Raw genomic sequence first — 141,610 nt, forward strand, 5'->3', positions numbered from 1 at the left:
ACCTTATATACTTCAACCCTAGTCGTCTGGTCAAAGTCAATAAGAGAAGACTCAACTATATAAAGTCTTGTGGAGACTAAAGGCACCCAATGAAGACTGGAGGCAGCCACCTGATGAAGTCTGAAGGCAGCCACAATTCTGAAAAAGGATTGAAGAAGATTGTTAGTTAATAACTAATTCTAGTTAGGTAGTTACAAGTCTGTTATAATAACAGAATTTTATCTTTCTCTCTCTAAAGTGTATAAGTACACATTTGTATCAAAATCACAATTGATTGGAAATAAAATTAGGAGATTGAGTAATTCTTACATGGTATCAGTCTAGTGTTAAGATCCTCATCTAGGGTTTTGCTCAATCTCAAAGAACAATCACAAAATTTAACATCTCACAAGATCAATCATCAACAAAAAGAAGAACAAATCAATCAAAAGATCATAAAGAAGAAGATTGATTTACAAAATAGTTAACAAGATATCAAATTCAAAAGTTACTTACTGTTTTTCGTCAAAGATCACTAGCTTTTATCAATGGCTTCCGCGATTCAAGGTATTCTTCCACCTATCTCTGTTGTTACTAACTTCATCACTGAAAAGTTAGATGATTCTAACTATCTCATGTGGCGTGATCAAGTGGAAACAATGTTAAAAACTTATGAACTCATAGGTTTTGTTAATGGTTCAATAGAAGAACCACCTCAATTAAAATTCATACAAGGAATTGAACAGGTAAACCCTGATTTCCAACAGTGGAGGTCAAGAGAAAGTTTTGTTATGTCCTATCTTAAAAGTACTCTTTCTAAGTCAATTTATTATGACATTTATGGTTTACAATCTGCAAAAGCCATATGGGAGTATCTTGATCTAACTAATAATGAAGGATTAGAATCAAAGAAAGATCAATTAAGAAGAAAATTGCAAAATTTAAGGAAGGGAGATGCTTCAATAGCTAAATATTTGAGAGAAATCAAACAAATATCAGACTCCTTAATGACAGTTCAAGATAAAGTTTCTGATTCAGAACTAGTTAGAATAGCTATTCATGGACTTCCATCTGAGTATGATCAATTCACCATTGCTTTAAGAGCTAATAATGAGCTTTTGTCTCTAGCTCAATTAAAATCCAGACTCATACAACATGAGCAATGGTTATCAACTAAGGATTCTATTCATGAAGTTTATTATATAAACAAAGTGAATCAGAAACAGGTGTCAAAGGGCAAGCCTTCACCAACATTTTATAGAAATCAAGTCTATAAGAAGGATACTTCTGCTACTGCACCACCAAGTAATCAAAACAGGAATAATAGGGCAGAAGACTTTGATTTTACCTCTGTTTCTTGTGGCATTTGCAAGAGATGGGGTCATTCAGCAGGGGTTTGCTATTTTAGATACAAACCAAACAAATCTCAATCTGGGTATCACATTGAAGAGCAATTATCATCACAAGATCATGTTATTGATCCAAATTCTAAAGATTCCATGTCTTTTCCTTATGAGGAAGAACCTCTACTTGAATGCAACAATGCTATGGTGTTCAATTATGGACATAGTGATGATGAAGATGTATTCCAAGAGTGTCACACAGCCATAGAATGTGCTAACTCTGAAGAAATTTTTCTAGATTGTGAAAATTTTGATCTTGACTTAGATTCCCATTCAGATACATGCTATGTTGCAAGTTCTCAGTCAGATCTATCAATCTCTAAAGACAAAGCTTGGTTGGCTGACACAGGAGCAAGTAGTCATATGACTTATGCTGCTGAGAACCTTATTTCTCCTCAAAATTACAAAGGGTCAGAGGTTGTCATGGTTGGCAGTGGTAAATTTCTACCAATTGAGAGCACAGGTACTTCTAAGCTCTCCACTTCCACATGTGTTTTTTAATTAAACAAGGTTTTATGTGTTCCTAATTTGAAAAGGAACTTACTTTCTATTTCAAAATTCACAAAAGATAACTCAGTCTCTGTTGAGTTTATGCCATGGGGCTGTAGTATAAAAGACATTTGGTCTAAAAGGATCTTAGCTGAGGGACCAGTCAAAAACAATCTTTATCCTATTGAAGTACAACAAAATTTATATTCAGATAAGTCTGAGTCAGCTCATCTAACTCAGACTGCACTGCCCTATGATACCTGGCATGCTAGGCTAGGTCATTCTCATCATGGTGTTCTGAGTCAATTAAGCAAGGAACATAAAATAGTGCTATCCACAACAAGTACTAAGAATTTTTGCAAGTCATGTGAATTGGGAAAAAGCAAGTGTTTACCTTTTTCTACCTCCAGTAGCACCACCAATACTCCTTTACATTTGGTGCATTGTGATATTTGGGGACCAGCCCCTATCACTACTCCAAATGGTGCCAAGTATTACATACTGTTTCTAGATGATTTCAGTAGATATAGCTGGATTTATGCTATGAAAGTTAGATCTGATAGTGTGAAATGTTTTCAACACTTCAAATCCACAAATGAAAATCTTCTCAAGGTAAAGATTGTCTATTTTCAATCTGATGGTGCTCCTGAACTACAAAAGGGAGAATTCAGGTCTTTTTTGGACTCCAATGGTATTATTTTCAGAAGTTCATGTCCTTATACCCCACAATAAAATGGGAAAGCAGAGAGAAAACACAGACATATCACAGAATTGGGTAATACTCTCTCCTTTCATTGTTCTTTACCAAAATATTTGTGGTTTGATGCTTTCAACATTGTTGTTTATATCATTAACAGACTACCCACAACCACACTTCATGGTTTATCACCTTTTATAGCACTTTTTCATATGACACCTGATTATTCAAGTCTTAGAATATTTGGGTGTGCTTGCTATCCTCATCTAGGTGATCTTAGAAAGGATAAACTTAGTCCCAAGAGTGTTCAATGTATCTTTTTGGGATATAGTAATGAGCACAAGGGTTATAGGTGCTATGACTTTATCACCAAAAGACTCTATATTTCCTGACATGTTACTTTTGATGAAGGTAATTTTCCATTTACCAACATCTCTAAGCAACAATCTAGGTGTGATCAGAATATTGAGCCATTTATTTCACTTCCATTACCACCTCTGATTACTGAACAGCCCTCAAACCAAGAATTAGGTTCATCTAGTATATTACCTAGCCCACCAGCTAATTCTGGTTCTAGGGAGCTACCTACCTATGAGATAGGGACACCTAACCCTTCAGCTAGTACACCAACTATCTCACAAGGGCAACTACATGCTGAACAAATCATCACTAGAGGCAGGAATGGTATAATCAAATCAAAACAATTACCCTCTGATTTTGTGGCTCATTTTTCCTCACCTCACACATTAAATGTAGCCTATCTATCAATCTTGCACTTACCCACTGAACCAAACACTTATAAAGAAGCACCAAAGAATATTGAGTGGTGCAAAGCAATGAATGATGAGTTCTTAGCTTTGCAACAGAACAAGACTTGGTCTCTTGTTCCTTATGACAGTAAAATAAATGTGTTGGGTTGCAAGTGGGTCTACAAGTTAAAGCAAAAGAGTGATGGTACCATTGAAAGGTACAAGGCAAGATTGGTGGCCAAAGGTTTTCATCAACAAGAAGGTGTTGATTTTGCGGAAACCTTTAGTCCTGTGGTTAAGGCAAGTACTATTAGGCTTATTCTTACTATGGCAGTCACTAAATCTTGGTACATCAAACAGTTAGATGTATCAAATGCCTTTCTTCATGGAGTTTTAGAGGAAAATGTTTATATGATCCAACCACCTGGTTTTATTGACAAAGAAAAGGAGGATTATGTCTGCCATTTGCACAAGGCTCTCTATGGTCTTAAGCAAGCTCCTAGGGCTTGGTTCAATAGGTTTGCTACCTTTCTCTATCAGTATGGCTTTAAGAAGAGCAAAACAGATCACTCCATGTTTGTGTTTCATTCTAATATGGACATGTTAGTTCTTCTACTATATGTAGATGATATAATTCTAACAGGGAGCTCTAGTTCTATGATCACACAACTCATCACTGATCTTAGTGTTGCTTTCAAGATGAAAGACTTAGGGTCTTTATCTTATTTTTTAGGTATAGAGTCTCCTCCGATCTCAACAACAAAAGCATGATATTAACTCAAAAGAAGTATATTCTGCAACTACTACAGAAAGCCTCTTTACTGGATTCCAAGCCATCAAAGTTACCTGTCTCAAATGGCCAAAGAGTCTCCATTTCAGATGGTGTTGAACTTTCAAGTCCTATTGAATACAAAAGCTTAGTTGGAGCTCTTCAGTACCTCACCTTAACTCGGCCAGACATCTCATTTGCAGTGAATTACACAGCCCAATTCATGCATAAACCAACAGAAAAACACTTGGTTATTGTCAAGAAAATATTAAGATACTTAAAGGGTTCTGTAGGATCAGGTATTAAGATATCATCAGGAGATTTATCCATACTTTCTGCATATTCTGACTCGGATTGGGCTGGATGTCCAGATTCGAGAAAGTCAACAGGAGGGTTTTGTGTATTTCTCGGATCTAGTCTTATCTCATGGAATTCTAAGAAACAGGCTACTGTTGCTAAATCATCGACTGAAGCGGAATATAAGTCACTATCAACTACAGCAACAGAACTAGTATGGATTTCTTACCTTATGGATGAGCTTCGATTCTCTTTGAAAAAGCCCTATCTGCTTCACTGTGACAATATAAGTGTGAAGCATCTAGCCTCGAACCCCATTTTTCATGCTCGGACGAAGCATATAGAAGTCGATTACCACTACGTCAGAGATCTTGTCTCAAATGGCTCTATTTCGATTCAGTACATTCCTACCAAGGACCAAATCGCCGATATATTCACTAAGGGTTTATCTCTTGGGGTTTTCTCTCGTTTAAGGGACAAACTGATGGTTCATTGTTCCTCTTCACCATCGGTTTGAGGGGGGTTGTTAACAATAGAGAGATGAAGAAGAGATGAAACAGAGATGAAGCACGGCTAGGGTTTCTCAGAGAGGCAGAGAAGGGAAAGTGAGATTAGGTTTTTAAGAAAACCTTATATACTTCGACCCTAGTCGTCTGGTCAAAGTCAATAAGAGAAGATTCAACTATATAAAGTCTTGTGGAGACTAAAGGCACCCAATGAAGCCTGGAGGCAGCCACCTGATGAATTCTGAAGGCAGCCACAATTCTGAAAAAGGATTGAAGAAGATTGTTAGTTAATAACTAATTCTAGTTAGGTAGTTACAAGTCTGTTATAGTAACAGAATGTTATCTTTCTCTCTCTAAAGTGTATAAGTACATATTTGTAATCAAAATCACAATTGATTGGAAATAAAATTAAGAGATTGAGTAATTCTTACAAATATGATCATGTAGCATGTCTAGAAAAACCATTTATCTTGTTGAAGATCTTGAAGCTTTCAAGTTGAGTTGTTGGAAGTCATTGATGTCTAAGGGTTATAATCGTTTGTATAATGAAGTAGAAATGAATGTGTTGTGTATTATTGATCACAAATGTTGTTTATATAGATTACAATTAGAGAGAAGAAACAGAATAACAATAAGTGTAACAAACTTTTTACTAATTTAACAAACTAATTCCTAACTAACGTCTCTAACTAAATTGACACTTCATAACTAACATTTATAATAGAAAATCTTATACTCTATTATTCCCCCTTCAAGCTTATGATAAGTCTTGTATCATAAGTTTGCTCTTAAGAGTGAGAAATTGAGAGGTACCAAGACCTTTAGTGAAAATATCAGCCAATTGATGTATAAAGGGAACAAAGAAGAGATGAAGCTTTTTGGATGCTACCAGTTCTCTGCTAAAATGGTAATCTAAAGCAATGTGCTTTGTTCGAGCATGAAACACAGGGTTGTGAGCTAAAGAATGAGCACTTAAGTTGTCAGCCATTAAGTGCAAATTTGTGACAGTAATACCCAATTCCTTCATGAGATATGAGAGCCATAAAAGTTAAAAAAACAGCCACTGCCATAGCTCTATATTGTGCCTCAGCAGAGCTTCTTGCAACAGTAGGTTGCTTCTAAGACTGCCAAGAGAGCACATTCGAACCAAGAAATGTACAAAACCCAGTGGTGGACCTTCTTGTACCAGGACACCCACTTTAATCAGCATCTGAGAAAGCAACAAGTGCGTTAAGTTGAGTCAATTTAGTTGGTTTGGTGGTGGAAAGAATTTAAGTTGGGTTAGGTTTACTTGAGAAAGATTAATTTGATCAATTATTGTTATTCTGTTTCCCTTTCTTCTCTCTAATTGTTATCTATATAAACAACATTTGTGATCAATAATAAACAACACATTCATTTCTACTTCATTATTTAATGGTGGTTTTTATGATACCCTTTCTTGTGGGTACAATACCTGTTGTATGAGATGGATATATTCCTTCATCTAATCGACATATCTTATGCCAGGGACGGAACCAGAACTTTTGTTAGCGGGTGGCCGAACCATTCTAGTCATAAACTAATTTGAAACATTTATACACAAATAGGTCAAGAAAATTAAACACAAATATCAATTTCATTCCATTCAAAAGTACCACTTAAAAGATATCAATTTCATTCAAAATATGTACAATCGACTGCTCTCGCCATTTGAATCCTACCTACTTAAAATACATTTTATTGACATTACCTAAATGTTTACTTACAAAAATATATAAATTTATGTCATTACTTGTAACCGCAAAAAAGAGAGAAGGAGTGTGTGTGTGTGTGTGTGTGTGTGGATGTGTGTGAAAGAGAGAGAGAGACTATTTTTCTACTAAATTTACTTGTTCTCGGTTACGATTTAAGAGACAACGACCGACCTACTTTGGTTGATTATATATATCAAAATTTGAATGGCTCGAGTTAATTTTACTTTATAATTGGAATCAATATATAAACTAATAAATAGAAAAGCATTACAAACTTGCAGTAACAGGCGCTTGAAATAACCAATTCAAAAAAATAGATGCTTGAAATAATAAAAACTTACCATCAGAAATAGACGGACGGTGGAAACTAAGGGCATTCAAATTAGGTCATTTACTTATTGATGCCTAAGAGAATTTTGGTGATGAAAAAAAATTTATGTTGGGTTAGGTTTACTTGAGAAAGATTAAGTTGGGTTGGGTTGAGTTTATTTAAGAAAGAATTTGGCTTGTTAAGTTATTGTTGGGTTGTGGTTAAGAGAGTGGCTACTATTGGATTAAGGGTCAGGGGCCCATGGCCCATCTTTACCCTTGACTTGAGTAGATACGTCCCTGTCTTATGTAAATGGACTAGATAAAGTTAAAAAAAAATGCGAAAATCTGAGAGAGAAGACAAGGAAACATAATCACTCAACGGAATTCAGTGAGATAAAGTAGAGAGAGAAGGATTCTGTTATATAGTTTGTATGAGAATTTCTTTTGGCATTATCCATTAATATTGGGAGTGTTATCTACTACAGTACATACCAACATAGTTGTTATAGACAACATCGTAATTTAAAGTCATAATTCCAGATTTGTTGTATCATGGTTAATCTGTACCAGTACATGAAAAATTACCGTCTAAAATAATCAATATTAATAGAGCTTTGACGTTACACGTACAATAACATCGTTTTCTGATTCTCAGGCAGGGATGTGTCTTATCCCCTTACCTGTTCCTCCTAGTCTCTCAGTCTCTCTCTCTTCTTATTTCATATTATGAATCAAATAGTTTGTACAGTGGTTACAAAATAAATAGATCTAGCCCTACTATCTCCCACTTACTTTTTGCGGATGATCTTATCATTTTTGGGAGAGCCAATTCTACACAACTCAATATCATTATGGAGATTCTAGATACTTATTCTAATTTCTTTGGTCAAAGAGTAAATTATCCTCCATCTACTTTGGGAGAAGAGTTTCTTCCACAGTCAGGAGACTCATGACCCAATTCACATGCTCACTTCTAGATCCTGTGATGACCAATCAAGCAAAGTATTTGGGTTCTTTCCTCCTCAAGCTTGGAAATCGAATTGATAGTTACTCCTGGTTAACAGAAAAATTCCACAAGTCTCTATCAGAGTGTAAGAACAAATTTATATCTCAAGTAGGTAAAACTGTGTTAATCAAATCAATTTTGGGAGCCTATGGTACATACACATTCATTTTATCAATTGGAATATTATTTGCTCAGCAAAGAAAAATGAGGGTCTTGGGATTCGATCTCTTTCAGAAGTAAATGATTCTATGATTGCAAAGATGACATGGAGATACCTATCAGAACCAAATGCAAAATGGGTTCAACTTCTCAATTCCAAATACATAAAGTCATATACATTTTGGTCTACTAATATTAATACCCAATCTACTCCATTCTGGAAAGCCACTCTCAATTCCAGAGAGGTAATTTCCAACAATATAATTTGGTCTATTGGAGATGGCAGTACAGTAGATATACTCTCTGACCCCTGGCTTTTGGACTTACCTCATAAGATTCCAACCCTTATTCATGATCTACCCTAAGAGATCTCTAAGGTCATTCATCTTAGAAACTTAGACAACACTGACTTAGACTATAATAAACTTGAAATATATTTTGATTCCAACTCAGTTAATGTAATAAAATCAATTATTTTGGATCAAAATGTTTCTTCAGATCAACTTATTTGGACTGCCACTGAAAATGGTCATTTTTCTAGTAAATCATTTTATCAGCAAATCAAAATTAGACCTACTTTACCTGATCACATCAATTATTTCCCTTGGACCAAGTTATGGAAGAATACTAATATGAACCCCAGAATCCAACAGTTTCTTTGGAAACTTATACATAATGGGATTGCTACATTAGGCAACATAAAAAGATTTAGAGTTAATTCCTATATGGCCCCCTACTTTGTGACCAGCTTCCTTTATGGCCCCCAAATTTATGTAAATTCAAATATGACCCCCTATTTTCATGCAAATGCCATAACTACCCCTCCCATTAATATATTTTCAAAATAAAATTAAAAACAAAAACCTAATATCCACCTCACTTCCCTCTCCACCACTCATCTCTCTCCACGTCACCTCTCTCTCCAACTCATCACTCTCTCTCTCTCCAACTCACCGCTCTCTTCTCCGATGAAGGTCGCCGGCCGGAAAATTTTCCGGCCGGCGACCTTCAAACTTAAAAAAAAAAAAATTTCTCTCACCTCTCTCTCTCTAAAAACTCCGGCGAAGGGGGCCGGAATTCTAGTCGGTTGAAGAACAAATTTCGTTAGATTGTGTCCAGCTTTTCGGGCATCCACCATTTTTCTTCCTAAATTGTTATATTTTCTTCTCATAACACTAGTACAGTCATTTGAAGGCTATGATGTTAAACATATTTCCATTTACTAAGAATTTAACACAGTTAATTCTCCACCCAATTTAAATCTCATTGGGAGATCAAATAGTGAATATTTCATCAGATTGCATTCTAGGTTTCCTTGATGAAATAAAAATTGAAAAAGCTTTGCTTGATCACTCACTGTGTTCACCCATCACTTCGATTTGGACTAAAATCATATCTACCACTTTATTTTGTGCAAACTACTGAGATTTGTGAGGTTCACGTCTCTGATATCATCATTGAAAACCACTTAAAGGAGTAAGCACAAATTTCAGCTTAAAACCAAATATATCTAGTCTATCTAAACCCTTGATTACCCATCAAATAGAAAACCCTAACACGACCAATGAAATTCGTAACTAATCCAATGCTTAATCAAAATCCAAAATTTTCAATTTCCCTACCACTCTAAATCAAAATCCAACAAATTGACATGATTAAGAAGAGATTAAAGAGAGGAAGTGAATTTTTACAGCGAATTTGAGTCTGGGATGAAAAGTGAGCCAAATTTCAGGAGGTAATTCAGAGCCAAAAATCTCAGTTGTACCAGATAATAGACGAAGAAGAATAGGGGTTTCCATTCCTACTTCAATCCTTAGTTCGCATTCTTTCTCTAACTTCACTTGCCGCTTAGTTGACGATGAACCCATTACTGTTGGTGGTGCGTAACCCATCTCTCTCCATCTCTCTTTCTCTCTCTATCTCTCTTTCTCTCTCAATCTCTCTATCTCTCTTTCTCTCTCAATCTCTCTTTCTCTCTCTATCTCTGTAAGATAGTTTTCTCTCTTTCTCTTGTGTCTGGTTTTGAAAACCTACCGGGCACAGGAAAAAATGGTGGAGGAAACTTGACCGTTGTACTTTGGAGGGGATTCTCATCAAATAGGCATTCACTTGTTTTGTTGCCTGCTCTTTCACAAAATAAGACTATTTTAGAATGTGCAAAGACTTTCTAACAAATTGTTCTTCAACAGATCAGAATTCCGGCGAAGGGAAACCCCCTTCGCCGGAGTTTTTAGAGAGAGAGAGAGATGAGAGAAAAAAAATAAAAAAATTTAAGTTTGAAGGTCGCCGGCCGGAAAATTTTCCGACCGGCGACCTTCATCGGAGAAGAGAGTGGTGAGTTGGAGAGAGAGAGAGAGTGGTGAGTTGGAGAGAGAGAGAGAGTGATGAGTTGGAGAGAGAGGTGACGTGGAGAGAAATGAGTGGTGGAGAGGGAAGTGAGCTGGAATATAGGTTTTTTTTTAATTTTATTTTGAAAATATATTAATGGGAGGGGTAGTTATGACATTTGCATGAAAATAGGGGGTCATATTTGAATTTACAGAAATTTGGGGGCCATAAAGAAAACTGGTCACAAAGTAGGGGGCCATATAGAAATTAACTCAAAGATTTAACCAATTTGTTCTGCATTTTTGTAAGCTTTGCACTACAGGTAGTGTCGAAACAGTCAGTCATATTTTTGGTTCTTGCTCAAAGTTCAAAAAATTCATCTCGAAAACTAACAATAACATGCTTCAATCTCTTAGTGATGATCCTATTCTTAATCTTCAGAATTTGCTTAACAAAGAAGGAAGTTGTTCAGTGGAATGGATTAGATACACTTATCTGATTTGGATCTGGTGGAAAGCGCGAAACGAGATGATCTTTAACTCCAACCTTCCTGACTTGATGAAGTGTTGGTGGCTGGTGAATCAAGAGGTTTGCTCATTTTTACCTTCTATTCATTTATCTCCTGATTTGATTACCATGCAGGAGAACCTTTAGCTCCCTCCTCCACAATCAAAAATCAAGATTAACGTCGATGGTGCCTTTAACCCTCCATTTGCGGCAGCAGGAGCCATTGCAAGAAACAGTAATGGAGAGGTTTTAGGAACGAAATTAACTAGATTTCTGACGATTTCTGCTCTACACAGTGAGATGTGCAGCTTTGGTTTAGGGTTAGAGCTAATGGAAAAAATGGGATTAGGTATATATATATTCTAGAAGGAGATTCTAAAAATATGATCGAGTTATTATCAGACGGCTCTCAATTTATCCAGTGGCGTCTGGTAAGAGAGATTAGGGATTTACGCATTAAGGTTGCTCAATCTTAGGTGGAATTACAGTTTTGCCCTCGGCATTCTAATGTTGAGGCCCACAAACTGGCGCAGTTGGCTATTTAGCCCTTGATGGAAGAAGTTAACTTTCATCCTTTTAGTTAATTTATGGTTTAACTTGGTTTCTGTTATTTTTTTTTCTTTCTTTGGTCCGTTGGACTGATGTGTTGCAAGAAACCTTGTTTTCCCTTTATCTATGAAAGCTTTAATCAAACAAACAAAAAAAAACGCCCAACTAAACCTCCATAGGGTACCTCAACTCTTATATCAATCAGACTCTGGCTATATAACCTTTACTAGCTTCCAAGGTGGCTTCCCTTTCAATGTACTACTTGCTTTGTAGCCCAAGTAAGTCTAGTATCTCTGTTGTCTTTAATAATAACTTGGTAATATCCGGTTGCCTTAGCTGATTGGTGATTTGTTGAGGCATGGTAAGAGTATATGTGCCCGTAAAATTTCTCATAGGAGAACATTAGAGGGCAAAAGGGCTATAAAAGAAATTAGAAACAGGAAATTCGTCATGGACACCCAAATCCATTAGGACACATGAAATATAGAGACAAATTGAATCGGATCGACCAATGAAATATAGAGAGATGTGAGAGAAGAAAAAGGAAGAAGATGGAGTTACAGAAAACTTTTTTAATTATGGTCGCTGGCCAGAGATAACCGAACGAAATTTTTATGACGCATGGGTGAAAATAACTTTCAGAACTAGCATTGCATTTAACTAAACTTGATTATAAAGAATTGATCAAGTCAACCTTGCAAAATACATTGTGTTTTATCAACCAATTGGATTCAGGGCCGAGGCCACCAAAGGGCATGCGGGGGCACGCGCCTCCATAAGCTTGATGGTGACTTTCCTTTAACATCACTCCAAAGTCCCCTATAAATCCTATTTCCATGTATACCCACCACCATCAATATTAAGTATAGTTTATGCCATTGGAAAAGAGTCTTGGACCCATCGGCCACCTAACTCTAATCCAGTTCTTTATATAGGAAACTATATTACATGTATGTTTTTCATAATTTAATTTCTCGTAAATTAAATCTGTTATGTAACACCATTTTTTGCAATTATCTACTCTCTAAAGTTTGGTTTTTGTTTCTTTTTGCATTACATTACATTACATGATCTTCTCTCTTCTTTCTTCACTCTCTCTACTCTTTCCCTCTCTCCTCCTATCCTCTCTCCCTTTCTCACTAAATCCCGGGGAAGGGGATCTCCACTTCTCCGGAAATCCGCCTGGTTTTTCAGACGAGTAGTCGTCTGAATTTGGAGGAACCAGATCCAGAAGCCTTCGTCTGCTTTCCAGACAAAGGGTTCCGACGAAGGAGTTCTCCCCTTCGCCGGAACTTAGACATAGAAAGAGAGAAAAGAAAAGAAAAGAGGGGAGAGTGAAATAAGAGAGAGAGGAGAAGAGAGAGAAAGTCGTCGCCGGCCGGCGGTTTATACCGGCGACACGAGGGGTGCGTTTGGGGGTGTTTTTTGGGTTTTCACCCTTTTTTTCCCGAATACTTTTCTTTGGTGGCCAATACGCGGACAATCGTTTTTCTTATATGGACAACTATTTTCGGGCCCGATGCGAGTCAACAATGCTTGACTTAGTTGACTTTGATTTAATGAGGGGACAACTCCATAAAGTCTTAAATACTAATAATTAGTAACTTGTGGACTACTAACAAAAATAATAGTTAAAGATTGAAAACCTAAAATGTCTTCTTCTTCATCTTCTTCCTTCTTCTTAGTCTTATTCTTCTTTCTTCACTTCTACTAAAAGTAAACTGTAGTTTCTACCATTTGTTTTTATCAAACCCTAGATGGATGAAGAAGACAAAATCTCTTCTTAGTCTTATTCTTCTTTCTTCACTTCTACTAAAAGTAAATTGTAGTTTCTACCCTTTTTTTTTTATCAAACCCTAGATGGATGAAGAAGACAAAATCCCTCAATCTGCACCTAAAGAAGTTTTTCCGGACGTTTTTATAATAGGCATTAATGAAATTGATGAGGTAAAACAAAACATAATTTGCGACGAAAATCTGGCAAAATCGGACAATTTTCCAGATTTTCGTTGCAACTTAGCTTCTGTTATGCCATATTTTCGCAGAAACTAAGTTGCGACGAAAATCTGGCAAGTTTCTGATTATGCCAGATTTTCGTCGCAAGTAATGTTCTGTTATGCCATATATTTGCACAACCCCAATTACCAGATTCATCTTCCTCTTCACCATCGTTTTCAGAGTCGGAACCAACAGATCCATCTTCGTCTTCCACATCTTCTCTGATTTTCTCTCCCATCAGTACCATCTTCTTCTTCATGGTTGGTTTTAGAGTTTTAGGGTTCTACCACCAATATTGCTTCTCCATGGAATTTTTCTCTCTAGAAATTTGGGTGATGATGAAGAACAAGTAATAGAAGAGATGAAGACTAACTAACCTAGGGTTTATGGAGAAAGAGGGAGTTGTCCCCTTAGAAACGGATGTCCATATAAAAATTTAATTTTTTTGCGTTGTCCACATAAGATAGTTGTCCATATAAGAAAAACGGTTGTGCGCGTATTGGGCACCTTTTCTTTCTTCCCCAAATGAGCGTCCTAATTTTTTTTCTTTTTTTTTTTTTTTTTTTTGTTAAAAGTACCCTGGCGTCGCCACTGATCGGATTGCCTATGAAATCTCCCATCAGCAAAATGCAGTCTCTTCAATCTCGTCAACTTCCTCTTGTTAATCAAATCGATATAAAACACAAAATCAGAACTTCGAATTAGTAAATACCCAGTAATGAGATCTCATTTTGTTCTATTTGGAGATTCAATCACAGAACAATCTTTCACCCCAGGTGGATGGGGAGCTGCTCTTGCCACAACTTACTCCAGAAAGGTTCGTTCTTCTTTTACTTCCATCTCTCCTTCTTGCCTTTTATAATTCTCCAATTTCACCTTTATAGTGTTAATTGATCTTCTATAACAAAACCCAAGTTGAAATTTACTCTTAATTTTTCTTTGATTTGTGTTAATTTCAGGTTGATGTAATAGTTCGTGGTTATGGTGGATATAATACTAAGTTGGCTTTGTTCTTATTGCAATACCCATTTTTAACTTTAGTAAGATCTCTCTTCCATATCTTCATTCACCCCTTTTTTGATTTGTTTCTTGTTTATGTTTTTTCTGGTGTTTGCGCTTGAATTCAGATCTGACTCTACTGTGTCTGACTCGAGTTGGTAAAGATTGTTTATATTTTTGTCTGAGTCATGAGTCAGACTCTTCTGAATATTGCTGACTCGGGCTAATTTTGGTCTGGTGAGTCGGACAGGAAATAAGTCCGAATTTAGAGTCCATTATAGTCAGACTCAGACGAGTCAGAAACTCAGATGTGAACATAACAAAAACAAACACCACCTAAGTGTTAAATTTCACGATTAGGTGATAAGCGAAGAGATAAATTTAGCGTATCTCATCAGTAAGTCCGTCTCTTGGGGAGGTTTTTCTCCTCTACCCCTTGTATTATCGATATTTTTGCTCTGTGGCTGAATGGTCTGACTCTGATTGGATGTATTTTTGTCTGACTCGTGAGTCGGACTCTTCTGAATGGCTGACTTGGGCTAATTTTGGGTCTAGTGAGTCAGACAGAAATAAGTCTGAATTTAGAGTCCATTATCTAAAATACTCTCTCGTATTCCTGATCGAAACAAGTAAGACTCAGACGAGTCAGATGTCAACATAACAAAAACAAGCACCACCTAAGTCTGTCTCTTGCGGAGGTTCTTCTCCTCTACCCTTTTGTGTTATCGATATTTTTTTATCTTTGTTGAATTCATTAAACTAATCGAATCGATTGTATTCCTTTTCATTATTGTTCTTAAGTTCTTGATGGTTTTTCTTATCATTTCAGGGTAATAATAGGAAACCTATTGCTACTACAGTTTTCTTTGGTGCTAATGATGCAGCCCTTTTAGGGAGGACTAATGAACGCCAACATGTACCGACAGAAGAGTACAAGGAGAACCTAAGAAGAATTGTTCATTACCTAAAGGTTAGAAATCTAAGAGTTGCTCGACTTTGAGAGATTTCGGGCTTTCACCTCATTCTTAAGTTCTTATGACCTGATATTACCAAACCTTCTTTGGATTTAGTTTATTAGGTTGATTTCTTAATGACAGTTTGGCCGTGATTCTCTCATTGTTCAATACCTACTTCCTTCCATGCAATTATGTTTCGGCATTCCCCTAAACTTATCTACTAACTTTTCATACTCTAGGATACAATGTGAATTCATGCTCATGTTTTTTCATATGATGTTGATTGGCAGGATTGTGCTCCAACGATGTTGGTGGTGTTGATCACTCCACCACCAATCGATGAGGATGGACGTGAAAAATACGCACGGTATTTACACTCGTCTCCTTCTTTTTGGCTTTCTCTTGCCTTCTCTTTTTCTTTGCATCGCTTCGGTCTTATATCATTCCTTCTTTGTTTTGATTTTCTTTTGTCAATTTATCGTCTTGTCAAAAACAGAATAATGTTTGCATTTTTGAGTTTTCAAGGTTAAACATTTGGAGTTGAGAACACAACTGTTAGATAGATTACTCCATGCTTAGTTCATAATATGCATCTCTTCCATATGACCAAAAAGCACTCGAGAAGCTACCCAAGGAATGTTCTTTATAATTGGCTTCTTGTTGAAACTGATCTTTCTCGACAGTTCTTTCTCAGTTATAGGTAATTAGGCTGAAGATAAAATTTCATGTTGGTCTTGGTTAAAAAGGCATGTTAAGGTTTTTTTTAGGCTCTGACTCCCTGTGCAAACCCGTGTAAACAATGTGCAAACCTTACTTGCGCAAACCTTACGAGGGAGCTGAAATCTAAAATAGTTGGATCTCGTTTGACAAGCGAAAATTTGGCCTAGGGAGTCTTGACCAATTACTCAATAAACTATCTACTTGGATCTCGTTCTGTTTTTCTATCAAAGTATGATTTGATTGTAGTCTGCTCCGACAGATCTTTATACGGTGACAAAGCAAGAAAACTTCCCGAAAGAACAAATGAAGTAACCGGAGTTTATGCAAATCAGTGTGTTGAGCTAGCTCAAGAACTAGGAGTTCTTTCTATTAATCTCTGGTCCAAAATGCAGGAGACTGATGGGTGGCAAAAGAAATTTTTAAGGTTGATTACTTCAACGATGAACTTTTTCTTTTCGATTACAAGTATCGATTATTTTTGTTTCTTCATAGAAAGACTTCTCATTTTTTTCCCCCCTTTCTTTGCTTTTAGTGATGGTTTGCACTTGACAGTAGAAGGAAATGCAGTGGTTCATGAAGAAGTTGTGAGAGTGTTAAGTGAAGGAGGATTATGTGCTTCGAAAATTCCATATGATTTTCCTCTCGAAACTGAAATCGATGAGAAGAACCCTGAGAAATCTTTCCCAGAGAAATGCTTCAATATTAGTGACTTCTCATAGGTTATAGTCTTTTTTTTGTGTTTCTGTTCCTAGTTACCATTTTCAAGACAAGTACTTAAATGTATCATTTGTGTTGCATTATCAAGCGATGGCTGTCCATTTATCTTCCATGACATATATATATATATAGAGAGAGAGAGAGAGAGATGAATATTTAAACCAAACACAATCAAACGAATGAAAACCCATTTTTCTATGTCTATCAAGACATATAAACTTGGACAGTTGTGGTTTTTGGAGAATGACAAACAGGGCAAAGATTGATAGATCCTTCACAGTTTTTACACAAACATAAATGCCTACAAGGCAACAACAAGATCGATGCCTCATTTCCCTTGCACAGTTTGCAACTAATCTTCTGCATCTTCAAACTTCTATTCTTGTTGTCGTTGGGAGTGACAGATTCCCCGTGTCTACTGTCATTTACGTGATTATTTTTATCCACGTAAGAAGAAGCTGCGTCCTCAACTTCGCTATCCCCGAACCCTTCTTTCACTTCTTCAGCATATCGTGCAATAATGTTGTTAATATTGCTCTTCAAAACATTGATCATCGATTCGTTATATATTGCTCTGGAACGCCAAGAATGGACTTCTTTAGCTACCTGGTTTATCCTTTCGACTAGTTCCATGTTCTTTCGATTCCTGTCATCTATCTCAATCTGTTTTTCCATTAATTTCTTTCCGACTTCTTTCTCTACAGCACGAAGAACTGAAGCCATATGCCTTTGGTTCATTTCCCTTGCTCCCTTTGCCATTTGTTCCTCCTGTTTATCAAGAGCTTCTTGTAAACATTTAGCTGGAAAAAAAAAGGAATAGTTCGAGAAGACTAAAGTAGTGTGGTGTATTTTAATACCTGAACTCTGATAAAATGTTCAAATTCTTCCTTCTGTCTGTCCATCTCGTTCGTCAAATTGTTGCTGAGGGTTGAGACGATAGGAAGAGTTGCCATTGTTCTGTCATTTGCAGATGCGATAGAGGTTTTAAGTTCGTCGTCATATGACAACCCCAATCCAGTAGAAACGGGATTTGTCATAATAATGTTAGCTGAACGATCAACTTCATATTGGTAGAAGTTACCGTTCAAGCAGAGTTGGCGCTTTTGCTGCATCGGTGAGTTTTCTGCTTGTCTACGTCGTTTCATAGGACGGCTAATAGGAGGCATAAGCTGATTCCCCATGTAGCTCACTGGGTCAACCCCACAACCTGCTATTCCTGTGGCATTCGTTGCAAATGCACAATCTGTTGAGAGATCAGCGAGGTCAGAATATAGTACTTTGTGGAGGGGGGCTAAAAGATGATTCTTTCAGAAAGTATATCGTAGTCGAAATGAATGAAGAAAACTCGAAAAGAAACATCATAAAAACTTCCAATGCTAAGTCAATCAGCAGTAGAAGTGCACAAATAACTCAAACCACCAAACGGCAATAACTACAACTAATTTAACCTATAACAACAGAACTGATAAACAAATTGAGATGTTCAGTGTCTACGAGTCTTGCAAATCATTCCTTTACATTTACTATAACTATTACTGGAATGACCCAAGGCTAACGAGTACAAAATTTTCTTCCGGCCGAAGGTTCCACCGAAAGGCCCCGACATAGCTGAAGACACATAATTCACCTACCCACGTGCTCGACAATGTCCTCACTAAGCCCAGACTCCAAACTCTCTCCCAAGCGAACCTAGGACTATTACAATTTCATATGCTACCTATGGACATGAGTGAGATTTTCTTTTCATCATCTATCCTCAAGTCCCTCCATCCAGAAGGTGTTTTTACCTCATTCCTCGCCGAATTACCAACCGGGGTTCAATGTATCATAATTTGTGTTTTATGTTTGATGTCCTAATCTGAATGAGATTGAAATCTTCAACTAAATGGTTTCTTTTCTACTTGATTCTAGCTTGAACTTTGCCAGTTAATGAACCCAACAATTAGACTAATGAGAATTCAATAAACATTTATCGAAACAACCGAATCCTATAAACAGAAACCGTTTTTAATCGAAGTTACGAATCACATAACAAGAAAGGAAATTAGGGTTATGAGAATATGAACAACTTACAATTTCCAACTCCAAAGAACTGCAACTGAGTTGATTCATCAAAATCATATTGAAACTGGTTATCTGATTGAATAACAGGAAATTCAAGATTTCCCATCTCATTTCTTATCATCTTCCTAAAAATACATAAATTTCAATCAATCAGCCAAAAAAGAAAAAAAAAACTCAAAAGATTATAACTTTTGAATACAAAAATGGTGAATACAATTAATTAATTATATACCTAGGTACAATGATTGAATGAAGATGACCTAATTAATCTCCACAATCTTACCAAGATTTCAAAATTCCCTTACCTAAAATTCTAAAAAGATTGATATATATTTATATATAAAGGGTAAGAATTTAAAGTTACCCAAATTTATCTAAATTGATAGCTGTTAGATGAAGATTTAACGCTAGTTTGAAGGAAGAAAAGAATGAGAGAATTAAGAACGGATCAATGTGGTTTAGATGATGAAGATCGAAAAATCTGTTATTTAAACGGTATTCTGTTGTTAATTTTTTCATCGTAAAATTGAGAGCTAACGACGGACGAGAAAATGAATCCCCCATTTTCTCTCTCTCTCTCTCTCTCTTTTCCCACTCTTTTCGTTTTTCAGTTTTCCCACCAAAACTGAGTTCTTTATGGCCGGCCTCATACATATTCTCCCTATTTTATCACCTAAATATATTTTGGTCCTCAAAAGCAATAGCCCAATTACCTAGCCCAATTACCGTTCGTGTAGTGATTAGACACCCACTCTCATCCACAAAGTCTCGGGTTTTCTTACTTCTGGATATTGACTATTATAGTCAATACAAAGATATTGATATATTGATACAATGTGATAAGCACGATAAATGCCGAATTCAAACCTTACAAAAACGAGTCAGAAGCCCACTTAAACGACTGACCTATGGCCCAACGAAGCTATTGACGTAAAGCCCATTTCACTACTTAAACTCAAATTTAAGAATCCTGGATAAATGCCAGAAAAGCTGACCTTTAAAGGTCTTAATATGGCCCTTAAAGCCCACGATGTCTTTGTCTTAATGTCTCTATGACATGTAACGATCTGATGACAGACAATAATAATGAATTTTACTATGAAATTTTCTTTTTTATTATTTGTAGTTCTGCATTTTTCTTGTAAGAGATAGTAGGGTAATTGCCAACATAGTTGAGAACTTGAGATATCCTTAAATTGTAGGATGCAACTTTCTTTCTTTTTTTGTGGTTTTTAGTGAAGTGGTATGTCAAGTAATTCATATGTATTTTTATGTTCAAGTTGTTTGTGCAATTGTTCATCAAATTCAATTTATAATTTGTTCAAATAAAAAGTAAAATAAGAATAAACTTCAAACAAACATTAATTTAACAAATACTAATGTTTAGCGTTAGACATTCTAAAATATTTAACATATAAATAAAAATAAACAATTTTTTTTTTGTTGAAACAAAAACAAACAATCTGAATTATTTAAAAACATCTACTCCATAAAATAAAACAGGTTGAAGAGTGCTTACTGGGACAAACACAGAGATAAATCCAGTCGTTCGTCCCAGATCAGCACTAATACCAACCATAAGATCTTTTTTATCATCTATTATGTTCACCCACTCATTAAATCCTGGCCATTCGTTTTGTTCTTTCTAGCATCTTCACCGTTTGACTTATCACCTACCCAAAGAAAAAAATCTGTTCACCCGCTCAATGAAACAATCTGTTCTGTCTTCCTTTTCCAACTTTCTCAATTGATTTTCCTTAGCACGACTATCTCTCTCCCAATAATCCCAACGGTCGTCTGGTTTTCTACTAATTCATTAAGAGTGGTTGCATTTGAATTATCTGCTTCAATAGAAGGTTTTCTAATTTTCTGACTTTAAGATGATCAGGGTCATGATTTCAACTCTCTGTGTTTTTTAGGGTTCTGATTCGACTAACAATCTCTCTCTTTATGCTCCTGATTTCAGGGTACATTTGTGTTGAGTTTTATTTGGTCTTTAAATCGATTTAGGGTTATGATTCAAGTAACAATCTCTTTCTCCATGCTTTTGATTTTAAAGTACAATTGAATCAAGGTGACGAAAGGTATTATAGGTTGATGTTTAATCAAAATCAATTTTAGATTTGCTTCCATTTTCTGAATTTTGGATTGAGATCAAGGTGTGAATCAAGTATTGATGTTTCAATCGATTTAGAGTTCTGATTCAACTAACAATCTCACTCTCCATGCTTTTGATTTCCAATGGAGTTAGGTCTCACCCATTGTTTTAGCCGATCCTAGATTTTGGAGCATTAAGTTTTGTACGACTACTATTCTTTTATGTTCGAATTTGGGTCGCAATAGATTACTGGATATAGATAGATTTTAGGTGGTAGTTAAGTATCATACATACTCCATGAACAGTGCGCCTAACCATGGAAAGTTTTTGTTGAGACGGTGGAGGTCTTCAATTTCATGGTCTCAATTGGTAGCGGGAAGTTCTTGCCATTTTTATGTATGTAGTGGTACCATTTCTTTTGTTATCATATACCCAATTTCCCTGGAATTCCCAACCATAACACCTATTTCAGAAAACAAATATAAAAGATTGAAACTTTACTAGATAAGTTGACAATAGTTTCTCTTTCTTTCTCTCATTACTTGTATCTGGTATTCTAGAACTTCAATGACAGCTTTATAGCTCTTTTAAGTATGCCATGTCTTCTTGTGTGGGAGTTTTTTTTTTGATGAACTAGAATAACATTAAAATCAAAACCAAATCGTCCATACAAAGATCAACTTAAAACAGAAATAAAAGGGAGGATTACATTCCAAAATTTTTTTCTGGCCATTGTTTCTTCCCCATTTAGCTAGAGCATCAGCTTTGGTATTGCATTCCCTGGGAGTGTGAGAGAAAACTATGTCTATGAACTGATCCTTGAGTGCTAGAGTTTGTTCTATGACTTTTTTGGACTGCCAGTGTAAACCATCGCTAATGCCATTTATGTACTGAACTAGATTGAGATTGTCGCTTTCTATTTGCACATATTAGATACGCAAATCAATGGCCCATAAGATGTTATTGTGTATCGCCAGACTTTCACATTCTTCTGCATTTTGACCCTGAACTGAGTTTGTGCAGGAGTTGGATTCAACTCTTTTAGGAACATGAGAATCCAAGTTCTTAGCAGTGAGTAACTACTAACATCTTGGATACATTTTCCTAATACTGTTTCTACATTGTGCTTAGTGAAATTATTTCTATCTTTAAATGTAAAAGAGGATGCATTAGCTAAAGTGATTACTGATTAGGATGAATTTGATACTTAAAGCTCCGTCTAGTTTTTCAGATTTATATAAACCATGTAAGTTTGCCATTCTGACTTCTATAATTGTCATAATTACCGCTTAGTAGAGATATCATAACAAAACTTCTGACCGATTGACACCGTTATATGTCAATACAATTGCCTTCAACATTATATCAGTTTGACGAAAAACCTGTTACAACAATTGTTTTTTCTATTACAACGGCGATAGCTTAAACTCCTAAAGAATCCTAAGCCATAATTTATACAAATAAAAGGATATATTAAGGGTCACAACCCGACTAAGATCCACCCGACCCATTGGATCCAGCCGACCCAGTCACACTGACCCGTCGACCCGACAGCAAACCCTAAAGAAGCACTTGGCCAGATCGGTCCCATGGATAAGCTAGGATTATGATTTTATGTGATCTTATGTATCTTGTAGTTATAGTTTTCATTTATATCTAGAACTCCAGTGTAGCCTATAAATACCCATTGATTATAATGTATAATACACAAGAAAGAGTTTAACTCTAAACATTCTCTCTCCCTCTCACTTGTCACCTCTCTCATCTCTCTCTCGGCTTCTCTCTCATTCTATTCATAGAGGTTAACACCTCTTCACAGGATAACATGAAAAACAAAACTTACAACAAAAAGAGAACAAAATAAAATAAAAACTTTATTAATGAAAAGAAGCCACACAGAGTAAGCCTATTCTGATGCCACAAAAAAATAAAATAAAAACTTTATTAATGAAAAGAAGCCACACAGAGTAAGCCTATTCTGATGCCACAAACGTACCAATAAGTTTTGGCTTTGAGTACAATAAGTTGAGGTGTCGTGTCTGATCTAATGGTTTCTTGAAGTGTTTGGCGTCCCGCCACTATTGGAGAGCCCATGTCCAAATTCCCATTTATGTCGTAACGTGCTAATGTACACATTCGGGTTTCATATATATATCATAACCGTCCAAGAAACATGAAATATACTAAATGACTCGAAATTTGGGGACGACTACGGGCCAAATGGTGATGTGGCAGGTCAAGCCATGGGGAGAGAGAATTGACCTGATCAGTTAGGGCCAGCCACATCACCGTTCGACCTGACCAACCCCAAATTCGTAGTCCAAATGGTGGTCAAGTCATGCGGAGAGAGAAAAATCGGCAGACCAATTAGGGTCTGCCACATCACTGTTTGACCTGTGATCAGCCTCAAATTCAAAATCCAAATGGCAATGTGGCGGGTCAAGCCATGGGGAGAGAAAGTGATGGAGACCATCAAGATGGGCCTCACGACCGAACTAGTTAGAGGACCTCATGGGCGAGCCCATTAGGGTTAGAGTTTAGGAATTTCCATGTTTTAGTATTTCCTACTAAGTCTAGGTTTAAAAGTTTCTATGTTTGAGTATCTTTGATATTTAGGAATTTTAATTTGAGTCTATCTAGAAGTTTCTAAGTTCCTATAAAAGGAAGTCAGGTCTGTCCTTGTCATTCAGACCAGAGAATATTATCAACCAAGTTTATTATTAATCAAGTTTTTTGTTTATCGTTATTTTATCAGTTTTATTTCGTTAGTTTAGTTTATTAACAATGGTGGATTCCATCACTTTTACGCTTCCGCAACAATCTACATCAGCTGGTATTCAGAGCTTTAAGGATCTGGGAACAGATAATTTTTTAAATACTTCTCATCTTGAATGTTGGAATAATCTTCCGCGTTTAGGTTGGGATCCTTTTAGAGATGCACAACAACTCTATGTTGATCGAAAAGATCAAAACAAAATTAATGTCGATTCCAAAATTCCTATGTTTGATTATCAATATCATATAGATTTTTGGATTCAACAGATGGAGGATTGGTTTCTAAACCAAGAAGTCCATGACGAAGATAAGGTTTTTGTCATCGAACAACACTTGTCTAAAAGAGTCTATGAAAAGTTCAATGCAATGCAATGGAGACTCATTAATCAAGGGAAAAAATTCGTCGACGATTGGACTACATTGAAAAACATCTTTAGGTATGTTTTCTTCCTTTAGATGAATATTTTTCATATGTGGAGACAAAGATTGAATCCAGTAGACAGTTCTCGAATGTTATTTCGGTCACCGTGTTCGATGGTATTGAAGAAGAAGTTCTTGACAAAAAGAATAAAATTTTCTCAGTGACGGAGGAAAAAGAAGAACAAAGTGAATTATCCTTTTTTAGCTTGGAAATGTCAGTTCATTCTAGTTTAGATTTGATTAAGCCATATTCGAGTTTGGTTTATAAGCAACACGAAGATGAACGTGGGAAGATCGTTCAAGTGAAGAAATTCAAGGTTGATTTTTCCATAAAGTATTATGTGGTGTTTGTGGTCTTCTTCATCAAATTAAAAGATGACGGGAGATGTTGCAATTTGTTGGAAGTTTCTTTCATAAATTCATTTTTGCAAGATTCTTTGCCCTATGAGATTGAAGCTAGTGATTTCTTCCAAGTGGGTGTCCTTCAACCCCAATGCACCGTTCGCTCGAAGTGGAAATTAAGGATTGCATTGTTGAGTCTCACTTGAGGGCAAGTTCGTTCTCGGTCGGGGAGTATGATAGAGACCATCAAGATGGGCCTCACGACCGAACTAGTTAGAGGACCTCATGGGCGAGCCCATTAGGTTTAGAGTTTAGGAATTTCCATGTTTTAGTATTTCCTACTAAGTCTAGGTTTAGAAGTTTCTATGTTTGAGTATCTTTGATATTTAGGAATCCTAATTTGAGTCTATCTAGAAGTTTCTAAGTTCCTATAAAAGGAAGTCAGGTCTGTCCTTGTCATTCAGACCAGAGAATATTATCAACCAAGTTTATTATTAATCAAGTTTATTGTTTATCGTTATTTTATCAGTTTTATTTCGTTAGTTTAGTTTATTAACAATGGTGGATTCCATTACTTTTACGCTTCCGCAACAATCTACATCAGAAAGAAATGACGTGACAAATTCTGACCGGCCACATTACCATTCCAGAACCGAGACACCCCGTACACTTCCTGGTGTACTTCCTCTAAAAGGACGAGGGATCTTTTAGTCTTTTTACAGTGTTTTCAGACAGAAAAAAGACTAATTTATCTTTTGTCTTGTTAACGACCTCTGCAATGAGTTATAGCAAGAAGTACAGGGAAGTCCCCCAATCAATTTTTGCTACGTAATCGGTCCCAAATTTAGGGAGATACTCAAAATGATGTATATATGGGTGAGAATAACAATACTAATTCATGGTATACTTGAATATATCATCGTTTGTAGGACCCCAAAAACCCCCTAGGAGAAGAACAATTAAAACATCTCTCTTCTCTCTCTATAGATCCTCTTATCTCTTGGGGATGAGGTGAATCAAAAATCACAATGATACATGGATGATAATTCTTATTTCTCTCCTCTGAAAACTTCATGAGAGTTACATACCTTTGAATGCAAAGTGCCTCATGAAGGGAAAGAAATTGGACTAGACACGGACACAAAGATCCTGAAGATCAAGAATAAAAAATCCTAAAGGTCGACAAGAAGATCCTATAACAGAGTTATAGCAAGAAGTACAGGGAAGTCCCCCAATCAATTTTTGCTACCTAATCGGTGCCAAATTTAGGGAGATACTCAAAATGATGTATATATGGGTGAGAAGAACAATACTTCATGGTATACTTGAATATATCACGTTTGTAGGACCCAAAAAACCCCTAGGAGAAGAACAATTAAAACATGAGGGATTGGGTCATTGGTCCAAAAAGGGGGCCAAAATGAAAATCCCACCCAAAGTTGCCTAAAAATGTAAAGGAGGTCCAATGTGTCAGTTTGGGGGGTCAAAATTACGTAAAGGGCCCTTAGAAAATAAAGTATTTACCGTTCATGCCATCGAAAATTACAAAATTGCCATCGAAAATTCTCGGGAAACGATTTTTTTTCTGAAAAATAATCTGACAACCCGTCCATCAGAATGTGTACTGTTCAGAAAATTACGGAACAGCCACCGAAAAATTCCCGGGAAACGCAATTTTTTTTGGTAAATTATTTTATTTACTGGAAATTTTTTTCTGTACTAGACATTTTTGCTGGGCGGGAATTTGAAATTTCGTAAAAAATTTTGAAAATTTGGGCGGGAATTTGAAATTTCGTTTGAAAATTTCAAAACTTCGAAAAAAAAAATTTGTGACCGGGAAATTATTTTATTTACTGGAAATTTTTTTCTGTACTAGACACTTTTGCTGGGCGGGAATTTAAAATTTTCAAAAAAAATTTCAAAATTTGCCCGGGAATTTAAAATTTTCAAAAAAATTTGAAATTTTGGCCGGGAATTTGAAATTTCGTTTGAAAATTTCGAAAATTTTCGATTTCGAAAATTTTAAAATTTCGAAAAAAAGATTTCGTTTGAAAATTTCAAAAAAATTTGAAAATTGGAATTTTTTGTTTACAGGAAATTATTTTATTTACCGAGAAGAGATGGTTTGCTGGGCGGGAATTTGAAATTTCGTTTGAAAATTTCAAAATTTTTTGAAACTTTGAATTTTTCGTGTACTGGTAAATTATTTTATTTACCAGACATTTTTTTTTCAGGAAAACGTCAGCATGTCCCGTCCAAGGGCAAGAGGGGAATAAAAAAAAAAACTGACATTTGGACCTGCAACTAATTTTTGGGCAAGAGTGGATTTTTTTTGGGTTTACCCCCCAGATTTTGAACTGTTGACTCAAAAATCCTTAAAACATCTCTTTCTCTCTTCTCTCTCTCTCTCTATAGATCCTCTTATCTCTTGGGGATGAGGTGAATCAAAAACTTTGGATTTCATATTGTATTTTGGCCTTTCACTCAAGATATACCTGGATAACTAACCATTTCTCTCTCCCTCTCTACCATCCTTTGTTTCCTTTATTATAATATGAACAACTCTCTAGCTATCAATATCTCTCATCACATGACTTCCCCCTCTCTCTCTCTATAAATCTCTTTCCTCTCATGCACTTTAGCATTTGTTTATTACTTTCCATTTTTTCTTCTTAGTCTATATACAATTTTGTCCAAGATTGTGGGAGAGAAATTATAGAAAGAAAAAAAAAAATGTCTCATGAACACAACCATGACCATTTCCCTTGTTTGAGTTGCAACCCTCACAGCTACATTAGAATGGTATATTATTCTCTATTCTAATCGGAAATGTCGTTACGCCCAAAAGGCGGAGAAGTTGGTCCAAAATCTAAGGTGGAAGGACATATTTGACGAAACCCGGCCGTCCACTTCAGATATATTCCCATACTTTCTGGGCATATATTTTTATCACTCTTCATTTCTAATATCAACTTATATTTCGTTAAAATTGTTTGGATTACATGTTAAGATTTTTTATTGCATGGGATATAAACATAAATTTATGAACAGGTTCAACATATGATTGAGAGGTGTTTGCTTCTTCATATGAGTAGAGACCATTGTGTTGAAGCACTTTCAAAGCATGCTAATATCCAACCTCTTGTCACTCTAACAGGTTCTCTCTCTCTCTCTCTCTCTGACTCTCTCATATATATATATATATATATTATACTTTTTATAGTGATAATTAACAAAGTGAGATAATATTTCTTGGCTGCAGTTTGGAGAGAGCTGCACAAAGAGAACAGAGATTTCTTTCAATCATATTCTCATGCCACTTCTCCAACAACACCCTTAGGTACTTAGTCCCATGGCCTGAGTTATATCTATTATTATTAGTTTATGACTGTGGAAAGAAGGAATTGATGACTGTGGAAAGAAAGGAATGGAAGAGTATTCCAAAAAAAAATTGAAAACAATATCAAATGGATTATGGTTAATATCAAATGGCTAGTTAATCCATGAGGATCTCTCGCATGGGTATTACGTGGATTTTCGTTCTTTGATCTTTTAGTTAGATATATTCTATACATAACAATATTGGTTGATGTAAGAGCATTTGTGCTCCGTCGTTAGAGCCTTTGCACCGTTGGTTAATAAAAAAGGTGATGATAATTTTTTGAGTTAGGGGTATGAACTATCGATCTACTCTGAATAAATGTTGAAGTTTATTCAGATCCAACAGTATTACTATTTCTAAAACGTCTTTTTATTTTTCTTGAGAACATTAATAAACAAATAATATTCAATAATAATATTAATAATAATAACTAATTAAACAAAATAAAATTATAATGAATAATAAACTACATCTAAAAGTTGTCAACAACCCTTGGTTGGAGTGGTAAGAGGTATAATCTTCCACCTCAGAGGTCAAGGGTTCGAGACACGCTGAACAATTCCAAAAAAAAAAACTACATCTAAAAGTATACAAAACTACATTAATGCAAATAAAAATAAATATATGAAATAACTTTTTTTAAAAGTACAAGTTAAAAATACAATAAAAATGATAAAAGTACATATATCGAATAGATATTATGAATAAAAATGACAACTAATGTCACTAATGGTAATGACATTTAGTCTCCGGTTTGTTTACGAAGGTGAACAAGAGTTGAGAGTAGGTAAATACCCCTAACTCTCAAAAAAATGTTAATCTTAATACAAAGACATCAGTTGGGACCTCACATTGCCTCTTTTACAAAATATCCCAATTTTTTGTGGATTAGATTTTTCTGGGACACATCATTTTCGTCCACATAACACAACCCTAGCAGTAGCGTGGGGTGGAAGGTATGAGTCGTAAACTCCACTAGGCGCCCACCACAAATAGGGCCCCTTTTAACGGAAATTCAAATTGGTACTATTGAATTTGAGGTCTCGAACTAATTTTACTCATCTAAATGCTTAGTACTATTACTTATCATCGGGTTTCCTCTCATCGAGCGTAAGTTTAAAAATAAGAAGTTCGAAGATACGACTCCTAGACCCTAGTAAATGGGATATTGATTTTCGGGTTTCTCTCTGATCTTACTATTTAATATTAGTTCAACTCAAATAGACTTCGATCAGAAGTTTGTCCTTGATGCTCTCATATAAATGGGGTACTGTGTTTGAAGTTTGGCACCAAACCCCTAATTCCCAACGATACCATCCAACCCTAATATATACTTTATTGTTTTGGAATTTTTATCCATCCATATGTAATATGCTGATATACATATAACTAAACTTTTGTGTGGGTTGCAGGTAATAGACATGTTCAAAGGGTTTCAAGATTTAAAAGGAGTAGGAAATCACACAGAAAATGATTCCAAGAACATGCATCAAACTACTCATGGGCATACACATAATATATATATATATATATATAACCATATATTTTGCACTTGTGGTTTAAAAGTTCAGGAGTTGATTATGCTACTGTTTTGTTTTTTTTTGTTGAAAGTTGATTATGCTACTTTTTTTTTTGTTAGATGTATATATATTACTAAACTACAATAAGAGTCGCATTACAATACATATTAAGAAGAAAATACGGAATACAGTCCCACCTTTTAGATCTTTCCTTTCTACGCGCCCATTTCGCTAGTTTGTCCGCTTGAGTATTCTTCTCTCGTTTGATGTAACTGAATTTAACCTGTTGCATCTCCTGCTTTACGTGCCTGATCTGCCGAATGTGCACTAGCGATTGCCATTGAACCTGATGCTTTGGGTTGTTCAAATGTTTGATCAGATTTATATTGTCGCTTTCAATGATGACCTGCATATAATTGTTTTCTTTTGTCCAAATGATACTGTTGAGGATAGCTAAAGCCTTTCCTTCCTCACTGTTCCCTGCTCTTTCAATTTTTACACTCGCAGAGATAAACTTTGACCAATAATCATGGACAATGAGATTAGTTCCTATAATTTGTGCCACATTAACAAAGGATGCATCCACATTAATTTTCACAAAAGGATGGGTAGGAGGTTGCCATTTGGTCTTAGTAACGTTATCATGCTTTAATTTATCTGTACTAATTTTAGGAAATGTTTTGATCAGTTCTATGATTGTATCCACATTATATAAAGATTGTTGAAAGTAGTTGATTATGCTACTTAGACACCATAAAGATTAAAGAAATAACATGAGCTTCTTTTTTTTCTACTTTTCTATTCTTACATAGTGATTTTGAGTTATTCAAATTGATGACGATGGTATTTGTTATTTATTTTAGGATTATTTCCCAAATAGCTCCCAACTTTATGACCGTATTGGTCGGCCGGAGACCTTTGTCGGTGAAGAAGATGAAGTGGCAGAGAGTGACGATGAGTTAGATGAGAGAGAAGTGATGACTACTTAACGGTGTTACAACGAAATCTAAAAAAAGGGACCATCTGGATATTTTTGATAAAGTTGGGGACTAGGCAGGAAACCGGTTATAAAGTGGGGGGCTATTTTGGAAAATAACCCTTTATTTTAGGCTAGCGCTTTGGGGAAAGCTAAATTGTTTCCGGGGTGTGAAGACTTGGTTAAAAATTGGTCAAATTTATTTGACAATTTTATTTAGGGGGAAAGCAAAATAGCTTCTTCTCCCCCCTGTCTCTCTCTCCACCTCATCGTCTTCTCCGTCGAAGGTCGCCGGCCGGAAAATTTTCCGGCCGGCGACCTTCAAACATATATTTTTTTTATCTCTCCCTCTAAAAAAAATATTTAAAAAAAAAAAAAAAAATCTCTCCTCTCTCTCTAGATCTAGTTCACCAGATCTAGGTCTGTTCGCAGACCTCATGAAGGTCTGCGAACAGGCCATTAAAGGTCTGTTCGCAGGCCAGATCTGGTTCACCAGATCTAGAGAGAGAGGAGAGAGATTTTTTTTAAAAATTTTTTTTTTTTTTTTTTTTTTACGTTGAAGGTCGCCGGCCGGAAAAATTTTTCGGCCGGCGAACGTGTCGGAGAAGACAGATAGAGAGGTGAGGTGGAGAGAGAGTGAGGTGAGGTGGAGTGTTTTTTTTATTTCTCCTTAAAATTTATTTCCCCGGAAAATTTCTAAAATTTTACATATTCCCTTTAAAATTTCACACCCCGGAAACTATTTAGCTTTCCCCAAAGCGCTGGCCTTATTTTATTGTGGTAAATTCACCACGACTAAACTTCAAACATATTACTTTTCTGCAAATTTAAAATATGAAAATTGAAAGAAAAATGGAACGCGGCCAGATTGATCCTCATATCAAATTTGAATACTAGGGACTAATAAAATTAAAGATATCGTCTCTGTAATTAAACGAAAACAATTAAATCTACTACCTTGCGGTACGTAATTTCTTAAAAGGTGATGAGACTAAGAACTGTCTGGTGGTTTATAAGCCACACAAAGAAAGTTACTTGACTACTGATAGGCCTAAAAATAGGTCTATTCCCGCAAGTATACGGGGTCAAGTTATAGTATTGAAAATAAGATCGAGTATCGTCCCAAGGACAAGCTATTTTATCTAAATCTCGAATTAAAACCCCCTTTCATTAATTTTGATTTGTTTTTAAGAAACTATTTTAAAAAAGAAAGCAATACTAATAGACTAATAAGAATTAAATCAAGATGAGAAGAAGAATCTAGGGTTTTCGATTTCACCACATAGATGGACTACTTAAAACATGCATTAATTAACAAATCTCTTTTCTCATGTATAACTCAAAATCTAACATAATAAACTATTTAGATTTCGGAATATATTCTTTAATAACACAATTCAAAATCAAGAATGTATGATTGACTACCATATAAAACTAATTTCCTACACTATCATTCAAGATCTAAAAGGCATATCTCATCTAATAAATCAATAAAAGCATGAAATATCTAATTATAATACATGAATGATAATAAGGTTATAGAATCAACATGAAATGACAATCAATAGGCATTGAAGCTCAAAATAAGGATTCATTGATTTATAACATATCTCAAAATAAGCCCAAATATGGGTTTCCTCTACACCCTAGATACAAAATTTAGCTACTCATGGAATCTAAAATAATATTCATTGAATTCATAAAATAAATGGAATTACAAAAGATTAATGGAAAGAAATCACCAAGAATGTTCACAATCCATACTCCCATGTATCTCCATTTTGATGTCCAATTTAAGCTCCAAGTATCTCAAGAATATTGCTCAAAACTCCAAATAATAGCTTATTAGAAGATAAAAGAGGAGAAATTTAGAAGAGAGATAGAAGAAGAGATTTTAGAGAAGAAGGTATGAAGAAATAAGAAGGTTAGAAGAAGAAATTAGAAGGAGAAAGAAATTAGAAAGAAAATGTAGAGAAAAGATGAAGGTGGTAGAGAAAGTAGAAGAAAAGAATGGTGGCTAGGGTTTTTAGTTGAGAAGAGGTAGAGAGAAAAGGAGGCTAAGAGAGGATAAGAAGTGGCTTAGAAATTAGGTAAGGAAGCCTTTTGAGAGGGTTGTTGAAGTCTAGTTGAAGAAGGAGGAGAAAAAGATATTATATAGGTTTAGGGTTTTTGGTTGGGTTAAATAGGTAAAAACTGAAAAAGAGAGGGTCACTTTTGGAATTATAGGGGTTAAGTTGTGCAAAACCCTAAAATGGATCAAGTGACCCGGCGGCTAGGGTTTGTTTGCTGAAATCCGGATGCTAAGGTGTTTCTCGGGTAATGACATTAGGTGCGGCATCAAGCAGGGAGCGTCGGATGAAGGAACACGCGGAATCTTGACGGTTGGATGCTAGACACGTGCTCGGGCTTACCTTAATAAACCGCTTCGGGTGACACGGGAATTGTATAAAAACACGGGACACACCTCAGCCGTTAGATCTTCATAACGCGGAAGCAAGCGGTCACGATTAAAACGTGGGAAGGGGCTACGGATTCTAAGTTGCGACGCGCTACACCGAATCAGACCTATAGCGTCCGTTTCGCTGCTTGGCGGAAACACGGGAATCGCGTATACCAGCCTCCGCTCGTCGACACGTGTCTGATGGTGTACCGCGCGCCAAATGTGTGCCCGCTATTGTCCCGCAAGTCAACCCTCTTTGACAAAACTTTGACCTTGATTTATTCCTTCGTCCGGACTCCGATTTGACTTCCGTTTTCTCCTACGGACTCGTCTCGACCTCTACTTTTCAACCATGCACTGACCTTGACCAAATTTCCAGAATATCCTTGACTCCAAATGACCAAAATACCCATTATGCATCTTTTTCTCATTTTTAACCGTTTTTCACACCTAACTCTGCAAAAGACACCTAATCAAGAAAACCAACCATTTTATTATAATAAAGACTCGAAACCGACTAACTTGGCTAAATTAAACGACTCAGATGGGGCATTTTCATGACCCATCAACTACCTAGACCAGGAGCGGAGCTATAGGTGGGCTAGGCTGGGCTGCAGCCCGGGTCTTCCCACCTGTAACTTCTACCTTCTGTTGCCTTTTTTACGATGTTGTCCGAGTCTTACCACCTGACTTATACTATGCGTTGAGCTTTTCAATTAGAGACTTCAGAAGCCCAGCTGGGAAGGCAAGAGGTTTACACCCATGAGGTTGTGTGTTCGAGTCCCCTTTCTAGCAATATCTTTTTTTTAAAACTTGTTTGTATATTAACATCTACAACTATTAACATCAACAACTATAACATAAATAAAGTTCTTCACTATTTTAAAGTTTAATTCTTGTGTATATTTCTCCTCTATTTTAAACTAGTTCCCTTACTAGCAATAAAGTTCTTCACTATTTTAAACTAGTTCATATATTAACATCCACAAAGATTCCTATTAGTATTAAACCCAGTAATGTCTATTTTGTGTAAAAGATAGATATGGATGGATCCAATGATACAATGATGTAGTTTAGTTAAAATACTAAATTTTTCCAAATATAAATGTGAACTAGCACTATAATAGGGGATGTATAAAAATTGAAAATTTTCGTGAACCCTTAATATAAGTTCAGCCCGCCAATACTCACATTCCTGGCTCCGCCTCTGACCTAGACTGGTAGATTTCTTACATCAAACATTTGAATAAAATATCACGACAAAACTAACCTTCGTCTTTCAAAAAAAGATGCCTCATTGTTGCTAAAAGCGTCTATTTTCGACGTGAGAACCCCGCAGTTAAATTTTGGCTATAATGTAGCGCCTGCAGAACTTCTCTTCATGAAATGATCAAAAATTCTGGGTTGGGCGGGTATGGACTTCACGGGTGTCTGTGGCCCATATCAAATTTGGATAAACAGTTTCAGTTGAGGGCCTGTTGGCTGTGGCGTGTACCGAATTCCGACAAACAGCGAGTTGAGGGTTGTTGGCTATAGTCCGATCCCTACTGCCAATACACCCCATTTATCTTACCAAGGAACTTGCCATGCCGAGTGTCAGAAGCACCCAATTTTTATTAAAGGCACCCTTTTCATACTTTTTTTCTTGTAATTGTCAGCATACTTTTAAGGGGTATGACGTCGTGTCTCAAACCCATGACCACAAGGGTGAAAACTCCTTCATACTCTATTACCAAAATTTACCTTGAACGGAGGGTGGTTAACACATATAAGAGGCGCCTTCAATACTTCTCACTTGCCAGAGGGTGAGGGAGTTCAATGAGCACCTCCATTATAGCTATGGACACCTTTGAGCTTCTTTAACAAGCTCATGTGGGCGTTGCAAGTGAGCAGAGTGTGCATGTACAAGTTTCCAGAGAACAAAAACCATTATTGACATGATGCAGGGAAATTTTCGAAAAATAACTTGAGAATCTTAGATATGTAATAATCTAGTTATTTTAGTAATTTCGTATTTTTATTAGAGAATTAATATTTTTAGCAGTTTTATAATTTTAGGATTCTAGTATTTTGTTTTTAGAAGTTGTTTTTTAATTTAATTAGGGTTAGGGAACCCTAATGCTAAAGGGGGTCTAAAAATTGTTTAAGGCATTCAAGTTTATCAATAAAGTTCATCTTTTAGTATTAAATCTTCTTAGTTTCGGTTCTATAGTCTTTAGACGAAGATCTAATTTGTTTTCGGAGTTTTCCGCTACGTCAGTTGGCATCAAGAGCGAGGTTTTTTCTCGCTTAATGGCAGAAGGCAAGGCTAGAAACACAACCTTCGACGGTGATCAGAGCATCAAGGTTGCATGGTTAACATTAGACAGAATACAACATCAATTAGACCAACTCGTGGAGAGGCTTAACACCTATGTGAATGTCAATGCAAACCTTAGGCAATCAACCATTAACAAGGAACGTGTTAAGGGATTCACCCTCAACCAAGTTGTTAATGGATACGGTAACAGGGAACGTGTTGATGGGTTTGCCCAGAACCAACCTGTTAATAAATACAAAGAAAATACAAATAGTCTTACAACAAATTCTGAAGTAATATCTGATTCTGATATGTCTTTTGTTGTGGATGAATTTAGGGATACTAATTTAGACACAGAAATACATGTGGATTGTGCTATGAAGCAAGTTGATGAAGAAATAAAAACTGACATTATTGAGATCAAGGAAGAGTCTAATATCATCAGCTCTCAAGATGAGGAGTTTGTTATTTCAGAAGAAGTTGATAATAAGTTATTTTGAAGGAAGATACGAAACTTAGTGAGTCAGTTATCGGACCGATGAATTTTCCTTCATATGCAGATCATTTTCTAGTATTATGTGAATCTAAAATAGTTTCTAATGGATTGGTTAATAGTTTTATTGGACAGTCTTCACATAAGCTTGTGGTTCTCAATCACTTTATTCATGATCATCACATATATATTTTTGGGGTGAAGTAGAAGATTCAACTAAATCACAAGTAACTTGATTATATGATAACTCAATCTTCGTTCAAATCTGAATATTTGGTTATTCCTATACATAACTCGCGGAAAAGTTGCATTAAGGGAGTACAAATCACCATGACAGCTAAATCGATTAGTAAACTCGAGACGAGTTTCTTTGAAGTTGAGGAGACTGATGAAGGGAAATTTTCGGAAAATGACTTGAGAATCTTTTATATCTAGTTATTTTAGTAATTTCGTATTTTTATTAGTAGAGAATTGATATTTTTAGCAGTTTTATAATTTTAGAATTTTAGTATTTTGTTTTTAGAAGTTGTTTTTTTTTAATTTGATTAAGTTTAGGAAACCGGTCTCAATGATATTTTTGATTAAGTTGTTTTTTTTAATTTGATTAAGTCTAGTAATTGTTTAAAGCATTCAAGTTTATCAATAAAGTTCAGTCTTTTAGTATTAAATCTTCTTAGTTTCGATTCTATAGTCTTTAGACGAAGATCTAAAGCTTTTCAGAGATTTCCGCTGCGTCATGACGGGCCTTGATAACAGGATGTGGGTTGGACCTGAAAGCATTGCTTACTGAGGGATCATCGACACTCAACCACTCGTCTCTGAAACAGACATTCGACCGACAAACTCCTTCATAATAGTGGGAGTTTGTGGGTCTCTCAAGTGAAAACTGGATTATATGGATAGACATATAGTCATAGTTGTTGGTACAACTCTCAGAATGGTAGATAAACTAGGCATAGAATTAAAGCAATGGCTTTAGACAATAAATGATTGATAAAGAATGACCTACCAATCAACCCTTTAAAAGTAATTGACAAACTCAGCCTTTTAACTAATAAGAATATGATGTAGATCCGAGGAAAATAATGCAGTTAGTAAAATTCCATATGTGAATAATCTATGTCGTTAAATAATAATCGTAAAAGATTTATTGTTTATACTTTGTTTTACTTGTACTTTTGAACAAACATAAGGAGTAACTAATTAATTAAGAACTATATAATTTATTTGTGACATCAGGAGGTCCAAAGTTTATTAGGTACATCTAATAATAATGTTATATATTCAGTAGATTTCTCCTACTAGTCTTTTTTTTTTGTTGAAAGTGTTGGGAAAAACGGGCACTTAGGCGCAGCGGAAACAAGAGTTTTTCCCTTTGTGTTAGTTACGAGGATAATATAGAAGAATATGTGGGAGCAATAAACAAAGAACTGAAAGTAAATAAGACAACGATTTTTAACGTGGGAAACCTCCTCAACGTGAGAAGTAAAAACCACGGGACTCGTAGTCCAACCAAATCAACTATGATAGCAAAGTAGTTACAGACTACGTCCAACCGAGACTCAGACCCTTCCCAAAAGAATCAATCTCAAACACGAAGAAACACGGAGAAACCCTCACAAGAAAGAACAAAACAGCTCAGAAATCTGCAGCCCAAAACGACCCTAAATTCACTAGGATTCCGGCGACCAATCAACGATCCCTCCGTACAAATACTAAATGAATATGTCAAGAACAGTTCTGCCAAATTTCAGCTCAATCGGAGAAGAACTCACCGTCGGATTTTCCGAACAACGAAGACTGCGCGTGCTGAAAAAGTTCTGCCCCGCTCTTCTCGGCAACCTCCTTCTCTCCCTTCTTCTCTTGTGCGTTTCTAATTGTGTTGCCCCCTTTGGTGCTCCTCACACACATCTAAATTAGGTTAAGGTAGTATTTATAGACTCCCCCTTAATCCTAATTCCACCGTCATAAGTAACCGACCCAAAGAAACTCGACTCAGGTCCGGGTTTGGTTTCCTAATCCAAACCCAACTAGGTTTCCCCACTAGGAGGAAAACCCAACAGAAAGGTCTCCTACTAGTCTTGTTCTCACATGCTATAACAAATAGTCCACCAATAATGTGACCAAGAGAGTAGTTGAATATTTATAATTTTGCACTCCTTCTCTTTGATTTTTTCTAATTTATGAATTTATTTTTTGTTGTAATTTGAATATGACTATCAAATCAGATCTAATAATATTTATAAGAAAAACTAAGTGCATCAAAATGGCTTTTTTCAAGTAATATCCGAATAAAAATATCAATAATTGACTATAAGTTTAGTCTTTCTTTTGTTTAAAGATCGACTACGATCTACGTAAGTCGTTACAAGGCATTGATACATCATGGAGATGTGATGAGCACGATAACCGCCTAATTTAAACCATAATGAAAGAGGCTTAAATCCCGACAATATGAAAGAGGCTTAAAGTCCGACAAATTAATTACAATATTTACTTTACATATCGTTTAAATTACATGGGACAATTCTTGATGGCAAATTACTTCTACCGAGTCTCTATGTGTGTTCTTCTTCAAATGGTCCTTATTATTGCAATGATATTTAATTTTTAGTAGTTGTTGTCAGCATCTATTTCGAAAATGGTGTTTCACTATTTACCAAAAACTAATATATACCAAAAGGTGTTAGCATATGTCATTAGTTATTATTTTACTTCTGTATAACTATTTGAGTATATTCAGCAATACACATTTTGAAAAGTAATTACTAGAATAATGGAGTAGTTTTTTCATCTTATATAATAAAGCATATTTTTCCCTCAAAAAAAAAATATAGTACATAATAGAGCATATTTTATTGGGAGATTTTGACATTGACCCCATTCTTATAGCAATATTAGGACTACACGCCCGTTTTCTTAAAACTTTTGATTTACACCCCCACGTGGACGGAAACCGTCAACTCTAAGTTAAGTTTCAAGTTTGTGAAGTGCACATGTGAATAAAGACAAAAATACCCTTATTTGAATTTTAATTTCCAACTCAATATCATCGTCTTCTTTCTTTAGTCATTATTCAGCTTCATTGACCATGAAAACTCCCCCTTAATCGTCCACCACTGCCATCGTCACCATCTTCTCTAGCCAACACAGTCACTGCCGCCATTTTCATCTTCACTTACCACCACAGTGAAGGAGTTCCTTTGTTCCCATAAATGTGGTGATGGGTTATGCTTTTTCCATAACAAATAACAGTTAGAAATGGAATAGGTTCAATGTTGCAAAAATATGTAGAGTTATTCCAGCTAATCGATTAAGTGATTGAAATGGGGATCTTAATTTGCACAACCATGATCAGTGGCTACCTAACAAGTAAAGAATAACTCTCTCTCTCTCTAGAATACTAATCAGTTGGATAAGGGCTTAAGTGGATTCAAAAAGGGAAGATGAGACATATCCAGATGAGTTCTCAACTACTCAAAACCGTATAATCTCTGCAATAACTAAGACAAAGCAATTGGGAGCTTAAAAAGCATCTAAACTTTAATCAAACAATTGTTCATTTTAAACCCCATCACCATGACAGAAGAATCTTTATCTTCATTTCAAATCATAAAATCTAATCAGGAATTTGTTATCAAAGCATCATACCAACATCAATTTGATTACAAAGTTTGGGAATTTCTAGGATCAAATCCACTTTTAGTCGAGCTTCTGATATTTCTTGGGTTAATAAATTAAGGATAATTGTTGCTTCACTAGATAGGGAAAGAGAGGTTTTAAAAAGCACAAATTAATAAACAGGCAAATGTCTAAAAGAAATAGTTGATGGATTTGAGTAATGGGAATCATCAACAAAGAAGACATTATCTTGGTTTGCTTTCCAACAACATAGTAATCTTCATCTCTTTCATGAAGATGAAGGTGGTGGATGTGTTGGTTAGAGAAGATGAAGATGGTGGATGTGTTGATCGGTGAAGGAAAAGTGGCCATGGTCAATGTAGCTCAATAATGGCTAAATAAAGAAGAAGATGGGATTGAGCCAGAAAATTAGAATTTAAGTAAGGGTATTTGTGTCTTTATTCACATGTGCAATTGGCACACTTGAAACTTAACTCGGAGTTAACGGTTTCCGTCTACGTGGGGTGTAGATCAAAAGTTTTAAAAAAACGGGGGTGCAGCCCTAGTATTAATATAAAAATGGGGGGCAGTGTCAAAATTTCCCTATTTTATTATTAGTGGAACATAATTTTTCACCCAAGAAAATACTAGATGGTCATAGTAGTAAAACCAAAAGTATTTTTTTTATGTTGTAAACCAATTCTACATTTGTTGGCAACGTCCCTAACACGATATTAGTTATCATTTTCGAGTAACTTGTTTTAAAGTCGTGAGGTTCAAGACTACCGAAAAATCAAGCTAGCAACGTGAAAAAGTTGACCTACAAAATCTTATAACGTATTATCAACACAGTAGTCTACGTTACATATAATGTAGTATATCTCACAAGCAAAATGTTGTGCTCCATATATGACATTACACAACATGTTCTATTGACGACCTTTAATATTGTGAAACTCCAGAATTCCAAAACGAACAATATCACATTTCAAGTCGCAAGGCTCCAGAATACAAGGAGATACAAAATGCTGTGCTCCTTATAAGACACTGCATAACATATTCTACCGATCCGTTTAAATGTCATTCAATTCTGAAACAGTAAAGCGGAGAGTAGCTAAAAGTCTGAAAGGCTGGTCGAAACAATCGTATGTAATGTTGTATACTTTGTATGCAGGTATATCGTCCTAGTTTAAACAACGATAATTTTCTTCTAAAACTTATTCAGAGATAAACAGACTGGATTTTAGAATATAAAGTCCTTTATGTAAACGTTCGTACTATGTTTTTATATTCCATATGCGAATTGTATTCAAATAATAAAACAAGAAAAAAAAAGGTAGAGAACAGAAAACAGTTTATTTAGAACCGAGTCGAGTGATCTGTTTCCTTAAGACGATAATTCACCATGTTTATTATACCAACAGTTTAGGCGATTTGTCTCCTAGAATACAACGGATTACCTTTTCGGAATGAAGGTACTTGGCTTTGAAAAATCTTTCAAACGTCAGTAAGTGTTGAAGAATTCTTGAATGCTTAAAATTCTCTTAATTCGAAGTCGTTTTAAGATCTGATTTTATGACTAAATATGATGAGAGATGACTGTTAACAATCAATACATTTGGAGGGAACGTCACAATCTTTTGAAGGGAGGAGGTACTGATCCACGAGTTACATCTGGTTCGTTGAATCATAGTTGATTGCAATGGCCTGAATATCATTTAATTACGTCTGTCAGATCCCAACGTTCAGATCTAGATTTATGTTTGTCTGTCGAATTGCCTTTGGTATGAAACAAAAATAGATGCTCCTACGCTCCTAGCAAAGTGCGCTCGCGCTCTAAAGCGTCCTAAACCCCCATGCCACGCGTGTGATTTGCACCACGCAAACACATTGGATCATTGGTGCATTCATACTCTAGACTCTAGTATGAGAGAGCAAGTTATTATAAACTCTTCTTCTTCCTTTCCGATATTGAACTCTCCTTAAATATTTCACATCTTTCTATATTTACACTCAAACTTCGAAAATTAATATCTTATTCATACGAATTCGATTTTGAACTTACCAAAGCTTGAATTTAAATCTTCGACGAGAAGAACGCAACGGTACGTTCTTTGAGTTTCTTTTCGACAAATGAAACCTTGTCAAAAGGCAAAAAAAGAACTCTTGTGAGATTGTCCATTTCCAACCTATAACAATATGAAATGTATGTAAAACTTCATAGTAAGTAATTTGTAGAGCTTTATTTGGTAAATAACCACCACAAATCAAAAATATAAAGATGGGAAGAAATTATTCTCCACCTGTCTCTCTCTCTCTCTCTATAGTCTCAACTATGGGAAGATCAATCACCAAATAAACAACTCCACACAAAATAATATTATCATAATTATTCTTCCATCTCAAGATCTGTTTTTGTTGAATAAATACAAAAAACTAATGAAGTCAATCATGGATTCTCTTACCCAAGTCCCCGTAATTTCAGAGAAACGTGCTTCAAACTAGAAACACCCCAAAGGGTAGGTATTCATCCTCTCCTCTCTCTCATCTCTGTTTGAATCCCTTTAACTCCCAATCTGTTCTGTTTTTCTCCTGTTTGTATCATACTTATTTGCTTATCTGATTAACTATTGGACTCATAGTTCTTGATGAATAATGGGTTAGAAGTTTGGATCTCATAAGTTTTGGGAAACCAGAGAGAGGTCTTCTTCTTTCCCACTATAGCACAAACCCCAGTTGTTGAAACTTTCCCATTAACCTTTTTATTAGGTATTAATGATTTTTAGTTTGGGTTTTGCATTAATTTCATTTTGGTTTATGATATTTAAATGTTTTAAGTAGATGCAATGATTTGTAATTGGGTTTTTTTGTGTAATTTACATCATGGGTAGTTGAGAGAATTTGCAATTTGTTGTTCTTAGATTACTGGAGTTTTTCATTATAATCAAGATTGTGTTCTAGATTGGTGGGTTTTATTGAATGTGAATATCATTGGTTATTAGTGATTTCCAATTATTCAAATTGATTTGCTTGATTGAAAAAGGTAGTTTTGTCCAAAAAAATAGATATCAAGAAGTTTTTATGATTGGAAAGTAATAATTGAACTATTTTACGATCTTCTTCGTTGATAGGATTCGGAAAACTTTCGTGGCAGCTAGTCATGGCTGCCGATACAACTACCCTTGCTTATTGGTTGAATTGGAGGTTTTTGTTGTGTGCAATATGGGTATTATCCCCTATGGTTGTTGCAGCATTTCTAATATGGAGATATGAAGGAAAAGAATCAGTAGATAAAGAAACCGATGAACAACAAAGCTTACTAGGAACGAAGGAGTCATTATATGAGGATGAAGCTTGGAGGCCATGTCTGAAACAAATTCATCCTGCTTGGCTTCTTCTATACCGGATCGTCTCTTTCTTTCTGCTTCTAGCATTTCTCATTGCTAATGTTGCCGTAGATGGCTTTGGGATGTTTTTCTATTACACTCAGTAAGTAAACTTCTTTATCAGACCCATCTTATATATACTTCATTGGAAGAAAATTGTAATAGTTTTCTTCTTTTCTTACTTGGGTATAGAATTGTAGGTAATTAAGAATGAAGTATAAAGTTTTTTTCCCCATAATCTGCATTTTTGACGATTTAGTGACACCCTCATCTTATGAGCCACAGACATAGATCTCTTTGTTAATGATAGCCATATTTGTGTTTTACCACATTTCGGACTTATCTTTGTTTCATCTCTTAGCTTTCTTTTCTTGATGCTTGGCAGGTGGACGTTTGCGTTGGTTACCATTTATTTTGGGGTACGCCTATATACCTTAGATTCCTTTCTCTCTAACATCTCTAGTATTTATTTTGGTGTGTGAAAGTTTGTTTCCACATCTTCTATGTTTTTGGCTCGTGTTCATTATAATGTCTTAGTTGCTTACTTGCTTTTGTTTCCATTTTTAGCTCGGTTCCTTGTTATCCATTTACGGGTGCTACAAATTTCGTACTAGAGCTGTTGGCGATATTGAACGCTTGGTTCCTAGACATGACGAATTTGTGAATGGATCCAACACAATTAAGAGCTGGGCTCCGGATGAACAGCATCATGTTCGCCAAAAAGCAAGCGTTTGGGGTTACATCTTTCAAATTCTTTTTCAGGTGTGTTCAATTCTTAAGAATTAGTAGCTCATGCTTGTAAAATCTGAACTCTGATTTACTTACTATTCAAATCAATTGAGGTTTTAAGTTTATTTTTGACATCAGTCTTGGAGACTATGTCTCTTGATTCCTCTACCTCAGCTACTTTTACTCTGTCTCCATTTATTTTCCTTCCGTTTCTTTCTATGTTCCGAGTGCTTCGTGAAATTTTGTCTTCATTAAACAGATGAATGCAGGAGCTGTGCTGCTAACCGACACTGTCTATTGGTGCATTATCTTTCCACTGATTGCTGCCGAGAGCGACTTCAAACCATCTATTGTGAGTATCTAAACCTCGTTGATATTCTTCACATGTCTTTCGTTTTTCTTGTTTCTTTTATCGTATAGTGAGAAAGCTATTTTTAATTGTTTATGCTACCTTGACTTCTTACTGAACCATCTGTTTCTGTTTTGTGACAGTTTGTGATTGTTTTCCATTCAGTAAACGCAATAGTCCTTCTTGGGGACGCGATTTTGAATTCCTTGGTGAGAATCATAAGTTGCAGTTTGTTCATGGTTTTATATCTTATTACTTTCTACTTCGACATCATTGATTCTTTTTGTTTGTCTTCTTGTCAGAGATTTCCATGGTTCAGGATGGCATATTTCATTTTGTGGACGGGTATATTTGTTGTTTTCCAGTGGATCCTCCATGTCTTTGTCTCTATGTGGTAAGTTTTTTTTTTTGCCTTGTCCAAATTCGAGAGAAAATTCTTCTTTTGATTGTTAATAACGATAGTTCACTTTATCACAGGTGGCCATACCCGATTCTTGACTTGTCGTCGCCATATGCTCCACTCTGGTATGTCCGAAAACCACTTCGAAAATAACTTGGGTAGTATGTGTTCTTTTTCAGTTGAGATCTGACTCGTCTGAATGGTCAGGATGGCTGACGACGGCTGATTTCATAATGTCTGTTTTTTTTGTTTCACTTGTTCTTCTGACTCATTTGGATGGCTGACTCGGGCTAATTTTTTGGTCCATTTGAGTAAGTCGTAAAATAAGTATGAACTACATGTTAATTATCTGAAATCACTTGAAATGACTATCGTACCTACGGCCAAAATAAATCAGACTCAAAAGATTCAGATACGAACAATAAGAAAACACGAGTACACTCTCATCGTTGATTTGAATCATGATCATAAACAACTATCCAAATCGCATTTTACAGTTGTTCTTTTATGTTGTTACATCTGAAACCTCTACTTATTTTTCTTTATTTCAAAATCAACAGGTACTTGGCAGTGGCATTGATGCATATACCTTGCTATGCCATTTTCGGTCTCCTAATAAGGACCAAACACTATTTTTTCTCAAGATTGTTTCTGGATTCCTATCACTGTACTACTACGTAAACGGGAATCAAAGGTCCAACGCCATCGACGGGCCGACAACATGGGACCCTACAAAATTTGAGGATGGAGAATCTCTTTCAATAGCGAATTGTCAGCCTATTGATTCACAGAGAGAAGAAGATAAGAGAGAGAGAGAAAGAAAGTGGGAGTTAATGTCTTCAAAGGGCATTGAAACTACTTGGTTGAACAGGTAAGGAAAGAGTTAATTGGGGACCATAGAACATTTTGTATTCTTGTATAACATAGATACTATTGAAATGTATTTCTTGTGGAAAAGAAAGTGGAGATACATATTGTTGTTGAGGAATATATACATGTCAAATTGATATTCATATTATTAAGCAAAATGTACTTCTCCATATTTATTTATTACGTTAAGCACGGGTGAGGGCCGATACAGTTAGCTTGAACATGGGTAAAGCCCAACACAGTTGGCTGTGTTGGGCTTGAGCACGCAAGGCCCGACAGGGTTAGTTTGAGCATGGATAACGCTATCCATTAACAGCCACTCTCATAGCCGGTTCGGTAGCTTGAGATCTATGTTAATAAGCAGCAGAATGAAGCTGAGAAAGCAGTAAAAAAGAAAGTAAGAAACTAGTATTTCCATGGCCGTTTAAATGTTTAAGCATTGAAGACTAAAGATCAAGTAATTAGTGAAAGTTAAACAAAAACCTGAATCTAATGCCCTAATCGTTTCAATAACCAGGATCTTCTTTGATCCTCGGACAATACGAAGAATATCCTAGCTAATTTCTCATCAGAAGCCAAGTATTCACTAGCTTCGATGATTAGTTCCTCGCTGAAGTCTGGTATCTTCTTGAGTTCTTGTCCTAAATTCGAGAGATCCAATGCTTTGTTGATTCTAAGACGTTCTTCCATGGCATAAGCAATTCTGTTTATTCCTGTTGCTAACGAACCCAGATTTTCTATCATTGGATCGCCGCCCGAAATACGTTTTCTCTTTCTACTATTTGGTTCATCACCTTGTCCGGAAATAGATGAACTAGTATTTGGTTCTGCTGGTCTTGGATCTGGAGTAGTTAACTCGTCGTCGCTTACGAGATCTTCAATGTCTACAAGATCATCAATGTCAAAATCGAACTGATCTTCACCTGCAAAATCATCAAAGTTTAACCCATTCTGATGGCCAACTCCGTTATCTACCTGATTTTCGGTTTCCCGTGCACTGATCACACTTAAAGGGGCAGCTCTTACAGGAAGATTGGTGGCTTGACCATTGACTACCGTCGATTTAGACTGTCGTTTAGTAGTCTGGGATTTCTCCTTACCTCTGGTTGGGCTTGGTTCTTTGGCAGTGGATTCTAGGTAATGTACTGCAACACAGGCTACATAAGCTGCAACAGAAACCACCATGGAAACTACTTCATCACAGTCTTCTTCATCATTCATCTTTCTTCAATAAATTCAGATATAACAAAGCTTTGTGTCAGATGCTACAGGACTGTAATAATCCCTAGATGACCAAGGTGCGTGTGAAAGTAGATGAAGTTTGAATCTAGGAGAAAATCACCATACCACACTTAGGAAATAGGAAACTGATAACCGATACAATTACACCTGCAGATGGGAGATGTAAATAATAGAAGAATATTTCAGATGTTCACCAAATATGAGATACCATATCATTGACCATTGTCGACCAGTAGCTCATTTCCATGACATCCAGACAAGTATACATATATAAAAGTTAACAAATTTATACAAGAGAATCATCATAAACAAATGTGCTAATAAAATATTTAAAATCAGTCTTGGAAAACTGAAGGATCTAAAATCTCATGATCCACCAAGGATGTAAAGAATGAAACTAGTTCTAGAAATGCAGGTACGAGTGAAACAAATCATAGAACTTAAGAAGATAGACTTATTACTTCTTTTTAAACGCTGTACTATTATATCTTCCTTTTTAGTAACTTTCTTTTATCGACAAACGATATGCTGACTTACTGCAAATTACTCTATGATTTTCAATCTTTCCTCGATATTGGTCGTGGCCACAACAGTGATCCCTAATTTTTTTTCTCTTGTAAAGACATCCTAACCTCACTATATCTTAAAATCGAATATTATGTGGTTTACCCCCCCCCCCCCCCCCCTAAACCAACCCAACCCAACCCAACCTTCTCCCCATTTTTGGCTTCTGCTATTTGAGAGTGGGTAACTAACAGCTAATAGTAGTAGAAAAGAGTTTGTGACGAACCGTTTGCCGGGCATTGGAGAAAAATTGCTCCGACTCTAGGGAAAGCCCAAAAGGAAGTTTCATTCAAGAATTTCCTCTTCCCAGATCTCAACTTATGAATTCCAACCTCAGATTATCATTTTCGAAGATGTTACGATCTAGGGTTCAGAGTTTAGGGTTAATATATAAAGACAAACAGCAAGCCAGCAACTCATTTCTCTATTGAAACGGGAACCCTTGATTTTTCTAATGTTTACCTAGAAGTGAGGAAAGAGGCAAAATCTTAACCATTACCACCACCAACAAGAGGCATAATCTTTAAAAAAACTAAACAGTAAATAATCAAGGAGAGCTTAATTCATTACAATTCAAGATAAGTTCAATATTTCATGATACTACAATTTACAAAGAAGAGCAAGATTAGGGTTTTGAAAGAAACGGAGTGAGAGAACGAGTACCTCGCTTCAGATTGATCTAGCAGTGGCTTGGGTAAGTCGCTGAATCAAGCAAATGAGACTTTTAGTGAGAGAGAGAGAGAGAGCAAGATTTGGAGTCCGGCGGGAATTCTAGGTCATTCGATTTGGGGGAAAAAAAGTCGGGAACGAATCGCGGGAACGACAAAACCCCAATAAAGAACGAATCGCGGGAATTCTAGGTCATTCGATTCCGGTCGATGCAAACCACTATACCAATTCGTCAATATGATTCTGTTTAACTTCCTTGGGTTATTCTACTGTTTGGTTTGCTAAAATCGTTTCAATAGAAATTGATTTTGTCACGAGACAGACGTAATTGTGGGTCGAAATTGTGGGTCGAAATTGTGGGTCTTGGTATCGCACACCAAACATCGTTTTATATGCTATATATTGGTGACACAATCTGTACCCTATATTTCCAACACAATCTCTACCCTATATTTCCAACAAGTAAGACCAACCCAAAGGGTGTACTTATCGACTCGAAGAGTCTCTTCAGCTCTCTTAAGCATTTTCTTGTGGAATCATGTAAACCTGCAAGTCCCTGTCATTCTAACTAGGCCTCCATATACAAGTCTGCGAGCTCCGGGCTTCAACTTGAATTATTTATTTATTTGTAAAATGCTCTTGGCCTATCGAGAAGACTAACTCGAGTATCTTTCATGTCCGAAAATAGATAGATTTCATACAATAACAAAGTCACTTTTCAAGAGAGGTTTCAAACATAAAATAAAACGGTAATGTTGGAGAAGTCTGTTAGGATGAGATACTAGTTCAGTACAGTATACAACAACACTAGTATCTGTAGTATGTTAGATTACACACATGCTACATTTGCACCACTTTTGGCCATGTTAGGTTTCGATTGATCTAGCAACCAAGAAACGCGCACTGCTTCCTGGCGTGCTCTGGGATCAGTCTTGCCAGGAGCTCCGGTGATGCTCCTTTCAGCTCTGCAAAAATCAGATAAGTTCATTTGATTTCAGAAGATAGACAAAGGAAGAGAGAAGCACAGGATCATAAATAGGAATGAGAGGTGAGAGAGAACCTTGGGGTTTAAAGTTGAACAGTGGAGGCAAGGGGCGTCCATTAGGTAAACGAGTGTTAACGTCGCGAAGTTCATCAAAAAATGGATGAATACAAGCCTCTAACTGCATTAAACAAACATATAGATTTTTCATGATTTATCGAATATTGACACGAATAAGATTGACATAAGAGTAAAACAATACAGAGTACTCACAGCAGTGCAGCGCAGATATGGGGAGTACTGAAGGAGTCTCGAAACAAGGTCTACTGCTTCTGGGGGCATTCGTTTGTGAAATAACTGATATTATCATAAGAAACATTAGATGAGATTAGTTTGCAAATAAAACCCAAACTATAGAATACCCTCAAAGATGGTAATGAGACTAGATATATGGTAATTGATAAGTTATGGTTCCTCACTTTGTGCCATGGATGAGCCTTGATCTGCGGGAATTTGAATTCCGTATAATTCGGGTTCATACATTTGATTTCTTCTCTAGTAGGTGTTCCGAGTACCTGCAAAATCGAGAAACATTTAACTAGAGCTCTTATGGTTTAACCTATGGAGTCCCTCTCCTGACGTATAATTTGCTCATTCATAAACTTGATGAAATTTTACCTTAATTATTTCGACAAGTTGGTCGACTCCACTCTCTCCAGGAAAGAGAGGCTATCATAATTTGACATGGAAAACACGAAATAGAAAGAAAATCAGTATCACTCTTTATTTCAGTTATGGAAGATAAAAGGAAGCAATATTTCAGCTTTAAGAGACCTGTCCAAGTAGCAACTCAGCAAGCACACAACCCGCAGACCAAATGTCAATTGCAGTTGTGTATTCTGTAGCACCAAAAATCAGCTCAGGTGCTCGATAATAACGGGAGCAAATGTATGATATGTTTGGCTCCCCTTTAACCTGTTATAAGACAGAAGGAATTTACAGATGACTTAGAAAGGAAAACAATAAGAGAGAAGACAAAATGATATTGATAAAAAGATGTCTCAATATCTATATCAGAACTGTCTAAGTAGAGAAGGCGCTAGCAGAACTTAAGGAACTAAGAAGGGAGAAGGGGACTTTATGCACAATAAAGTAAACATGCAAAATCAAGTGTATCTATGAAGGGGATTCCTGGTGCACCGTGCACGCAACATCAATATCTCATTTACACTAGGTCTTTTATCGCTTCTAAGGTTTGAATAAGTTTCGTCTACAGATTTTCAACTATATATATAACAAAAACAGAAGCTGACCTCTTTTAATTTGACCAAATAAATCCTAAATTGCTAGGTAACTTAATAAAGTAATAAAGACAAACATCATCCCAGTAATAGAATCGAAACGGGAAATCAAATTGGCTAGTGAAATCAACTAATCAACTGCAACCAAGACTTACCAGGACTTTTGCACTGCCGAAGTCACATAATTTGAGCTGGTGAGTATGAGGATTAACCTGAAAAGCACTAAAGCAGTACCAGTAAAATAAACTAGACACTTTACATATAAAGCATAAAAATCTGTAGGTGCTGATACAAACCAATAGATTTTGTGGCTTAATGTCCCTGTGGCAAACTCCAATACCCCCATGAATGTACGCCAATGCTCTACATATCTGCCAGCAGAAATCAAAAGTTTGATAGTTTCTTCATTGACCTCAATAGACATAGGATCATCTTGGTATACAATAGTAATAGAAACGGAAAAATGTTGAACTTCAGACCTGGTAGGTGTAGAGTTTGACATAAATTAGGGGCATTCGCTGATTCGCCCTGCTGTAGTGTTTTCCCACACGATAAACAGTCTCAGGTACATACTCGAGCACTAAATTTAGATAGAGCTCTTCCTTCTCAGTTGTCGAAAAAAAACAATGTTTGAGTGAGACTATATTGGGGTGATCAAGAAGACGCATTGTTTGCAACTCGCGGTTCTTATATCTTTTATCCTGCAAAACTTTCTTAATTGCAACAGTTTCACCAGTTTCAAGGCATTTTGCCTGCAAAATAAGACAGTTGAAGTTGAAGACGTAAAACCGAGATTGGAAAGTAATTAAAGTTTGCATTTTGTTATCCTTTTTTAATTCATAATTATTATGAATCTAAAATTTTACATTGATTGTGAAAATAAAATATAATCAATTACCTGAAATACAATCCCGAATGAACCCTGGCCAACAACGCGTTCCGCCATGTAACTTATAGTCTGAGGTGAAAAATTGTACGAAAGTCTCAGTGGCAAAGCATAGAAAGAAGTCTTTAGTAGCATGATAAAATAGAAGTTTCAGATGGATAACCTAAATTGATTACCCCGTCAATTTTTACGCATAAGTGCACTTGCTTGATCCATATCTTATAGCTACCACAAATGTCAAACTGATTTATAGATGCTCTAACTATGGAGTATCAAAGTGACATTTCTGGAATATTATCTACCAGTAAGGTTACTATTTCATTTCCTATAGTGTTCCAGTGTCATTATCTCTTGAAATTTCATTGAATTATTTCTAAAGTAGGATTCTTGTGACTTAAAGAAATACCCATCTTACACTTGCATAAATAACAAAATATTTAGCAGAAATACCTGTTTGGGTTGTCCGTTTCTTCCACCAATTGTTGTTACAATAATGTGACCAGTTTCCGTTCCATTTCCATCAACTACCATCGCTTCCATTTCCTAACACAAGAAAAAAAATATTAAGAGAAAGTGCTGCAAAGAGAATAAAAGGAAAAACGCACAACTAATTAATTGTTTTCACCACAACAGAAAAGGTCAGCGTTACAATTAAACCTTTTCATCTCTGATCTTCATCTCATTAATTTCCTCGGGAAGCTTATCAACGGACATTTTATCATCACTCAATTTTTCAACTGGTGGAATGGGAGCTGTACCAAAGTAAGCCATGTTAAGTGAAGAGTCGCCACAGAGCAATCTGTTCGTAACTCAGAAGAATCACCAATTCACCTTAAAGATAACCAACCTTTAACCTGTAGAAAAAGATGTTACCACAATGTAGGATGAGAACAATGTCAAAAACTAAATTCACAAGTATAACATTCCTCGCGCTCCAAAGAAATAAATGGAATCGTACCCCTGGAAACCCCCAAACAAGACACACTCCTTAAAAGTTTCGTATAGGCATTAATTGTATAACGTATAGCCATATAGATCAAAAATATCATCCCTGGGTTACATGCTACTAGTTCACCAAAATTTTGTCTGAAAAAGGTATTGATTCAAATTTTCTCAATTCCTATATACTAGTTATCTCTAGTACTCAATTAGCATTTATGAGCCCATGCAACCTTCCTACCAAAGAAAGAACTTCATCAAAAACTACCATTAACTCTAACCCAAACATCATTTCCAGGTTCAGATCCAGATTCTGCCAAATACTTATTCTGAAATTAAGTTTTCTTTACTCCTACTTTTCTCATCAAGAACAAGCATTTAATGGAAAAAAAACCCTAATGTCAAGCTGAGCAACTGAAATGACTCAAAATCAGCTAATTCCTAAAAGGATAGTAATAAAAAAGCCATCGTCACCAAAATCAAGTTCCCTTCTTTATACCCTAAATTTTCACTACTTATTGAGCTAATCTCTATTCTTCCTACAAGCAATATAAACAAACAAAACAATGATTACTTAAAATGGGAAAGTTTTTCGAGATCATCACTTCATGCAATTACGTAAGTCCCTAAAGATAATTACAAAAGGAAATCATTTTCTCACAGGAACCCTAAAATGGAAAATGAAACCACAAACTAAGAACAAATCAAACATGAAAAGAGAAGCAGAAAACCAAGTCAAATAGGAGAGAGAGAAAATAAGTATTTGAAGAAACCTATACCTGAAGCTGAAAATCTTTCAAATTTGCCACCATTAATGAGAAAATCGAACTTTTAAAGAAGGGAATGAATTGTAGAGAGAGAAAGAAACCCTAGAAAAAATAATCAAATAGAGAGAAATAGGCGTCGATGACGAGGATCTTTCTTCAAGTTTTGACTAAACTTGTCCAAACTGGAAACTCTTCTTATTAAATCAAATTGAATAACTTTTTTGACGTCCATTACTCTACTTCCTTTATAAGATCGACACGTTGGAATAAACACACCGGTTGGTTTATGATGACTTGGCACACTATTTTATGGATGATGAATCAAGTGGTACAAATCTTGAGGAGAAGAAAAAAAAATGTTGATTTGAAAAGGTCTTTTGGTATAAGAAGAGCGATATCTGGTATAGGCAGTGTGTCAGAAAGGCCAACACTTTGGGGAAAGCTATATAGTTTTCGTGGTGTGAAGTTTTGGGTGGAAACAAAAAAAAAATAGATTTTTTAATTTCTCCCAAACAACCAAATCCTTTTCAGCTTCTTCTTCTCTTCTCCGGCGACTCTACCATCTCCGACGACTCCATCATCTCCGGCGACATTTTTTTTTTTCGTTCTCTTCTCCATCTCCGGCGAAGGGGAGGACAACCAAATCCTTTTCAGCTTCTTCTTCTTTTCTCCGGCGACTCCACCATCTCCGACGACTCCATCATCTCCGGCGACAAATTTTTTTTTTTTCATTCTCTTCTCCATCTCCGGCGAAGGGGATCCCCTTCGCCGGAGGTCTGGTTTGTTCTTCAAACCATATCCCGTCTGGTTTGTTCTTCAAACCAGATCCCGTCTGGTTTGAACAAACCAGATCTCGTCTGGTTGTTCAAACCAGACGAGCTCCGGCGAAGGGGCTCCTCCCCTTCGCCGGAGAGAAGAAAGAGAGAAGAGAGGGAGAAGAGAGAGACAGAGAATAGAGAGAAAGAGAAGAGAAGATGGTGAAGTCGCCGGCAACATCCGGCCGACGACTTTTTCCGGCGACATTAAAGGGGTGTTTGGTTTAATTTTTTTTGTTTTCCACCGTCTTCCCCAGAAACTTTAATGCTTTCCCCAAAACAATGACCGTCAGAAAAGTCAACTTATGTATTTTCTTTATTAAATTAGTTTAAGGAGAAGGTTATAAGGATTATTTAATAAATAATACTAAAATATAAGGACTTTAATAAAAATTAAAAATAAATCTCACATAAACAACTCAATCTTAATATCGATCACTATTATCAACATCACCATTAGTATTAAAAAGCTTCAAAACACATAAGTTTATCGTCTTTGTTTACAAGCTTTTAATGATGCCTCAAGATCTCACGGATGAGAAACCACCATTAATGAAGAAGGAGGCAACCTTCGTCAAGAAAGAAGAGTCCTTTGACTTAAACGAAAACATCGACTTAAACGAAGATATCGACTTAAAAAAAATATTATTGAAGATAATATGTCTCAGGTAAAGAAAAATTTGTTTCTTGTCTTCCTCTATGGTTGAACAAACAATTCTAGGGTTTTAGGTCATTTTTGTTTCAGCAAAAGATTTTCAATTAGGTCGAATGAAAAAGACAACAAATTTCGGCTGAAATTTGTCTATTTTTTCATCCGCTTTGGATGAAATTTGTCTATTTTTTTTCATCTGCTCTAGACGAAATTTGTTGAACTTTTCAGTGGATTTGGATGAAAATTTTCACTATTTCCTTGTTTGTATTCTTCGTTGCAATATTGATACTTGAAATCTTCCAAAGTTACTGTAATCAATGTTAAAACCCTAAATATCTATGGAGAAATGAAGCAACAACAAGAGGTACGAATCCTTATTCTATGGAGATGAGTGTTGTGTTAGTCCTCTAGGGTTAGGGTTTTCATCTCTCTCTCTTTGATCCAAGCGAACGGATTCAGGGGTTTCCATCACTTTGGTCGAACATGTTTCAATGGTCTCTCTTTTGAGTTTTGATAGAACATAGTTTTAAGGAGGGACTAATGTTTAATTTTGAGATACTTTGAAAAATAATGTTTATCTCTCCCTAATTTAAAAAGTTTTCTCTCCCTATCTAATGCACTGCCTTTACTAAACATTGCTCTTCCTATACCAAAGATCTTTGGAAAAATAAAAATATTATTTCAGGAATACAAATTTTAACGGGAAATAAAATATTTCTTCTTCTTCAACTCCGTGCGCCACCACCTGTATCATTTGTCTCTTATCTTTTTCTTCCTCCTCTCTTCTCCCTTACTCTCTCTTTCTCCCACTGTCCATCTCTTTTTCTCTCCAGATATAAAAAAAAGTCAGGAAACGTACTCAGTCTCAATCATCGATTTCTCGACAGAGTAATTGACAGGTAGGTTGGTCTACCTCATCTTTCTCTCTCTCTCTCTCTCTAGACTAGACTATACTCTTTTTCTAAGAATAGTGGTTATTTGTATAGAAAAGAGAGATAAAGAGAAGAGAAATGGGGTTTTTCTCTAACAGAATTGAAAAAATCCATATCAAATCTGGAGAACTCTCTATACCTACTCTCAACACGGTTTATTCTCTTCCACTCGTTTCTTTATTCTTCTCTGTTTTGCTCTTCTGTCAAGCAATGCCAATTCTTCTTCTAAACATTCTTAATAATTCAATGTAGGTTATTTCTGTAACGTTTTTTTTACTTCATTTGGATTATTTTCATCAAAACAATAATATTATTTCTAGTTCATTTCTCTTTCTGGGGTTCCCTAAATGTGTGCTAGTGAGAAGCGTGAAAGAACGAGAGAGAGAGAGAGTGAGAGCGATAGATAGATAGATAGATAGATAGATAGATAGATAGATAGATAGATAGATAGATAGATAGATAGATAGATAGATAGATAGATAGATAGATAGATAGATAGATAGATAGATAGATAGATAGATAGATAGATAGATATGGAGCCAGTGGGAGGGAGAGAAAAAAAATGATGATGGTGGTGGTCGGGGTGGTGGTGGTCGGATTTGGTGATCGGAAAAGGAGAGATAAGAGAGAAAGATTTAAAAAGAAACATTTAAGGTTGCCGGCAATGGCAGTTTACCAGCGACATTTACCGGCACGGAGAAGAAGTCAGAACACAATTTTATTCCCCATAACAATTAGAAAGTATATTAGTTGACCAGTTTTTTATAAAGTCTTTGCATCCCGGATAGTTTTCTTATTTTCGTAAATCAACGGCAAAAAAAAGTGGTACGTCTCAACCAAGAAAAAAAAAATCAAGTGGTACAATGTGGGCTGGACTACATACTTAAGCCCTCGTAGGGCTGGGAGAAAAATCTAAAATTCAAAGTCTATCTTCGACACCCGAATCCGCCAGAATACACAGACACCTAAAATCTAGTGACTGTGGCAACATGACCAGAGTCCGATGAGACAAAGAAGACGAGCTTAAACTTTGAAGTGGTACCTGTGGCTTGCCTTCTAACCCTCACCTGCTAATATTCGATGATACTCTATAACTAATTAGAATGACTATATTCTAAGTCAAAAGTTAGATTTCAACAAAAAAAAAATCAAAAGTTAGACAGAAACTTTTTTAATTAAAGATTAAGTTGAAAGTCAAAAAAGACAGAAAAGAAAAATGTAATACTAAATTGTTTAAGTTTGAGTAAAAAATAGGTCATTTTGACCCGAAATTAGTCAAAATGGTCTATAAACAAATGTAATCAAGGTTTAAGTGTATCACGATGAAAAGAAAAGGGATATTTAACGATGGTCTCTAGCTAGTCAACATGGTCAGTGGTTAGTCTGTGACCAGGCCCTATAACGGACAAACTTTTGACCCAAATGCTAAAGTCAGTACTTTTCTTTGACCTTAACACTAGTGCTAATGCTGGTACTTTACGTTGACCGTAACACTAAATATTTCAGAAGTAAATTGTAACGCCAAAATAAAAGCATATTGATCAATCTAGCAAAATTACAATGTAATTCAAAAACATAAATGTTCATCGAATTCAATATGTCGATCATAGAGGGAACATGCTTTATTCTGCACTTAGTCCTCAAATCTAGGGGTGAGCAACGGTCGGTTTTTTTCGGTTTTGGTTCGAGCCGAAGCCGAACCAATAAGTGGCGGTTTAACTAAATCATCGACCGAAGTCGAGCCGATCATTCGGCCGGCCGACATGGTTCGACTCGGTTTGGTTCGGTTCGGTTGAGTTCGGTTGATCGGTTTAACCGAACACAATTTAGAGAAAATGGTAAACTAATGTTATTCATATCATTGCATATATCGAAAATAAAATTGAAATTTCATCGTACTTTTGCACCATTACAAACAAAAAAGAAGTAGAATGAAGAATGCAAAATCTATAATTTTAAGTTACTAACTAAGAATATGTAGTGGTACATAGAAAATCAGTGAAGACTTACCTCTAAAACTTTTCAATCAAGGGGAATAGATTATGGTTGATAATGTCGACAACAACTAGGAAGGTGGACAGGCAATAGTATGGAAGAGTTGATTAAGGGTATTCTATTTTTTTCCTTTGTTATTTAATACTTTCTAACTTTACATATATATTATTTCATTTTTCTTTAGGGTTCGGTCGGTTCGGTTTGGGCGGTTTCTAGAAACTCAAGTCGAAGCCAAACCAGACGATTTAGGTTTGATCGGTTTTTCGGCCGAACCGAGTCGAACGGTGATCGGTTCGGCCCAAAAACTGATCGGTGCGGTTCGACTTGGTTTGGTTCGACTAATTGGTTCGGTTTTTGCTCACCCCTACTCAAATCATTGCGTCTTTCCAATGCGAAAATTGTTGTGCAAGTGCATCGAAGTATGAGATTCTTTTTCCTACGAATTCTCTGGATCACTTTCTCTTTGTTCTCATGACAATCGTCTTTCTTATCGTGGAACTCCCCGTACTTCCCAAAATATTTTTCACAAATATCACATAGACTTAATTTTCTTCCCCAGCGTTTGATACAGTTGTCCTCTAGGAATCTCATCGGACGAGTTCTTACGACTATTTCCTTGATACATTGAAGGGGCCTATGCTAGGCACTTGATCCATTGAAGTGACCAATGCTAACACAACTTGTCTTTCTACAAACGGTAGGTCGTCGGTCAAGGTTCGTGTCTTTCGCAGCGTTAACGATGGTGGAAGAGCTAGCTTAGGACTAGGCTCCGCTCTACTTCTGGAAAGTTCTCAAACCTGACAAGTTCTCCATCAAAATGTCTACATCACTGAAACCAACACATCTTTCACCAATTTCTCTTAAGACACTCATGTTCCAATGATTAAAAGGTAAAGATAGCATAAGGGTCAATGAAAAAGTATTGGCATTAGCATTTGGGTCACAAACTAACGGTTGTTAACGACCGTCTTTAGTCAACGGGGTCAACGGTTAATCTGTGACCCAAACCCTATAACGGACAAACTCTTAATCCAAATGCTAATGTCGATACTTTTCTTTGACCCTAACGCTAAATATCCCAAAAGAAAACATGACTTCTTATGTGTTTATGAATTGGGTACTGGTTTCTTTATAAACAGCAAAACCCACAATTTTTAATTGCCTTGTGTCTTATAGGGCTTGGGAGCACCCAATTTGGATGACATAAAGGTGCACCACTTGAAGCGTCTTGAGTTTTGCCAAAGGGCATAACGGCCTGAAAACCCCAAAAGGATTTGCAGGCACGGACGAGTTTTGGACACCAATTTTGATAGATTACTCACCCAAGGTTGCCTGCTTATGTCAATGGACATAAATTCCAAACCCCAACTACTCCAACCTGATGAGGGCATACATCTTCAGTCACCCGACCCGACTCCCACCCGTAATTCCGAACAGGGCGGGCCGACGTTAGTGATTGATCGTGGTAACAGTCACTTCATTCTAATTCATAAAATATGGTGTGTCCTAGTGATATAGGTAGAACTTTCTATATTTAGAATTTTAGTAGTACTAGGTTTCAGGGCACAATGATGCCTCTTGACTCACATTGTTGTGTTAGATCACAAAATTCCATTAAAAGTAAAGTAAGAGAAATTAAATTTCCCTCACACACACTTCGGTGGACACCTTTATTTGCAAAAATTCGCAACTACAAGATTGAAAACTAAACAAAATGTAAAACTAAACAAAATGTAAAACTAAATCTTAAAAATCTACCGTTAGATGAAATGACGAATTTACTTCTTTTTTGTTTCCAGATAGACTAACCTCAGAGACATGCACTTCAAACACAGTAGCTTCGCTGTGAGACAAAGGGAGAACGAAATAATAGAAGAGGTAGCAGATTGATTTTGAGAGAGAGAGATGTTCGTTACCAATCACAAACAAAACTAAAACTGAACCAAAGGGAGAGAAAGATAGAAAGGGAGAATAGGAACTGAATTAAAGAGTGAAGCAAAACTGAATTTTAGGAGATGCGAGGGAGAGGAAGGAAGTAGTAGTCGGTTTAGAGGGAGAGAGACGAAGTTGAAGTCGGAAGAAGGAGAGAAGGTGGGAGACAAAAAAAAAATTATTGGGTAAATGACTAAAATATTCTCTGAATACGTTACTTAATTACTCAACCATTTAAAAGCGTATAGATCATGTTGAGATATTATCTTCCGTTATATGCGAAGTTCTCACAAGTAACGGATGGTCAGACTTATTTCCTATATAACTAACTGAGTTGTTTTCTTATTATAAATGCTTTTGTGCACGTATGGGCTACTTGTAAAAACCGTATGTATCCATAACAATTCGTTGAACATAGTATGTTAAGTGCAATATTTCGAAGATTGAGTAAAATTACAAATTAAATAATTAGTTTTCGTCGCCTAACTACTATGTACTTACTCAAATTCAGAAACTTATGTTAAGTTGTCACTTTTTTTTTCTCTACTCAGGTATTATTTACATTCATTACATTATACGGTACAGGTAATTCGGAACATGGAATAACCATGAAGTACCATTACGCAGTACACATTCATTACATTATAAACAAAAATTCTATTCATCCCTCCATTTGGTCCCTCACCCAACCTTCCACCTGACGTGACGACGTCTCACTTGAGCTAGCATATACTCTTACCATTCTCTTTCCATTTGTTCCACACTCAAGTGATATGTTGCCACATCAGGTGGAGGGTTGGGGGAGGGAGCAAATGGAAGGATAGATATAATTTCTCATAAAATAAGCTCATAACCAGTTCAACAAGAAGAAAAAAACTCATAACCGCAGTAGAAACAACAGTTGGACTCTAAAGGCTCAACAAACCTAAACCCTAATAGTTCCCCATAAAGAATACATTATTTTCATATGTATTCAACAGTCACATGCATAGAGTTCTCCAGAAAATCATAAAGATGCATATAGGAAACCATTGTTGTCATGGATCAATAATTCTGCTACTTCTAATTAGTCATCAGTCAGATCCGTGATTCCTGAATTGCTTCTTTGTCTCTGCTATTCTGATTACCCTAGCCTACTGTTTACTTCTCTATCTCTTTTTCCCTTCATTCATGATTCGATGAACTCTATGTAATCATTAAGTATATATGAAAGATCACATTCTCAAGAAGAAGGTATGGATTGGTCGAGTGGTTCTTTCTCGGTAGAATTTTGTAAGTAAAATAGAGCAATATCATACACTTCCACCAGGCCAAATTCGAACAGTATTAATATATTAGGGTTTTAGCTACTTAGCCGCCAAGATACCCAGGATGTCTTAGACTCTTAGTCAATACAAGATATATAAGCAGCGGTTTCAAATTCAAAGGTTAATCGAGAATTTGCCTTTATAGTTAAACTAGCTAGATATCCCTACATGAGATTTTCACCTGATGCAGGCGCATAACACGTGGGCCCACGTCCACGCGTGCCCACATCCCATTCGGCCATAATAGTAGTCTTAATTAGTATAGGATTAGGAAGTTACTTTAAATTGATATTTCTTTATTTTGAAGTTTCTATGTTTTGAGTATTTTATTATTTAGGAATCCTAGTTTGAGTCTATCTAGGAAAGTTTGTTATCCTATAAGAGGATGTCTAGTCTATTATGTTATTCACATTGAAGAGAAAAACCATTGAAGTTAATCAAGTTTTAGTTTATTTATCGTTTTCTTTACAGTTCTTCGTTTATTTTATTGTTCTTATTTTAATTCCGCTGCTCCTACATCAAGTGGTATTCAGAGCCATCAAAATTTTGGAATTCTTTTTATTTCTCAAAAAAAAAAAAAAAAACTATGGATACATCTCCTCTTGAATGTTTGAAAAATTTTCCACGTTTATGTTGGGGATCCAATTAAAGATACAATTCAATTTTATATGGATCGGAAGGATGAAAGAAAAATTCATCAAGTTTCTAAAATTCCACTCTTCGAAGGTCAATTTCATATAAATTTCTGGATTCAACGCATGGAAGATTGGTTCAGAAATCAAGAAGTTCTTGACAATGATAAAGTTTTTTTGGTTGAACAACATATGTCTAAATTTATTGGACGTTTTGATGTAGAACGCAGCGGAATTTAAGAACAAAATAAACTAATACGAAGAACGATAAAATAACGATTAAATAACTCTAAATAACTGTAAACTCGATTAAACTTGATTGGGTTTTCTCTTCAACATCCGAATAATGGACAAACTAGATATCCTTTTATAGGATTCTGGACTTTCCTAGATAGACTTGAATTAGACTTTCCTAAATAAATAAAATACTACAACTTCCTAAATAACTAGACTCAAATATGGACCTTTCCAATTATTGGAAATACTAAAATAACATAATTTCCTAAACCTAAATTCTCTAATAATCATACTAAAATTGGGACTTCCTAAAGCTACTCTCCATGGCCGGATGGCCCATGGCCCTGTTTAGTCATGGAAAAAGCCTTCACGCCGGGTGCCCCTGCATCAGCATCCCCTTCTCCCAAGAGGTTCGTCCCGAACCGTTTGATGAAGAAAATAACGTAATGCACCAGCAAACGGTGAACTCTGTTATGGCGATCCGTAATTCCCACTTTGTTCGACATTTGCCGGAATTTCGAACAAGAATAAGGACCAAAACACCAACTTCATACCGAATCCAACGTTGCAAAGATCCTCGGAGAATCGATCTTGAGGAATATAGGTCCAATAATTTTCTACATCTCTTAACCTTTTCCTTCTCAAGATTAGCTTTCTCTTCGTCTATTTTCTTAAACTTTCTTGCTACTTCATCCAAAGTGTTCGAAACTATCGACTGTAATTCTACTTCACGCTTTTCCATTACAGATATGGTGGTTTTAAGCTTTTCAACTTCCTTTTGTAAGTCATCCATCTTCATCTTCAGATTAGTTCCCTGTTCATTAATCTCTTCATTAATCTCTTCCTTCTCTCTAACAAGTTCATCTTTCTCTCTCTTCAGATTCTCAATTGATTTCAAGGAATCAATCAACTTTCCATCAACTAAATCTTTCTCCTTAATCAAAGATTGAATATTCATTTCCCTAACTTTTCCTTCCTCAATAAGTATTTCTTTCTCTTTCTTTAATTGATTCAGTTTCTCCTGAATTTCTAATCTAATTTTATCAAGTTCAATGAAATTTGATTTCAAAGTTTTAGATTCAATTACCTGAATATCGAGATTCTTCTGGATCAAATTCATCTCACGAACAACAACTTCAGAAGAACTTCGTTCACGACCTAACTCTCCATTGACGATATCAAGCTGCTTCTGCAATTTCTTGATCTCAACATCTCGATCAATATTTTCTTTCTCTAGATTACAAAACTTCATCTCCATGTCTGATTTCTGTTCGAGAATTCGATTATTAATCTTCCAGATCCGCTTGATTTCATTCTGAGATTCTTCATTACTCTTCTCCAAATCATTCACTAAATTTCTCAATCTATCTTCTTCTTTTTGCCTCTTCTCACGATCGTTATTCACTTCAATTCTGTCATCACTGAACTCCTTATTCACCTCAATAACCTCTTTGATTTTCTCATTTAATTGATCGTTCAGTTCTTTAGCTTCTTCATTCATCTGTTCCTCTAACGCAGCTTCATTCACTAGGGTTAAGTTATGTTTAATCTCAGCTTCCATAGCTTTATCTTGAAGAATCTTCTTCTTTTCCTCTAATCTTTGATTCTCAGCTATAAATCGTTCGATTTCAATTTCAAGATCACTTTTAGATTTCATAAGAGTACTAACCTGATCACGTCGCTCCTTTGTTTCTTTCAAAAGGATATTATTAAGAGTTTTCAAGCTCGTAATCTTCTCCAATGGATTATTATTCTCCATTGTTATTTTAGGTTTTCCTTCGTTCGTAGTTTGTGATGAAGTAATTGTGTAAATACCTATAACTTCAACTTCTTCGTACGTTTCTTTTTCTTCTTGTTCTTCTTCTTCGTCGACTTGAACATCGTTGTGAGCGTCTTCTTCAACTTCTTTGTGTTCTTCTCTTTCTTCTTCCTTACTGAAAGTTAAAATAGACGATGAATATGGTTGACGTATTATTGTTTTGATGTCGTTCACCACATGTTGATCCTTAACTAAATCGGGTATTAGCGATGGAACTGTTTCGAAAAAAGACGGTTGTGGTTGTTGTGGTGGTGAATAGGAAAGAGAAGATGATTGTGTTGGAGGTGGAGGTGAATACGGTTGTATAAGAGGTGGTGAATACGGTTCCGGCGTAAAATAAGAGTACGAAGGTTGCGGTGGTGGTGGTGATTGTGGTGAATAATAAGTGTATGAAGGTAGAGGTGGTGAAAACGGTTGTGAATAATAAGAGTACGGAGGTGGTGTAGAAGAAGAATATGGATGTGAAGCTGTATAAGACAATGGTGGGGGTGGTGACGGTGATGATGAATACGGTTGTGGAGGGGTTTCTCGTTCGATTTCTCCCGGATTCCAATGATAATTGTACGAGTCGTTATTCGCATATAAACATGAAGAACATGAGCATTGATTGGTTATCTCTTGATGAGTATAATTTGATTGAATATAATCATCTTGACGAATATAATACGATTGATACTGATGTAACTGGTCTGGAAAAAAATTTCCAGAATCATTAGCCAAAAACTTTGGTGGCTCTGAATACCACATGATGTAGAACGCAGCGGAATTTAAGAACAAAATAAACTAATACGAAGAACGATAAAATAACGATTAAATAACTCTAAATAACTGTAAACTCGATTAAACTTGATTGGGTTTTCTCTTCAACATCTGAATAATGGACAAACTAGATATCCTTTTATAGGATTCTGGACTTTCCTAGATAGACTTGAATTAGACTTTCCTAAATAAATAAAATACTGCAACTTCCTAAATAACTAGACTCAAATATGGACCTTTCCAATTATTGGAAATACTAAAATAACATAATTTCCTAAACCTAAATTCTCTAATAATCATACTGAAATTGGGACTTCCTAAAGCTACTCTCCATGGCCGGATGGCCCATGGCCCTGTTTAGTCATGGAAAAAGCCTCCACGCCGGGTGCCCCTGCATCACGTTTATACGTTCGCAAGAATTTATTGGATGTTCATAAATTCTTTCGGACATATGTTGTTCAACCAAAAAAAACTTTATCATTGTCAAGAACTTCTTGATTTCTGAACCAATCTTCCATGCGTTGAATCCAGAAATTTATATGGAATTGACCTTCGAAGAGTGGAATTTTAGAAACTTGATGAATTTTTCTTTCATCCTTCCGATCCATATAAAATTGAATTGTATCTTTAATTGGATCCCAACATAAACGTGGGAAATTTTTCCAACATTCAAGAGGAGATGTATCCATAGATTTTTTTTTTTTTTTTTTTGAGAAATAAAAAAAATTCCAGAATTTTGATGGCTCTGAATACCACTTGATGTAGACGCAGCGGAATTAAAATAAGAACAATAAAATAAACGAAGAACTGTAAAGAAAACGATAAATAAACTAAAACTTGATTAACTTCAATGGTTTTTCTCTTCAATGTGAATAACATAATAGACTAGACCTCCTTTTATAAGATAACAAACTTTTCTAGATAGACTCAAACTAGGATTCCTAAATAATAAAATACTCAAAACATAGAAACTTCAAAATAAAGAAATATCAATTTAAAGTAACTTCCTAATCCTATACTAATTAAGACTACTATTATGGCCGAATGGGATGTGGGCACGCGTGGACGTGGGCCCACGTGTTATGCGCCTGCATCATCACCTCATTCAACTCGTGCAATTCTTTCGAAGTCATTAAAACTATTATTCTAATTCGAGAGTCTCCTCCATCGTTCCGAAGAGTAATTAGAACAAAAAAAACATTTCATATTTCAGTTCATCTGAGAATACTTCAATTGGTCTATAAGATATGGGAAATGCTAAATGTACTTAAGATCTTGACTTAATGTAAAACTTAACGACTCACCCGAGTAAAAGAACGGTATAGATAGTAGTCAAACTTTAATGTTTTTTTTTTTTTTGTCTTTTAGTGAAGGTGAATCATCAAGTCATAAATTAAGTCAAATTTTTTGTCATTGTAGCACTCCCCGATAGGATATAATGCTAAAACAAAAATTTCGGTCTATTTTACGAAATATAAAGATGACTATCTTACTGGCTTGACATTGTGCAAATTTATGCGAAAAAATATAAGAACAAAAATATGTTGAATCTTCTTATTTGGGTAGAGTGAAATGTGAGTTTGAACAACAATGTTATTTGGCCCGACAAAAAGTGACTCGAATAGACCGACTGAACAAATTTTATACAAAATATTAACAATTGGCGTTGTCTGAATTATTTAGGCCGCTTTTTTTTTCGGGTCAAATACCATTGTTTTCCTTTGAGAAAGATGGGAGTTTTGAAATCGGTTTTGTGTTGTTTAGGTTATGGTAATTATGCTAACCAAATAAAAACAAATGACCCGTGAACTATGTGTTTGCTTTAGAGTTGCATGTGACCATAGAGACTTGTTATAATCAGTGCCTTTGACCCTTCACATGTCCCACTATTTACCATCTTACTACTAAAATTCACCCTGGTAAAAAAAATGAAAAGATTTACAAAAAATTATCAAATTAAACTTCAATAGTAAAAGAAAGAAGAGAAATATACTTTTCAATCTTAAGAACTGCTTTCATCAAAAAAAAAAATCTTAAGAACTTGAATTAATTTGATTTTGGTAGTATATTATGTAACTACGATCTTGGTTTAATTGCGAGTTAAGTACATTAGAGCCGAGGACAAATTAAATTTAAACCCAAGACATAATACAATCAATTGAGCAAACAATTGGTTATTGATGATATCTACGAATTTAAGCACTTAATTTTAAACCCAAGACACAATGCAATGACAACTAGTCGAACTAGTGATCGTTTATTTATAATAAATAGTTGACGGTAATACTAGGATAAAGAACGATTGCGATCATATGCAAAAAGTGAACGTAATGTGGAGTTTAAAATTAGCATTAAGTTGAACAGAACAATTTCAATTTAGGTCCCAAAAGAATATTAACTTGTATGTTTCAACAAAAATATAAAATCAATTGAATGACTATTCAGATGGCACAAACATCAATAATTTTGTGTTCATGGGTCTCTGTGTTGTCTATTTAAACCCAACATTCCCTTCATAAGCTATTTCAGTCTCTCCTTTCCACCACACTCTCATTCTCTCTCTCTCTCTCTCTCTCTCTCTCTCTCTCTCTCTCTCTCTCTCTCTCTCTCTCTCTCTCTCTCTCTCTCTCTCTCTCTCTCTCTCTCTCTCTCTCTCTCTCTCTCTCTCTCTCTCTCTCTCTCTCTCTCTCTCTCTCCATTACACAGTTGAAGATGAAGAGAATACTAGGAGTAAAAGGATTGACATTCATCATCATTATAACTATAATTCTTGTTTGGTCATCATCAACATTTGAATCTTGCAGAGCTAGTAGAGTAGGCAAACACTTGAGACAAAGCAGAGCTTCTTCTGCTATGTATAAGAAGCAATACAAATATCATGGTGGACCAAGATGGAAGGCTCCTAAATCTCCAACCGGTAAAAGAAACTCTCCGACTTCCCCACCAAGTTATAACGATGGGTGCTCCACCATTTTTGATGTGTTACATTTTGGAGCTAAAGGTGATGGAATTGCAGATGACACCAAGGTACATGCATGAGAATTCAATCATTAACAATTAAAAAATAACTAGTGTATATCCCGTGCCCTAGGGCACGGACACTTGAGAGAGATTTTAATTAGTTATTATTTTATTGAGAGAGAGATTTTAATTAGTTATTATTTTTTTGTATTATTTTTTTTTGTTTATTTTCTCTTAAATTAGTTATTATTTTATTAAGAGAGAGAGAGATTTTTATTTTTTTTTTAACCCTTGAAATTTATTTGGTTTCTTTTTTATTACATTAGAATTTTTATTTCTAAGAAAGAAAAGATTATTGTTGTTTAAATAGGTAACTTTATTTCTACGAAGGACTATACAGTAATATTGGAGAAGGGCTTCTAGACAATATCCATAATTAAATAAGGATGTTTGTCCCAGTCATCGTTTTCCCTTCTGTTTTATATAATAGATAATAAGTTTAAGGTTTTTTCTTTCAAGTCAGATGTGAAATCTGACTCAATGTCAAGAAAAAACTTAGATAATTTTTTTTGTCTGACCCATTACGTCTGACTTGTTTGAATGATTGATTCGAGTGAATTACGAATTCATGTTATCCAAATGAGTCAGATTTAGACACTGGGAAAAAAAAAATTTAACAATTACCATCACAAACTTACAACTTTTCACAAAGCACAAAAACACGGTACATTTTCATTATCACAAAAACTACTAAAGTGAGGTGGTCTTTATTTATTTTAGTTTCAGATTTGAAATTCAACTCGAGATCTTAATTGACCTACGTAAAACTTTAGTATCTGACACTTTTTTTACTCATCTGCACTGCTAATTTAGGTTTATTTTTGGTTTATTTGAGTTAGACATAAATTATGAATAAAAATCCCATTATCTGAAATCATTAGAAATAACTATTATGTCTGATGTCGCAACCTAGTCAGACTCAGACATATCAGATTTACACATTAGAGAGAAATAAAAAACGCAACTAAAGTTTGCAAGTGAAACCGTGAAGAGCAGTATGAACTGACATTGTCAGAACAGGAGAAGACTCAGAACAGTAAGTCCTTTAAGTGAAGAGTAGAGGCAACTTGAACAATTTAGAGGAAGACAAGAAGAGGGACCCATTTACAAAATAAGAAATTATTGAGGGTAATTTAGTGACTGGAAGAAAACGTGAGGGTTTGGGTCCCACTTCTATGTAAAGTTTCAGTTAAACAGTTAATTTCGTTACAAGACAAAATTGTACGGCAGTTTGTTATGTCATTTAACTTTGATATGATCGCTGCATCTCAGGCTTTCCAAGCTGCGTGGGTATCAGCTTGTAAGGTGGAAGCATCAACGGTTCTAGTTCCATCTGATTTTATTTTCCTTGTTGGGCCTATCTCATTCTCTGGCCCATACTGCAAGCCCAACATTGTATTTCAGGTAAATTAGTTACACTTTCCTAACACATTAAGATCGTGGCCGTTGGATATAATCAACCATACAATTTAAACCATTGGATGATCAAGACATTGATTTTCTGCAGATAGATGGGACCATAATTGCTCCTACAAATTGGAAAGCTTGGGGTTCAGGATTGTTTCAATGGATTCTATTCACCAAATTGAAAGGAATTACCATTCAAGGACAAGGTGTAATCGATGGTCGAGGTTCACTCTGGTGGAAGAACTTACCGTTGGATGAAACAATTGACGACGAATCGAAATATCTTAGTCCCATTGCCAACATTACCAAGGTTAGACATATTACATCAGTAACAATCAATGTTTAACAAAACCATAACAATTCATTATTCAAAACATACTACTCTTGAAAACCGAAAAGAAAAATGTTACTTGGCCCGAAAAAAGAAGAAGCTTGAATGACCTAACAATGTCAAATTGCTGATGTCATGTGCAAATTTGGCCTTATCGGATCATTCTGGTCACTTCTTGTCTGGACATAAACTATAGTGAAAAGCAAAGTGCGAAAAAAGAAAAAGCTTGAATGACCTAATCAATGTGATTACTTATCATTCTGGTCACTTCTTGTCTGGTCACTTTTTGTCATTACTTTTATCTAAGGTAATAAGCAAAGTGTTAAAAAATAAAGACAAGTCTAAAATAACGCTACATGACCGTTATTTTTGTTACAAATACCATTTTTTTTTCGTAAAAAATGAAACATGTTATAAGGTTTTCATACAATAACTTGTTTTCTTGGGATGACTTTGTGGTAGATAAGTAGTTCTCTGAAGGGGAAAATGCCAAGGATCAAACCAACAGTAAGAACAATTTCTCAATCAACTTTCATGATATTGAAAAACTAATGACTGAATATACTTGTAAAAAGTGACTGAGATTTGATTATTACCTTTTTTTTATGTGTTCTTCCTGAGCAGGCATTAAGATTCTACGGAAGTTTTAATGTAACAGTTACCGGTATAACGATTCAGAATAGCCCACAATGTCACCTCAAATTTGATAGCTGCATCGGAGTTGAAGTCTTCAATATGAGCGTTTCATCCCCGGGCAATAGTCTTAACACCGACGGAATTCACCTCCAGAACTCCCGAGACGTGACCATTCATAACTCAAACCTTGCGTGTGGTAAATTCAAACTCTGATTCGAGTAGTTTGTAATATAAAATAGGCCGACTCTGGGCAGAGTAAAGCTAGGGAGTAAGAAAAATTAGACAGATTGTAGGCAGAAAGCCTATGTGGTTTGTCGTTATTTGTGGTTCAGTGAATCAAAATTATCGGAAGCACGAATCACAAGTCACACAGGATTCTTGCTCAAAATCTGCCTGTTTTTCTTCTTCGTATCATAGCCAACAAAATCTCATACATGTATTTTTTTTTTGTAGGTGATGACTGTGTATCTGTGCAAACCGGGTGCTCGAATATCCACATTCACAACTTGAACTGTGGGCCTGGACATGGAATCAGCATTGGTGGGTTAGGAAGAGATAATACCAAAGCCTGTGTCTCAAACATAACAGTCCGAGACATCATAATGCACAATACCACAAATGGAGTCAGAATCAAGACATGGCAGGTAAGAATACAAATATAATTTCATGGTTCACAAGCATCTACAATATGATAATTTGGCACATTGAGGTGGTGTTTGCTTTTCTCCGTGCATGAAAGGAGCCGTCCGAATCTGAATTGTATCAACAAATGGACCCACAATCATTTGGAATCAACCATTTAGACGAAATATACTTCACGAACCAGCCAAAACATACCTTCTGAAATATGACTTCAGTCAATTCAAACATCGAGTCAAATTTTATATCAGAAAAATGCTATTTGGCCCCACAAAAAGTGGTTTGAATAGCCCGAATGAGGCAAATTGTTGGCGTCAGGCTGACGTCATGTGCAAAATTTGCCTTGTCGGGCCAAGTAGCATTTTTGTTTTAGATTTGAACTTCAAGACTCCGATAGCACTGAGGAGACCAATCATTTCTAAGGGGAGCAAACAAGGAAAGCCCAAGTTTTTGTTAATTCGAATTGATTTGTAGTTGGAAATATCATTTTAAGCTGGATAAAACACCATGAATTTATAATCTTTACATGATCAGGAGAGTATTTGACCGATGAAATGTTTCGTTTACAGGGTGGATCAGGGTCTGTGGAAAACATTTTGTTCTCGAATATTCAAGTTTCTGAAGTTGAATTTCCTATCGTGATTGACCAATTCTATTGTGACAAAAGAATATGCAAGAACCAAACTTCAGCTGTGGCTTTGTCAGGAATAACATATGAGAAAGTAAGAGGGACATACACAATAAAACCAGTACATTTCGCGTGTAGCGATAGCTTACCATGTGAGGGCGTGACTCTAACGAACGTCGAACTTAAACCTCTACAAGAGCGATATCGCTTGTATAGCCCTTTTTGTTGGCAGACCTTTGGGGAGCTGAATACTCCGTCTGTTCCTCCGATAGACTGTTTGCAGATTGGGAGACCATTGAGAAACCAGATTCAATCAGATCATGACTACTGCTGAATCGAAAATTTTAAGTATTATTGTTTATTCATGTGTTTGTATTTAATGTGTGGTCGTGGTTTTCCGACCCCTCAACTTGTAGTATTATCTACTGAGTATTTAAATATATGTAGGTGATATGAGTACATACGAGTAAACGATGATGATGACTTTGCTAAGATCAATCTAAATGTCTAATATTAGAATATATATAAGTGAGAATAGTCTTAAATGGAGAAAGGGATCTCTCATCACGAAGAATACAATACATAGGGCCTCTTTCCTTCTTGGTCAATTGGTTTTGAGTCAGGTTTCCATGTATGGTTCAGAGCTAGGCCTGTAGGTGATAGGCCTAATGGGTACATATGTCCCGTGTCACCCAACATAAGTAGGCTAAAAAGAATAAAGAGACTGACTCAACAGTTGACTCACCGAGTCGTTGGGGGGAGGGGGCGAATAAGGACTTGGTCAAGCCTATTGAGTTACTCGGCGAACCCTAACTCAGAATTCAGCCATGGATCAACTAGGGCTCTCTGTTAGAGAGAAGGTGTAATAGGGCCTCAGGAACACTTCGTTTGGATTTTGTCTCCTCTCAGCATCAACTAGCTGATGTGTTCACTAAGGGCCTCTCGAATCCTTTGTTCATCTCTCTCCTATCCAATCTGATGTTGTTTTCTCCATCCTCAGCTTGAGGGGGAGTGTTAGAGAGAAGTTGTAATAGGGGTGTTAGAATAAAGAGAGAGTTGTATATGTAATAAAAATAGGGACAATTATGTCGTTTTACCTGTTCATAATTCTGTTGGAGAATAACTGTCGAGGTGAAAGTTTGTTATCATAACAAACTTTCTCTCTCTCTCTCTCTCTAACGAACTCTGTATCTTGTCTATATAAGGAGATGATCACTCCTTATTTTGGTGAATGAGAAAATACTCTTTCTCTCTCTATCTTATCTTAAGTTCTCTGGTCTAACACTCTCCTTGACCCAAGTTGATCTTCGAGTGACTCAGCTAATCTGGCCGAGCCTGATAGAGTGGAAGGGAAAGGTGAGAGCCTCAGAGCCCTATATTAGAATAGTTCGTTATAGGCAAATGGAAGTATCATGAGAATTCTTCACTCACTGCTAATTATTTTTACTTTTGAGTTGGGTCACTGAAGATGTGGGAAAGGTTGGTTTGGAATCTGGTCCAAAATGCCCGAGTTCATAATGATTGATGCCACTCGAAACTTGACTAAAGGGTAGGGTACCCAAGCCCCTCGGCTCCTAAACATAAGTCATAATCATAATTTAAATCTCACTTCGACCAACAGAAGAGAGTGAAACTCAAGCCTTCCTATTGAGGTTGGAAATGACAATATCAACGAGAGTTCCAAGTATTATTGTAGAGGGGGACTCACCAGAACTAGTGCGAGATCTCCAAATCCGGAAGGAGAAGTACCATGGGCCATGGCCATCTTTCCAAACTCGTCATAATAATAAACGACCCGACACAAACCCGTCGTTTAGGTATTTCCGTTATTTTCGAATGATACAAGGCCCATTTTAGTCATTTTCTTCTTACTCAAAACACCATAGTATTTTGCACTTTGTTTTCCCCCATTGATTCATCTTTCTTCCATTTGATCGATCACTTTCCGAAGCTTTTCGAAAGGTACACGCCCAACTCTAACGACCTTCATTTATCTTTAACCTAAATATTTTTAGATCTGGAATTGTTTATTGTTTTCGATTCTGTTTCTAACGATAAAATTGCGAAAAATTCCTTCGTAATCGAAGTTCAGTGAACAAAATGAGTTTATCTCGTAGATTTTACGATCCGATTGGGTGATTTTATGATCAAAATGAGGTTTGTTCAAAATTGGATGATTTCCTTATTTAATTTCATGATTATTTTTTAAGACTAGGATATTTTCATAATTTCCATCAGATAAATCTGATGAATTGTTATATGATATTCGTGATGGTAGTTGTATGGATTTTTAGGATGTTTCAAGTGATTAGCACAACTTTAGGGTTCTTTTGTTTTGTTTTGGAATAGCTCTGAATTCAGGCCATCTATTAGAAAGAGTATGAAACTTCCGTTGTGATTAAAATTCAATGAAATGTGGCGAATTTCTGTTTCCTGCTGATAGCTAGGTTTTACTGTACGATTTACGATTTGATTGAAACATTTTTATCATCAAACCGTATTCACTCAACCATGTTTTAAAATACGTTTTTTTACGCCTCAAGGCACCAGGTGACGACCTCGCCTCGAAGCGCACGTACGCCTCGAAAGTTTAATAAAACATTGCACTCAATTTAGATAAATGCCTTGTTTAATATCATGATGGTTTTGAAGACTAGGATATTTTGCACCACATTGAAATATTATGATAATGGTGAAATCCACTTCTTATGATCGTGAAGCTTAGGAGATTACACGTTATTAGCACAGCTTCAGGTTTTTGTTTGTTTGTTGTACTAAGGAGTGCCTCTGTTTTCAGGCAATTTGATAACTTTGTATTAAATTTGTACATTGACTTGAGAGTGAAGATACATATATTCTGGTGCCGCCAAATTTCATAGTATGTGTGTGTTGTTTTTCAGTTTGGAGGATTCACAGTTAAAGAGAGATGGGGCTGACATTCACAAAGCTTTTTAGTCGGCTTTTTGCCAAAAAAGAGATGCGTATTTTGATGGTTGGTCTTGATGCAGCTGGTAAAACTACTATTTTGTACAAGCTCAAACTTGGAGAGATTGTCACCACAATTCCTACAATTGGTAAGTTTTCTCGCCAGGATACAGCTTCATCTTACTATTCTTTTCATTTTCTAAGCTCACTTTAGATGCCTATAATAGCTTGTTATAGATGTGTTGGTTAGTGGTGTGATTCTTAGTTATCTTGATCTTCCATGTTACAATACTTCGTGTTAAAAGATAGTTTACCTTTTAAATCTCTGGAGCATATCTTTCCTTATCTTTTTTCAGCATCTTCGTTACTTGCATTCTTATATTCTGTTATCATTTTCAGTATATGAAGTTGCCATTCCCTTGCCATTTTAGTAAATAAAATGTAAACTTCTTCGATTTTTTATTTATGATGCAATACTTCCTAATGGTTCAAGTTGCAATTTTTGTACAGGATTTAATGTGGAGACAGTAGAATACAAGAACATCAGCTTCACCGTTTGGGATGTCGGGGGTCAGGACAAGGCATGGATTTCTCATTTTTATATTCCTTGTTTTAGTTCTCATATCTTCTTCATGTTATGTTTCTCTTCTTAGGCCCCATTGAATTAAGGATCAGAAAAGTCATGGCCTTATTAGTTTGTTTTTATCATTATCTCTTGGATATAGTTGTCATATATTCTGTGAATTCTGGTCGTTAACTAGTAGTAGCATTTTATGTGTTTTACAGATCCGCCCATTGTGGAGACACTATTTCCAAAACACACAAGGTTTAATTTTTGTAGTCGATAGTAATGACAGAGACCGTGTTGTAGAAGCAAGGGATGAGTTGCACAGGATGTTGAATGAGGTATTTCTCTATTATGAATTCCTTTTTTTTAGTCAGCTCATGCTTAAAACATTTCAACTGCATGGTCTGCCAGTTGTTAGGATACTCAATTATGTTAAGACCACTCCCTTTAATGTTATCTGGTTCTAGGGTCTGTCATAGCTGTTCAATTCTTTTAGTGCACATCACTTCACCGTGATTTTCTGCAAGATATTGCTTTGATGTGCTCTATCTCATCATTTATGGTGTGCGAAATCTACTAGTATTTGATATAGCAAGACAAATTGTCATCCAATACACATTATTTTAGAAATTCAGTTAATGACAAAGGAATTAATCCTTGGCGTAAATTAGCAAGTTTCTCCACATGAAGAGATCTTCTTAGTTAGATCTAATCAACAAAATTGAGTCCCATGTATTCTTTACTGTCTCTTACGAAGACAGAAAACAAGTATCTTGGAAAGTGATTAAGCAATCGGCACATCATTGGAAGAGACTTCTTATTGTAATTTAATAGAAAAGGGATTTATGACAATCGCTAAATGTCGTTTTTATATCAGGATGAGTTACGAGATGCCGTGTTGCTCGTATTTGCTAACAAACAGGATCTTCCTAATGCAATGAATGCAGCTGAGATAACTGACAAGCTTGGTCTTCACTCTCTTCGACAACGCCACTGGTATGTTCGCCTTCAGTTCTTTCCCATGGGATGATTATCTACATGTATTTTATCCTTACCTAAGGTGTTGTTCGTCTATCTCTAATTGTCCGAATTTGACTCATCCTACTGATTTGCATCTGAATTGTCCTACTCAAACGGACTCAAATGAACCCAAATCAGTCATTATGACGAGTCAGATAAAAACCAACATATTCTGGCATTTGACTCAAGTCAATTCAGCCTAGAGACAGATTTCTGATCTGATTTAGAAAAAAGGAAAAGTAAACACTACCTAGGTTATGTTCTTAATTGTTCCGACTTACTCTCAAATGTAATGTTTTCTGGATTTATTCTTCAGGTACATCCAGAGTACATGTGCAACATCTGGTGAGGGTCTCTACGAGGGTTTGGATTGGCTTTCGAACAACATAGCAAACAAGGCAAGCACTTTATCATGTTAACCTAGTAAAGTTGTTTGATCACGCATGAAAATTATATTATCTTTTAGTTGTGGCCTATTGAGACGAAAAATACTTCTCTGCCGTTCAAACAAAAGAAAGAAGAAGCATTCAAACTATTCTTTTGGATTAGGTTTTGCCCATCAAGTGAGTGTCCGAAAGGCTCAAAGTCACCGTGGCCTGTTGTGATGATGACTGACGTTTTACCATTTGAACTATACTCTAATTGGCAAGCATTTGTTCTTAAGGATCATCCATTATTTGAATTTAATATGACTCTAAAATGTTTATTGATTTCCTACACTTCTATGTTTTGGTACAGGCTTGATGCAATTAAATATCCGAGTTTTGAGCTCTTCTTCAGGTTCGAAGATATACAGCGTCAACGGGTGTGATAGGTTATTTCAGAGGCGAAAGGTTTCATCTTCTCAAACTTTTGATTAACAAAAATTGTAATAGGATACTGAATGGATGATCTGAACATCTTCTTTAAAGAACTTGTAATGGTGATTTGTATGGTTTATATAATCTATTTCAAACAACTGAATACACATCTCAAGCAGTAGATTACTATAATTGGGGGAACAAAAAGCACACCCTCTGCATCGTCTGTAGTATCTGATAGTTTGAATGGATTGTGTGATATTTCATAACTTTCGATAAAAAGAAGAAGATTTTGTTGTAAAGCAATCCCACATTGGTGGGAGACATGAATGAGTGTGGTGCTCCTCTTAAGAGGTTAAGCACCCTTCCCTGGTGAGGCTTTATGAACCGTGAGGCCCAGTGCCAAAGCGGATAGTATCATTAGCAGCCCGGAAGGCTGGTCTGCACCATCCTATAACAGATTTCATAATGTTTCTTCTAATTTGTCCAGATGACATTTTTTGGTCTATTTGAGTGAGAAGATTCGAACATAAGAAAAAACAAATACCACCACTTAAGTTTCTGAAACTCCAAAACCTTGAGGTCCCAAGTTCAATTCCCAAGGAGGGTGGAATCCATGGTTTATTGAACTTGGAGAGGGTGGAATCCATGGTTTATTGAACTTGGATTATTAAAGGTGTAAATAATGTAATAAATTTACCGGGCTTTAGACCTTTTTCATGTTCTCAGACTTAAGCCTCTCTCATTAATCTTGAACTTAGGCAGTTATGGTGCTTATCACATCTTCCTGATGTATCTATGTCTTGTAACTAGATCGCAGTGGATTCTGAAAGTATACTTTGATTCGAGAGAGGTACAAAGTCTTGAACCGAAGACTCTCTAGCGTCTCAACTCTCACATGATGGTTCTTCAGGCTAGATTGGTCAAGCATCTGACATGATGGTTTGCCCCACAAAAGTGGGTGGAAGATCTTCGATGACTTCGTGGTGGATCCAAACGGGCCAAACATCATACTCCAAATTAATAGACCAACTTTAGCCGGGTGATTGATGTAGTATTTGGGCCGGGCTGGCCTAGTTGATAATCTAACGGTTGGAAGTTGAAATTGACCTTGCGATCAAAACCCTAATTAAGACCCAGCCCAACTACATTATACTATAAATCAAGAGCAATCAATCAAAGTAAAGGCATCTCAAGCCAACATCAGAGATGCTTGAGAAATCAAATGGGTGAGAGTTAGGGTTGTAGATTTCCCACTTCAGTTTTTCCTATTTTTTCAAAGCTCAATTTTTTTTTAATGGCGGCGATGATGATTGCTTTATTTCTGACACCTCTTGTATGAGAAAGAACCTTAAAAAAGTTCCTTCTTTGAGCACAGTTAGCAACTCTCTGAGCCCCTTTTTTTCTTTTGAATAAGATCTATTTGATTCTAGGTTTTAAGATATTTAGGTAAATTGAGAAGCCAATTTGCAGAGCAAAATCGTCTATTTATATTAATGGCGTATAATTTTGCATTGAAGGTTGGCAATAAGAAAATAAAGCGATTCTCCGTGCCTTTCAAATTAATCTCATTTTGATTATGGCCTCGAACATCTCGCTACATTTCTATTAAACCCTAATCTAATGAACTAAAAGGAGTCCCATCAATTGTTTTGGATTTGTCAAGTCTGAAAAGTAAAGAAAGTCTATTCGGACCGGACAATCCGATAGCGTAAGCTTTTAGTACTTTGCGCGCGGCTGGTTTCAGCGGCGCCCTTGAACCCTGAAGATAGGCAGTCTCCTGTGCTCTCTACACTTAACGGGGCTGGACTAGGGCAAAATCAATGTTTTGATACATAGTAATATGAAGTTTTACATCTATAAGACAGGCATTGGAGTATTGATACCGCCAATTTGCAGAGCAAAACCGTCTATTTATATTAGTGATGTGTAATTTTGCATTGAAGGTTGGCTATAAAAAAAAAGCGATTCTCCGTGCCTTTCAAATTGAATTCGTTTTGATAATGGCCTCGAACATCTCGCTACATTTCTTTAACATGAATCTGATGAACAATGTTTATCCTTTGTTTTAGGTAGAAAGGCATACATCAGGCCTCTAGAGGCCGCACTAGAGTATAAAGAGAAATGCTAGGGAACAAGAAAAAATAGACTAACATTAGGTATAAATTCTATGTGGATTGTCACCTGAAGTAGTGCCCTGTGTTTGCTAAAATATAGCAAATAGGACTTAGGCAAAATGTTTTGCCCACTTAAGTTTGCTACATTACCTCTAATACTTAGATTCTGTGTGACTCGGTTGGAAAAGTGTCCTGAGTGACTCTTGTTTGGCCAAATTTCTTCCGAAATTTATGATTGAACCTAACATTCCTCTAGTTTGTTTCAACAAAAAAAAAAACATTCAAAAGTTTGGTACTGGTATGGAACTATCATGAATAATCTTTGGCTCAATTGTTACATAGTAATTTATATGTAGATGATGATGGTGGCTTTGGATTTGCTTGCATAGGAGTGTCATTACAGTATTGATAAGGCCAATTTGCAGAGCAAAATCGTCTATTTATATTAACGACGTATAATTTTGCATTGAAGGTTGGCAATAAAAAATAAGCGATTCTCCGTGCCTTTCAAATTGATCTCGTTTTGATAATGGCCTCGAACATCTCGCTACATTTCTTTAACCCTAATCTAATGATTTTGGATTGATTTTTGAGTGATTTGTAATTAGTAATGAACTAAAATGAGTCCAACCATTTGCTTGAATCATTTTGGATTTCTCGAAGTTTGGTCTTGGACTGGATAATCTGATAGCTTAAACTTGACGAACCAATTTGAGGCATGCTCACAATCTATGGCAGAAAGATGTTTGAGCTCTAATAGTTTTACGCAGAAAGATATCAGGCCTCTAATAGAAGTGGCACCACAGTAAAAGGATGTCCACCTGCTTATAGTACTTTGTCCTGGTGGTTTCAGCAACTCTCTTGAAACCCTAAGGAAAAATGCTAGGGAATAAGAAAAAACAGATATACTCTAAGTAGTAATCTTATGTGAATTGTCGTGCTTTTGATGTTTCCGATTCAATAAGGGGCGAATCAGTAGTCACGTATGATTTCTATCTAGAGTGCCTCATTTTTCTTGTTCTCTAGCATTAGTAATCGACCTTAGGATACTTGTACTTGCTATGTAGTAAGTTGGATTTGGGCAAATGTTTTGCCCGATTGTCTGCCTGAACCTACTTAAGTGTGCTAGACTACTCTAGCAGTTTGATGATACGTGACTCTGTTGGAAAAGTGTCCACGGGCACCCTCGCTCAGCCAAATTACTTCCGAAAACTATGATTGAACTTAACATTCCTCTAGTTTGGCACCGGTATGGAACTATCATGAATAATCATTGGTTCATTTGCAGATTTGCTACATAGTAATGTACACGTATTTGATGGTGGCATTGGATTTATTTGCATAGGAGTGTCATTATAGTATTTATCGTTATACTTGAGATGATATTTCCTAAGCTAATAAGGCCAATTTGTAGAGCAAAATCGTCGATTTATACTAGTGTCAAATTTGCATTAAGGCTGGCAAGAAAGATTAAAGTGATTATCCCTGTCTTTTGAATTCATCTCATTTTGATTATGGCCTCAAACATCTTGCTACGATGTGGACATTAGATTTGCGTGCGCGGGGTGTTACAGGGAGTGTCACTGTAATATTTTGATCATGACCATTTCAACTTAAGGATTTAGATTAAAATTTGAAGTTAATAGAACAGTAGAAGATCTTTAGAAACAGCTCAATATGACTTTGAACAAGATAAATGTCTATTTGAACACAAGCTTGGCTCTAGAAATGGGTTCATATACCCTCTCTCTCTCTCTCTCTCTCTCTCTCTCTCTCTCTCTCTCTTCTCTTCACTCTCTATATATAAATATAAATATAAGGTTTGGGGTTTAAGGTTTAGGGTTTTGGTAACATCTTGAACGTCTAGACATTAATCTTGAAAGCTTATGATTACATAATCGAAACCTTGGGGTGAAATTACGAATTTGGGGGGTATTATTAATAATTCTATCAGCAGGAATACCCATTTTTGTAGCAAGACCCAGTACTTCTTCATCTCTTTCAATCACTTGATCAAAACATAAATATCTTCCATATCCTATCTTGTTCATTCCTTCATATACACATATATGAGCCTCTGCCAATTTATTTACATCAATAGTTGCTAATACTCCTTTTTCATACATCTCTTGACCTCCTACATTTCAAATCAAGATTTTATCAGAAGGACCTTCTTATGGTAGCACTACTCCGTTAAGAAGGTGGCATGTTACCACGATGTGCCCCGTTAGGCACGCACAAGGCCCGCTAGGCGCACACACAACAGCTGTTACTAGGGTGAACATCGGTTGGATAACCGACTTTTCCGGCCAATCCAAAGTCCAAACCGAAGGGTTTGGTTTTTTCAAATCTAAATCCGAACCAATCCGTTCATGGTTTGGTTCGGTTACCGATCCGAACTATGCATGAACGGTTTGGATCGGTTGAATAACCGAACCACCTGTGATATTTTACCATGTATAAAATTTCGCACTTTCGACTTAAAAACGTGGAACTAACTTAACTATTGAATTAAGCTACAACTCTCCACGCCATTTACTTCTGTTACACATGCATTAAGCTACGATATTAACAAACATGGAACTAACTTATTAAATCTCAACCGTTCATCATTCCTATCATTTATATTTATATATATAATATATAAAAAATAACAATAAATGGTTTGGTTCGGTTTGTTCGGGTATCCGTCAACCAAATCCATAAACCGATCCAAACCGCTCGGTTTTGCCATTTTAACATCCGAACCAATCCGGAATACTATTGGATCGGTATCCAAACCGTTGAAATCTGTTTGGATCGGATCGGTCGGTTTGATACTAAATGAACACCCCTAGCTGTTAGGCACATAGAAGGTCCGTTAGGCATGCCATATGGCCTGCTCGGCACATAGAAGGCCTGTTAGGCACGGTTGTTCCGTTGTTTAACGGGCCTTGTTGTTTGGAATGACGCAAAGTGAGGCTCTATATTGCAACTCAGATTCATGATATTCAAAGGAAAAAACCTGAACAGGAAAAAGTAATATATACCTTTAAGATATGCTAGTGATGGAGAAGGATTCTGATTATAAAATTCAGGACCGGTTATAAAACCAGGGCAGATAGTTGCAAGCTTAACATCGTTATCGTTTGCCACACTCCATGCAGCTTTCTCTGCCATTGTCTTACCCAGTGCAAGCCATAGCTACCATATTAACCAACAACCAACTCTTATTAGTGGCTCTAAACGGGTCGTGCCAGTTCAGAAGTGGTGCAACATGGTTCATTTATGAGCCATATTTACACGACAGGACTAGTTTATAAATGTGTTGTGGGGGCCGAGGCTGGGAGTCAAAATACAACACAACCCGCTTAAAAACGGGTCATGAGTTGCAAGGGATGTGATATAGTACAACACGCTATAGACAAGACCTGTTTAGCAACGCCATGCTAGAAAATTGTCCGCTTAGAGGTATATATTCTACTTGTTATGAATGTTACCTTTTTGTCTATGCAAATTGATTCGTCGCTCCAGCGATTGTGGTCAAGCACGGTAGGGATCTCCGAATGATAATCATGGTTACCCCAAACACAAGCCAAGAGAGAAGACGTAAATACACATTTTCGAATGGAATCGGTCCTTGAACAAACTTCCATTACATTTTGACTTGCCTTGACTTCTAAATCTGCCATAGATTTCTAGCAATAGGACAGAAACAAAGATCTTTAATTTCATAATATCATATCTTATTAGTTAATTTTGAGTTTCATATATCAATTAATGGTGAAACAAAAAATCTTAGCTTGAGAATCTAGTCCCAATAAGGCAATAACCACCACAATCGTCCGACTCTCCCAAACCCATCAAATAGTCGTATCACCGCCTCCGAACAAAATTTCACACCAGTCTCGAATTCACAGTTCCACCACTATTTTGTTTTATATAGATACGTTATACACTTGTTCGACTGATTAATATGTCAATGACTCAATATCATTTATTTTTTTTTGTTAAGTTTCAATGACTCAATATCATAGTAATCTATATAGTTCATTCATCATTGGCGGTAGGTAGTGAAATGTCATGAGAATAAGACTAGAAAGTAGTGGTGGTTGACCTTTTGTGTCCAAAATTAAAACAAGACAAGGACATTATAAGAAATTTCAATTGGAATTGGTAGGTACATCCAACCGTCTTAATTCGTTCGTACCAAAAGGTCTACACTTTCTCATCCCTTAGATATTTTCCCACGCCAATACCTAACCACAAACTATTTTGTTTTTATCTGACAATTAGATTTGGTTAAGCCTTTGACGTGGGTCATGGTCACTCACCTTTGTTGTGTGAACTACCTTTGAAGTGGATGTAAAGGACAGTTTGGTTCCGAAGCAGCAAAAGCAATCGATTTGGACCCCAACATAATTAAAGATCTTAGGTAAATATATTTTGAACAAATTCATGACATAATCTACTTTGTAATTTAGTGATTAATTGTTTTGATTTTGTGCAAGAAGTCAAGGATTCAAATCCTTTTCTAAACAGTAAATACCATCAAAAAATTTATATATATTTTTGTAACATATATTGTATAAGATCCTAATTTTAAACTCCTTTTGGGGAGTTCTCATCCCGAATGAACGAAAATGATGTAAATTAATCTCTGAAAACAATATTAAACAATTACGGGCTTTCACCCTTTACACAAGAAAGGGTTTCTTTTTTTAACGCGAAGTTGGTTATATTAGTTAAGGTGATGAGACCGTGACCCTTATGATGGGTCATGGGTCGGACAGTCACGGACTATTTTATGAAAAAGTGATGTACTTTTACTCACCCACGTCACAAATGAGTGACATAACTAATTAAAGGGTGAACAAATCCCACGTCATCAATAATAAACTTACGTGGCATTCGGAAGAAGACAAATTATAGAAGATACACGAGGCTCATGGACACGCAGAGGCGCAACTTAGCAACAACCAGAATGGTAACTAATAGAGTGGTTACCCATGTACAGGGACTCCCACTCTGTGTAAAGGGCATCCATTTTCACAGAGCCATCAGTCTCTTTTTTGTATTTAAACACGTTTTTATAGAGGGAAATGATCTTTTATAGATCATGTCATAAAATTTAAAATTATTCTTAAGGACTTATTTTTTTAAGAATTCTTTACATAGAATCCCACTTGGTGTAAAGGAGCACCCATTTTGTAGACATTAATCTTAATGTATTTAGTCATGTTCTTAAAAATTGGATCATAAACTTACAAAAATGAATCTTTATGGACACGTATTATGAACCTCTTTACATATGACCCCTAATCCGTTAAGAGACTGTCATTTGGAGAAGTTTTCATTACATGGTGTGTAAGCAAAGGAAAAACGTTGAAAAAGATGAAAATGAAGGGTTGAGAGAGAGCAAAGGGAGAAAATGGTGGTGGTAAGGAATGGTGGTTAGGGAGGCAAAGAAGATGAAGATAGAGAACAAAATATGCCCTTTTAGAAGAAAACAGAAATTAAGAAGGTGACGTTCTAGATATTGTACTTCGCCTTATCGACCTAAACACATCGTAATCTTAACTTTTTAGGTGTCCATTTACTTAAATAGGATCCATACACATCTGGCCACACAAATAAAAACAATAATATTTTACTAGAACCTCTAGCCAACAGAATTTAGCCAACGGAAATTAGAGCGACTTAGAGTGGGCTGACAAGATTTAGAGAGAGAAAAATGAGATTATTTTTCTCTGAATCTTAACCCATCCGACCTATGAGTAGTTCTACTAGGCAGACTCTAGATGAAATTTCTATGTGTCTTGTCTTGATTCGCGGTTCAATAGATCAAAATTATCAGAAACACAAATCACAACAAATCACATAATTTTTTTTTCTAGAATCTCCTTAGTTTTTCTTAGGCCAGCGCTTTGGGGAAAGCTAAATAGTTTCCGGGGTGTGAAATTTTAAAGGGAATATGTAAAATTTTAGAGATTTTCCGGGGAAATAAAAAAAAACACTCCACCTCACCTCAATCTATCTCCACCTCACCTCACTCTCTCTCCACCTCACCTCTTTGTCTTCTCCGATTTGGTCGCCGGCCGGAAAATTTTCCGGCCGGCGACCATTAAAAAAAAAAAAAAAAATTTTTTTTCACTCTCTCTCTCTCTCTCTAGAAACTCCGGCGAAGGGGTTTCCCTTCGCCGGAGTCCCGGTCTGTTGAAGAACAGACCGGAACTGGACTGTTCTTCAACAATCTCAACAGACCGGAAGTGGTCTGTTGAAGAACAAACTGGAACTCCGGCGAAGGGAAACCCCTTCGCCGGAGTTTCTAGAGAGAGAGAGAGTGAAAAAGAATTTTTTTTTTTCTAATGGTCGCCGGCCGGAAAATTTTCCGGCCGGCGACCTAATCGGAGAAGATAGAGGTGAGGTGGAGAGAGAGTGAGGTGAGGTGGAGAGAGAGTGAGGTGAGGTGGAGAAGTATTTTGCTTTCCCCCTAAATAAAATTGTCAAACAAAATTGACCAATTTTTGACCAAGTCTTCACACCCCGAAAACTTTTTAGCTTTCCCCAAAGCGCTGGCCTTTTCTTATTCCCTACCATTTTTCAATTTCATTTTTCTTTGGAAAAAAAAAAATGAAAAGAAGAAAAGGGAAGAGAGAGATTAAAGGAACTCACGGAGTAGCCGGAGACACCAGCGGGGTCAGCGAAAGCAGAGGTGTGAAAAACCCCATAACACCCTTCAAATGCTTCCCACAAGCTTTCTGCCTCCGTCACTTTTGCCACCACCACCTTCACTCTGTTTCCACCACCACCATCATCACCACCACCAAATCTTTCCAATATCTCTCCCAACTTCTCCAAATCTTCTGTACAAAACAAAATATAATCACACAAAAACAAACCCAAATCAAATTCAAACTTATAGAAGTAAAAAAGAAAAGTGAAAAATTGATTTCAAATTTGGAGAGAAAAATGGAACCTTGATTATCAATGAGGATACGAACAGAGTAACCAGAACTCAAAAGACGATTGACAATAGCAATACCCAAGAAGGAAACACCACTTGTTACACAAACTAACTTCTCTTCTTCTTCTTCTTCTTCCTTTTCTTCTTCCCTTTTTTCTTTAAATTTCTCTGCTTTTTCTGTGACTACGATATCGTTTGATTTGAATTTTGTGTAAACATGGGTGTTGAGATTCAACAACCATTGAAGGTCCTCAATCTCTTTTCGTCGAATGGTCTCTGTTATCTGTTGAATACCCATTCTAGTAAGAATAACAGAGGAGAAGGTGACAGCTCTAGAGAGTAGAGAGAGTTTGGGTATAGAGAGAGAGAGAGAGAGAGTTTGGGTAGAGAGAGAGAGAGAGAGAACTCTCTTTTACTTATAACTAACAAAGACTTTAAATTGGGGGTTGGGGATTCTCTCTTTTTTACTTTCTATGCTTGAGTGTATTTCATGGAGTTGCCCATAATAAGAATGGGATTTTGTTCCTTTAATGTATCAACAAACTAGCAAACTTTGCTCATCCACTTGCCACCAAGTGACATGTGGCACACGATTAGTGACGTGGGCCAAATAGTAACGTGGCACTTACCGTGTGCCAATGAACAATACAATTGCCGAAATTAGGAATACAACTGGGTTTGTCTACCAAAATCTTCAAGTGACGGAATCTCAACTAGTTTAAGTAGATGAACCTGATTTAGAGAGAAAAATAGATTTCACTTTTGTCAGTGTTGATACTGCTCGTCCACCTAAATCTGTCAAGAATCCACGTTAAGGTAAAATCGTCACACTTTCGTTTTTGTTAGTACTAAGCTTCATGGTCTGTTATCTTCTTCCATGCCTCTAATTTGCACATCATGTCTTAGCGGATTACCTTAGAAAGTAATGTTTGTCTAGCTCATGTTAAAGCATAAGCTAGGAAAATGAGAACAATGATTATTGTGACTTATCTTAAAGTAATTGCCCAAATTAGACTTAAGAAACTTTTGATGGAATGGAATCATTGAAAGGGCATTAACAAAAAAAAAAAAAGGAAAAAAAAAAAGAAAAGGAGTATTCCTATATGGTCTATATAGGCTTAGCTCTAAAATTGTGTAATAACAAGAATTGATAGAAAATCTACCATCTTTATGTCATGTCCATATTCTTCTGTCCCTCTCCTCATTTACCCAAGTTGGGTCACCCAATAAATGAAGGAACTTAACCACAAACACCCTTTGTCCTTGGTTCTTCTTGTGAAGTAAAGGACAAAAAGATCTTCGATCCAGTTTCGAACCCATATTAGAGACAAGGGGCAGTCCCGACACAAAGCAACTAAAGCGGTCGCTTGGACCTAACGTAATTAAAGACTTCATATTTCGAATTTTGTATGTAACTTTCAAAATAATAATAATATCTTAAATAGATTCATTATATGATTTAAGTTGAAGTTTAGTGGTTAAGAGTTTATAGTTTGCCCAAGAAATCAAGGGTTCAAATCCTCCTCTTAGCATCATTAGGAATTTTCTTCATCAAAAAAAAAGCACCATTAGGAATTTTATTTATTTTTCTACATGTATTGTATAGGGCCCTAAATTCACTTGGGGCCTTCGAAACGTTTGGGACGACCCTGATAGAGACCATGCCAAATTTAAGCCAATTCGGTAGCTTTGATCTTGATTTCGCTTTCATCATCTCTAAGTTGTTCATACTTCATTTCCAGCCTTACGTGTTTTGGAAGCCTCACAAGGTGTGAAAAGGTTAAACCTTTGAATGATAAAACACTCGAGTGTAACGAGTGGAGATGAAGGAGGTGATGTTCTCGGTTGATGACCGAGAGGGAGAGTGTCTCGGTTATAGCCGAGAGCTATATAACAACTCTTGGTGAAGACCGAGAGTGATGATGCTCGGGTATAACCGAGTGTGAAGGAGACTCTATCTCGGTTGTGATAGCCGAGAGAGGAAGATGATGATCTTGAGTAAACAATCGAGATGATGATGAGCTTCGGGTGAGAGCCGAGAAGGATAATAGTTGATGGTGAAGAGAGACAATAGTTTAGGTAAATACCTTGGTTATATTATTCACTTACAACTTCTATATTACAATATGAATGAACCTCTTTATATAGGTTTACATGATGAAGAGTTTAAAGTAATCAAAACTTATCTAAACTAATCCTAAACTAATCTAAATTACAATCCTAATAACTAAGGAATCCTAGTTGTAGTAGGATTCCTATTTGGACCAAGTCCACTCGGTTTGGCCGAGTGGAGTGGACCTTCCAACACTCCCCCTCAAGTTAGAGCGGGAATGGAAGTAACGCCTAACTTGCCAATAATGTTCTTGAACGGTTCTGCCCCAAGTGGCTTTGTGAAGATATCCGCTAACTGATTTTCTGTACTGGTGAAGCGTGTGGCAATGACGTTGTCTTTAATCTTTTCACGAACGATGTGACAATCTATCTCAATGTGTTTTGTACGTTCGTGGAAGACGGGATTATCAGCAATGTGGAGAGCGGCCCGATTGTCACAGTAAACTGTCATCGGGTCAGAGTGATTGATTCCAAAATCAAGTAGTAAATACTTGAGCCATTGTAATTCGCATGTGAGGATGGCTAAAGCTCGATATTCTGCTTCTGCCGAAGATTTTGCAACTGTGGGTTGCTTCTTTGATTTCCAGGAGAGAGGGCTGGATCCCAACATTGTGAAATACCCAGTAGTAGATCTACGGGTTGAAGGACAGCCTGCCCAATCCGAATCACAGTATCCTGTAATATGGAGAGAGCTGTCTGCGGGTAAGAAGACTCCTTTATCAAGAGTACCCTTCAAGTATCGTAGAACGCGATGAGCTGCGTCTAAGTGTACTTGGCTAGGTGTTTGCATGAACTGACTGAGGTTGTTTACGGCAAAAGTGATATCCGGTCGTGTAACCGTTAAGTAAAGTAACCTGCCTATGAGACGGCGGTAAACTGACGGATCTGGTAAAGGTGTACCGTCAGTGGGACTGAGACGTAATTTTTGTTCCATGGGAAACTCAGAAGGACGTGCAGCGGTGAGTCCAGAATCTTTTAAAATATCAAGAGCATATTTCCTTTGACATAGAAATATGCCTTGTGATGAGCGAGATACTTCGATACCAAGGAAGTATTGTAGGCGGCCCAGATCCTTTAGTGAAAAGGCTTTATTTAGAAATATTTTTAATTGGGAAATAGCATGATCATTATTTCCCGTGATGATTATGTCGTCTACGTAGACGAGGACATAGATTTGAGTGGAGTGAGATCTAAAGGTGAAAAGAGAATAGTCACTTTTAGACTGAGAAAAGCCACGTTCGATGAGAACGGAGGAAAATTTTGAAAACCATTGTCGGGAGGCTTGCTTGAGACCATAAAGTGATTTATGGAGACGACATACTTTAGACTCCCCCTGAGATGAAAAACCGGGGGGTAATTTCATGTATACTTCTTCATCAAGGTCGCCTTGAAGAAAGGCGTTATTGACATCCAATTGATGGAGATTCCAACCTTTAATGGCGGCAATTGAAAGAAGGACACGAACAGTTACTAATTTGGCAACTGGAGCGAAGGTGTCATTATAATCCAACCCCTCGATTTGGGTGTAGCCTTTGGCTACTAGGCGGGCTTTATATCGTTCTATAGAACCATCGGATTTGAATTTAACTTTATACACCCACTTACAACCAATAGGCTTCTTGCCGGGTGGTAAGCTAGTGAGAGTCCAAGTTTTGTTATCTTCCAAGGCCGAAATTTCCTTAGCCATGGCCTCCTTCCAATGAGAAGATTTCATTGCTTGGGTGAAGGAAGTGGGTTCGGTCGAGGACAAGACCGAGGAAAGAAATTGTTGATGAGAAGTTGAAAAGGAATTTATAGAAAAATAGTTTTCAAGTGGATACTTGACGGTAGTGGTGTTGGAGCAAACATAGTCTTTGAGATGACTAGGTGGTTGACGAGACCGAACCGGTCTGCCGGAGTCAACGTCGGGAGCGCCGGAAGTGGGAACACCGGTCGCGGGCGGTGGAAGAGAAGAGCCCGAACCGGGAGTGGTGACAGGGGGTTCTGTCGGCACCCCTGAAGCGGGGTGTGTGTTAGAATAATCTGTCGGCACCCCTGAATCAGGGAGCTCGGTAGAGATATCTGTAGGCACCCCCGAAGGGAAAGAATGGTTTTCTGTCGGCACCCCCGAAGGTGTGTTACCAGGGGTGTCTGGAGGCACCCCTGAAACAGTATCCAAAACCGGGACGACAGGGTCAGTGGGTTCTTCGGTGAACCTGCTGCTGTCGGACGGTGAATCGGGAGGAGGCTCGGTATTCACCGGAAAATCAAAGGTTCCGTCATCATCAATAGAGAGGGATGGAGACGGGTCGGCGAGAGGAGCTTGTGCCGGAGGTGGAGAAGCCATAGGAAAGCGGCTCTCGAAGAATGTAACGTCTCGTGAGATGAAAATACGTTGAGTAGAGATGTCGTAGATACGGTAACCCTTTTGTCCACTTGGGTAGCCAAGAAAAATGCCGGCGGAGGACCGGGCGTCCATCTTGGTTTTGACCAAAGGGATACGGGCATAGCAAAGGCATCCGAATACACGTAAGTGTGAAAGATTCGGAGGAGCACCCATGAGGATTTCATGAGGGGATTTCCCATCAAGGATTGGTGTGGGTAATTTATTAATGAGATAGACGGCGGTTAGAACGCATTCTCCCCAAAACGAAAGAGGGAGGTGAGCTTGAAGTCGTAAAGATCTAGCGACTTCAAGAATATGGCGATGTTTTCGCTCAACAACACCGTTTTGTTGAGGTGTATAAGTGCAACTACGTTGATGGGTGATTCCTTTTTCAAGAAACCAACTTTGGAGGGAATGATTCATGAACTCAGAACCATTGTCTGATCTAATTGTTTTTATCACACAGTTAAATTGTGTATGAACATAATTAGAAAAATTCCTAATTTTCATGGTGGAGTCCGATTTAGAACTTAGAAGGAATATCCAAGTACAACGAGAAAAATCGTCAACAAGGGTCAAAAAATAACGACACCCGGAGGTGGAGGGAACCGGAAAGGGACCCCATATATCGGCATGAACTAACTCAAATATATGAGTGGAAGAAGTAGTGCTAGAAGGAAAAGGCAATCGACATTGCTTAGAAAGCGGACATATATCGCACGGCACTTTATTTGATAAGGATTTAAAATTCATACATGGAAGTCTAGAATTAAAAAATTGAAAACGAGAGAAAGATGGATGGCCTAAACGGCAATGCCATAAAGAAAAAGACTCATGACTAGGTTTATCTTGAAATAAATTTGAAACGGAAAAAATTTGACGCTCCGTGCGGAGGAAGTAAAGATCATCATGGAGACTACCATGCCCAATCTCCATCTTCGTTGTTCGGTCTTGAAAAAGACATAAGTCATCGTCAAATAAGACGGTACAACGAAGAGATTTAGAAATTTGAGATATAGATATGAGATTAAATTGAAAAGATGGAATATGAAGCACATCTTGTAAATAAAATCTATTGGAAAAATAGACCGAACCAATATGGTGAACCTTAACTCTTGATCCATCGGGTAGTCTAACAAATAAATCCGGAGGAGCAAGAGAATATGAAGAAAAACGTGATAAAACCGAACATATGTGTTTAGCGGCACCGGAATCAATAACCCAAGGAGGATGAAAAGAAGAATAATACTTACCTGTAAGATTGACGTGAGGGTCTTTAGTGGTACCATGAGAAGATGTGGGCTGTTTGTTTTGTTCCAATAAGGCAATTATAGATTGGTATTGCTCCGGTGTGAGAGTAGTTGCTGAAGGCATCGTGGTGGGAGAATCCGAGTGGTGAACCTCAAACGGTCCACTATTAATGGTAGCATGAACTTGAGAAGTTTCAGAAGCTTCGGGAGTAGTCATGATTCAAGAGAAAAAAAAGAATTTGAAGGCTCTTATACCATGTGAAAAGGTTAAACCTTTGAATGATAAAACACTCGAGTGTAACGAGTGGAGATGAAGGAGGTGATGTTCTCGGTTGATGACCGAGAGGGAGAGTGTCTCGGTTATAGCCGAGAGCTATATAACAACTCTTGGTGAAGACCGAGAGTGATGATGCTCGGGTATAACCGAGTGTGAAGGAGACTCTATCTCGGTTGTGATAGCCGAGAGAGGAAGATGATGATCTTGAGTAAACAATCGAGATGATGATGAGCTTCGGGTGAGAGCCGAGAAGGATAATAGTTGATGGTGAAGAGAGACAATAGTTTAGGTAAATACCTTGGTTATATTATTCACTTACAACTTCTATATTACAATATGAATGAACCTCTTTATATAGGTTTACATGATGAAGAGTTTAAAGTAATCAAAACTTATCTAAACTAATCCTAAACTAATCTAAATTACAATCCTAATAACTAAGGAATCCTAGTTGTAGTAGGATTCCTATTTGGACCAAGTCCACTCGGTTTGGCCGAGTGGAGTGGACCTTCCAACACAAGGGTCCCGAGAAGCTAATTTGCCTCTATATTTGCTTAAGATTAGTTTCCTCCCAAATCATATGCAAGGAAATAAACAAAAGATAAACTTTGTATAAGCTTCTCATAAAAATAAAATGAAAAATTGTTTGAGCAAAAAATGATTCACAATAGAATGTTTATACATTAACTATAGAGTCTATTCAAAGCAAAGGGCAAATTAGTAATTTGTCTTCCGTTCGTGGAGACATTTTTCTTACCCATTTCGTCTATATACATCTCATAGGAAAACTCATGTTTTTCTTCTCTATATCGGTTGGTTATTGGAAAAGTAATTCCACTAGTACCCACGTCGTGGGTTTATAGGACGAGTTTCTAATTCTCCCGAATCGGCCGACTTCCACGAACTTGAAGGTTTCGTAGACATCTCTCTAGAGTTAAAGTTCGCACTACACATGTCATATTCAGAACTCTCATCACTACCAAACGCCATCATTCGAAATTTCTGAAGATCTGAATTTGGGCCACACTCGAAAATAGTGCTCTGACCCACTTTAACACCGTTGCTTATATCGGGCATATCACCATCTGTGTCTAGTGCCCTTAACACCTGAGAGAGGAGCAAAAGAATATCAACACTTGATTCAAAGATAAGATAAAAACTAAAGCAACAAAATCTGGATACCTGCACCATTCTGGGCCTTTTTGGAGCAGAATGGCGAACACAAGCAGCAGCTGTCTCTGCCATTCTGATCAACTCCTCTTCAACATATCTCTTTTCAAGCCTCGGGTCCACTAATTCCGAGTAATCTCCAGTTTCGCGGGCCTGCTGCAACACTGGCCGGGCCTGCATGAGAGTTAAACATAAGATTAGTTCACAAAAGAAGAATCAGGAACTAGAATCTGGCACGAATAGTTCTAGACTAATAGTCAATTTCAATTCGAATATGCTTCTTCCAGATAACAATTCCATAAAGGGCTTTTAACTGGCTTGAGGAACACGTTAAAATGTTAGCACGGGCTGGCTAATCCATGGTTCCCTATTTTCCTCTGATATCTCACAACCATGGAGAAAAAGTGTTGAACTTTACAAGAAACTAAAGAAAGTTTGACAGGTTTAGACTCACCCACTCAACCAAACTTTCGTCAAGATCCTGATCGATAGGCTTACGTCCAGTCACCAGCTCTAGAAGCACAACTCCAAACGAGAACACATCTGATCTATCAGTCAATTTGCCACTTGATGCGTACTCTGGTGCCATGTACCTGAAACCAGGTTGAATATCAAAAGAAGTGCTATATACTAAATAGAGAACCACCCAAATATCCAAAAATGAAATGATTGAGGGACTCGTTAAACAAAGTTTTAACCCACCCGAATGTCCCCATAACTCGTGTAGACACATGGGTACTAGTGTCATTTGAGAGTCTGGCGAGCCCAAAGTCCGCAACCTGCATTGTGATCAAAGGTTCAAGGGCATACCACTTCAATATGAAAACAGGTTAATGAATAGATAAACTAAGATTATACAAAGGTTAATATCATTACCTGTGCTTCAAAAACGTCGTCTATTAAGATATTAGCGGACTTTATGTCTCTATGGATGATCTTTGGATGACCTAGAAAACAAATAGGATAATGACTTGAGCTTAAACGAAAATAATATTCACGGAAAATATGGGAACGAAGAAAAAAAAAAAGAGGTTACATACAGTCTTCATGTAAATATGCCAGCCCACGAGCAGCACCGACAGCAATTTTCAGTCTTTTCGACCATTCCATCATGGGGACTCCTTGCCCTGGACATAACCATCATATCGAAAATATTAATCACAACAGAAAGAAGCTGTGGCATGTACATAGATAACATTGATATCGATATATAATTACCATGTAAATGATGTTCGAGAGTATTATTTGGAACAAATTCGTATACAAGCAACCTTTGAGTTTCAGCTACGCAGTATCCAACCAAAGAAACCAAATGCCGATGATGAACACGGCTAATGATTTCAACTTCCGCTCTGAACTCACGCTCACCCTGTCCACTTCCGGCTTTCAGTTGCTTCACTGCTACTAGCTTCCCATCTGGTAGGGAACCTTTATATACAGCTCCAAATCCACCTTCGCCGATAACATTTTTGCGAGAAAATCCTTCTGTTATTCCCATTAACTCTTCATAGGTGAAACAGGATTTTGAACCACCTAAAACACCCGATTCTGGCCCTCTATAGCTACCGCTGCTATATATACCGACAGGAGCAGGTGGTGGTTTCGCACCATAATATTCTTGCGAGTTCATCCCCATTGAGTATTGCTGTGAATGTTGCTGTGGGTGTTGCTGTGAGTGTTGCTGCCGTTGTTGCTGCGAATATTGCGGTCCATAGTAATACCCATCTATCATTTGAAAAATGTCAAATCTTAGGTTTTGTATTATCAATCGCTAGGTAAAATGAAAGTATTCCTTTTGAGACTAGTTCCACATGAACAAATGAAAATATCATGATCAACAATATAATATATTGGGATTTTTCACTCATGGCCAATTGGTTATGAGTTGGATGTCCACAAACTTAATATGGTGTTAGACTAGCTAAGCCCACATTGTTGGTGTTAGTCTCACATTGGTTAGTGGGAGGGGGTGGTCACTTTATAAGTGTGAGGGAAAACTTACATCTCGAGCTAGCGTTTGGGGTGAGATAGGCTCAAAACCACTTGCGGCCAAGTAAGGCCCTTGGACCACACCCATACACACGTGACAGGCCAACGGTCACACGTGCACCAGGTCACCTATCAAAAGGCACCTGTTAAGCTCAAAGAGCGCCACAATACGGTGGTCTGTGATAATAGTCCCACGTGGATCAACAATATAATTCTTAGGGTCTCTCAACTCATTGCCAATTGATTTGGGAGTGAGATAGGTCCAAAACCACTTGCAGCTAAGTAAGGCATATGGATCACACCCATACACACGTGATAGGCCCAATGGTCACACCTGTACCAGGTCACCTAACAAAAGGCACATGTTAAGCTCAAAGAGTGCCAAATAAGGTTGCCTGTGAGAATAGTCCAAGTTCATTACCTGCATTTACCGAAAAATTAGGAGGCGGAGGTCCATAAGGGTCGTAATAATCCTGAGTCCGCCTTTTCTTCTTTCGCGTAATCACAAAAAGAAGACTAATCAATGCAATGACTAGCACTCCTGCAGCTGTAATACCAGCAACAGTTGCAGCTGAGGAATTGTCACTTGAGTCCGACGAACGGGTAGAACTTCTGCTTGTTGGGGTAGACGAACTATGACTCGAGTGTGTCGAAGGAGGGCTTAACTCTGGGACGCGATCTGATGTACGAGACGATAATGAGGGAGGAGAATTATGGGATGCTTGTGAATTTGGAGACTCACGAGATGGGTTTCCTGATTGTTGATTGTCAGATGATTTATGTGAATTTGTAGGTGGTGATTGTGATTGAGAACCTTCTGATGATGAAGGTGACGAATTCGAGTTTGAGGGTGATGAATTTGAACCTTCTGATGATTGAGAAGGTGAGGAATTAGAATTCGAGTTCGAGGGTGATGAATTTGAACCTTTTGATGATTCAGAAGGTGGGGAATCAGAATTAGAATTTGATTGTGATTGTGGTGGAGGTGGTGAAGATGAAGAGCCTGAATCTGAATTCGGTGGCGAGGATGAAGATCCTGAATTTGATGGTGGGGAAGGGTTGGATTCCGAAGGACTCGACGATGAACCAGATTTTGAAGACGAAGACTCCGAATTTGAATCTGAAGATGGACCGTCTTGAGATGGCGGACTATTGGACGAAGAATCAGATGGGGAGGAATTCTCACCACTGGGTGGCGATGAAGATCCAGAATTTGAATTTGAAGATGAAGATTCAGAGTTTGAAGATGAAGATTCAGAGTTTGAAGATGAAGATTCAGAATTTGAAGATGAAGATCCTGAATTTGAAGATGAAGATTCAGAATTTTGTGATTCTTCATTACCATTTGGAGATCCACCCGAATTAGACATTCTTTCTCTAAATCCCAAATTTTCGTAAATGATCAAATCTGTTCTTATCAGAAAATTTCAAATGTGAAAAGGGGGAAAAAAGAAAAAAGATTCAACCTTTCTTTCAATATTAACTTGAACAAATGAATAATAAGAACAGGAAACCCTAATCATACAAATCATAAGTAAAAGGGAAACCTGTTCTCTGTAATCTTGATCAACACTAAACCTTCATTCAACCATTCTTCTTCTAGAGAGAGAAACTAGAGAGAGAAAGAGAGATTCTGAACAAATTTGTCTTCAATTTCCCAAAATCAGTGAGCGCCCAAACTTTTGACAAATTTAGGTTTCTATTCTTTACCAACCACAACCCTAAAATCTCGGTTCACCTCGCAATTTGTTTTCTGCTTTTAAATCATCTTCTTCATGGGATTGTGGAGGTGAACTCCGATTTCGTCAGCCCTAATTCACCATTAACCGTTTCTGGCGGTTCTTTTTTCTTGATACACTACAATTTTTAGCGGGTAATTTGTTGGGTCCTTTCCTTTGGGCATTAACGACTTTTTGAAAACTTCAATTGGTTTAAAATTGAAAGAGCCTAAAGCCCCACGCACGAGGGAGGCATAAAGCCCGACAAATTTATTATATTAGTTACTTTATAGATTGTCTAAATTATAAATTTTGATGAGAAATTGCTTCCACTGCGATCTCATTACCTCATAAACTTAAGAGGCGTAACCAACTGTTGCACTAAAGAGTGATGGACGAAATGACGATACTCTTATACTCCTCTTTGTAGTTTCTTTTTCAGCTCCATGTTCCTAAAGGGTCGAAGTTTGAATCGACTCAAATCAGAAATCAAATTATTTATTTTTATCTAACTTGTGATGTATGAGGAATACACCCCCCTCATTTTTGTTAAAAGGGTCCCCCTCAATGATAATTTACCGAGTGAAATGGTTCATGAGGAGGCCTTTTAACAAAATTGGGGAGGCCCTATAAAAAACTTCCCAAAGGAAAATTATCTAAGTCATTTTTTCTGACAAAATGACATAAATTCCCAACGAACTTAACGGCTAGAAAAACCAATGGGTGCCCCTATTTAGACTTATTTAGTGATATTAGGACTACATCCCCAAAATGAAAATGTGTATGACATTACCTCTATTCTCGATTTTTCCGTTAAATATCAATTAAGTGGTTAGCGTGCCAACCACATGTGTGACTTATGACAAAAGTACCCTTCATAAAATATTTAGGTTATTTATACATTGAGCCCCAACTATTCAATGATATTAGGAATACACCCCCAAAACAAAAATACTTTGGGTTAACTCCCATTCTCGATTTTTTCGTCAAATACCAATTAAAAAGTTCACGTGCGTTTTCATAATCCTCATATTTCTATAGGTTTTGAGAGATAGTTTTTATGATTGCTCCATGAACTCAAAGTTAGTTCGAGAGTCCGATTCAAATAAGCCAGAAATAGTAAGAAAAATATGTTATCCGAAGTCCGAGACGGGTTCGACCCATCTGGCTAGATATATTAGATAGACTACCGACGGAAAACACATAAAAAAAAGGTAACCCGGTATCTGGTCATCCACATACTAAGTCTGATTGGTTAGAGAGATTAGAAAAGGTCTCAGATATATAATTGTTATATACAAAATCTACTCCTTAGTTAGTCTTAGACTTGTTACTTGTAATATAAAAAAAACTTATGCATGTGGTTGGCAAGCGGCTCACTTTACTGATTTTGACGGAAAAATCGAGAATGAGAGTCAATCTCAGACATATTTTCATTTTGAAGGCGTAATTCTAAAATTGTTAAATAACTGGGGGGTCAATGTATAAATAACCTAAATATTTCATGAAAGGTATTTTTGTCGTAAGTCACACGTGTGGTTGCCACTCGGACCACTTAACTGATATTTAACGGAAAAATCGAGAATGGAGGTCAACGCTATACATATTTTTTTTTTCATTTTGGGGTGTAATCCTAATATCGCTAAATAACTGGCGGTCAATTACTATATAACCCTACTTTTATTTTAATGTGGATGTCTGTCTAATGTTATGTACTCTAGTCAATTCACTCTGATTGGTTCCAGTTGGAAACCTTTCTATTACAAAAAGATACAATTTCTACCACTTCATTATCTAATTTAGCAAACTCTAAGTGGATGAGGAAGATGAAACCCCTTAATCTCCATTCAAAGAAGTTCTTTTAGTCGTTTTTATAGTAAAGATTAATGATATTGATGAGACCTATGTATTTTTGTTTTTGTAGTTTGGAATAATCAAAAACCATTTCATGAGCAAAATTCGGAGTGAAAGAGTCGGCTGCCAGAATTTCGTGAAAAATCTACGAAAATTTACTACTTATTCTGGAGTTTTCCCACAAAAATATGGATAGATTTTTTGTAATTTGCCACGAAAATATACACAGATTTCTTGTTGTTTGCCACAAAATACGAGCGTACTTGCTTCTTGTTTTGGTACCACAAATCAACTTTTTAGGATTTTATTTTTTGATTTTAAAGGGTTTAGTGTTCATGAAGAACACCAAATCTGTCATAGATTGGGTTGGTTTTCTTCAACAGTTCATTTTTAGGGAAGATTCTTCAACAACTTCCTTTGATTTTCTTGGTACCATGATCAACAATGTCTCTGAAGTTTCTCTCTCTACAGATTTTGTTGGTGACGAAGAAGAAGAAGAATAAGGTCTAGAATTTATGGAGGAAAAAGACTTAAAATAAAAACTCCCATTCTTAGAAGACTGGAGTGAAAAATAATATAATTTTTGTCCCCTTAAAAATTGTTGTCCATATAAAATTTATAATGGCTAGAAGACTTCACCAAAATTGAGAAATTGAAAAAGATAGAAAGAGACAAAAACTACTTTCACAGAGAGAAAACCGTTTTAGATCTTAGATTTCCTCCGGCAAAGAGACAACCCTTCGCCGGAATTTCTTTTTCCTTCCTGCTACTATTGTATTGCTTTTGGGTCTAGGCTTGGTTCTCATCTATTTTGGTTGTAATTGTTATTGCTGGATGAGAAAATCAATTTCTCACACACACACACACACTCTCTCTCTCTCTCTCTCTCTCTCTCTCTTTGTATGAGAAATAAGAAAACCTATTACTTTTTTCGATTTTTCTGTACTTTCAGTTCCAGTTTTTCTGTTGTTGGGTATACAGTGTTTTTGGAATTGTGGGTTTTCTTTTGTTCTATATGATGAATTCGAATCAGAATCAAGAAGTTGAAGAAGAAGAAGATGATAAAACTTTATTAAATCAATACCCAAATCACCAAACAGAAGAAGGAGAAAACGTTATGCCGACGGTGATGTCGGTGGTAACATATACAACAACAACAACAAAAAGAGCTTCAACTTACTCGAGAATCAGGGCACAAATCCTGATTACATATATTAATGTATAATAAAATTCACGACCTTTAGGGTCTCCTTCGTGATCTTTAGGATCCTTAATTTGTGACCTTTAAAGCCTTTTTATGTCATTTTGCACTTTTGTACTCCTTATCCTTCATGTTGTCTTTACTTTTGTTAGTTTCGTGTTGTTATTTACTTCAGTAAATCCATGTTGTACTCAAAGGAGTCAAAACTATCAAAACCATGTAATTTGTTGCATTGCAATCATTCTATCAACGAAATTCTGGTTTATCTCAAAAAAAAAAATTTCTAATTTTTCTGGTCGTCTATATAAAACAGGATAATTTTTTCTTTTTTTTGTTGAGAAAACAGAAAATAAAAAACTAAACAGAAAGAACAGCCTCCCGATATGCCTGTTCCGAAAGCCACATCCAGTTGCCTTCATGCATTCGACCCCATTTAGCTAACTGATCCGCCCTCGTGTTACTCTCCCTCGGGATAAATTAAAGAGAAAACTACTTCAACTAATTCATCTGCTAGCTGGTGTATGTTCTGCATAAGGTTCTCCGATTGCCAGTAGACCGTTGATTGATTGTTGCGTATTCGCCTAATAATATTGACATTATCACTCTCAATTCGAATGCATGGAATGTTGTTGAGTTTGGCCCACTCCAATGCCTTAATGGTAGCCCAACATTCACATTCTTCGGCATTCTGACCCCTGACCTCGTAAGCTGAAGCTGCAACAAAAACTGAATGCTCGTCTTACATGAAACAACCAACTCCAGCATTTTCGGTTACATCTACGAACGAAGCGTCAACATTGATCTGGACAAAAGATGATGAGTGGTGGCTCGACTGCGCATTAAACTGAACCTCCTCATTGGTTTGATTAAACCTGGTAAGTGTTGGGGAACCTCTAATCCTTGTTATCATCATCTCGTGAGTAGTGTCGGTATGGGAGAGACATTTATCACATCTTGCCTTCCATATGTGCCACAGTACAGTTGAAAAAAGAACCTGTGAATCTTCGTCTATTTCCTTCCGAGAGATAATCCATTCCTGCAAGCTATTTATTTGTTCTGAGATAATATTAAATAAAAACCATACAGATTTAGCAAAGTCACAATGAAGAAGAACATTTATCATAGTTCCCTGTCATTACAGTAGGCACAATTGTATACTTCTCCAATGAACTTTTTAATTTTGTCCCGAACTGGAAGGCTATTGGTACAACATTTCCAGACAAATAATTTGATTCTAGGAATAACAAGCAAATCCCAAATAAATTTCCACTCTTTTGTTTCGTTCTGGTTTCTCTCTGATCGTAAAAAGTTATACATGGATTTGATTGTAAAGTTACCCGATTTAGTTAATGACCATCTAGCAATATCCACCTGATGTGCCTGCAGATTAATACTCAAAATTGCATTACATATATTAGCATTAAAATATTGAGATAAAATATTCGTATTCCAATGGTTATGGGTAATAAGTTGCTCCACTTTAGAAAGCGGACAATTATGATCGTTGGACAGCGGAGGAGGATGGTGAGGAATCCAATAGTCATGCCAAACATTAATATTGGTACCTTGATTGACATCCCAGAAGACTAGATCAGACACTTTGCTAATATGTTTTGAGATGGACTTTCACAGCCAAGAATGATGATGTTTAGCTTCTTTAGGAAATTGCTCGTTACGGAAATATTTAGCCTTGAGAATTTTTGCCCACGGAGAATTCGGGTTTTTAAGAAGACGCCAAACTAATTTGCTAAGGAAAGCTTGGTTGTCAAGATCAGGAAGCCGAAAGCCAAGGCCACCAAGCTTTTTGGGACGACAAATAGCAGCCCAGTGAATGAAAGCCCTATGAAGGGCTTCAATGCGTCTGCTTACCCCTTTCGGGATCGCGAAGCATTGCATTTGGTATCGGGGAACAGCCGCAGCTATCGTGGAGATCACAATAGAGCGGCCAGCTTGAGAAAGAAGAGAAGCTTTCCATTTAGAGAGCTTGTGCTGGATCTGATTAGTGATAGAGGAAAAAAGTCTAGTTTTATTAGCACCAATGAACAGATGGGTACCCAGGTATTTATCGAGCGCCGAAGATTGATGAACTTTGAGGTTTCTGATGATAATACGCTTGAACTTAGGATGAGTATTCTTCGAAAAGAAGACAGAGGATTTCTCAAAATTGATCAATTGGCCAGAGGCTTTGCAGAAGGTATCCAGAATGTTCTGGAGCACAGAAAGATTATCCAGAGAATTCTGACCAAAAATAATACAGTCATCAGCAAAGAGGAGATGTTTGATCTGAACACTAGACCTAGGAAGCTGGAAACCCTGAAAAGTGGCCTCCCCGTATCCGCTCTCCAGCAGTCTACTCAGACCTTCCATAGCAATGGTGAACAGAAACGAGGATAGGGGGTCTCCCTGTCTAATGCCCCTAGTAACATTAAAGGTAGGTCCAGGCCTACCATTAATAAGAACCGCCATAGTGGACGTCGAGATACATTCATGTATCATCTGAATCCACTTATCAGAGAAACCCATGCGACTCATCACAGTCTCTAAAAAATCCCACTCAATACGGTCAAAGGCTTTTGACATATCCAGTTTAAGGGCGAAATAGCTTTTAGAGCCTTTTATGACCTTAAAAGAGTGAGTCAACTCCTGACTGATAATGATATTATCAGTGATTTGTCGACCCGGGACATAAGCTGCCTGAAAAGGAGAGATAATATCCGGGAGAAGCACTTTGAGACGATTAGCCAGCAATTTGGTGATGACCTTATAAGTGGTATTCATGAGACTGATACAAAACTGATGATGAACACTTTTAAATTTGAACCACACCAAAAAGTTTCAAACACTAAATTAAAAGACAATCATCAAAAACAAAAGATTTTTAGAGCCGATTTTCAACAAAAATGAGATATTTTATCTTTGTACCCTTTCAAAAGACAAAGAAGATGGAGAAGAAAATTCTAAGTGAATATGGAAGAAGATGAAGTCAAGGAATGCTTGGGATTCCTCAACAAAAAATAAAAGAAGGAATGCTTAAGATGCCTACATAACAACCAGTCTAGAACAAAAAAAAAAGTGGGCCGCTTATAGAAACAATCCCACTAGCTTTTTGTGGATTCCACCTTTGGTTCCAATCCTATTGGTTCCAGGGCTTCATCAACTACTGAACATGATTCTTCTGTTCCGGCTCATTGCCAGTGTTTTAACTAGTAGTAGTTTCAACAAATAGAAAGCTTCAAATCTACAACACTGCTAGACTATTTTTTTTAAACTGACACTTGAGATTAAAGAGATGAAACCATAATATCAATGTTAAAGAAAGCTTCTCAATGTTAAATATCCATAAATCTGATTATGTTTTTAAATAACGAGCATTTCGAGCTATTATATCTCAAAATTGGGAGGTGAACGAGACAATGATGCACATTGCATTTCTAGAATATTAATGTACACTGGAGAAAATACAATGAGAAATCATACAAGTTGTATGCTCCAAAGAACGTCACCTTGCTCGGTCTTGCTCTAATGGGAGAGAGGGACGGAATTCTTCATCCCATGCTTTGTTTTCTTTCTCCGTCTTCTCTCTTCTCTTCCTTGATCGACGGAACATTCAATTGCCTCTCCATCTGCAGATAAAAAGAAAAAGATAATAAATTTTTTATGCATATTTGTCTTCTTCAAGAAAAGTTAAAGCATTAAAATGAAGGCTAAGTAATCGATCTCGGATTCTTTTGCATATCGAATAGGGAGAGAGGTACACAATTCAAAGATAATCACGATTTCAACTATGTAGATGAAAAGACCTCGATTGATCTACACATTATTCCAAGCTTGATGATTCAACTTTGACTTGGTTCGTGGGATTAAAGACCACGATTCGGCACCCACAGCCATGAGAGTCTATTATGTTCTTCCACTTCAAAACCCCACTTCTTCTGATAGTGGGACTTAAGAGGTCAAAAAGGATGGAGGGTTAACCATTTAAGTAAGACAGTGGGATTTTATCTATGTCAAACAAGGTTGAAGAAATGGAACTCCGCTAATGGGCGTATAACTATACCTGGGCATTTTGGATCTTAAGTCTCTGCAACTCCTCGACGAGACTTCCAATGCTGTTACATTGAACATTGAGTTTGATTCAGATTAAAAATCATGCTAATTACTATATATATATATATATACATACATATATATATGTATGTACATACATATATACACACATATAAGAAACTCTAAATCTTTCTTGTACCTTTGTTGCAGATAAACGACCTGACCCTGCAATTCCTTCTCCTTAACCGACATTGGAAATATCTACATATTTTAAAGTTATAAGATTCACATAAACTTTCTGGCAAAATATTTGATGAGGGTTCCCAAACAAAAAAAAGGTCTGTATACCTGTGATGAATCACTTATTCCCACGTCGCCTAATTCTGCAAATGCATAAAAAAGAATAAGTCAAATTCGACATCTTAAATTCTTTGAGGGAGTGACGAATGCGTATACATTAAGAGTATGTGCTCTAGCAGGTAGTACCAGAGGGTTTGCCCACAAATTTCATCAATTTAATTATTAGTTCCTGCAAAAGAATCCGAATAAGAAAGATGTGATCTCGCCGAGATGATAACATAATGTGTGTGTGTGTGTGTGTGCGTGAGAGAGAGAGAGAGAGAGAGAGAGAGAGAGAGAGAGAGAGAGAGAGAGAGAGAGAGAGAGAGAGAGAGAGAGATTTCTAGTACCCTTTGTATAGTATTCTGCTGTAAAAGAAACTGAAGTGATTGAAGAACCGATGCAGCCGTAGGACTCGGTGCATGAGTGGTTGAACCCCCAAAATATGGGTTCACCAGGTTGTTTCGGGCAGCCTGATGAGAGAAACAGTGGCAATGGTTACCAACCAATTGCCTAAAACATAAATTTCAATCCGTTCTTAAAAATATACTTTTTGTCAAATATAATTTTTATCGATGGAAGATGGTCTGATGCATGAATCAATTTTTCGCCGTATACCTTTGGACTTATATCTGATGTCACCTTGAATCGGCCCTTTTGCTGAACAACAGCTTCCGGCGATGTATTCCCGACCGAATACTTTGATGCTGAAAAGAGAATCGAATTAGTATTACAGACAATTGGGAATCTCTATCAAAGGTAAGATTAGGAAAGATTAAGAAAAGTAATACTAATTTGACAATAGACAACGAATACCAGATGTAGAAACGTTGGCTTCCCTCTGTTGACGATACAATAACGTGCCACTGTAATTCCGCTCTGATTGATACTTGGGAAGTAAATGTTCCCTTCAAAATATTTCAAGATCGGAGTTACTTGTTACTAATAAGTATGAGGTTTTTCTCCAAAGAGACAACGAAATAAACTAAGGTGATGTTTTTTATCAATTTCGTATTTGAGATCTGGTTCGGTCCATCCGGCATCTAATCTCACTCGAGTTAGATTTCTGGATTTTTTTTTCTGAGTTGTGTGTCCGACTCGTTTCAATGACTAACTCAGGCTGTTTTAGGTTCATTTGCGGCAAACATAACAAGTCTAAATTGAGAGGCCATTGTTTGAAATAACTTGAAATGGTTGTTGTGCCCCTGAACAGAACAAGTCAGACGCAGACGACTTAGATTCAGACACTAGCAAACAGATAAAAACCTGTTCGATAATCAAAATGTTGCCATAAAAAACCACGATAGGGTAAAAGGCCCCGAAAGTAATTATTAGCTTACCTGTCTAAGTTACCATTGATCTTTTTACTAGGTGAAAAAACATTCTCTGATAGAAGTGACCCACTGAAGGAGTTTATACGCTCTCGAAAAATTATATGTTTTGGTAACGATGAACGTCTTTCTAAATCATTACCAACATGCCCTGTTGGCTCCTTATTCTCCTCTATCAGTTGGCTCGGAAACTGTTGTTGGGATTCCGGAAGGTTATCTTCTTTGCTCCTTGAGCTACTCGCTTCCATATCACCCTCACGAATATCAAAACAACCTCTGTGTTAACGTTATTACCGTATTAGTTAATGAATACCATTTTATCAACCTAGTTTATGTCCCAACTATAAAAATGGTATGTGGTATATTTAGAAGAGAAATAAGTACAATACGGAATTATTTCGGCAAATAATAAATACTGAGACAAATATCATAGAAAATAAACACATACTTAAGTGCCTCAAGAGGACGAATAGGAAATGAAGCGAATGAATTCTCCACATCTTGAAGTACGTTGAATTCATCCTGCCGACAAAGAAAATGGACCTTTAAGACAGCTAGGAGAACGGTGTGAGAAGACCCAAATTTGGAAAGAGAAATAAGTTAAAGGTAGTGAAAAGCCAAAATGAAAACGAAACCTCTTGAGTATCTTCAGCTTTTAGATGCTTCTCCCTTTCAAAGATCGGTCCATCTGATAAAACCCCAACATCATCGTTTCCATCAGTTTCCTTGCTTTTAGCTAGATCGTCTTTACATGACTCATCATCGTAGTCCTGAATCTGCACATAGCAAACAACAATCAAGCTAATAACATTCTCACTTGTTTCCAAAACTTGTTTACGAGTTTAATGATGAATACTTCGTATATAGCAATTTGATTTCCTTACCAAGGCAGCTTGATTTTTCAAATCCTCTAAATTAAAGTTCCAACCGCTAATTCCTTTTATGTACTCTTGCTGCAAGCCGACAAAATTTTCAGTATAGGGACTGTTTTGGCAATAAATCTAATGTCTTCGCTTTCAGAGTAGCAACTCACTCTTCAGATATATTTCAAGTGTTACGATAGAAAGATATAAGTTGGTAATTTCACCTGCGAAAAATGGTCTTTATCTCCATACATTGCCTTATTTTCTGCAAGAAAGTCAGCTTCTTTTTCCTGGAAAGGTTACAAAATTTAAACCAGGAACAGTAAAATGACTGCATCTTTTTTCATATAGATAATACAAAATCGACACGATTACACCTTGAAATGAACAATATACCTTTAGCATCCTAAAACGATCGCCAAGTGGAGAAAGGCCATCGAGAATAGCTCGAGCTAGATATTCATTTGAACGCGCATGTTTAAAGAAATTGTGCTTCAAAAGCTTTTCGGAACTCGGTCGTTTCTTGGGGTCCTTTACAAGGCAAGTAGCTACCATATCCTTGAAAGACTATAAATACAAAGTTACAAACAGAATTAGGAAATATCACAACACTTATATTATCACAACTTTAAAGACTCGAATGAATTATGCGAACCTTCGAAAATTTCTTGTCTCTCTCATAGTCAAGACCAGGGGGTGCATTTTGTAACGTCATTAGCAAAACCTGCAACGAAGAAAAAAGTTAACAAAAATATATAAATAGCTTTCCAAATAGGCATAATCTTTGAACTTTCAGTATAAAATATAAACCAGAAAGACAGACCTTCATGGGAGGATACTTAGAAAATGGTGCATGACCATGAGCAAGCTCTAGTGCTGTGATTCCAAATGACCAAATGTCTGCCCTGTTCACAAAAACCTAAGTTTTAAAAAGAGATTAAACGTAAAGGTTTTTTATTACTCAACCTACAAGATTATGGATGAGATTAGTCACGCACTCACTTAAAGTCATATCCGTGCAACTGTTGCATAACTTCAGGAGCCATCCTGGAACAAAAAAAAGAAAGAACACGACATGAATATGAAGTCTATAACTGAATTTGTAAGGTTTTAACAAACCAAAACAAACGATGAATCTCGATAAGAAAATCAATCCAGAAATTAACAAAAGAAGGTCGACAAAGCACCAGCATGGAGTTCCGACAAATGTATTTCTCGATCGTTGTCTATCACCGGAATCAAACATGCATGCTGATACCCCAAAATCAGCTAACTTGACTGCACCATCAAAATCGATTAAGATGTTTCCAGCCTGCAACAAAGAAGCGTCAGAATAAGTATAGCTAAATAACAAACATAGGTAAAGACTAACCACACAAATAGTGGAACTGAATATTTTATCGGTGTGATACCTTAACATCTCGATGGATGTGCCCATGGGAGTGGAGATAAACTAGAGCTTTAAGAACCTCGCGTAATAATGTTGCAATAATAAGCTCTTCGAAACCATCAGGATGAGCAGATTTCATTATGTGAAGGCAAGACCCACCAGCCATGTATGGCATTACAACCCAGAGGCTTCGACCAGCTGTAAAAGAGCAATGTGCCCGTAATACATTGGGATGATCAAGCAAGATCATTGTTTGTACCTCACGACGAATTCCATCCTAAAAAATCATTAATTAATCAACTAAAAAATAAATACAAAGTCAACTTCTTCATCCTGATAGTATAATTACATTTACCGTATTGAACAAACACGGGTAATCAAGGATAAGCACCTAAGAAGTTTTAGAATCTTTTTTCATTTTGTTTTTCAGAAAAGGTGAAAATGGGACTTCTTTGCATCATTTGGCATGAGTAGGGCCATCTCCTACTCAATCTTGATTCTTGAACCACTCCAGAGCTTTGAGAGTTCCTTAATCAGAGGGATACAAAGGATCCCTTGGCCCTTTTTGTGATTTGCTGGGTGCTATGGAACTCTTAGATAAATTTATGGTAGAGAGACTAAATTAGTTTGTTTATACCATAGATCAGATATTTCATAGCCGAAGTCGATTTAGAGTACGATTAAACTGAATAGGCAACTAATAAGCAAATATATGCACCAGAATGAAATTATAAACATATCCATATCCTAGCATTATATAAGCAAACAAATTAAGGGCATACCAAATCATTGTTGCACTTTTCTAGGTCCAAGACTTTGATAGCAACTATCTCATTAATCGGAATGCACAAAGCCCTGTACACGGTGGCACTGACACCTTCACCAACTTCCTCATATAACTTGTAATCTTTCGAATTGAGCGGAAATTTCTTCTCGGGTATTTGTTCCATATTTCCTTATCGTAGCACATCATTAACAGCCTCCATAATCTAAATATTCGAGAACACATGAATAAGGTCAAAACGCATTAACCAAGTCAGTATTCAATCAATACAAATTTTCAAACCGGGAACTTTTCATGAAACAACAACTCATAAAAGAAGTGACTATTTCTAATGAATAGCAAGATTAATGAATTAACAACTCAAAATCATAACAAGACTCTGATTAGTACAAAAGTCTTCAGCAAATGTGCTCAAAATTACCATCGGTCGATCAATTAGTACTTCAAGAAATGTTGTCTTTAACTCCAAAAAGATAAACAAACTTACATGTCAAGGGGGTTGTGAGAGATATCTCCAAATACTCCCGAAAAATCACTCTCTGGTACTATCCATCTCTCAGCGTTGGAATTGCCTCTAACAAACCAGTTAACTCTATTTCACGCAAGACACAAGTAGAAGCTCGAAATTCAATATATCTGTTGACAGAGAAAAATCTGTAAGCAAACCAACATTTGCTGACTTTACTAAATGAACACAAACAATAACAACCAAATGGGCATCAAGCAATTTTTGCAGATTAAAATACCAACATGATCAAGGCAATGTCTAATAGAAAAGGGAAAAAAACATAATAGCAGAAAACAAAATCAAGTTATTTGAGGAAAAAAAAACATAATCATCTACTCTAAAAATCTCTGTGGTATATATATATATATATATATATATAGAGAGAGAGAGAGAGAGAGAGAGAGAGAGAAATGTACATAACAGTATCAAGGAATGGAGCAATTGAATGAAGAACAAATTCATAGTAAAGGGTAAACCCTAAAATCAACATACGATTTCCCACAATCCTTCAATTCTCATCATTGTTATCTCAAATTGAACAAAAAAACCAATTTTTTTTTCACAAAGATGAAACCTTTAAAGCATGAGGAGTCCAAAATCGATAATATCAAACTACCCACAAGAGAGATATAGATAAATTTCAATCCATTTAAGAGTAGAAAGCCCTCAACACTGATCTAGGGTTTCGTTTTAAAAACCATAAACAGTTCACAATTGGGTAATCGAAACAAAACTATCCCAAATACAACAAGTCTGAGAGGCTTTTGGATCTTCTTACTAATTAGTGTGTTCCGCCATGGATGATTAACCGAGGAAGAAACTAACTAACTGAAGAGGTAAGAGAGTAGTGAGGGAATTATCGAAGGGACCGCCTTTTTCTGCCTAAACCTTCGTCAGATTTTTCTTTTTGAGTTTCAGAAATACAAAAAGGGAGAAGGTCGGAGTGAGTAAAGAAACCCTCAAATATAGGGGGAAGTAGAGGCTGATGTACATCCAATGGGATCTCATTAAGTTGCCATTAGATTTTTGATATCTTAAAAAGCATCAAAATTCACAACAAGGGATTCTGTCTAGTTATTATTCCGGTTGAATCTTTAAATTTTGTCCGACCACATATTCCAGTTAGGATTCAGTCGAGATAGTGACTGAGCAGACGATCACTCATTGGAATTCTCTAAATCAAATTTTCTTATGTCAGAAAGGATTTAGATTTTTTTATTCAACATGCAGAAACGATTTAGATTTAGAAATTTGAATATGTTTACGTGAACGCAAGTTTGTACGTATTTTTTACAGATTTGCATCAGTTTATGGACGTTTGTGCAGTTTATGCCAGATAGTCCAAGTCTAGAAAGAAAAGTTATTAACGTATTTATAGTCCAAGTCTAGAAAGAAAAGTTATTAACGTATTTTTGAACATATCGAACGCAATATTGTGTTTCTGATTAAATTTCAGATAATTAAATGTGCCAGTTTTTATTGATTATCGCATGTTTTCTAATTTTCTTTTTCTAAAAATTAAACATTATACCATGCCATAATTTATCATTTCATACCCAGAGAAAAACTTTGTGGGTTCTCTCTCTCTGTAAAAAATAATCGTTTCTCCCTCTCTTCAACTGTACTCAGTCAGATCTACGTCTCTTTCCTCCAACGAAGGGTCCTCCTTTCGCCGGAACCCTTTTATGCTTCTTTTGTAGTTTGTTCTATCAATAAATAGTTTTTAGGGTTGTTTTCTTTCTGAGATTGAGTTTCTAGGGATTGTTTTCTGGACTCACAACACATCGATTCTTTCAATTTGTTAAAGGATTCGAAAGATTTAGTAACAGATTGATGGAGTGAGAGAGGAAGAAATGAAGAGAGATTTGGGATTTTTAGGGTCCAACAGGAATTGAAACAACAACATTTGCCTGTTTGAAGCTTCTTGAATCTTTGGATCTATCAAGTAACAAGCCTACAGAAGGACTCAAAGACTTGTTCGGCAGTGATGGTGGTGGTTGGCCTTGCGATTTACACTCATTGGTGGCGGTGGTTCTCTCGGTTGGAGCAATTTTAGTATTAATTCTATATTTTTTGTCGACCTTTAAGGTCTTTTCATTCTCGATCTTCAGGATCTTTTGTCGACCTTTAGGTCTCTTGTTTGAGTCTGTGTCTGGTCAATTTCTTTCCCTTAGGCACTTTACATTCGAAAGTTCAATGAACTTATCGTATATAACTCTCATGTAGTTCTCAAAGAAAAAAAAATTACTCCTCGTCCATGTAACTTGTGATGAATCACTTATGAATGAAATATGGTTTCGCTTGGTTTGAAAAAAAAATTATTATTTCATACAGTATATCATATGACGCAGAATGTAACATTCGTCACAACATTAATAGCCTAACGAATCGAGCAACAATGAACTTTTATGTGTGTTGTGATGAATAGTTTTAGCCTTTTAGGACCACAATGATAGACTGATAGGTGAAGGTGATGAATGTGAAATAATTAACTCTTCTACTATTAAACAAACTTTTCCTCTTTGAAAAGCAAGAACACATGAACTGATGAGCCTAAATAAAGATGAAAAGGAGAAAACCAAACCCAATTTGAGGTGGAGTGGTACCAATTAGGTATGTATGAGAGTGATATAATTCGGTATTTTCAAGATTCGATATTAAAAATTAGTCACACTGTATAGAAACCGACCAATAAAAAAAGAAAAAAACAATCTACATTTCTTTTCTTATTGTATACATGATTCGACAATTCTAGTTTTTCTTTCGTGATGATATATGTCTGGTTTTAGTTATATTCTCCAAAAAAAAAAAATATCACATCATTGTGGGTTGATCATCAAATTCTAACTACCTTGAGATTTCCTACTAGATGTCTAGTCTAATTTGATTAGACTTTCATTTTAGTTTTGATCATCTAAACTATACGACACTTAACTAAGTTTGTAGTTTTATATGTGAAACATTTGAGTCTTTGGTGATGTTCGTTTTTCTAAATGTTTGAATCTAACTCGCCGACTCAATTCAGACCTCAACTCAGAATTCAGATGTGAATTTGAAAAAGAATAGAAAGCAAACACCAATTTAGCATCTCATAGTCAGTTGGAATAACATCCACTATCTCTTTTCTGCAATACAACTTGACAAGACCTTGAATTAGATGACTAGAGCAATTTGAATATCAGTTGGGATCATTATTTTGATAATGACAAAGAATATGAGAAATCCTATGAATACCTAAAACAAATTGAGATCAACATCATTAATTCATTATTGCTTTTCATCCACACAATTCTATCTGTAAAGGTGAATATTCCTATTGAAAAGAGAAGAAGGATGGGAAGTATGAAAGAAAGAGAATGCACTTTACACCATGAGTTGCTTCTGATGACTGACTTGCCATTATTAAGATGTTGAAATTTTAACTAAATCTTGACCAGAAAAGACTTCAAACTAACATTACTCATTCCACATTTTGGCAGCCTTAAGATCAATGAGTGCACATCAACCAAAGGAAAATAGCCAGGGGTCTTGGATACAAAATGAACAAAGAAAACTTCATCTAGTTTGGGTTTTACCCCAGTAAGCATGTTTCTTGGTCGATCAATCGATAACCCAAGTTCAAATAAGTATTACGATTTTCCTCGCCGTGAATCGTCCAACCATAATTTCGCGTGAGGTTCACTATTCACGGAGAACCCAAAGTTCCAAACTGCAGATTTCGACAAACAGACTGATACTTTTATATCTTCCATGATTCACCAGTAATCGTTACAAGAGCAAACACCATCCTTAAAATGGTGGAACCTAAGCCTATCTCTAACTATGATTTCTCTATCAAACACCTTAGAGATGAGCTTTGTTGCAGAATGACAATCAACACAAGCACGAAGATTCTTAACAATTCGTATAGGTATTTTCGGATCAGTATGAATTAGTCCATATGCAATAGCTAACTTCTCGCTGTGATAACACAAAACTTCTTGTTTCTCTTCTTCTTCAAGATCTAACAGAACTTGGGTTGTATTTGGAACATACCCAACTGATATTAGCCTTGTTTTTATCTCATCTAACATAGGTTCTAACTCTTCAAATCGTTTGTTCGACTTATCACCCATGAAGAATTCATGAACAATTCCTCCTACCTCGATTAAACTACACCCAGGACACTTCTTCACTCCCTTCTCTTTCATTAAACTCCTAATCTCTATTGCATCCTTCCATCTTTTTTCATGGGCGTATATATTCGATAAAAGCACATAATTTGCATCATTTAGAGGATCTAACTCGATAAGCAACTTCCCCGCAAACTCTCCAATTTCCACATTCTTATGTATATGACAAGCATTAAGAAGAGAGCCCCATATAGCCAAATCCGGCTCAATCGGCATACTTTGTATGAAATCTAAAGCCGTGTTCAAAAGGCCCGAACGGGCCAAAACGTCAACTAAACAGCCATAGTGCTCTATTTTCGGCACAATTTGATACTCGTTTTTCATGCAATCAAAATACTTCAACGCCTCATCTACTAACCCTCGGTGGCTACACGCAGTTAAGACACCAACAAAGGTAACCGAGTCGGGTTTAACTCCGGTTCTCAACATTTCATCATACATCTCTAACGCCTTTTGACCCATACCATTCATTGCTAAACCGGATATTAATGCTGTCCAAGATAATACATTTCTCCTCTTCATTTTATCAAAAACCTTCAAAGCTTCCTCAACAACACCACATTTAGAGTACATGTTTATCAAAGATGTTCCCAAATTAACACTCAATGGAACTTCATACCTATCAACATATAAATGAATCCATCTTCCTTGTTCTAAAGCACCCAAGTGAGCCGAAGCACAAAGTACACTAACCAATATAGATTCATTTGGTTCAAGTCCAGCATTTTGAAACTCATTAAATAAAGATAAAGCATCTTTAAACTGATTTACCTGAACAAACCCATAAATCATAGAACTCCAACAAACAACATTTCTTTCAGGAATTTTATCAAACAGTTTCCAAGCATCATCAAGAACTCCACACATTGAATAAAAATGAATCAATGAGCTAAGAACATACGAATCCAAACTGGAACCCACTTTTATTGCATGCCCATGAATTGATTTTCCAAAAAACAAAGAAGAATCAGCAGATAAAGACTTTAAAACAAATGGGTAAGTGAATTTATTAGGTGAGATACCATTATGAATCATTTCAAGGAAGAAACTTATTGAACGATCAGGTAATCTTGATGTGGAGAAAGCCCTAATGAGTGTGTTGAATGAGAAAAGTGTGGGTGGAATTGAAGTATTGAAGAGTTGGAGAGCATAATTGAGGCTTCTATAATCAGAAACAGAAGAGAATTCAAAGAGAGCACTAAGAGCATAAGGATTGTGAGAGAAACCAGATGTGTATAAATGAGCATGAATTTGTTTGAGTTGACGAATTGATTTACAGTTTTGAAAGAGAAATAAGAGGTTGGGTTGATTGAGAAGATTTGTGTATGAAGGAGTAGAAAGCCATATTGGTTTTGTTGATCTTTGTGGGTTTTGAATCTGACCTTGAAAGGAAGTAGTAACAGTTAATGGTGTACACATATTCATGGACACTTTCTCTCTCTCTCTCTCTCTCTCTCTATCACACATTCTGTTTCTCTCTCTAGTCTATAATATATATACTCTGTTTTCCTGTTTTCTGGCGGGTATTACTGTTTGAATCTTGAACTACTTTCATGGATAGAGAAATGCTTTTGTGAGAGAAACAGAGGTGTTAGTGAAGTGTAAAGAAATTGAGAGGTGTTAGTGAAGTGTGAGATGTTAACAAGAATGAGGGTTCCTTCAAAAAAAAAAAAAAAAAAAAAAGGCCAGCACTTTGGGGAAATCAAAATAGTTTCTGGGGAAATAGGTGAAAATCTAAAAAAACATAAACCAAACACACCCTAAGTGTCGCCGGCAAAATGTCGCCGACCGGAAGTGTCCGACGACCAGTTGGAAATGAAGTTCTTAGCATGAGACCAGCAGTAGCCATGGATGGTGCATTAGAATCATCTTTTGGTTTCCAGACGAAACCAGATCGGTTTCGTCTGAAAACTAGGGTTCCGGTTCGTCGGAGATATAGAGAGATGAGAGAGAGAGCAGAGAGAGCAGAGAGAGGAGAGAGAAGAGAGAGAGAGAGAGAGAGAAGAGATGGAGAAGTGAGAAAGAAGAAGAAGTGTTGTAGGGTGAGTCTCGCCGGAATTTATGATGAAGGTCGCCGGAGTCCATGGTGAAAGTGGGAGAGGAAGAAGAGGGAAGAAGCTGAAAATAGAGTAAATGTTTGGAGGAAACAAACAAATTTTGTTTACACCCAAAACTTATTGCCCCCAAAACTTCGCTTATTTCCCCAAAACACTGGCCAACAAAAATGAGGGAGAAGTTAATAGTTACCGAGGGGGACAAGAAAAGCTATCTCAAGAGAAAATAAATGTTTCATCTCTTCTCTCTATCTCTTAAACTACTTTTCAGATCTTGGAGTGTAGGTTTTAAAGAGAGATTCTGTGGAATAAAGTCTTATTCCACACAGTTCTTCTTATTGATTCTTCCTCTTCTCCTTATCTTCTCTCTCTAACATGGATCACATATTCATTTCCTAAAATTACAAAAATTAAATTCGATGAAGGATTTAATCCATTTGTTGGTGATTTTATATGTTTAAGGAATGGAAGTATGGATAAAGATGTCAGTGAGAAAAGAAGATTCAATATCGCCGAATTCTACGATGAACAATTCAAGAAGATTGAAGATGAAATTACAAGTCAAGAGAAAAGAACTATCAAGATTTCACTTTTATTAGTTTAAGATTATTGTTGTAATTATCTTTTTTTCGACCTTTAGGGTCTCTAATTCTCGATCTATAGGATCTTTTGGCGACCTTTAGGGTGTTTTTTTATCAATCTATAGGATCTTTCTGTCTGTGTCTAGTCAATTCATTTCCCTTCATGAGACACTTTACATTTGAATGTATGTAACTCTCATGAAGTTTTCAGAGGAGAGGAATAAGAATTCTACCATGTACTTTGTGATGTTCACTGATGAATGAAAGTATGGTTTTGATCCAAAAAAAAGAAAAAATAGTTACTGAGGGGGTGGTTGTGGTTCAAGACATTAGGGGACATGTCAATGTCGGTGTCATTGGTTGTGGACATTTGAAATGTCTCCTAATGTCTCTATTATTCGTTTGAGACACAAAATTATGTACATTTCAAGACAAATTAGTTTTATGGACATTTGAAGACCTTTTAGTGTAAATTTGGAGACCTTTTGGAGAGAGAATGTTTCTGAAAATATTGAAGACATTTAGAGACACTTGGGGACATTTCGGTAAGGAAGATAATAAAAATAATTATTATTATCAAATTAGATTATTAATATATAATAACATAATAATATAACAATATTAATTATTACATTATTATTATTATAACATAGTGTTATAATAATAATATAAAACTATATTATAATAATACTATTATTATTATATTACTATATTATACTATAATTACAGTATTAATATTATATTATTATTATATTTATAATGTTATATTATTATTATTATTATAATATTATACTATATCAAATAATCAATATCTACAATTGTCCGTCAATTTTCACAGTTGTCTACAAAAGTAAACAATATATAATGTTGAAATATTAATACAAATTTGTTACTTCATATGATAAAATAATAATAATAATAATAAAATTATTAACATAATAAATGTTTAGCAAATGTCCATCAATGTCCATAGATATCTAAGGATGTCTACGAAAGTCGAAAAATGTATTTATTAAGTCTTTATAAAAATCTTTTATTTCATATGATAAGACAATAATCGTACTAAAATATCAACTAAATGTCCACCAATGTCCACAGATATTTATGGATATCTACGGAAGTCGAAAAATATATTTTTGAAATTTTAGTAAAAATATAGTATTTCATGTGTAATAGTAATCTATTATATAAAACAGAAGGGAAAACGATGACTGGGACAAACATCCTTTTTTAATAAACGATATTGTCTAGAAGCCCTTCTCAAAATTTAAAATATAGTCCTTCGTAGAAATAAAGTTACCTATTTAAAAAATAATGATCTTTTCCTTCTTAGAAATAAAAATTTTAATTTAAGAAAAAAAGAAACAAAATAAATTTCAAGGGTTAAAAAAGAAATTAAAATCTCTCTCTCTCTCTCTCTCAATAAAATTATAAGTAATTAAAGAGAAAAGAAACAAAAAAATAATACAAAAAAATAATAACTAATCTATTATATAAAACAGAACGGAAAACGATGACTGGGACAAACATCCTTTTTTAATAAAGGATATTGTCTAGAAGCCCTTCTCAAAATTTAAAATATATTCCTTCGTAGAGATAAAGTTACCTATTTAAAAAATAATGATCTTTTCCTTCTTAGAAATAAAAATTTTAATTTAAGAAAAAAAGAAACAAAATAAATTTCAAGGGTTAAAAAAGAAATTAAAATCTCTCTCTCTCTCAATAAAATTATAAGTAATTAAAGAGAAAAGAAACAAAAAAATAATACAAAAAAATAATAACTAATAAAAATCTCTCTCTCTCTTAATATAACAATAAATTTCGTAACATTTAATTGATACAAGTGTCTGTGCCCTAGGGCACGGGATATACCCTAGTCTATATAATAAAACAGAAGGGAAAACGATGACTAGGACAAACATCCTTTTTTAATAAAAGATATTGTCTAGAAGCCCTTCTCAAAATTTAAAATATAGTCCTTCGTAGAAATAAAGTTACCCATTTAAAAAACAATAATTGTTTCTTTCTTAGAAATAAAATAACTAATTTAAGAAATAAAGAAACAAAATATATTTCAAGGGTTAAAAAAAGAAATTGAAATCTCTCTCTCTGTCTCTCAATAGAATAATAACTAATTTAAAAGAAAAGAAACAAAAAAGTAATACAAAAAGATAATAACTAATAAAAATCACTTTCTCTCAATAAAATATAACAATAAATTTCGTAACATTTGATTGATACAAGTGTCTGTGCCCTAGGACACGGGATATACCCTAGTCTATTATATAAAAAAGAAGGGAAAACGATGACTGAGACAAACACTTTTTTTTTAATAAGGGTTATTGTCTAGAAGCCCTTCCCAAAAATTAAGATATAGTCATTTTTATAAATAAAATAACTTATTTTAAAAAAAAAATAACCGTGTCACTTTTTAGAAATAAAATATCTAATTTAATAAAAGAAGAAACAAAAGATATTGCAATGGTTAAAAAAGAAATTGAAATATCTTTCTCTCTCAATAAAATAACTAATTTAAGAAAAAAGAAACAATTGAAAATAAACAATAAGCAGAATACTAAAAAGTGACACGACAATTAGGGTATCCACTGTATTCTACTTATTGTTTATTTTCTTTTGTTTCTTTTTTTTTCTTAAATTAGTTATTTTATTGAGAGGGAAAGATATTTCAATTTCTTTTTTTAACCATTGCAATATCTTTTGTTTCCTCTTTTATTAAATTAGATATTTTATTTCTAAAAGTGACACAGTTATTTTTTGAGTATATCTGTAGAGAGAGTTTAAAAAAAAATTTAGAGAAAGAAAAAAAAAATATTAAAGGTCGCCGACCGGAAATTTGGCCGGCCGACGACCCCTGCCGGAGAAGATGATGATGTGGCGTGCTCAAATGATGTGGCAGAGAGAGAAAATGAGATGGAGGAGAGAGAGTAACGGAAAGTTAAAGATAACGGAAAAGGGGTCATATGGGTATTTTTACTAAAGTAGGGGGGTTAGGCAGGAAGCTGGTCACAAAGTTGGGGGCCATGTGCGAAATAACCCTAATAATATATATGGAAAATCGTCAAATTTATTTGTTGTACGTGCCCTTATCAAAATTTAAAATATAGTCCTTCGTAGAAATAAAGTTACCTATTTAAAAAACAATAATCATTTCCTCTTAAAAATAAAAATTCTAATTTAAGAAAAAAAGAAACAAAATAAATTTCAAGGGTTAAAAAAAGAAATTAAAATCTCTCTCTCTCTCAATAAAATCTATATAATAAAACAGAAGGGAAAATGATGATTGGGACAAACATCCTTTTTAATAAAAGATATTGTCTAGAAGCCCTTCTCAAAATTTAAAATATAGTACTTCGTAGAAATAAAGTTACCCATTTGAAAAACAATAATCGTTTCTTTCTTAGAAATAAAATAACTAATTTAAGAAATAAAGAAACAAAATAAATTTCAAGGGTTAAAAAAAAAAAATTGAAATTTCTCTCTCTCTCTCAATAAATAATAACTAATTTAAAAGAAAAGAAACAAAAAAGTAATACAAAAAAATAATAACTAATAAAAATCTCTTTCTGTCAATAAAATATAACAATAAATTTCGTAACATTTGATTGATACAAGTGTCAGTGCCCTAGGGCACGGGATATACCCTAGTAATAACTAATTTAAGAGAAAATACAAAAAAATAATAACTAATAAAAATCTCTCTCTCTCAATAAAATATAACAATAAATTTCGTAACATTTGATTGATACAAGTGTCATTTCCTTCTTAAAAATAAAATAACTAATTTAAGAAAAAAAGAAACAAAATAAATTTCAAGGGTTAAAAAAACAAATTAAAATCTCTCTCTCTCTCTCAATAAAATAATAACTAATTTAAGAGAAAAGAAACAAAAAAATAATATAAAAAAAATAACGAATAAAAATCTCTCTCTCTCTCTCTCTCTTAATAAAATATAACAATAAATTTCGTAACATTTGATTGATACAAGTGTCCGTGCCCTAGGGCACGGGACCTACCCTAGAATAATAAACTAATTTATGTGAAAAGAAACAAAAAAATAATACAAAAAAATAATAACTAATAAAATCGTTAGTTAACTTTAACATATGATTTTTTTGTTTCACTCATTCCCCCTCTCTCTACAATCCATTATCGTTTATTCTAAGGGTTAATTTCGTTTTCGCATGTGACCAACTTATCGTTTCCCCCCATCAGGGCCGACCTAAGCAGTTGGGGGGCCTAAAGCAAAGTAGAATTCGGGGCCCTCTATGCACTAAAAAAAATATTTTTTTCTGTAATAATTTAAATTAGTACGAAAAACATAACTATAAAACATAAACCTGGAGTATATATTTTATAAGAAGTGTATTCAATTTATATATAGAAATAAGCTAAATATGTTTCAGAAACATTCATCTCGCCTTAGACCTAACATAGAAAAACAATTAAATTTAAACAAATAAACATTGTCTTATCAAATAGTCTAATTATATAGGTACAATGTTGAAACCTATTTCAACAATAATATAAAAGCTAAAATTAACTTTTACTTGGTTCGATTCCCGGAGGTGGAATACTTTATTAGGACTGAGTTATGAAAAGTATAAATAATGTAATAAGTTTGTTGGACTTTAGGTCTCTTTCATGTTATTGGACTTTAAGACCTTTTCATTATTGGTTCAACGTATGCGGACTAATGTAGATCGTAGTCGTATTCTCCAAAAATAAACTTTCACAGAAGAAAGGTATTCAAATAGAGTATAAAAGAAAAAAGTGAACACATAAGTGAAGCAAACCCTGTGGCTTGAGATCGAGAGTGAAAAAAGAAGATGAGGGAGAACGAGATATTACGAACTTAAAGAGAGAAAAGTAGTCGGCAGTTGAATATGATTAAGTTTTCCGTTTTTGTTTGAGATTGATTAAGTAGTGGTAGTTATAAAGGCGTCCCCTATAATTGTTGTAGGCGCCTCCCTCAAGACAAATTTGAGAGGGAGTTTGTGAAGGAATGAGACGCATATAACACTTAAGGGAGGCCCTTGTAACACTTTCCAAAAATAATTAGGTGTTTATGTAGTTTTGTCTAGCTCAGTAGCTAGGTTACTTTTCTCGATTATAATTAAGTTAAATTAAGTTACTCCTACTATGTTTCAGTAGGTTTCCAGAAAACATAACAAAAGATGTAGGTTTCCTGCTTTCTTTATCAATTGCTCATGCATTCACATCCACGTGCTATCTAGTATGGATTGACAGGTTAATTTAAAATAAAAACTCAATTTCTTTTTTGACTGAGTGCCCATCACTAAATCAAGTTATGAGGCCCTTCTCTAAATGGGGGCCAGAGCAGCGATTTTGACTGTTTTGGGTTTGGGCCGCCCCTGCCCCACATAAGTGTCTGGCAATTCGTTTTAGCCTCGAGGAACCAAAATCTTGTAATTCTTTTCGAAAATATCCTTAGGGGTCAAAAACGAAATTAACTCCCAAAAACCTTGAAACAAGTTAAATCCACCTCATATCTCCCTCTTCTTCCATTTCATCATTATTTCCTCTACTTCATCTCCAAATCTCACCTCCTCATCATCATCTCCGATGAAGGTTGTCAGGTGATCAATTTTTCCAGCGACCTTCAAACATTAAAACAATTATAATAATAAATTTCTTCTTCTTTTTCTCTATTCTTCTTCTTTTATCTCTTCCTTCTTATTTTTATATCTTATCTACTCTCTCTTCGTATTCTTATTGTCCGTGAAGGGGAGGATCCCCTTCATATAACGTCTAGAAACTAGATTGTGAAAGTTGGGTTTCCAGACGAATCTGGATTTGAAAACCCAGACTGTGAAGGTTTGGTTTCCAGACGAATCTGGATTTGGAAACCCAGACTGTGAAGGTCTGGTTTCCAGACGAATCTGGATTTAAAAATCCAGACAGACGAAGGTCTGGTTGACCATCACCACACCTTCCTCTGGAGTCCCAGATCCATATTCGTTTGGATTCAGAACACAAGATTCGTTTGGATCTGAACTCAAGATCCGTCTTGATTTGAACTCAAGATTCGTCTCGAAACCAAACGTCCTTGATGAGACATGAAAATGTCCAATCTGAATATCTTAACTTGGGCTAGTTAGTCCATTTCGAGCTTTTACTCTGACGAATTGTTTGTTTCTATTACTCAGGGGTCTTCTAAGGAGTTGAGCACGAAAAAAGGAATAAATCGAGAAAAAAACATGCTAAGAACATTCTAGGCATTTGGTGATGAGGGTAATCTGGTAATTTTGATTAATATTGATACTCTGATGAAAAGTAGAGTCCAAGACGAGCCCAATGGCGAAAACAGAAGTCAATCGGAGTTTGAATGAGAAAAATAGTGGTGGTCCAAGTTGGGGTCAAGATAAGTTGAAAGGTCAACATGGAGCATCCCGCGTGCAAGAGGAAATTAGATCGAACGGCTGCGAAGCTATGTGGGATACGTTCGGGTAGATGTGGGTGTATATCATGCTTCTCTAGGAGTCTCTTCCGTGTATCTGAGCGCCTAATTCTTCTGCCTCGTCTCGGACATAATCCAGATCTGACGGATGTTGTTATTTCAAAACAACATGACACCATTTGTAAAGCTCGTTGCATCTTATTAAGCAGCACCACAAAGCACTGAATAACTCCACTTTCAAGCCAACCTAGCAGTACATGACTTTCCTTCTTTATCTTCTCAATTTCAATTTAAAACAAAAATTAGACAGAGAAAAAGGGAAAAAGTTAGATATTGTTGGAAATAAAACTAGACAAGAGAAGAAGGAGATGGCTAAAACTCTTTACTTTATTAACTTTCTTTCCCACTTCTTGCTTGAAACACATTACAACTTGGGTATTTATAGATGTCCAAGATAATTCTTAATTACTTCTAACAAAATGCAAAAGACTCTTGACTTTCTAAATTCCATAATACTATTACTTAAATATTATAATTTACTGCATAATAATAATATATGAAACCTCTTTGATTCATCTTCTAACCATTATCTTCAACCAGTAGTAATTAATACCCATTCAATTTGGTTTAATTTCTAACAATGCCTCCCCTAAACCAAATTTTCTTCCAACTCTTATACTTACAACATTTCTTGAAAACTTCTCCACTTAAAGGTTTTGTGAACACATCTGGCAAGTGATAGTTTGTCATGCAATATTTGACCTAAGTATAATCTTCATCTCCTTTTTGTTTATAACCTTTTGGTACAAGCCTAGTTTTGTGCCAACAACCCTTGGTTGGAGTGGTAAGAGGTATAATCTTCCACCTAGAGGTCAAGGGTTCGAGGCACATGCTTAACAATTAAAAAAAAAAATACAAGCCTAGTTTTGTACTTGTAGATAGAGCCATCCGGATTCATCTTTGTTTTGTAGACCCATTTTACACCAACTGAATTCTTGTTTGGAGACAAATCAGTAAGCTTCCATGTTTCATTTTTTTCGATTGATTTTATTTCTTCATCCATGGCTAATTGCCATTTTTCTTCTTTAGATGTTTCATCATAGGAAATTCGATCTTCACCTGCAAAAAATACAGCATTATATAGATCAATTGGATTAGTTGAGTCATAAATTTCCCTCAAACTCCTTGTCTTCTTTGGTGGTGTAATTTGAGATGAATCATCATTTGATTGAATATTAGAAGATGAAGGGATTTCGTTACCATTTTCATCTTCAATTATAGACCAATTAGGACCATCACTTTTTCATTCAAAAGTACCACTTTCATCAAATCGAACATCTCAACTAATCACTATTTTGTTTGTTTCCGGATTGTATAATTAATAGGCGTTGCTCCTCTCACTATAGCCTACAAAAGTAAATTTTTCTGATTTATGGTCCAGCTTTTTTCTTAGTGCATCCGGAATGTGTGCTTAAGCAACAAAACTAAAAGTTCTCAAATGAACCACTTTCGGTTTAACACCATACCATGCTTCATGAGGTGTGCAATTTCTCAAGCTTTTAGTAGGAGACCTGTTAATTAAATAAACTGCACAAGAAACTGCTTTAGCCCATAAATCTTGTTGCAAATATTTTTTTCTTAACCACACATCTTACCATTTTCATGATTGTACGATTTTTTTCCTTTCACTCACACCATTTTGTTGTGGTGTGTATCGTACAGTCAACTCATGCCTTATATCATATTTTTTGCAATATGTTTCAATAGGAAGATACTCGCGTCTCCTATCAATTCTTAAAATTTTAAGTTGCAAACCTAAAATTTTTTCTACCTCAACTTTAAATTCTTCAAAAGCTTGAACCGACTCAGATTTTTCTTTCAACAAATACATCCAAATTTTTCTTGAAAAGTCATCACAAAAGTAATAAAATATTTGTTGCCTCCATTAGACTCACGAAATGGACCACATAAATCTGAATGTACCAATTCCAATGGTCTTTTTGCTCTCCAAGTATTTTTTTTTCTTTCAGAAATGGTTCTCTATGTTGCTTACCGAGTTGGCATTCCTCACAAACTTATTTTGTTTCATAAATCGAAGGCAACCCATCAACCATATGCTTCACTTTTAGCAATTTCAAGCTTCTATAGTTCAAGTGTCCATACCTATCATGCCACAACTTACAAATTCCATTGTTATAAACAGCTGAAAACAAGACTTATTAGCAATTAGGAGTTCAAGAGGAAACATATTACTTGATGTTACTCAAATTTTTGCAACAAGTTGATATTTTCTTGATAAGAAACAAGTATTGTCATGAAAATGGATATTGTAACCTTTCCTTAACAAGTGACCAATACTAAGCAAATTATTTTTCAACCATGGAACATAATAAACTTCCGACGCTTTTTCAATATTGCTAGATTTTGTGTGAAAAGAAATTTCACCAATACCTCTTATTTTATAGGTTCTAGCATCTCCAATTTTCACCTGCCCATTCTCCGACTCAATTAATTTTGAGAATAAATTTCGATTACATGTCATAGGCTTGCTAGCTTCACTGTTTAAATACAAAACATGATCAGTTACGTCAGTATCATGATAACATGCAAGTAACAAAGTTTCTGGAGGATCTTTTTCATTTGCATCATCATTATTTTCATGCATAAAATCAGATTCATCATAGTTATTTTGTTGTTTATACTGACATTCTTTAGTAGTATGATCAGGTTTATGACAGTTATAACATTCAAAATACTCTGTACCTCTTCCTCTTTGATAACCATGCTCTCTACCTCTATTATAGTACTGATTTTCAGTAACTTCTTTAGCATCAATGTTGTTTGAGTAAAAATAACTTCTAACTACCACGAAAACCTCTTCCTAGAAATTGTTATCACGACCACGGTAAGAACCACGGTCTCCCATATTTGTAATTTGGGTTTTAAGAGCTCGATCGGAAAGAGTTAGATTTCTTTGGTTAGTTCTAAACTCATGTATTTTTAGAGTTCCTTGAAAATCTTCTAAAGAAAGTGAAGAGAAGTGTCTTGATTCTTCAATAGCCACCACTACAAAATCAAATATTTGTGGTAAACTACGAAGAATTTTTTCAACAATTCTTTCACTTTCTAAAATTTCTCCATTAAATTCCATTTGATTAACGACATAATTTACTCTTGTAAAATAATTAGAAACATTTTCATTTTCCTTCATTTCCAATTTTTCAATTTCCGATCTCAACGTTTGGAGACATACCTTTTTTTACCTTTTCTTCACCTTTGTATGTAATTTGAATAATCTCCCATGCTTGCTTTGAAGTTTCAGCTTTAGCAATTCTTTCATACATCGACTTCCCAATTGCTTGATAACTATGGAATAATGCTTTGTTATTTTTTTTTTCATTCAACATGATTTTTGGACTATCATTAGAGCCGCTTCATTATCTAGAGTAGTGAAACCTTCCTCAACAAAACTCCATAAATCCATCGTAAGCAACACTTTTAAATTGTTGCTCTAATAATCATAATCCTATCCTTTGAAACGAGGAATTAGTGTAACCATGTCGTTACTACTACTTCCCATCTCTCACACAACTTTTTCTCACTTAGTCTTTTTCTCACTCAATTTTTTTAACCTCGCTCTGATACCACATTGTTGGAAATAAAACTAAAGAAGAAAATAAGGAGATGGCTAAAACTCTTTACTATCTTAACTTTCTTTCTCACTTCTTGCTTGAAACACATTACAACTTTGGTATTTATAGATGCGCAAGATAATTCTTAATTACTTCTAACTAAATGCAAAAGACTCTTGACTTTCTAAATACCATAACATAAGTAACTACTACTACCATAATACTATTACTTAAATATGATAATTTAGTGCATAATAATAATATATGAAACCTCCTTAATTCATCTCCCAACCATTATCTTCAACCAATAGTAATCGATACCCATTCAATTTGGTTTAATTTCCAATAGATATATTTTGAGAGAGATTTGGTGGGAGCTGAATTAATTTTGGCTGGAGATCGGGTATTGTACATAGAAGGAAATTGGAGAGTATTTGCATCTTTCTTTCTCTATCATCGATTTTACAGTAGAAAGAGAGGAAACAAAGACCCTATTTACAGTAGAAAAAGGAATAAATGATTTGATAATTTTTAAAAGAAATTGAAGGAGATCACGACTGAAGATTTGAGAGAGATTGGGAATGCCTTTTCTTTGGCTGATCTTGCTGATTTCGATTGATTCTTAGAGAGGGATTTTGATTCATATAATAATATAATATCAGAAATCTCCACTCCTTATCTCCTCTCTCACGTTCATAACTAGTAGAGAGAGAAAGAGAATTTTTATTTGAGATTTGAAAGTGTAGAATCAACGCAGAAATAGAAAGAGGGAAAGTGCTCTATGCTGGTTGAGAAGAAAGACAGAAGTGTTAGAAAGATTTTATGGCGGGTGAAGAAGATATTTTAAAGAGGGGAGTGATACTGTTTCTCTTCTCTATATATATTTTTCTTCTCTGAAACAAGATCGTCTTCTCTACGGGAGGAACAAGGACAAAAACAGAGAACTCCATTAGAGTAGAAGTGGAAGTTATGTTCTTCTTTTTCTCTCAGAGCTTAAAGGAAAGATTTTAAAGAGAGAAAATAGAAGAATAGAGACAGAAATTGAGAGAGAGAAAGAACTCCTGCCTTTATCTTCTTCATCTTTTTATTTTCTTGTTAATTAAATCCAGAGATATTTTGCCAAGAGAAGTACAGAGAGAGTTACCTTTGTGTTTTATCATATGAGAGACTATATCATCTCACTTGGAGCTAAACTGAACAGAGAAACAGAGAAATCTTTATTTTGTTCTTCATTTGCTCTTAGCTTTTGTAATGAAGTTTTTATCTTGTTTTGATGAAATTGATGAACATGAGTGGTTAATTCTCTTTATCTAGGGTTTTGGGATGAAACTCATACTTGATTTCGTAGAGATATTGATAGTGAATAAAATCTCTTGACGTGCCTTAAACGTTTAAGTTATTTTACTGTGTTAAATTAATTTTCTTTTCATTGCCTATGTTTTTAATTTGATACATCATACTTAGATTAAGTTTTTTGATGGTGTAAACTTATCGATTAATAGTCAATAGTTTAGGGATTTGTTTTTCAAAATAAAATAATTACAAGTTTATGATTATCAATCGGGTTTTAACGAAAAGATCTTCCGAAATTCGGATAGTTCATTATCTTGAATTTTGAGTTATAAAATAGAGATTTAAGTTGTTTATTGTTTTATCAGTTCATCACCAAAACCAAATCATTTGAAAGAAGAATCATACTAATTCTAGGTTAAGAACCAATTTGACTAGTCTCTGAGGATCGACCTTGGTCTTATCGGATTTTTACTACATGACGCCCGTATACTTGCGGGTGGTGACCTTTTATGGTAACCCTTAAGACCCATCAGTCCTGCGAAGGGCGTGTTCCCCTTTGTCGCTTAGTGAGAGTAAAGAAAGAAAAGAGAGGAAAAAGAAGAGAGGAAGAAGAAGAGAGAAAAATATTTTTTCATATTTGAAGGTCGTCGAAAAATTGGTCGGTCGGTGACCTTCGTCAGAGAAGATGAAGTGGAGGAAAGAAATGATAAAATGGTGGAGAGAGGGGGAGATGAGGTGGATTTAATTTGTTTTGAAGTTTTTGGGTAATGAATTATGTTTTGGCCCCTAAAGGTATTTCCCAAAAGAATTGTTTTTTTTTTTTTTGTTATTGGGGGTCAAATCGAACTACCGGATACCCAGGAGGGCCAAAACGATTAGTTGGTCACAAATTGGGAGTCAAATAAAATTAACACTTATGCTTACTATTTTTTCTGACATCTCATAAGTGGTCACCAACCTTCGTTACATTTTTTGTTCATTTCTTTTTTTCTCATAAAATTGTATATAGTCCAAAATAATGTTCAAAAAGGGTTTAGGATCCAATCTTCCCAAAAAATGGATTTTTAGTCCTTTTACCATATAGACATAAAAACCCTCACTTTCTAAAACATAGTCCCGTCAATGTCCCACCTTCATATTTCACGGGTTTTTAATTTGGGGGCAGAAAGAATCTGGAAAGGCAAGATTTGGACGTGATTTGGGAGTTTTTATAGGAAGTAACGGATCAATGATATTTTCCAAAACAGATTTTCCAAAACAGATTCGGAAAATGGATATTTTCCAAAACATATTTTCTCTCTCATCCTTTCAGATTTGGAAACTAAATCTATATATCACTTTCTCTCACTTAACTTTCAGATTTGGAAAAAGTATATTTTCTAAGATCAATTAGCGTGATTTGGGGGTTAATATTCAAAACATATATATCAACTTTCTCTCACTTAACTTTCGTTTTTACTCATACATAAATACACATCGAATACAAATTATGAAACAAGTTCGTAAATTATGTGTTATTTATGACGAGGAAACCATCGTTTGTCATGTATACAACGTAATTTATCATATATATGTGTGGCATGTCCATTATGTACCATTGAATACTTAGATTATTTTATGACATAAATTACTTGTTTTTTACGCGTACATGTCCATTATGTACCATAAATTATGGTAACATGTTAGGAAATGTAAATTTGAAATCATGTTTTTTGTAATAAAGTATGTGATTTATCATAAATTATGTATACTGTATAGTAAATAACACAACCTTTGTACAACTGAAATGAAATTTTATTGAACAATAATCTGTGTTTTATTGTAAATGAAAATAACATAGTAGACTAGGTAACTTAAAAACAAACTCCCTTGGAATGTTGCCCGAGCTCTTGATCCTTACTGTCTTTGGTCTTCCAAGTCTACGGCAAATCAAACATGGTAGTGTTTTTGACTCTTCATTAAATGTACGTGGTTCATCAAAGTTAGGGGCAGAACTTATATGTTCCTTGTAAGTCTTCACATAAGACTCCGTTATCCAAACAGGATCATAGAAACAATCTTCTTCATCGTAATTTATACTTCTATAGTTTATGTGATGATTCTGTAGGAAATTCCATCAGTGTTGGTTTACTACAAGAAAAAAAACATGTACATTAGTTAGAAAAACTTATAATTTATCATAAACGACATTAAACAATGAATAAATTATCCATAATATTTGATAAACTTCAACATGTGTTGGAGATAAATAGTATTTTAGTTTGAATCACATTGACACTGTAATATAACACAAATATGTGTAATTTGCTATAAATTACATGTACTGTTTCAGATATTACTCAATTATACGTAATTTATGAATAATTAAACATTTTTTCTAAATAAGGCTGCTAAAGTATGTGTAACTGTTAACAGATTACATATATTTTACATTCTGTTATACAGTTGCAGTACGGCCGAAATTGGCGTAATGTACTTTAAAGTATGAAAAATTTAATACGAATTACTTATAAAGTACATTCTGTTAAGAGAAACCGTACGGAATAATATCTTGATAAAAGATTGTACGGATGCAAAGTTCTGATGTGAAGAAATGTCAGAAAATCAAAAATCTAATATCAAAAATCAAAAATCTAATTTACAAATCTGAAATCTTCTGTATGAAAAAGAGAATGAAAGATGTTTCGGTTTTAGAAAGAGATCAAAATCTGGTTTGTAAACAAAATAATTAAAACGATTTATTATCAATAGGAAAACTAAATCTAATGAAATATGATATGATGATTCAATGATAAAGTGATTACAACCATTTATAAACAAAATCATATAAATGTTAGAAGATGTTAAGCGAAAACATAAATTTGAAAGATGGTTCCTTACGTTATAATAAGATGAAACTGTAGATCTTGAAAATAAACTTAATATGAAGACATATAAATGGAAATGGAGTTCTGAGCTTGTGTATTGGATTAGAAGACGAAAGTTTGAAAAACAATGTAATGAAGATGAAACAAGATTTCTAAGTTTAATGGAGGTTTTGTTATGTGAATCGGATTTAGAAAGAGAGAATAAAGAAATTTCGGTTACTGAAAATAATGAATCACGTTTCTTTGTTTAGAAACGTGATTGGGGAGGGAATGTGGAAGATAAAAATGGAAGAAGATCTTTATGGATTTTGAAGATAAATCAGTTATAGTATATATTTTTTTTGTTTAGAAACGTGATTGGAGAGAGAATGTGGGAGATAAAAATGGAAGAAGATCTTTATGGATTTTGAAGATAAATCAGTTATAATATATATTTTTTTTGTTTAGAAACGTGATTGGAGAGATAAAAATGGAAGAAGATCTTTGAAGATAAATCAGTTATAATATATGAGGAAGGTTAGATTAGGAATTATGATTTATTTGGTATTCTAGGGATTTGTGTTTTCTCTCTAGATGAGACCAAATGGACTAGATATCCATTTATATTATTATTTTGATTTTGAAACCCTTTATAGGATTATAGAGGACTATATCTCCTATTAAGACCCGTTTTTTGGGCTATAAACTCAAAAAGTATAAAATTAACCAGGCTGCTACATGGGATTCAAGAGTCCCATGTCGCGGCATTTTCAGACTCAGAATTGGGTCGGATGCCCTAATAAGGTCTAGTACGTGTTTTTTCTTTTTGAGATTCATGGCCATGAAAGAAACAACCAACAATGGCTAGGTCATCAATTCAAAAAAAACAATGGCTAGGTCATCAACTGAAGTTGAATCAAATTTCTTTTCCATTACATTATCTGAATTGCTTTGGATTTCTCTTTGTAACAAAATCAAGGATCTAGGTCTCTTCTTTTCTATTCTTTTTTTAGTTGAAAACTAGGTCTCTCTTGCCTGTTTGTTTTGTGACAAAATAATAGTTGAACTTGTAAATGACTTAATTTTATGTTGATCATTTAAATCCTCCCCGCATATAACAATATAATTGTTTATAAGTTTTATAGGTTCTTCATCAAAAAAAAAAAAAAAAAAAGTTTTATAGGTGGGTTTATCAATTCGGCATATAACATAAATTATGTCATCAACATGTACGTTAATATCCTAAGTCGAATTCCCTAAGACCCTAATCTGAAAACATGTGCCACTACATAATTTTGGTGGAATCACTCATCTTGTCGACTTGTCCTACCAAACGTACCACATAGTCACATCATAAGTACTTTGGCGGTTATAAGTGAAACATTTTTGTTTTATTGGGCCTAGCCTTATTCAATTTCTATGATGTTCACTTAGCATGGCAATTTTATTTTTATTTAAAGCTCAGCTGTTTGAGATCAATCCCCTTCTTAATATATGGGTCTTGTCTTTTTTTTCGGGGGTCTTATTAACAAAGTTTCACTTTCAACAAAAGGAGATACCACAAATTAATGTTCGAATAAATTAAAAACGATAAGATAATATGTATGCACAAAACGAGTCATTAGTCTTTGCCCTTCTTTTTATTTTACGAAAAAAACATTAATTCCTTTTTCAGCTGCATATGTTGAATATATGTAAAAGTGACAATTCTAAATTAAATTATGACCAGCGCTTTGGGGAAAGCTAAATAGTTTTTGGGGTGTGAAATTTTAAAGGGAATATATAAAATTTTAGAGATTTTCCGGAGAAATAAATTTTAAGGGGAAATAAAAAAAACACTCCACCTCACCTCAATCTATCTCCACCTCACCTCACTCTCTCTCCACCTCACCTCACTCTAATCTCCACCTCACCTCACTCTCTCTCCACCTCACCTCATAATTTTCTGGCCGGCGACCATGAAGGAAAAAAAAAAAAATTCACTCTCTCTCTCTCTCTAGAAACTCCGACGAAAGGAAACCCCTTCGCCGGAGTTTCTAGAGAGAGAGAGTGAAAAAATATTATTTATTTTTTTTTTTAATGGTCGCCGGCCGGAAAGCCGGCGACCTAATCGGAGAAGATAGAGGTGAGGTGGAGAGAGAGTGAGGTGAGGTGGAGAGAGAGAGAGCTGAGGTGGAGGAGTATTTTGCTTTCCCCCTAAATAAAATTGTCAAACAAAATTGACCAATTTTTGACCAAGTCTTCACACCCCGGAAACTATTTAGCTTTCCCCAAAGCGCTGGCCTACATTATTTTCAAATATTAACAATTAAATATTCAATTTCTATTAGTGATATCCTTCCCCTACTAATGTTCCTCACATGAAATAGATCGAGTTTTGGTCTTAACAAGTACTTCCAATATGGTGCAGGTGGCAGTGTAACAAAATTCATAGTGTGCTTAGTTAACAATTAGAAAGTTAATCACAAGATGATACATTGTAAATTAATTACATTTTGGTGCTCATTGATTTCAAACTCTTTAAGAAATTTATCATAATTCATAAACTATTCTTTAAACTTATGTAGACTCGTATAAGATAATAATATTTGAATTTTAATCTCTTCACTAAAGTTACACTTACATTTACAGATTATAACCCATCAAAATGGATTTCATCATCGATCTAAATAAAAATTTAATAGAAGGGATCGATCCAGGATTTTCGTTTAGGGGTTGCGGATTTATATATTTAAATAATTTTTTTTTACAAACACAATAATTAACAAAATATTTATATTCATTAATTATATTAATGTATCAACGATTACAAACGCAATGGACTTCCACGAGAGTTCATATTTTAAAATGTTCGCATAATCGACTCGTTGTTAATTTCACTCAATTTTTTTTTTTACAATAAAGACTACTAAATTATCATTCAGCCATGGATCACTCATCTTGTTTCTTAGCGTGTTTTAACTAGCTTCATAGCTGAAAAAACTCTTTCAACGGAGGCTGTTGCAACCGGCTATGTTAGTGCTAAAGTGATAAGCAAATAAACTAAATGATATGCTTTAGCTCTCTCTTAGTTTTCACCAATGTTCTAGCAAGAGCTCCAAGTCCATCTAAATTTGAGAAATCATCATTCTGCCTCGTATCGTAGATGTAATTATCAAGCTGAGAACTAAGTAGCATAGCGTCAAGACTACTGAAATCTAACGGATAAAATTCAGACGCATCAACTTACTTTTGTCGAATAGAGCAAAACATCGATAAGTTGAAAATTTATAGGGTTTAGGGTAGATAAATTGAATTCCATAGGGGTTATGGTAGTGAATTAAAAGTTTGTAGGGATTTATGGTAAGATGAATTGAAATTTATAGTAGATGAATTGAATTTTATTGGGTTTAAGGTTGTTGAATTGAATAATTTCAATATAAAAAAAGTTTAAATACTTCAACTGGAAACTACTCAAAATTTGGAAACTGCTCAACGCGAACTTTTAGTATCAACAGCCAAGCTCTAATTGATGTCATCTATACACACACGGCTAGATATATATAGGAACAGATACATATATATAAAAAAAAGATACTTAAAATGCTTGTAGAGGGATTCGATCTCATGTCCTCACAATCGAAGGAACACTCCAACCTGCATTTTAACCACTAAACCAATGCCTTTTCCATATTATCTTTATTACATCAGAAGATGTATATATAGGTATAAAAAAAAATTACGACTAATATATTCTTTTACGGGAGGATCAAGGGGGCCGCACCCCCTCGCACTCCATGGATCGGCCCCTGAGAAATAGTAGAGTCTTCTAGAATATTACCTTAGAATCATAAAGTTTATATAAAGAAACTTTCAATACAAAACGTGAAGTTCGAAAGTCTCTTATATGTAATTCTAAACATTGAGCACCAACCATTTTTACCGGATGGGGTGCTTCCACGTACGCAATCACCAGATTATGTGTTATTTAATCGAGATAGATACCAAGATAGAGTTTTCTTAAGTAATATAATAAAGGATATAAAATAAAATAAATTTGAAATCTTAGGCATTTACATAAAATGAAACACTAAAATGATTCTAGCAAGATTATCCCCTACCCTTTGTTGGTTCCTACTTCCTACCTTCCATTTGATATTATGTGTTTGCATAGTCATAAACATTTATGATCTTCTAGAAGACAAGCATGAATAAATAAGATAAGGATGATTCAACAAATTTTCAACAATGGTCGAAATTAATATTACAAAAGTTTGAATTGTCATTTTAATAAGACAGGACATTAGATGAGTTAGTCTACAAATATGAAACAAAGAAGGAGAACCACAAAATGATTCTTGTGGGCATATAGGCTCATTCCTTGAATGGTGGCACTTTGTTCACCACTAACTAAAGGGTAAACAACAGTGGATGGACCCATTTTATACTATTTCCTAACACCAAGTGGGTTATCCTAATATGGCAAAATCTAAAAGAAACTCTTAAATATCTCTCAAAAAATCAAAGTGCCTAATTTTGTCTTGTGGTGTGCAAGGAATTGTTGATACTTGGAACAACCTAAAGTAGAATACTAATACTGTCATCAAAAAAAAAAAAGTAGAATACTAATAAGTAGATTCATACACAACTCAAAAATGCACATGGATTGTTTTTTGTCAATTGTTTGATTGATTCTAATACACTCAACTATGAGTGGATTATGTACGTGTTAGATGTCTAACATTATATATGAGTGGATTATGTACGTGTTAGATGTCTAGCATTATAGTAAGTTACGAAAGCGTCAAGATCATCTATTTTTTTACTGAATTGATTACAATCGTTCATGTTTGTACCGGTTGTTATAACTCGCGTCATGTACTTCGTAATAATATGATAGATTTACACTAAGGACATATTTAATTTTTTTCCTTCTAGTTGAGAAAAATTGAAAATCGAAATCTGTTATAAGATGGTGCGGACCAACCTTCTGGGTTGCTAGTGATACTGTCATCTTAGACGCACCTAGGCTTCATTAGGGAAGGGTGTTTATCTTCTTAAGAGAAACACCACACTCCGTTTTACCACTAATGTGGATTTTTGCTACAACACACCCTCCCAAGACCACATCATAGTAGAACGTATCGTGCTCATAACGTGTTATAGAATGGTGCGGACCAGTCTTCTGAACTGCTAGTGATAATGTCCGCTTTGACACACTTAGATCTTACGGTTCTAAAAGGCGTCATTAAAAAAAGGACGTTTAACCTCTTAAGAGATGCACCACACTCCCCCTCACTACTAAATCTTTAATCTATAGAGTGTATGTCAATTATGTATCTTAACTCATAGTAGGAGAGAGAAAATGCTTGTGGTCTCTAAACAACTACTATAGATTTAAGACACATGCCAATTAAGTAGAAGAATAACGTGTGATAGCTCCTCCTTTATATGAACCCATCATTTCCTATCTATCTCTATATAACCTGAAAAAACGAGTCTCATTCCAACTTACAACATCAAACCACAAAAAGAAGTAAACTTAAGAGCTTGAGAGAGAAAGAAAGAAGTGAGGGAGAAAGAGATTTTTAGAGAGAGAAAGTTAGGATTTAGAAGTGGAAATGCAAGAGATATCAGTTGCCCTTGATTGCCCTAGCTTCAACATCTATTCCTCACTTGCAGAAATCGCAGTTAAAGTAACCACCGATGAGTTTACCAACCAAACTGATGAATTTGAGTTTTATTCAAACAAGATTAATAGTTATGACGATCTCGAATTCTCTTTTCAATCGCCAATTTCATCTGATGAATTCTTCTCAAATCAACCGATAAAACAGATTTCCCCAATTTTTAACACAAATCATCTCCTGAATCTCGAACACAATTCATCAACATCATCATCATCTTCGTCTTCTTCTTCATATGAAGATCTCGAATCAATTCCTTCTGAAACTTACTGTATCTGGACACCGAGATCTATTAAATCATCTTCTGAAATCAAGACGAAACGTTTTTGTCTCAAAGATCTGATTAATAGGAGTAATAGTGCGAATTACGTTTTCGTACCTTCTTCTCCATTAATGATTTCTTCATCAAAGTCTATAAAGAAGAAATCAAATGAGAAAGTTGCTTTAATATCCTCCGAGAAGATGAAGACAAAGAAAGTTAATGGCGGATCATCATCATTAATGGCTTCATCTCATGAGATTCATTACTTGAGGAACAGAGAATTGATGCAGAGAGATAGATGGAGATCGAATTTACCGTATAGAAAGGATCTTATACGTTTCTTTTGATTTGATAGATATGTGATCAGTTTCATTATACTAGATAAAGGTCATGAAATTGTACAAGTATCTTCATTACTAAAACTGAAAGTTTTTCAGCCAAGACATACATTTGGATTGAACATGTCATAAAGGTGGAGCATGACTGTTAGACACACATAAAACCTATATTATCTATTATATTAAAACAACTCAGTCCGTTATTCAAGACATACATTTGGGAATTTGATAACAATCTCTCTCCCTCTCTCATTCTCTCTCTCTCTCATTCTCTCTCTTATTCTCTCTCTCTCTATATCTCTCTGTCTCTTATATTACATTGAAGCTCGAGAAGAAAAAAGAAGAAGAAGAAGAAGAAAAAGAACATGGCATTATATTCTGATGGGGTTCTCCCTCTACAGAAGATTCTGTTATCTCTACTGCTTCTCTCTTTATAGAAAATCCAGTCACTTCTTTCCCACGATTCTTCCTCCACAATCAGGCATATCTCTCTCTAAAATATCCCCCTGATTTTCTATCAATCTCTGTAGAATCTTTTTATAATCTCTCACTTAAACCTCATGTGATCACTCTCTCTAAAATATCCCCCTGATTTTCTATCAATCTCTGTAGAATCTTTCTATAATCTCTCACTTAAACCTCATGTGATCACTCTCTCTGAAATTTCTATGGGAGAGATCACTCGTCTTTCTCTCGCTAGAATAGGATAAGAAGAGAAGAAGAATGGCAAAAATTTGTTCTACTTCAGTCATTCTCTAAAATTCATTGAATCCGTCGATCGGTTGAAAGTGGGCTTTTAAATCAAATTTGATTTTGGGCCTTATGAAGTGTGGGCTTGAGTGAAATAGTGTTACCAAATAAAAGTGGTAAAAGACTTGTGGAATTAATTAAAAAGTAAGTGTAGAGTTCCTTTTGTCTAGTTCTTGAGTAAGCTTAGAGAGGGAAAGAAATATGATTTTCTTTGGAGAAGATCTTTTGTGAAGAAATTTGAAGTAATCATTTGGTATATATCTATAGTTATTATATAATGTATTTTTAATGTCTTCTTCTTTGTCAATGAAAAAAAACTACAATATTAGTGTTTATGTTGAATGAAGATTTGTGATTGAAGATGGTTAGTTTGAGTATATTGTGTTAGATCCTTTATATTATTGTTGTTATCTTTTCTTAATCTTCAACACAATCTTTCCTCTTTGCATTTTGATTCTTCCTTTCTGAAATCTTCTGTGATCTTTGTAATCTCTGAATTTCTTAATCGAATTCCCTGAACCGAGAGCTCTCTTCTCTCTCTCTTTCTCTCTCTCTCAAATAGCTTGTCTCCAGCCAACACCATCTTCTCTCTCTGTTATTCTTCAATCTAAAATATAAACTTCCAAAATGTCATCCCTGAAGAATGTCCCACTCTCTTTCTTTATATTTCCTTTTTTTCTTTCTAACTAAAAGGGAAGTGCAAACTAATTGGGAGTCAATTTAGCGTGAAAATCGATGTAGTTGTGAGGAGGATGATGCAGTGCTTCACGGAGTAGCGGAGGAAGATTAAATCGTCTGATCCACGTTGCCCCTTTTTCTGTTCGTCAGATACTCGGGGGAGAACTGAAACTGTAGCGCTCAATGCACCGGATCATGATTCCAATAAAAATCCTGAGCATCGTCTCGCTTCGCCACAATGTATCCTGTTTTTTATCTGCGTCGACTAGATCTGTTTCACTTCTGCGTGCCACGTGTATGAGAGAGTTCTATGCTAACTCTGGTCACTTAACTTAACTCCAACTTTGACTTGCTATATATAATTTTCTCATTCGGACCCCGATTCGACTTTTGTTTTCATCATTGGGTTTGTCTTCGACTTTACTTTCCATCTGAGTACCAATATTGATCAAATTTACCAAAATGCCCTCATTACCAAATGATTGTATTACCCGTCATGTGGGTCTTTCTCTCGTTTTTATCTTTTTTTCGCACTTAACTTCGTAGAAGACACTTGGACAAGAGAAACAATTAATTTATTAAAATAATATCTCGAAAAAAAGACTAACTTACTAAAGTTGAGAGAATCAGATGGGACATTTTCATGTTTCATCACCAACCACTAAACCAAATAGTTGTGGTCACATTTATTACATGACGTAGATACATAATATAAAGATGTGTCATGAATTTACATCTAAGGGTCTACGATCATATTAGATCTTTTACGACCATTTTATGGGACCTAAAAGCTCACTTATTCGACTATTTTGTTTATTTATATTGTTCAACACTGGTCAATAATTGATGCATTTCAGTACCTATGGATTAACAAATTTGTAACTTCTGATATTTTGGAGTAGATGCACAACCAACTAGGCAACCAATTACGAGATGGTTATTTTTTTGTAGGTGGGGCCTCTGCAAAAGGGGCCATGACAGTTTTAGTTTTTTTTCCCCTAAAACCAAAATAACATCTATTTATATTGTGAAGAGTTAGTTACAATGATGTTACGATGAGAGAAAAAACAGTTAGGAATACAAAGTCAAGTAATTGAAACCATCTTTCCTAGTGTTCATAGCAAGGGAGTTTGTTGCACTATTTAACCTTCTATTAACATACAAAAACTGATATTTACAAAAGTCGATATGGTTGTTTTGATCTCCTTTTGTTCATGCTTTGTTGTCCAATGCACCGTGTTAGGGAATCCATTAAAAAAGTTGTTGATGTTGATGGAATCTCCCTCCAAAATGAGTATGTTGATTCCATGATTTGCAGCCCAAAGAACACCATGAAGAGCTGCCTTACCTTCTCCTTCATCTACTGTTCTCGATCTTTGAGGAAGGAGTCCTTGACAACCTGCTTTCCTGTCGAGTCATGTACAACAATAGCGAACGCTGAAATTAAAGTGGTCTCGATAAAAGATACATCATAATTTATTTTAAGGAATCCTGTTGGAGGTGGAAGTTGGGTGATGAGACAAGAAATTGTCTCATCTGAATCTCTTAACTTGAGCTAAGTTAGTCCATTTTGAGTAGTTACTCTAATGAATTATTTGTTTCTCTTACTCAGGGGTCTTCTAAAGAATTGAGCACGAAAAACGGATAAAAACGGGAGAGACACACACAAGGGCATTTTGGTCAATTGTGTGTTCTAGTAATTTTGGCCAATATTGGTACTCTAATGAAAAGTGGAGCCGGGGACGAACTCAGTGGTGAGAACGGAAGTCAAATTGGAGTCCGGAGGATAAAAACGGGGTGGGTCAAAATGAGTTAACCAAACTCGGCAAACAACTCCTGATACACGTGGCGCGTAGAAGTGAAACAAATCTAACGGCTCTGGTCAAGATCGGGAGACATTCTGACGGAGTGGACGACAATAAGGGTGCTCCTGGAATCCTGTTTTGGTGTTCATGCGCGTCCAAAATTTTGTGCTCCCTTGAAGATCTAGCGGCCTACTTCTTGTCGCGAACATGTGGATCCATCGGAACTTGTGTTGTCACGTCCTTCACTATCTCACGAAGTAGCGTAACTTTTTTAGGATAACCAGCTATCTGCACGTTATTGACTCCCACTTAATTGGTTCCTTCTTTTATTCAGTTATTTGAAAATGGAAAGAAGAGGGAAGGCCTTAGCATATTATAGAATAGAAAGAGTGAACCGATTCGAAGAAGAAAGTGACGCAGCGGAAAACTCCGAAAAGAATTAGATCTTCGTCTAAAACTTATAGAACCTAGAAAAAGCCTTTAGATCTCGGTCTTAAGACTTTTAAAACCAAAACTAATAAAATTAAACTAAAATACTAAATTACATTGATCAACTTGAATCAATAAAACAACTCATACATACCCCTTATATAGACTTAAAGTTTTCTTAACCTAATCAAACTCAAATAACAACTTCTAAGAGTAATTAAAATACTAGTTTCCTAAACCTAATCAAATTCTAATAACAACTTCAAAATAAATAAAATACTAGAATCTAAAACCTAGAAGGTTTCCTAAAGATATAAAACTGCCAAAACTAAAAATGCTCTACTAAAAAAAGAGTTAATTCCTATTTAGCCCCCTACTTTGTGACCAGCTTCCTTTATGGCCCCCCGTTTTCCGTAAATTCAAATATGGATCCTTTTTTATGTAAATGTCAGAACTACCCTTCCTATAAATATTTTTTCAAAATAAAATTAAATAAAAAAACATGAATTCCCACCTCACCTCTCTCTCCACCTCACATATCTCTCTCTCCACCTTACATCTCTCTAGAACTCACCTCTCTCTCTCTAAGTCAGTTATCTCCTCTCCGACGAAGGTCGCAGGCCAGAAAATTTTCCGACCGGCGACCTTCAAACATAAAAAAAAATCTTTCATCTCTCTCTCTCTCTAAACACTCTGGCGAAGGGCTTACCCTTCGCCGGAGGTAGGACTGTTGAAGAACAGATCGATCTGGTATGTTCTTCAACAGCCTTACCTTGAAGGTTTGTTAGAGAACATACCAGATCCGGTCTGTTAAGGAACATATTAGATCGGTATGTTCCTTAACAAACCTTTAAGGTCTGTTGAAGAACAGACCAGATCCGTTTATTCTTCAACAAACCTACCTCCGGCGAAGGGAACACCTTCGCCGGGGTGTTTGGAGAGACAGAGATGAGAGTTTTTTTATGTTTGAAGGTCGCCGGCCTAAAAATTTTCTGACCGGCGACCTTCATCGGAGAAGAGATAGGTGACTTAGAGAAAGAGAGAGAGGTAAGTTGTAGAGAGATGTAAGGTGGAGAGAGAGAGGGGTGAGGTGGAGAGAGATGTGAGGTGGAGAGAGAGGTGAGGTGGAGAGCGATGTGAGGTGGAGAGATATGTGAGGTGGAAGTGAGGTGGAAATTCATGTTTTTTATTTAGTTTTATTTTGAAAAATATTTATAGGAAGGGTAGTTCTGACATTTACATTAAAAAGGGGGGTCATATTTGAATTTACGGAAAACATGGGCCATAAAGGAAGCTGGTCACAAAGTAGGGGCCAAATAGGAATTAACTCAAAAAATATTATACTACGAAAATAACTAGATTTTATGATATCCAAGATACTTGGAATATCTCATAAAAATCTCTCTGCATCAGTCTCCTCTGCTTCAGAGAAACTCGCATCGAGTTTACTGATTGATTGGAAGGTTATCTCGAATGGTACACCCCTGAGAATACTTTGTCGTGAATTGCACATGGGAATCACTAAACTATGAAATTGGACCGAAGACTTTATTAAGTCACAGGAAAATTTTTGATTATAATTGTGATGCAATTCAAACTCCCTTGTCACCCCAAAAATAAACTTGTGAAGGTCTTGAATATGGAGATTGAAAATTACCAACTTTGATGAAGAGGTTCCGATAAAATTCCAAACCACTCCATGTGAAACAACTTGAGATTCACAAAACACTGAAAACGGATTTTTGTATGAAGTAACTTCAATTGAACTAATGTCTAACTTGCGAAGTTTCTCACCTTTGGATTCAACGTACTTTGACTCAATTTTCTCAACCACTTCAACTTCTTGAACAACTTCTTTAGAAACAAATCCTTCATCGTGTAAATTGATATTATGAGACTTTTTCGTAAACACAATAACGTCGGATTTTGCTTCATGAATAATATTATTTGAATAGTCCATAGTCACAATTTGTGGTGGTCCAACGTTCTCTAAGGGAGGTTCTTTAACGTTTCTTGTATTAACGCGGGGTTGTTCTTCCATCTGAAATCTAAAGTTTCTATAGTCCCGTTCCCAAGCTTCAACTTTTAAGGTCAAGTTGTATGCATCGTGAATAGTCCATAAATTAACTAACCTCACCTTTTTCCTCTCAAACTACATCTCAGATAAATTTTAATCCGTTCAGAAATCGATCTATTAGTACATTATCACGTTCTTTAACGTTTTCCATACTGTTTCTTTGAGCCAATTTTGAGAACTATTTGTAATATTCACCCACTGAACGCAACCCTTGTCTACAGTTCTGGTATAAGTCGAACAACAGTTGTTGATAATCAGGAGGTAAGAGCCACTTCCTCAAGTTCTCTTTCATAGACGACCAACTCTGAATTGGAGCTTTTCCTTGTCTCATCCTTAGGAGTTGTAATTGATCCACCAATCTGCGGCACTCCCTGTAAGTCTATAAGCAATGATTTTAACTATCTGACCATTAGAAATAGTAGCCCACATATTGACTTGTCATTCAACCTTATCTAGCCAATTGAAGAACTCTTCTATAGTTAAATACCCATCGAAAAGTGGTATCTCTTTGTTGATCTTGTACTCATTATACTCTCTACGTAGGTGCACCTTGAATTGAAAAACTGTTACCATGATAGTACTTCTCCATATTGACTGATTGATAACGAAATAGGGAATAATAATAATGTGATTCTTTCTTTCTTTTTTTGATTTTTTTTTAAACCAACTTTAGATGGATCTTTGACAAATCCATCGATGTTTTCTAAAGTGATTTTCGCATAGATGATATCAAACCAGGCAAATCCTCTCTCTTGATGTCAACTGACGCAGCGGAAAACTCCGAAAAGAATTAGATGGGGATTATGATGGAGATATTTCAGAGAGCTGAAAAAGGAAGGGGGGAGTATCACGACTGCTTTTGTTCTATATAGATGCATATCT

At 35.8% G+C, this 141,610-nt stretch overlaps 11 protein-coding genes, 1 long non-coding RNA gene, 5 other non-coding genes and 1 pseudogene across 28 annotated transcripts; 10 read left to right on the top strand and 8 right to left on the bottom strand.

The window, feature by feature from the left end:
• The first annotated feature begins 13,991 nt into the window (after nt 1-13,991).
• On the top strand, nt 13,992-16,986 carry LOC147547650 (GDSL esterase/lipase At5g62930-like). The gene is made up of 6 exons (XM_086670597.1): nt 13,992-14,301; nt 14,444-14,524; nt 15,313-15,453; nt 15,730-15,806; nt 16,419-16,583; nt 16,692-16,986. Exons 1-6 carry the CDS (start codon nt 14,203-14,205, stop codon nt 16,876-16,878), a joined length of 750 nt encoding a protein of 249 aa, XP_086526723.1. The 5' UTR covers nt 13,992-14,202; the 3' UTR covers nt 16,879-16,986.
• A 45-nt stretch (nt 16,987-17,031) lies between these two features.
• Nucleotides 17,032-19,610, bottom strand: LOC147547651 (putative BOI-related E3 ubiquitin-protein ligase 3). Of its 2 annotated transcripts, none has more exons than XM_086670596.1 (4): nt 19,173-19,610; nt 18,950-19,065; nt 17,734-18,119; nt 17,032-17,644 (listed from the first exon to the last, which is right to left on the bottom strand). In XM_086670596.1, the coding sequence occupies exons 2-4, from the start codon at nt 19,059-19,061 to the stop codon at nt 17,081-17,083; spliced, it is 1,062 nt and encodes a 353-aa protein (XP_086526722.1). In that variant the 5' UTR covers nt 19,062-19,065; nt 19,173-19,610; the 3' UTR covers nt 17,032-17,080. The 2 variants fall into 2 exon arrangements, with proteins under 2 accessions (XP_086526722.1, XP_086526721.1); XM_086670595.1 differs by having other exon boundaries at nt 19,305-19,536.
• A 7,540-nt stretch (nt 19,611-27,150) lies between these two features.
• On the top strand, nt 27,151-29,580 carry LOC147547652 (uncharacterized). Of its 2 annotated transcripts, none has more exons than XM_086670851.1 (4): nt 27,151-27,449; nt 27,627-27,732; nt 27,838-27,915; nt 29,370-29,580. In XM_086670851.1, exons 1-4 carry the CDS (start codon nt 27,405-27,407, stop codon nt 29,429-29,431), a joined length of 291 nt encoding a protein of 96 aa, XP_086526977.1. In that variant the 5' UTR covers nt 27,151-27,404; the 3' UTR covers nt 29,432-29,580. The 2 variants fall into 2 exon arrangements, with proteins under 2 accessions (XP_086526977.1, XP_086526976.1); XM_086670850.1 differs by having other exon boundaries at nt 27,154-27,377.
• An 11,946-nt stretch (nt 29,581-41,526) lies between these two features.
• On the top strand, nt 41,527-45,198 carry LOC147547653 (uncharacterized). Of its 3 annotated transcripts, none has more exons than XM_086665517.1 (9): nt 41,527-41,825; nt 42,438-42,795; nt 43,078-43,111; nt 43,260-43,454; nt 43,681-43,773; nt 43,914-43,979; nt 44,073-44,164; nt 44,248-44,295; nt 44,731-45,198. In XM_086665517.1, the coding sequence occupies exons 2-9, from the start codon at nt 42,467-42,469 to the stop codon at nt 44,849-44,851; spliced, it is 978 nt and encodes a 325-aa protein (XP_086521643.1). In that variant the 5' UTR covers nt 41,527-41,825; nt 42,438-42,466; the 3' UTR covers nt 44,852-45,198. The 3 variants fall into 3 exon arrangements, with proteins under 3 accessions (XP_086521643.1, XP_086521644.1, XP_086521645.1); XM_086665518.1 differs by having other exon boundaries at nt 41,615-42,075; XM_086665519.1 differs by having other exon boundaries at nt 41,617-41,829.
• Nucleotides 45,199-45,426: 228 nt separating this feature from the next.
• LOC147547654 (uncharacterized) lies at nt 45,427-47,888 on the bottom strand. Of its 3 annotated transcripts, none has more exons than XM_086665521.1 (3): nt 47,668-47,888; nt 47,510-47,617; nt 45,427-46,429 (listed from the first exon to the last, which is right to left on the bottom strand). In XM_086665521.1, exon 3 carries the CDS (start codon nt 46,259-46,261, stop codon nt 45,530-45,532), a length of 732 nt encoding a protein of 243 aa, XP_086521647.1. In that variant the 5' UTR covers nt 46,262-46,429; nt 47,510-47,617; nt 47,668-47,888; the 3' UTR covers nt 45,427-45,529. The 3 variants fall into 3 exon arrangements, with proteins under 3 accessions (XP_086521647.1, XP_086521648.1, XP_086521646.1); XM_086665522.1 differs by having other exon boundaries at nt 45,427-45,963; nt 46,141-46,429; nt 47,510-47,795; XM_086665520.1 differs by having other exon boundaries at nt 45,427-46,367; nt 47,510-47,776.
• Nucleotides 47,889-48,190: 302 nt separating this feature from the next.
• LOC147547655 (shaggy-related protein kinase epsilon) lies at nt 48,191-52,670 on the bottom strand. Of its 4 annotated transcripts, none has more exons than XM_086665524.1 (13): nt 52,403-52,670; nt 51,342-51,538; nt 51,135-51,227; nt 50,697-50,756; nt 50,278-50,550; nt 50,095-50,169; nt 49,954-50,010; nt 49,332-49,472; nt 49,176-49,226; nt 48,977-49,072; nt 48,771-48,854; nt 48,576-48,678; nt 48,191-48,480 (listed from the first exon to the last, which is right to left on the bottom strand). In XM_086665524.1, the coding sequence occupies exons 2-13, from the start codon at nt 51,453-51,455 to the stop codon at nt 48,398-48,400; spliced, it is 1,230 nt and encodes a 409-aa protein (XP_086521650.1). In that variant the 5' UTR covers nt 51,456-51,538; nt 52,403-52,670; the 3' UTR covers nt 48,191-48,397. The 4 variants fall into 4 exon arrangements, with proteins under 4 accessions (XP_086521650.1, XP_086521652.1, XP_086521651.1 ...); XM_086665526.1 differs by having other exon boundaries at nt 51,342-51,436; nt 52,397-52,628; XM_086665525.1 differs by having other exon boundaries at nt 52,397-52,559.
• Nucleotides 52,671-66,106: 13,436 nt separating this feature from the next.
• Nucleotides 66,107-70,624, top strand: LOC147547656 (polygalacturonase At1g48100-like). The gene is made up of 7 exons (XM_086669385.1): nt 66,107-66,497; nt 67,764-67,895; nt 67,999-68,208; nt 68,692-68,736; nt 68,854-69,061; nt 69,319-69,509; nt 70,074-70,624. The coding sequence occupies exons 1-7, from the start codon at nt 66,183-66,185 to the stop codon at nt 70,464-70,466; spliced, it is 1,494 nt and encodes a 497-aa protein (XP_086525511.1). The 5' UTR covers nt 66,107-66,182; the 3' UTR covers nt 70,467-70,624.
• A 978-nt stretch (nt 70,625-71,602) lies between these two features.
• LOC147547657 (ADP-ribosylation factor 2) lies at nt 71,603-75,603 on the top strand. 2 transcript variants are annotated; one of them, XM_086670511.1, is made up of 7 exons: nt 71,603-72,094; nt 73,033-73,206; nt 73,568-73,638; nt 73,844-73,963; nt 74,503-74,621; nt 74,962-75,043; nt 75,384-75,603. In XM_086670511.1, the coding sequence occupies exons 2-7, from the start codon at nt 73,059-73,061 to the stop codon at nt 75,387-75,389; spliced, it is 546 nt and encodes a 181-aa protein (XP_086526637.1). In that variant the 5' UTR covers nt 71,603-72,094; nt 73,033-73,058; the 3' UTR covers nt 75,390-75,603. The 2 variants fall into 2 exon arrangements, with proteins under 2 accessions (XP_086526637.1, XP_086526639.1); XM_086670513.1 differs by having other exon boundaries at nt 72,053-72,289.
• Nucleotides 75,604-76,744: 1,141 nt separating this feature from the next.
• Nucleotides 76,745-76,841, top strand: LOC147547658 (small nucleolar RNA snoR1). The gene has a single exon (XR_015239065.1). It is a non-coding gene; the product is annotated as a small nucleolar RNA snoR1 (small nucleolar RNA).
• A 76-nt stretch (nt 76,842-76,917) lies between these two features.
• LOC147547659 (small nucleolar RNA snoR86) lies at nt 76,918-77,049 on the top strand. Its single transcript, XR_015239090.1, has one exon. It is a non-coding gene; the product is annotated as a small nucleolar RNA snoR86 (small nucleolar RNA).
• A 294-nt stretch (nt 77,050-77,343) lies between these two features.
• On the top strand, nt 77,344-77,473 carry LOC147547660 (small nucleolar RNA snoR86). The gene has a single exon (XR_015239104.1). It is a non-coding gene; the product is annotated as a small nucleolar RNA snoR86 (small nucleolar RNA).
• A 513-nt stretch (nt 77,474-77,986) lies between these two features.
• LOC147547661 (small nucleolar RNA snoR86) lies at nt 77,987-78,116 on the top strand. Its single transcript, XR_015239006.1, has one exon. It is a non-coding gene; the product is annotated as a small nucleolar RNA snoR86 (small nucleolar RNA).
• Nucleotides 78,117-78,975: 859 nt separating this feature from the next.
• LOC147547662 (small nucleolar RNA snoR86) lies at nt 78,976-79,101 on the top strand. Its single transcript, XR_015239114.1, has one exon. It is a non-coding gene; the product is annotated as a small nucleolar RNA snoR86 (small nucleolar RNA).
• Nucleotides 79,102-79,222: 121 nt separating this feature from the next.
• On the bottom strand, nt 79,223-85,010 carry LOC147547663 (NAD(P)-binding Rossmann-fold superfamily protein). The gene is made up of 5 exons (XM_086670849.1): nt 84,521-85,010; nt 84,217-84,407; nt 81,042-81,239; nt 80,592-80,745; nt 79,223-79,699 (listed from the first exon to the last, which is right to left on the bottom strand). Exons 1-5 carry the CDS (start codon nt 84,804-84,806, stop codon nt 79,392-79,394), a joined length of 1,137 nt encoding a protein of 378 aa, XP_086526975.1. The 5' UTR covers nt 84,807-85,010; the 3' UTR covers nt 79,223-79,391.
• Nucleotides 85,011-91,157: 6,147 nt separating this feature from the next.
• Nucleotides 91,158-95,841, bottom strand: LOC147547664 (proline-rich receptor-like protein kinase PERK13). Its single transcript, XM_086670852.1, has 8 exons — nt 94,093-95,841; nt 92,901-93,407; nt 92,723-92,809; nt 92,559-92,629; nt 92,385-92,461; nt 92,137-92,275; nt 91,695-91,856; nt 91,158-91,619 (listed from the first exon to the last, which is right to left on the bottom strand). The coding sequence occupies exons 1-8, from the start codon at nt 95,039-95,041 to the stop codon at nt 91,350-91,352; spliced, it is 2,262 nt and encodes a 753-aa protein (XP_086526978.1). The 5' UTR covers nt 95,042-95,841; the 3' UTR covers nt 91,158-91,349.
• Nucleotides 95,842-101,617: 5,776 nt separating this feature from the next.
• On the bottom strand, nt 101,618-108,887 carry LOC147547665 (serine/threonine-protein kinase BLUS1-like). The gene is made up of 22 exons (XM_086670853.1): nt 108,485-108,887; nt 107,686-107,834; nt 107,197-107,403; nt 106,437-106,691; nt 106,212-106,336; nt 106,027-106,071; nt 105,848-105,929; nt 105,680-105,748; nt 105,421-105,591; nt 105,249-105,314; nt 105,046-105,114; nt 104,797-104,937; nt 104,610-104,683; nt 104,171-104,437; nt 103,647-103,738; nt 103,449-103,537; nt 103,181-103,303; nt 102,978-103,020; nt 102,840-102,874; nt 102,691-102,752; nt 102,502-102,553; nt 101,618-102,067 (listed from the first exon to the last, which is right to left on the bottom strand). Exons 3-22 carry the CDS (start codon nt 107,362-107,364, stop codon nt 101,990-101,992), a joined length of 2,106 nt encoding a protein of 701 aa, XP_086526979.1. The 5' UTR covers nt 107,365-107,403; nt 107,686-107,834; nt 108,485-108,887; the 3' UTR covers nt 101,618-101,989.
• Nucleotides 108,888-110,950: 2,063 nt separating this feature from the next.
• Nucleotides 110,951-113,475, bottom strand: LOC147547666 (pentatricopeptide repeat-containing protein At4g21065 pseudogene; annotated as a pseudogene). The gene has a single exon (XR_015238192.1). The product of XR_015238192.1 is annotated as a pentatricopeptide repeat-containing protein At4g21065 pseudogene (transcript).
• Nucleotides 113,476-134,184: 20,709 nt separating this feature from the next.
• Nucleotides 134,185-136,167, bottom strand: LOC147547667 (uncharacterized). The gene is made up of 2 exons (XR_015238624.1): nt 135,560-136,167; nt 134,185-135,478 (listed from the first exon to the last, which is right to left on the bottom strand). It is a non-coding gene; the product is annotated as an uncharacterized LOC147547667 (long non-coding RNA).
• Nucleotides 136,168-141,610: the final 5,443 nt, after the last annotated feature.

The sequence above is a fragment of the Eschscholzia californica genome, unplaced genomic scaffold (genome assembly GCF_041429995.1).
Source record: "Eschscholzia californica isolate CP2 unplaced genomic scaffold, dmEscCali1.0.p SCAF_3, whole genome shotgun sequence".
Taxonomy (NCBI): Eukaryota; Viridiplantae; Streptophyta; class Magnoliopsida; order Ranunculales; family Papaveraceae; genus Eschscholzia; species Eschscholzia californica.

Coding starts and splice junctions, on each gene's coding strand:
- LOC147547650 (XM_086670597.1), top strand. CDS start 14,203: ATGAGATCTCATTTTGTTCTATTTGGAGATTCAATCACAGAACAATCT. Junction 15,454..15,729: donor GAATTGTTCATTACCTAAAG/GTTAGAAATCTA, acceptor GTTGATTGGCAG/GATTGTGCTCCAACGATGTT. Junction 15,807..16,418: donor GGACGTGAAAAATACGCACG/GTATTTACACTC, acceptor CTGCTCCGACAG/ATCTTTATACGGTGACAAAG.
- LOC147547651 (XM_086670595.1), bottom strand. CDS start 19,504: ATGGGGGATTCATTTTCTCGTCCGTCGTTAGCTCTCAATTTTACGATG. Junction 19,066..19,304: donor ATCAATTTAGATAAATTTGG/GTAACTTTAAAT, acceptor ATGTATTTTTAG/GAAGATGATAAGAAATGAGA. Junction 18,120..18,949: donor GTTCTTTGGAGTTGGAAATT/GTAAGTTGTTCA, acceptor ATCTCTCAACAG/ATTGTGCATTTGCAACGAAT.
- LOC147547652 (XM_086670850.1), top strand. CDS start 27,309: ATGTCTCATGAACACAACCATGACCATTTCCCTTGTTTGAGTTGCAAC. Junction 27,733..27,837: donor ACCTCTTGTCACTCTAACAG/GTTCTCTCTCTC, acceptor TCTTGGCTGCAG/TTTGGAGAGAGCTGCACAAA. Junction 27,916..29,369: donor TTCTCCAACAACACCCTTAG/GTACTTAGTCCC, acceptor TGTGGGTTGCAG/GTAATAGACATGTTCAAAGG.
- LOC147547653 (XM_086665517.1), top strand. CDS start 42,467: ATGGCTGCCGATACAACTACCCTTGCTTATTGGTTGAATTGGAGGTTT. Junction 43,112..43,259: donor TGGTTACCATTTATTTTGGG/GTACGCCTATAT, acceptor TTCCATTTTTAG/CTCGGTTCCTTGTTATCCAT. Junction 44,296..44,730: donor TCGCCATATGCTCCACTCTG/GTATGTCCGAAA, acceptor CAAAATCAACAG/GTACTTGGCAGTGGCATTGA.
- LOC147547654 (XM_086665521.1), bottom strand. CDS start 46,261: ATGAATGATGAAGAAGACTGTGATGAAGTAGTTTCCATGGTGGTTTCT.
- LOC147547655 (XM_086665523.1), bottom strand. CDS start 51,455: ATGGCTTACTTTGGTACAGCTCCCATTCCACCAGTTGAAAAATTGAGT. Junction 50,170..50,277: donor TCAAACTCTACACCTACCAG/GTCTGAAGTTCA, acceptor TTCTGCTGGCAG/ATATGTAGAGCATTGGCGTA. Junction 49,073..49,175: donor AACTTGTCGAAATAATTAAG/GTAAAATTTCAT, acceptor TCGATTTTGCAG/GTACTCGGAACACCTACTAG.
- LOC147547656 (XM_086669385.1), top strand. CDS start 66,183: ATGAAGAGAATACTAGGAGTAAAAGGATTGACATTCATCATCATTATA. Junction 68,209..68,691: donor CCATTGCCAACATTACCAAG/GTTAGACATATT, acceptor ACTTTGTGGTAG/ATAAGTAGTTCTCTGAAGGG. Junction 69,062..69,318: donor TAACTCAAACCTTGCGTGTG/GTAAATTCAAAC, acceptor TTTTTTTTGTAG/GTGATGACTGTGTATCTGTG.
- LOC147547657 (XM_086670511.1), top strand. CDS start 73,059: ATGGGGCTGACATTCACAAAGCTTTTTAGTCGGCTTTTTGCCAAAAAA. Junction 73,639..73,843: donor ATGTCGGGGGTCAGGACAAG/GCATGGATTTCT, acceptor TGTGTTTTACAG/ATCCGCCCATTGTGGAGACA. Junction 74,622..74,961: donor TCTCTTCGACAACGCCACTG/GTATGTTCGCCT, acceptor TTTATTCTTCAG/GTACATCCAGAGTACATGTG.
- LOC147547663 (XM_086670849.1), bottom strand. CDS start 84,806: ATGGGTATTCAACAGATAACAGAGACCATTCGACGAAAAGAGATTGAG. Junction 81,240..84,216: donor CTGGTGTCTCCGGCTACTCC/GTGAGTTCCTTT, acceptor TCCTATTGCTAG/AAATCTATGGCAGATTTAGA. Junction 79,700..80,591: donor ATCACTAGCATATCTTAAAG/GTATATATTACT, acceptor TTTGAAATGTAG/GAGGTCAAGAGATGTATGAA.
- LOC147547664 (XM_086670852.1), bottom strand. CDS start 95,041: ATGTCTAATTCGGGTGGATCTCCAAATGGTAATGAAGAATCACAAAAT. Junction 92,810..92,900: donor TCTCGAACATCATTTACATG/GTAATTATATAT, acceptor GGTTATGTCCAG/GGCAAGGAGTCCCCATGATG. Junction 92,630..92,722: donor GGCATATTTACATGAAGACT/GTATGTAACCTC, acceptor TTTGTTTTCTAG/GTCATCCAAAGATCATCCAT.
- LOC147547665 (XM_086670853.1), bottom strand. CDS start 107,364: ATGGAACAAATACCCGAGAAGAAATTTCCGCTCAATTCGAAAGATTAC. Junction 102,875..102,977: donor ATTTGTGGGCAAACCCTCTG/GTACTACCTGCT, acceptor ATGCATTTGCAG/AATTAGGCGACGTGGGAATA. Junction 102,554..102,690: donor GTCGTTTATCTGCAACAAAG/GTACAAGAAAGA, acceptor TCAATGTAACAG/CATTGGAAGTCTCGTCGAGG.